Raw genomic sequence first — 135,644 nt, forward strand, 5'->3', positions numbered from 1 at the left:
TCCTTGCCAGCTGGAGGTGAAGTCCCAGGGTACTGCAGCCCCTGAGCACCCCAAAGATTCATTAATTCATTCAATCATATTTATTGAGCATTGACTGTGGGCAGAGCACCGTATTAAGCACTTGGGAGAGTACAATCCAACAGTAAACAGACATTCCCTGCCCACAACCAGCTGCTGCCCATGAATAGCATGGTTTCTTGTCTGTTGGGTGATCCCACACAGTAAGCGCTCAATAAATATGATTGATTGATCCCAGTCTTCCTCTTTAGGGGGAGCTTCACGTGCCTCTCCCATTGCATCCTGCAGAAATTATTGAGCTCCAGGGCAGCCAACTCCATGGGGGTTATGGAGTGTGCCCTCCCCAGCCCCCCTTCAGTTTCCAGTCGTGAGGGTGGGCAGAGTCACTGTTTAACTCTCGCACCTGTCCGGCCCAGACTCCAGCCTCTCTCACTCAGCCTCCTGAGCCAGGCTGACGGGACCTGTGTTTCCAAGTAGGGCAGAAAGGATCCTAAATCCCACCTTTCTGCCTCTGAGTGATTTGCGGCCTGCTTCCCCTTCCCCAGCCCCATCTGGAACGCTCCTCACCCCTGGCCCCTCTACTCCCATTCTCCAGTGAAAAGTTTCCTCTACCCAACCTGTTATTCCTGCCTCTTATTCATTCATTCAATCATATTTATTGAGTGCTTACTGTGTACAGAGCACTGTACTCAGCTCTTGGGAGTATATAACAGTAAACAGACACATTCTCCCCACAGAGATACAGCTCATGTCCTACATGGGGCTCACAGCCTTGCAGATGAGGTATCCAAGGCATAGAGAAGTGAAGTGACTTACCCAAGGTCACACAGCAAACCAGTGGAAGAGAGAGGATTAGAACCCAGATCCTTCTGACTCCAAGGCCCATGCTCTTCTCTAGCTTAGTCTATATCTGTCAGCACCCTCCGCAGTTTCCCCCACCCCCTCTCTGCTGGCCTGACTTCCTTCCCATCCATCCTCTTGGGAACTTCCTCAGAGCCCCAACGCCGAAGGAACATCCCCCAGGAGCTGGGAGGCTGAGCCTGCTGGACACCAGTGAGAAAAAATACATTTTCTCTTCCACCTCCCACCCATCTCACGGGTAGGTCAGCCTTTTGAACTCCTCTGACCCAATTCAGACCACAAGCCCCAGGCCCCATGCCCAGCCCTCCTCCGATGATCCTTAAAGATCGAACCAAGAGAGCGATCCCCGCAAACATCTTTCCGTCTTGGAGTCGTTTTCATCCGCCCAAAAGCCGTGAGTGCAGAACCTGAAGCTGAAACAGTTGCTGCTTTTCATTAAATAATTATATTGCTTCCTGATGGAACAGAGTGAACTAAATAAACATATCCCTCGGTACTTCCGCAGTACAGTACATCTCCTTCAAGAATCGCACAGCCTGCTTACAATATTAATTTGCCTGATATTCACCTAGTGCTGGAAAATTCTACAATTCTCAGTCTAGAAATGGGGGCAGAATAGGGATCAGGTGACTTCCCAGGGTTAACCAGAAGGTCACATCATTTCTGGAATGAATATATGTAGTCAATCAGTCACATTTATTGAGCACTCACTACATGCAGAGCACTCCACTAGGTGCTTGGGAGAATACAATATAACAGACACATTCCCTGTCCACAGTGAGTGTACAGTCTAGAGGGGGAAACAGACAGTAATATAAATATATCAATTACAGATACATACATAAGTGTTGTAGGGCTGGGAAGGAGGATAAAAAAGGGAGCAAGTCAGGGTGACGCAGAAGGGAGTGGGAGGACAGGAAAGGAGGGTTATTTAGGGAAGACCTCTTGAAGGAGATGTACCTTCAATATTCAATAGTATTTATTCAATAGTATTTATGTGCAGAGCACTGTACTAAGCGCTTGGAATGAACAAGTCGTCAACAGATAGAGACAGTCTTTGCCGTTTGACGGGCTTACAGTCTAATCGGGGGAGACAGGCAGACAAGAACAATGGCAATAAATAGAGTCAATAAGGTTTTGAAGCTGGGGAGAGTAATTGTCTGTAAGAAATGAGGAGGGAGGTGTTCCAGGCCAGAGGCTGGATGGGGGTGAGAGGTCAGAGGCAAGGTAGACGAGATCGAGGTACAGTGAGAAGGTTGGCATTAGAGGGGCGAAGTGTGAGGGCTAAGATGTAGTAGGAGAGTAGCGAGGGAGGAGGTGCAAGATATTGAGTGTTTTAAAGCCAATGATGAGGAGTTTCTGTTTGATATGGAGTTGGATGGGCAAACACTGGAGGAGAAGGGAATCTATGTAAGTAGATTTAGAGAGACATACCTGTTCTGGGCTGTGCAAATAAATATCAGGCAATTTGCAGTCTATACGCATCATATTTCCAGCCTCTCCTGGTAACAGTGTGGCCTAGTGGAAAGAGCACGGGCCTAGAAGTCAGAGGACCTGGGTTTCAATCCCAGCTCTGCCAATTATTTGCTGTGTGACCTTGGGCAAGTCACTTAACTTCTCTAGGCCTCTGTTACCTCATCTGTAAAATAGGGATTAAATCCTCCAATTTAGACTGCAAGCCTCACATGGGACAGGGACTGTGACCAACCTGATAAATTTGTATCTACCTCAGTGCTTATAATAGTGTTAGACACAGAGTACTTAAGAAATAGCATTAAAGAATCAATCAATTAGGCATTCAATGGTATCCATTGAGCACTTACTATGTGTAGAGCACTGTACTAAGATCTTGGGAGAGTATATTGCAAGGGAGTCAGTAGACATATTCTCTGCTCACAAGCACTTTCCCGCTGGGCATTCTCTGGCTGGAGGGAGAATGAATGGAGCTGGGATCTTTCCCTCTTTGTTTTACAGAGTTATTACCTTAGTCTTGTATAAAGTAGTTCTCAATCAGTCAATCAATCAACTGTTCTTATTGAGCACCTGGGAGCAAAGCACTGTAGTCCATGCTTGGGAGAGTACAAGAGAATTAGTAGGAATGATGCCCTCAAGGAGCTTGGACTGTAGTTGGGGAGGCAGATACTAAAATCACTGACAGGAAGAAGAAGCCTAGAGAAGCACAGACCTGGGAGTCCGAGGATCTGAGTTCTAATCTCAGCTCCACCATTTGTCTATTGTGTGACCTTGGACAGGTCACTTAGTCATATTTATTGAACGCTTACTGCGTGCAGAGTAGTGTACTCTTTGGGAGAGTACAATATAACAGAAATGGTAGACATGTTTCCTGCCCACATGGAGTTTACAGCCTACAGCCTACTTAACCTCTCCATGCCTCAGTTTCCTCATCTGTAAAATGGAGATCCAATTCAATACCTATTCTTCCTTCTAATTATTCATTCAGTAGTATTTATTGAGCGCTTACTATGTGCAGAGCACTGTACTAAGCGCTAAGAATGTACAACTCGGCAACAGATAGAGACAATCCCTGCCCAATGATGGGCTCACAGTCTAATCGGGGGAGACAGAGGGAAAAAACAAGACAACATAACCACGATAAATAGAATCAAGGGGATGTGCCCCTCATTAACAAAATAAATAGGGTAATAAAAATAGATACAAATGAGCACAGTGCTGAGGGGAGGGGGAAGAGGAGGAGCAGAGGGAAAGGGGACTTAGCTGAGCAGAGGTGAAGGGAGGAAGGGGGAGGAAGAGAGGGCGGAGGGGAAGCAGAGAGGGAGCAGAGGGAAAAGGGGTAGCTCAGTCTGGGAAGGCCTCTTGGAGGAGGTGAGCTCTAGTTCTGCCCCCAGCCCCACCAACCCAACTAACCACCCCCCAAACCTAGCCCTGTCCCTGTCGCTAGCCCCACCTGCCCAATTCCTAGTCCCACCAGACCGATCCCCCATCATCCCTGGCCCTTTCCACAGCCCTGCCTGCCCAATTCCCCCCAATCCCTAGCCCCATCCCCAGGCCTGTCTGCCCAATTCCCCCCATCCCTAGCCTGCCTGAATTCCCTCCATCCCTAACTCCATTACCAGCCCTACCTGCCAATTCCCCCCAGACACCAAGCCCTGCCAGATACCTGACATCCCTAGCTCTGTCCTCAGCCCTGCTTGCCCAATTCCCCCCCAACCCCTAGCCCCACCTGACTGATCCCCCATTTATTGCTATTGTTTTTGTCTGTCTGTCACCCCCGATTAGACTGTAAGCCCATCAGTGGGCAGGGACTATCTCCATCTGTTGCCGATTTGTACATTCCAAGCGCTTAGTACAGTGCTTTGCACATAGTAACCGCTCAATAAATACTATTGAATGAATGAATGAATAGCCCGATCCCCAACACCGCTTGCCCAATTGCCTCCAACCTCTAGCCCCACTAGACTGATACCCCATCCCTAACCCCATCTGCCCAATTTCCTTCCCCGCCAGACCAAAACTCCCATTCCTAGTCCTGGCCTCAGCTTTGCTATGATAGGCACTTGAGAGAGTGCACTACAGCACAGTGGGTAAGTGCCTTCCCTGCCCACAATGAGCTTCTGGCCTAGGTGGGGAGACAGACATTAATAGAAATAAATTCTAATCCCAGCTCTGCCACTTGTCTGCCGTGTTACCCTGGACAAGTCGCTTTGCTTCTCTGGGCCTCAGTTCCCTCATCTGTAAAATAATGTTGGTATATGTTAAGCGCCTACTATGTGCAGAGCACTGTTCTAAGCGCTGGGGTAGATACAGGGTAATCAGGTTGTCCCACGTGAGACTCACAGTTAATCCCCATTTTACAGACTGTGAGCCTCAATGTGGGACAGGGACTATGTCCAATCCGATTAATTTGTACCTACCCTAGGACTTAGAATGGTGTTCGATACATAGTAGCCATTTAAAAAATATCATTTAAAAAAAGAGTAAGAAGGAAAAGGGGCTAAGTGCAAGAGTTACCGCTTAAATAACAGGGTATGGAAGATAAAGGCTACAGGAGATTGAGCAGACTGAAGTGCTTAGGTGGCACGGAAGTATTGAAGTGGCAGTTGGGGAGATGTAAAGTGTGGAGATTAGAAAGGCTTCCCCAGGGCAGGAGATGTGATTTTCTGAGCACAGGCAGGAGCAGAGCGAGTGCACTGGGGAGGTGATTCAGAACTGGACCTTGGTGACTCTAGACTGACCAAGAGAGCGGGGCGAGGGAGTGAGTATGGGAGAGAGGCCTGTGTTGAAGGGAATGGATTAATACAAGATGGAACTTGGATAGAGAGCCTGAAGGAGATGGTGGAACTTGGATAGACAGCATGAAGGCTTCTCAAGTCTTAGAGCTGAGCCTTGTCATCGCCCGGACCCTTGGAGCCATTACCTCGTGGGCCCGGAATCTCTGCTCCCCTGGGGCTGAATCGACCACCACATGGACTTGGGACCTCTCCTCCCAAGCAGTGGTCCCTTGGGCTGCCTGCCCCCCGTTTCCAGCCTAGCTCTTTAGCAGCCTTTTGGCCACCGACCGCCGACTTTAGCAGCTTTTTGGTCACCGACCGCCGACTCATCCACGCTGAGACCACCCCCCTCTCCTGGGAAGCTGAGCCTTGTCATCGCCCGGAGCCTTGGAGCCATTACCACGTGGGCCCGGGATCTCTGCTCCCCTGGGGGTAAGTCTCAGACCGCTGGGCCCCCTCTTCCCAGCCGAATCGACCACCACATGAACTCTGGAGCTCTCCTCCCAGGCGGTGGTTCCTTGGGCTGCCTGCCCCCCCATTTCCAGCCTAGCTCTTTAGCAGCCTTTTGGCCACCGACCGCCAACTTTAGCGGCTTTTTGGTCGCCAACCGCCGACTCATCCACGCCGAGACCACCCCCCTCTCCCGGGAAGCTGAGCCTTGTCATCGTCCGGACCCTTGGAGCCATTACCTCGTGGGCCCGGGATCTCTGCTCCCCTGGGGCTGAATCGACCACCACATGGACTCGGGAGCTCTCCTCCCAAGCGGTGGTTCCTTGGGCTGCCTGCCCCCCGTTTCCAGCCTAGCTCTTTAGCAGCCTTTTGGCCACCGACCGCCGACTTTAGCGGCTTATTGGCCACCGACCGCCGACTCATCCACGCCGAGACCACCCCCCTCTCCCGGGAAGCTGAGCCTTGTCATCACCCGGACCCTTGGAGCCATTACCTCGTGGGCTCGGGATCTCTGCTCCCCTGAGGCACAGCCTCGGCCTGCTTGGCCCCGATTCCCGACAAGCCCCCCTTCGCCTACCGCTCGCCAACTCATCTGCGCTTCCTCCCCCTCCACCGGGGAGCTGAGCCTCGGACAGCCCGGACCCGAGCCCGCCTCAGCCTTTCGCAACCTGGACCTCCGCACCCCCGCTCGGGAACTCCGACACTACGGATCTTCGCCCCCACAGACCCCCAGCCACCAGCTTCCAGTCCACCCCCTCCCCAGCTCGGGCCCGGGGACATTGCGCTCCCCTTCTCGATCCTGGGGACATTGTGCTCCCCTTCTCGGCCCCAAGGACATTGTGTCCTCGGGGGACATTGTGTCCCCCTGCTTCGGCCCGGGGACATTGTGCTCCCCAACCGCTCCCCCACTCCGCCCGAGGCGGCCATTTTGTGAAGCCCCCACTCTGCCTGAGGCGGCCATTTTGGGAAGGCCTCACTCCCTCTTCCCTCTTGAGGTGATTCATCTCTCCCGCCCCCGCCCCGGGCGACGACGTCCTTGTTCTCACCATGTTACCTTACCTTAGCCACCGCCTACGGCCGCCACCCACCCCGGACAACCTCAGGGCCCCCCCGCCGCCACAGGGTTATTTGGTCATGAGCTCTGGGACTCTCTCGGCCGCTGGCCGCTTGACTTTGAGTCTGATGGGGTAGGGTCGGCTCGTCCCCCGACCCTGGTCATCGCCTGCTTATTAACACTATTGTAGTGTGCCTTACTGTAGCATGTCGCTATATTAGCGATCTCGCTTGTTATTGTTTATTGTCGTCAGACTTTGAATTTGATCAGGTCGCCCCTTAATCGAGTCTACCCCTGACCCTGATCATCACCCCTTTTATTAACACGACTATATTGTATCATACTGTATCATGTTGCTATATTAGCACTACTGTATTGTATCATACTGTATCATGTTGCTATATTACCGATTTCGTTTATTACTGTTTATTGTTGTCAGTGCTGCCACCCACCATTCTGGCCTCGCCATGTCCCTCCTCCCCCCTCCCCCCTCCCCCCTCCCGCCCCTTCCTATCCTCCCCTTCCCCTTCCCCTCTCTCGCTCAGCTCTTTCCCGCTCTCTCCTCTGTCTCCTCCCCCCCTCCCCTCTCCCTCCCTAGAACCCCACTTTACCAGCGCTACCCTTCTTCCCCCTCCCCCTACTCTTCCCCCCACCAAACCCCCTCTTCACCCCCTCCCCCCTTCTCTCTTCCCCACCCATGCCCCATCCCAGTCCTCTTGTCCCACCGCTACCCCTCATCCCCCTCTCCCCGTCCAGGGCCCCGCCACCTCTTTCCCATCGACACCCTCCCCTCCCCCCGCCCTTTCCCCCCTCCCCCCCTTGCACCCACAGCTACTTTCAAGTGTGGCCTCTGGAACCCCCGCTCTATTACAGGTAAGCTACCTTTCATCCATGACCTTTTCCTCTCTCGCTCTCTCCTCCTCCTCGCCCTTTCGGAAACGTGGCTCTCTCCCGAAGACACGGTCTCCGCCGCCGCTCTCTCCAGCGGAGGCCTCTCCTTCTCCCACTCCCCCAGACTCACCGGTAAGGGAGGAGGCGTCGGCTTCCTCCTCTCGCCCCGTTGCCGCTTCCGCACTATCCCTCCTCCCCCCTCCCTCTCCTTCCCCTCCTTCGCAGCCCATATCATTCGCCTCTACCACCCACTCCAGTTACTTGTCGCCGTCATCTACCGCCCTCCCGGTCCCACCTCCGACTTCTTCAACCACCTTGACCCCTTTCTCACCTTACTTCTCTCCTTCTCTCTGCCCACTCTGATCCTTGGAGACTTCAACATCCATATGGATGTACCCGACGACTCCTCTGCCGCCCGCCTGCTATCCCTCCTCGACTCTGCCGACCTCCTCCTCCACCATACCGCGCCCACTCACCGACTCGGTCACACCCTCGATCTCGTCATCTCCTTCCGCTGCACTATCTCCTCCCTCACCGACTCTGAAATCCCTCTCTCTGACCATAACCTTCTCACCTGCCTCATCTCTCACACTCCCTCCCCCTGCAAATCTTCGCTACTGCCCCACAGAGACCTCCGCTCTCTCGATCCCATCCGTCTTTCCAATAGCATCTCTCCTCACCTTGCCTCCCTGTCCTCTCTTCCCACTCTCGACGATCAGGTCTCCGCTCTCAACTCCACCCTCTCTACTCATCTCGACTCTCTCGCCCCCCTTTCCCTCCGCCGCTCTCGCTCCACTAACCCACAGCCCCGGATCACCTCCTCCGTCCGCCTCCTACGCTCCTATGCTCGAGCTGCCGAGCGCTGCTGGCGAAAGTCCAAGCACCAAGCCGACCTCACACACTTCAAATTTATCCTTTCCTGCCTTAACTCTGCCCTCTCCTCCGCCAGGCAAAGCTTCTTCTCCTCCCTCATCGACACCCATGCCCGTCACCCCCGCCGATTGTTCCGGACCTTTAACTCTCTCCTTAGGCCCCCTGTTCCTCCCCCTCCCCCATCTCTCACCCCCAATGATCTGGCCACCTATTTCCTCACGAAAATCAACACGATCAGGTCTGAGCTCCCCAAAGTCACCCCTCCGCCTCTCCCCTCCCCCCCACCGACCCCCTCCCCTACTTTCCCATCTTTCCCTGCAGTATCCTCAGAGGAGATCTCCTCCCTCCTCGTAAGTGCCACCCCCTCCACCTGCGCCTCGGACCCCATTCCCTCTCACCTTCTTAAAACCATCGCCCCTGCCCTCCTACCTTCCTTAACTTCTATTTTTAACCACTCAATCTCCAAGGGCTCCTTCCCCTCTGCCTTCAAACATGCCCACGTCTCCCCCAACCTAAAAAAACCCGCTCTCGACCCCACTTCCCCCTCCAGTTATCGCCCTATCTCCCTACTACCCTTCCTTTCCAAAATCCTAGAACGAGTCGTCTACAATCAATGCTTAGAATTCCTTAACTCCCATTCTCTCCTAGACCCCCTCCAATCTGGCTTCCGTCCCCTCCACTCTACCGAGACTGCTCTCTCTAAGGTCACCCGTGACCTCCTTCTTGCCAAATCCAATGGCTCCTACTCCATTCTAATCCTCCTTGACCTCTCTGCTGCCTTTGACACTGTCGACCATCCCCTCCTCCTCCATACCTTATCTCACCTTGGCTTCACGGACTCTGTCCTCTCCTGGTTCTCCTCTTACCTCTCTGGCCGGTCATTCTCGGTCTCCTTCGCTGGAGCCTCCTCCCCCTCCCATCCTTTAACTGTTGGAGTTCCTCAAGGGTCAGTTCTTGGCCCTCTTCTGTTCTCCATTTACACACACTCCCTCGGTGAACTCATTCGCTCTCACGGCTTTGACTACCATCTCTAAACAGATGACCCTCAGATCTACATCTCTGCCCCTGTCCTCTCCCTCTCCCTTCAGGCTCGCATCTCCTCCTGCCTCCGGGACGTCTCCACCTGGATGTCGGCCCGCCACCTAAAACTCAACATGAGCAAGACTGAGCTCCTCATCTTCCCTCCCAAACCCGGTCCTCTCCCAGACTTCTCTATCACTGTCGATGGCACGACCATCCTTCCCGTGTCTCAGGCCCGCAATCTCGGTGTCATCCTTGACTCGTCTCTCTCGTTCACCCCACACATCCTATCCATTACCAAGACCTGCCGGTTTCACCTCTACAATATCGCCAAGATCCGCCCTTTCCTCTCCACCCAAACGGCTACCTTATTGCTAGGGGCTCTCGTTATATCCCGGCTAGACTACTGTGTCAGCCTTCTCTCTGACCTCCCTTCCTCCTCTCTCGCCCTGCTCCAGTCTATTCTTCACTCCGCTGCCTGGCTCATCTTCCTGAGAAACGTTCTGGGCATGTCACTCCCCTTCTTAAACACCTCCAGTGGTTGCCTATCAAACTCCGCTCCAAACAAAAACTCCTCACTCTAGGCTTCAAGGCTCTCCATCACCTTGCCCCTTCCTACCTCTCCTCCCTTCTCTCTTTCTACCGCCCACCCCGCACGCTCCACTCCTCTGCCGCCCACCTCCTCACCGTCCCTCGGTCTCGCCTATCCCGCCGTCGACCCCCGGGTCACGTCCTCCCGCGGTCCCGGAACGCCCTCCCTCCTCACCTCCGCCAAACTGATTCTCTTCCCCTCTTCAAAACCCTACTTAAAACTCACCTCCTCCAAGAGGCGTTCCCAGACTGAGCTCCTCTTCTCCCTCTACTCCCTCTGCCATCCCCCCTTTACCTCTCCGCAGCTAAACCCTCATTTTCCCCTTTTCCTCTGCTCCTCCACCTCTCCCTTCCCATCCCCACAGCACTGTACTCGTCCGCTCAACTGTATATATTTTCGTTACCCTACTTATTTTGTTAATGAATTGTACATCACCTCGATTCTATTTAGTTGCCACTGTTTTTACGAGTTGTTCTTCCCCTCGACTCTGTTTATTGCCATCGTTCTCGTCTGTCCGTCTCCCCCGATTAGACCGTAAGCCCGTCAAACAGCAGGGACTGTCTCTATCTGTTGCCGACTTGTTCATCCCAAGTGCTTAGTACAGTGCTCTGCACATAGTAAGCGCTCAATAAATACTATTGAATGAATGAATGGGACAGATGAGGCTGTGGCCCAGCTTGGACTGTTGGACTGAGCCATGAGGAACTTGAACCTCCACCCAGGACCATGTCTAATTCCGACCCGTGAATCATTCCCCAGTGCTTAATACACTGCTCTGCACTCAATAGGTGTTCAATAAATATTATTACTATTACCACTAGTACTCAAGCCACAGTGTCGTACTGGTCTTGGGTTTCTCATTATCCCTGCCTCTTACATATTTTTTCTATTATTGCTTCGTCTCTCCTTCTGTCTGCACAAACCTTTCCTCCCAACTTTATGCTTAAATTCTGAGCCTCTTGGGAGCCAAAAGAGAACCTCTAATTCTCTTCTGGGGAATCTTTCTTAGTGCTCAGCACATACTTGGCACTGAAAAAGTACTGTTAATACACTCTGCCTTAGCTCCACCACCAATCAATCAAGGGTGTTTATTGAGCACTTCCTCTGTGCACAGCTCTGTATTAAGCACTTGGCAGAGTATAATACAGTAAGTAGACCTCCAACCCCACCATCACCATCAGACGCCAGTGGAGATGAAGTACTGACACTCCTCCAAACCGGTCAGCCCAAATCAACATCATTTAGCCCAGACAGCAGCCCAGAAAACCACAACATGGCCTGGTGGTTACAGCATGGGCCTGGAAGTCAGAGACCCTGGGTTCAAATCCTGACTCCACCTCTTGTCTGCCCCCTGGTCTTGGCCAAGTCACTTCATTTCTCTGTGCCTTGGTTACCATATCTGGAAAATCGGGATTAAGTGATCTTCCCTCTGATTTAGGTTGTGAGCCGAATGTGGGATGGGGACTGGGTCCAACCCAATTATCTTGAATCATCCTAATACTTAGTACAGTGCCTGGCACATAGTAAGCGCTTTACAAGTACCATTAAAACAAAACAAAACAAACAGAAAATATCCACCCCTCACCCCAGATTATGCTTGCTGGCCATATAAAAGGAGAGAGAGGCAGAGCAGGCCAGCCCAGCCCAGCTCACACAAGTTAACATGATTAACGCCTTATCGGGAAAGAGGACAGTAAAATATACACTGTGCGGAAGTAATATACCGGCGGAGGAGCTGGGTCTGGAACTCCCGGCTGCGGGCTGAACCAGAGCGGCGGAGCCTGGAGCCGTTTATCCAGGCCGAGATGGCCCACGCCAGACTTGCCTGTATCTGACACAGCCGGTTTTTGCCTGCCGCTGCCGCCACTGGGGGCTGGGTGGGATGCAGAAAGGCCTGAGGGAGAGTGCGTGCTGTTTGTTATGGGGTGAAGAGGAAGCTGTAAGTGATTCTCTGTCCTCCATTAACAGCAGGATGGAGCCGGGCTGGAGCCAGCAGGCTCCGAAGTTGGCCTTGTTTTTTAAACACACATGGCGGGGCTGGTCTTTTTTAACCCTCCAACGCCCCACGGGTCTTGGAGGAGGGAAAGTGTAGCCTTTGGTCTAAAGGGGCACTGGCTGAGGTGGAGTGGAGGGGCCTTCCTGTGAATTCGGAAACAAACAGAAGATAAGAGTAGAGGGGGATGAAAGGGACAGCGCTTTGTAATGGACTGTTTTTTGAAAAAATATGGTATTTGTTAAGTGCTTAGTATGTGCCAGGCACTGTACTAAGCGCTGGATTATTCAAAGCTGGGGAATGTGGCCTGGGTGGCGCTCTTGGTGGGGCACTTTCCTCTTGCTCACCATCTGACCCAAACGCCAAGCTGACGGTGATAGTTTCTCCTGCAAAGGCAGTGTAGCTTAGTGGAAAAAGCACGGGCCTGGGAGTCAGAGGACTTCGGTTCTGATCCTAGTTCTGCCCCTTGCCTGCTGTGTGGCCTTGGGCAAGTCACTTAACTTTTCTGGTGGGCCTCAGTTCCCTGATCTGAAAAATGGGGATTAAAGACCTGTTCTCCCTCCTACCTAACTGTAAGCCCATTTGGGACAGGACTATTTCCATCCTGATTAATTTGTACCTACCCTAATGGTTAGAACAGTGCTTGATTCATAGTAACTGCTCAATAAATGGCATTAAAACAAACAAATAAAAAGAAAGGGGGTGCCCAACGCATCTAAGGAAATCTGGGACCAGACCCAAACGATTTAGAACTGGAAATAAACTTTCTCTGCCATTCTCCCCATTAAAACTCCTACTCACCCAGTGGAAGCAGGGTGGCCTAGTGGAAAGAGCCTGGACCTGGAAGTCAGGGAACCTGAGTTTTAATCCCAGTTCTTCCACTTTCCTCCTCCTCCTCATCATCAATGGTATTTATTGAGTGCTTACACCATGTAGAGCACTCTACTAAGTGGTTGGGAGAATCCAGTACAAAAGAATTGGTAGAAATGTTCCCTGCCCACAGTGAGCTTACAGTCTAGAGCAAGAGACAGACACTGCTTACTGTTTGACCTTGGGCAAATCACTTTTCCACGTTTCGGTTTCATTCATTTATTCAATAGTATTTATTGAGTGCTTACTATGTGCAGGGCACTGTACTAAGCACTTGGAATGTACAAATCGGTAACAGATAGAGACAGTCCCTGTCCTTTGACAGGCTTACAGTCTAATCAGGGGAGACACCCTTACCTGTAACGTGTCTGCTAATTTGGTTGCATTGTTCTTTCTTAAACACTAAGTACAGTGCCCTGCACATAGTTAGCATTCAAAAAATACCACTGATTGATGGATTGAACCTCACTCCCTAGGCCTTAGTTTCTCATAGAAACACTCCAGTTTTTGTGGAGGAAGACTCCCTTCTGTTGAGAAGGGTAAATTCTCAGCCCTATAATCAAGTGCAGGTTTTGTTTCGAGGCCTGCAACTCTGAGAAAAACATGTTTGCGAGGAAAGTGGAAACGTCGGACCCCTTAGTCACTCAAGGCATAAAGGGAGCCAACTGTGGACGGGGGGTTGGACAAGGTTGGCGGTAACACGTTGGAAAGAAAGGCGGAGTTGGGGGCCAGAGGGCTCAGCATAGGAGCAAGATCCCACACCTGGCCACCTCGGCCTCCTCCTCAGTCAGTCGGTCAGTCAGTCGATCGTATTTATTGAGTGATTTCTGTAGGCAGGGCACTGTACTAAGCACTTGGGGAGTCCCTCCCGGACTTGTTCAAAAAGAGGAGGCATGGGGATAATCAATCAATCCATCAATCAAGGGTATTTATTGAACATTGCCTGTATGCAGAGCACTGTACTAAGCGCTTGGGAGAGTCCAACACAGCAGAGTTGGTAGACATGGCCCCTGCCCTCGAAGAGTTTGCAGTCTAGGAGCCAGAGGGGGAGTCATCTGATGGATTGGACTAATACTGATACCAATAGTACTGATTATGGTATTTGTTACATGCTTACTATGTGCCAAGCACTGTTCTATGTGCTGGGGAAGATACAAGGTAATCAGATTAGACACAGTCCCTACACCACATGGGGAAAACAGTCTTAATCTCCATTTTACAGATGAGGTAACTGAGGCACAGAGAAGTTAAATCACTTACCCAAGGTCACGCAGCAGACAAGAGGCAGAGCCAGAACTAGAACCCACATCCTCTGACTCCCAAGCCAAGCTCTTGCCACTAGGCCATGCTGCTTGTCAATGAAGGTGCCAGCGTTCTGCCTGGAGGAAACCTGCTCTTATTTCAACCCCATTCTGCCCGGCTGATGGGGAAGGGGGGAACACAGAACCTTGTTACATTTGGGGGAGCACCCCTCCCTTCCCCAACCTGGGCTTTCTTTCTTAGTGGCGAGCAAATGAAGCCGTGCTGCAGACGGGGACCCCGAGTCCCTGGACCTGAAATCTGGGTCCCCTATACATTACAGTTAGACAATGGCTAACACCTCCCAGCTGGGGAGAAGCCAAATGGGATGTGAATCCACAGCTCTGACCCCGGGCCTCTGGCCACACTAGACCAGAGCAGACTGGACCAGGAAAGAACAGAATGATTGCTAACAGACTGTGGGCACGACCTGACATGTGTTCTGCATCCAGAGATTGGAAAAAATGCCGAATTAAATATGAAACAGGAAATGAAGATAAAGAGCTGTTCACACACGCTCTCCAGCTCAGCCCGGGGATGGAAGCCGGTGGTGGCGACTCTTAATTAGGAAAGCCGGCCCAAGACCTGCACGTTGGCTTGAGTTTTCGACTTCGGAGCAGAGGGCAGCCGTTAACTCCTGTGACCGGGCTTGCAGGAAGTCCTCTCTGAGCCACAGCCAGGGTGCGGACAGCTGAAAGGGAAGACAGACGGACAGAAGCGGATGGCAGGGTGACTGGCCCTGCCCAGGGAGAGAACTGGGAAAAGACCTTAGATAGCCCTCTAAAATGCGTTGGTCAGTGTATAACTTTGTCCTCCCGGTTCTCTATCTGTCCATTGAGGAGACATTCCCTGAAAGGATGATACCCAGCCTCTCCTCTTCCTCCTTCTTTTCCACTTCCTCCTCCTTTTCCACTCCCCCCACCCCCTTCTCCAGCCAGAGGCCTGAAGAAACCCTGTCCATAGGGACAGAAGCTGGGATAATGATAATAATCCCTCTAAACTATAAACTCACTGTGGGCAGGGAATGGGTCTACTACCTCTGTTAAAGTATACTTTCCCAAGTGCTTAGTACAGTGCTCTGCACACAGTAAGTGCTCAATAAATATCATTGATTGAATAATAATTGTAGTATCTATCAAACACTAACTATAGGCCAAGGACTATACTAAGCATTGGGATAGATACAAGATAATCTGATCAGAAACACAGTCCCTGTCCCACATGGGGCTCACTGCCTAGAATGAATCCCCATTTTACAGATGAGGAAACTGAGGCACAGAAAAGTTAAATGACTGGCCCAAGGTCACAGCAGATGAGTGGTAGAGATGTCCTCTGACTCTCAGGCCTGTTCTCATTCAACACTGCTTCCAGCCACTTCCAGCATTTCCTTGGACTTGACCCCATCCCATGCCTCATAATATCCAGGACCTCCACAGGTTGAGGGGGAGGTGGAAGTGGAGGGGAGTATGGAGGGGAATCATGTCTCCAGAGTCAGCACTGTGCAGAGCACTGTACTAAGCACTTGGAAGAGTACAATACAACAGAATTAGGGGATAAGTTCCCCCAAGTCATAGCTGGTTTTCTGGGTTGCCACCAGAGTCCCATTGCAAGAGACGGAGGGGATCAGGGAAGGAGCATTTCCCTCAGGGTCCTGATCCTGATTCGGTCAACTTCAAAGATGAATGGCTGGGAGTGTAGGCAAAGTGGGACACAATATGGAATACATGCCATCCTGACCCTTGGCCCCCTTTTCTTCCCACCCACTTGGCCCCCGCCTGCTGGAAAGTCCCGGGATACTGAGTCCCACAGAAATGAGGCACAGGGAGACATCGTCTCCTCCTCCAACTGTGGGACTCTTCTGGCAGGCCCAGAGCATTCTGGGAGCCCTGTGGGAGGAGACGGACTAGATGGCAACCCAACCCTTGGCAGCTCAGCCTGCCAAGCAGAAAGCCCAGCAGTGCCCGTCTTCCGCCCTTCCCCTCTTCCCCCCAACCCGGCGTGGATCCCAGTCCCCACAGGCCAGTGGCCTTCTGCCTCTCCCTCCCGCCAGCCCCCTCCCCCCAACACACACACACCGCCTCCGCTCTCAGCTACTTGTTCCAATGTTCCCATCAGGAAGTGATTAACTCCATCACCCGGGTAGCCAGACCAGCTCCCGGCCTGTTTATGAAAGCAGCCAGCCTCCTGCCCGCAGAGAGAAGACACTGTCCCGCCAATCCCCTCTTTATTCCAGCTCCTTACGGGGTCCTTTATTGCTAGGAGGAGGAGGTAGGTTGTGGGGGGAGTGGAGGGCAAAGAGAAATCCTTCTTTCCAACATCTGTGAAAGGGATTGAAGGAGAGGAAACACGCGTGTGCACACACAAACATACACACACACTCTCTCGCTCTCTCTCATCTACTATCTTCAAGAAGTTATGATTACCTCCAGGGTCAGGGTAAGAGCAGATCCTCCCGGAGACAGCAGACTGGACCAGATGACCTCTCGAGATCCCTCCCGAGGTTCTGTGGATTTTTGTTGGTTGGTGCGTAAACTGCACGGACAGTTTGAGCGCAGCTTGTCTGCATTGTGACTTGGCTCTGAGGATCTGGCAGAAATCTAATGCTCAGTCCAGCCTGAACCCCTCCATCCTCCCCGCCTTGGAGCTTGGGGAAAATACAGGCTGGGAAAAGGGGTTCAGTGAACACTGTGGTCACCGCGAATCTAGGGACTAGATATTCTTTTGGAAAGGAGCTGGGGGTAGAGGTAGTTGAGGGAAAGGAGAGGGAGGGCACGAGGTATGTCTGGTGCAGCGAGTTTCAGGAATTGGGCCACAGCATGGCTGGGACGATGGGTTTGGGGAGGGGGGCACAGGTTGGAGTGGGTTTGGGGGAAAAGGACACAGGATGGCTGAAACAATGGGTTGGGGAAAAGGTACACAGGGTGGCTGGGACAATGGGTTTCGGGGAGCGGGGCACAGAGTAACTGGGGCAATAGGTTTGCTTGTCCATACACAGACCAAAGCACCGTTGGCCTCCCATACACAAAAAAGCCATTTAAGTGGTGGAAGTTGAGGCCTTTTCTTTTTTCTGGTCCTTCTCTCCCGGCAGCAGTGCTGATACAAATATTCTCAGTTCTAGGAGCAGAAAACCGGAGGTGCCCTCAGAGCTTCCTCAGGGTTCCCTGGACAGGAGGTGGAGATGGGGCTACCGCTGTAACTCTGCTGCCTGTCAGAGCCACCACGGGCCTAGGAGTCAGAAGGTCATGGATTCTAATCCCAGCTCTGCCACTTGTCTGTTGCATGATCTTGGGCAAGTCACTTCACTTCTCTGGGCCTCAGTTACCTCATCTGGAAAATGGGGATTAAGACTGTGAGCGCCAAGTGGGACAGAGACTGTGTCCAATCCAATTTGCTTGTCTCCACCCCAGCGCTTAGTACAGTGGCTGGCACATAGTAAGCACTTAACAAATACCAAAATTATTATTATCACTGCCGCTACCGCTCCACTGCTGCCATCTCCGTCATCACTGCTGCCTCTGCCACTGCTATTGACCCATCAATCATATTTATTGAGCGCTACTGTATTGAGTGCCCCCCCCCCCACACTTGGGAGAGTACAATATAACAGACACATTCCCGGCCCACAGTGAGTTTACAGTCAGGAGGTTGATTGCTGTTGTGGCTCATTTGCCCCCAAGGCCCCATCTGTGCCAACTCCACTGGGCCCCCTGCCCCTGAGCTCTAGTCTGACCTTTGTCTAGGTGTAAGCTCTGGGTGGGAGGGAGAGAAACGGAGGGGGAGAGGTAGGAAGGAGAGTGGATCTTATATGCTCTGGGCTCCTGATTACTGCTCTGACAGTGACTAAGGGAAGTGAAAGTGGGATAGGATACTTGCCCTTTGTATTCAAAACCAGTCTGGTCAGGGGGATTTCCCAGGCCAGACTGAAGGGTCAAGGGTTACCATGGCCCCTGACCTCAAAAAAATAAATAATAAGCTAAGTTAGTCTGCAGAAGAGCTGGCTTTGCCCTGGTGTCTTCCCCCCAACCCATTCCATAAGCAGTTGTGACAGCTTTTGGAGGGGTCCCTGGGGACTGAAGCTCTGTGGGAGCCTCACAGCCCTGACTCCAGTGAACTTCTCAGGTAAAAAGGGCCCTCAACTGCCCAGTCAAGTCTGGGAAAGGCCAGTCTTGGGCCTAAGCCACCCCTGACCCCTCACACTTCTCTCCCCTCTGCAACGGGGATGACTAATCTCCCAAGATTATCCCACCTCCCTCCTCAGACAGATAAATGGGAGAATGGGCAGAATCAATCAATCAGTCATATTGACTGAGCACTGTTCTAAGCACTTTAATGGATTCCTAACTGAGGCGCTATGTCCCAAGAGAATTCACTCAATAGGAGCAGCCAGCAGGGGACTCCAGCTCTGGCTAATCACCCCTGCCTATCCTGCCCATCTCCTCCCATGATGTCTCATTTTTGTAATGGTATATGTTAAGCGCTTACTATGAAGTAGGCACTGTACTAACCACTGGAATAGATACAAGACAATCAGGTGGGAACCAGTTCATGTCCCTCATGGGGCTCAGAGTCTCAAATCCCCATTTTACTGAGGCAAGGTGAGGTAACTGAGGCACAGAGAAGTCGACTGACTTGCCCAAGTTCACACAGCAGACAAGTGCAGTGTTCTGCACACAGTAAGCGCTCAATAAATATGATTGATAGGCTAGTGGATAGAGCATGGGCCTGAGAGTCAGAAGGATCTGGGTTCTAATCCTGGATCTGCCACTTGCCTGCTGTTAGCCTTGGGCAAATCATCCAACTTCTCTATGCCTCAATTTCCTCAGTTGTAAAATGGGAATTCAATACCTGTTTTCCCACCTACTGGGGCTGTGTTCAACCTGATTATTCATTCATTCAATCGTATTTATTGAGCGCTTACTGTGTGCAGAGCACTGTACTAAGCACTTGGAAAGTATAATTCAGCAACAAATAGAGACAATCCCTGCCCACAACGGGCTCACAGTCTGGGGGGGGGGGGGAGGAGACAGACATCAAAACAAGTAAACAGGCAGTGGCATCACTATAAATAAATAGAATTATATTTTACAGTTGGGGAAACTGAGGCACAGAGAAGTTAAGCGACTTGACCGAGGTCACACAGCAAACAATTGGCAGAGCGGGATTAGAAGGTGAGTTCTCTGCCTCCCAGGCCTGTGCTCTTTCCGCTTGGCCATGCCGGACAATATTGGATGCTGGACCGAGAACGATATGCTCAGCGATACCGGAGGTCAGTTATCTGAATTTATACTGGACAGTCCAGATTTCAGCTGATCTGTCCCCTGCCCAGTGGGAAGCCGGGGGCGGAAACCTTTATGTCCAGTATTTTTTATTTCTAGCACCCTCCGCCTTGGCTCCCGTCCCAGAGCTTTACGACATCATCACATCACGCTACATGCTATATGCCAACATAACATCTGTGACATCACATGCATCTCGGGGGTCCGGGTTTTTTTGGAATGTCATCCCCGGCCACCATAATAGCAACCAATCGAGATCTCAAGGATCTCGCAGTCGAACGGAGGAGTTCACAATCTACCCTGTCACAGGGCCGGATCAATCCTTCCTTGTAGATTGACAAGGATCGGGTTTCCAAGGGAGGCGCTAAAGCCAGGAACCTCTTCCTGGATCTGGTCTTGGGGAGAAAAACAGTGCATGTTAATTTTTTTATGGTATTTCATTTATTCATTCATTCAATCGTTATATGGTATGTGCCCAGTACTTAGTACAGTGTTTGACACATAATAAGTGTGTAACAAATATCACACTTATTACTATTATCATTGTTATTATTATTGTGGTTGTTCAACATTTCCAGTTTAGCACTTGGGTACTTACTCTTCCCGCACCACACTCCCAGTAGCATATATGAACATATCTTTAAACTCTGAAGCTCCCAACCCTGTAATCTATTTAAATGTCTGTTTACCCTACTAAACCATAAACCCCTCTTTTCATGGTAGTTATTAAGGACTTACTATGCGCCAGGCACTGTACTAAGGTCTGAGGCAGACACAAGTTAATCAGATTGGTCACAGTCCCTGTCCCATATAGAGCTCATAGTCTTAATCCCCACTTTTACACATAAGGTAACTGAGGCACAGAAAAGTTAAGTAACTTGTCCAAGGTCACATAGCAGACAAGTGAAAGAGCCAGGATTTAAACTCATGTCCTTCTGACTCCTAGGCCCATGCTCTATCCAATAGGCCTTGAGGGCAGGGATAGTGCCTAGTAATTTTTTGGTATTGTTCATTCATTGATTCAGTAGCTCCACCACTCATCAGCTGTGTGACTGTGGGAAAGTCACTTAACTTCTCTGGGCCTCAGTTCCCTCATCTGTTAAATGGGGATTAAGACTGTGAGCCTCACGTGGGACAGCCTGATTACTCTGCATCTACCCCACCACTTAGAATAGAGCTCTGCCCATAATAAGGGCTTAACAAATACCAACATTATTATTATTTATTGAGCACTTACTGTGTGCAGAGCACTGTACTAAGCACTTGGAATGTACAATTCGGCAACAGATAGAGACAATCCCTGCCCAACAATGGGCTTACAGTCTAAAAGACTGTTGTTCTCTCCCAAGCCCTCACATCAGTGCTTTTTATATAGCAAGCACTCAATACCAATGATAATTTGATTAAAGTGCTTTTTCTGGGGAAGCTAAGGTATCTAGATCACTTTTGCTCCCCAACCACCCAGATGTTTTGCCCAAGTAGACCCAGGCTTCTCCTCCCTCCCCATTAGACTGTAAGCTCCTTGTGGGCAGGAATATTTTACTTTTCCAAATGCTTAGTACAGTACTCTACACACAGTAAGGGCTCAATAAATAAAATTGAATGAACAAACGAATGAATGGATCCTATCTACCAACTCTATTGTATTGTACTCTCCCAAGCACTGAGCCCAGCACTCTGCACACACTTTATTATTATTATTATTATTGTTAGTAAGTGCCGCCGAGTCATTTCTGATTCATAGCGACTCCCTGGATATACTTTCTCCAGAACGTCCTGTCCTCTGCCATAATCTGCAACCTTTCTAATGGTTATTCTGTTATTGCTGTTATGATCTCTATCTATCTAGCTGCCTGTCTGTCTCTTCAACATTTTCCCTGGATTTTCCTAGCATTAGTGTCTTCTCCAGAGAATTAGTCCTCCTGATGATGTGTCCAAAATATGCTAATCTAACTCGAGTCATTTGGGCTTCCAAAGACTACTTTGGTTTAATTTGCTCCAAAATCCATTTGCTTGTTTTTCAGGTAGTCCATGGTATTCACAAAAGTCTTCTCCAACACATTTCAAAAGAATCGATGTGTGATCAATAAATACAATCAGTCGATTGACTGATTGCTCCTCTTCCCTGCTGAGTTAAATGAAGGAGCAGTGTGGCTTAGTGCAAAGAGTACAGACTTGGGAGTCAGATGCCGTAGGTTCTAATCCCGGTTCTGCCACTTCTCAGCTATGTGACTCAGGGCAAATCATTTCACTTCTCTGTGCCTCAGATACCTCATCTGTAAAATGGGAATTAAAACTGTGAGCCCCACTTGGGACAACCTCATTACCTTGCATCTACCCCAGCCCTTAGAACAGTGCCTGGCACATAGGAAACACTTAACAAGTACCATCATCATTATTATTATGAAAGACATTTCCCTCAGCCAGACAGAGCAAGAACGGTTTTCTGGCCAGTCAGTGCTGATCAATGGTATTTACTGGGTGCTTAGGGTGTGCAGAGCATTGTACTAAGAACCTGGGAATGTCCAGTACAACAGAGTTAGCAGATGCGTTCCCTGCCCACAACAAGATTACGGTCTAGAGGCAGAAGAAGCCAGCGTCTCTCCTGGAGGTGAGCCGGCCTAGGGTTCCCCCTACACTGTAAGCCCCCTGTGGGCAGGGAAGGTGTCTGCCAACTCTGTTGTATTGGTCTCTCCCAAGCGCTTAGTACAGTGCCCTGCATATGGTAAGTGCTCAGTAAATACCACTGATGGATCCTTGGCTCAGAAAGTCTCTATTAATGTGGTTGAATCAGTACCCAATAAGCTCTTTGTGGGCAGAGAATGTGTCTGTTTATTGTTATACTGTACCCTCCCAAGCACTTAGTACAGTGCTATTGTTTTTGTCTGTCTCTCTTCCCCGATTAGACTGTAAGCCCGTCAGTGGGCAGGGACTGTCTCTATCTGTTGCCAATTTGTACATTCCAGTACAATGCTTAGTACAGTGCTCTGTACATAGTAAGCGCTCAATAAATACTACTGAATGAATGAACGAATGAATGCTTTGCACACAGTAAGCTCTCAATGAATACGATTGAATGAATACCAGCCTAACACCACCGGCATCTCCCCAGGTTAGTGGGGGCGGAATGATGGAAAGAATTTCCCAAACCACCTTGCCTCCACCACTGTGTGTGTCCAGAGTCCCCTAGCTCCGGGGTCTGGGACTTGAGGGTTACCATTCCCAACGGTCCTCCCGGCTCTGCTCCGGCTCCCAACCCGGCTGGGAACAGGAATCTCACTATCCCAGGAGGCTTTGTTGATAAGGAAGAGAAAAGCAAGCATTGCTCCAGCAGAGCATGGAGGGGTAAGATCTCCACTCCAGAAGCGCCGAGCCCTCTGAAGGCCACACAGAACTGGGCTCCAGGAGCACCGGAGGGAGAGGGTGATGGCAGCATCACCCAGTCTCCAGGGGCACCTGGGGGAAACCATAAAGAGCCATTATTGATTTACTTTTCATTGTTGCCCACCCCCCCAACCTTGAGACTGCTTAATGAGCCTCAGATGTACAGAATGTTACAGAAACTGAGCTCCAGACATCCTCATTATCTTCGTCCTCCTCCATCCTTAAACCTGGAGACACGGCCCCCAGTAGGCAGAGTGGAGGCCAGGAAAGCGGGGTTAAAGTCAGGTGGCCACTGACCACCTGAAGTATTTCTGATGCCCACTCTGCACCCCTCACCCCCAAAGAGAAGCGGCGTGGCTCAGTGGCAAGAGCCCGGGGTTGGGAGTCAGAGGTCATGGGTTCGAGTCCCAGCTCTGCCACTTGTCAGCTGTGTGACTGTGGGCAAGTCACTTAACTTCTCTGTGCCTCAGTTCCCTCATCTGTAAAATGGGGATTAAGACTGTGAGCCCCACGTGGGACGACCTGATTCCCCTGTGTTTACCCCAGCGCTTAGAACAGTGCTCTGCACATAGTAAGCGCTTAACAAGTACCAACATTATTATTATTAACCATGCTCACCCCAGCTCTGAGGTCATAAGGGCAGGGAATGTGTCTTTTGTGTTGTTCTCGCCCCAGCACTTAATACAGTGCACTGCACACAGTAAGCACTCAATAAATACCCTTGATGGACTGACTGGGAAACAGTAGTTAACACAGGTGATGAAAAGTAGCTCAATAATATCAATGAAAATGTATACAGAAAGGTACTCTACAGAAATCTCTCTGAACCAGGAGCGTTCCTCGGGGAAGGTGGTAGGGGGGCGGAGAGGAGCAGGAAGACAGGGCCTCCTGACCCACTTCATTCAATCGTACTTAATGAGCACTTACCATGTGCAGAGCACTGTACTAAGCGCTTGGGAAAGTACAATATAACAATATAATGAACACACTCCCTCCCCACAACCTCACTTGCAGGTAGGGGTCTGTGGTTCCCCCCAGGAGTTGCTGAGACTAGTAGTCCCAGGAAGCACAAAGACTTTTGCCTCCAGCTCTAGTTTATAAAACTCATTGAGGATAGGGAACGTGACTCCCAACACTGTTGCACTGCACTCTCCCGAGCGCTTAGTTCAGCACACAATAAACGCTCAGTAAATACCACTGATTGATAGACCATGGACACTACTGTCCTCTCTGCACAGACATATGGGAAGGGGGATGGAGAGGCCCAGATCAGAAACCAGGTGAGTCTAGGATTCATTCATTCATTCCATCTTACTATGTCCATAGCACCGTACTAAGCGTTTGGAAAGTGCAATTCAGAAACAAATAGGGACAATCCCTGCCCACAACGGGCTCACAATCTAGAAGGGCAGAGACAGGCATCAAAACAAGTAAAGAAGCATCACTAGCACCAATATAAATAATAGATATATACACATCATTAATATAAATTAATAGAATTATAAATACGTACATACGTAAACAAGTGGAGATCTGGTAGGTTACAGACTCTAAGGTGTCTCCCTGGTACCCCTGGTGCCACCTGGTACATCTGGGTAAACTGTCCCTGCCCCCCAACCCAGCTGAAGATAGTTTCTACCCACAGCCCCAGAGAGAGGCAAATTATTTTTTTCCAGAATGATCAAACAGATAAATTAGTCGGGACTAGCTCAGGTAATTACTAGACAGGTAATCACATTACTAGACAGGTAATGTGTCTGCTTATTATTGTGTTGTACTTTCCCAAGCACTTAGTAGAGTGCTCTGCACACAGTAAGAGCTCAATAAATATGACTGACTGACTGACTCACAGGCCCATGGTCTGAACGAAATCAGGCTAGGGACAAGTAAGAACAGTCATTTATTCATATCTATTGAGACCTACTGTGTGCACAGCACTGTACTCTGTGCTTGGGGGCATATGTTAAGAGTAACGCCCCTCGAGGAGCTTCATGGTCTAGTGGCAAGAACACGGGCTTGGAAATCAGAGGAGGTGGGTTATAATCCCCAGTTCCGCCACCTGTCTGCTGCGTGCCCTTGGACAAGTCACTTACTTCTCTGTGCCTCAGTTTCCTCATCTGTAAATTTGAGATTAAGACTGTGAGTGCAACGTGGGAAAGGAACTGTATCCAACCTGATTACCTTTTATCTAGCCCAGAGCTTAGAATAGTGCTTTGCAAATAGTAAGTGCTTAACAAATATCATCATTAATAATCATTATCATATAATCTTCAATTTACAGGTTACAAGCTGGTCCCAGTCATCATGTGTCAGGGACTTGGATGTGGGAAGAGATCTTGGAGGCCCTCAGTCAACCAATGGTATTTGGTGCACTGAGCGCCGAAGCAAGTGGAAAGAGCATGGGGCTGGGAAACTGAGGACCTGAGTTCTAATCCCTGTTCCGCCACTTGTCAGCCATGTGACCTTGGGCAAGTCTTTTCACTTCTCGGTATCTCAGTTATCTCATCTGTAAAATGGGGATTAAGACTGTAAGCTCCAGGAGGGAAATGGATCCAACCTGATTAGCTTGCACCTACCCCAGCCATTAATACAGTGCTCTGCACACAGTAAGCGCTCAATAAATACGATTGTATAAATAAATGGGACAACATGCCTACAGTCTGTCCCGTGGGGGTGAGGCCTGAGGCTGGCCAGTCTAATCGATGTCCCCAGCGGGCACAGTGCTGAATTCCAGGGCAGCTTGCCTGCCCCCACCCCTTGCCTGTGCCGCCTGCCCGAAGAAGATGGGAACTGGGGATGTTCCCAGTACAAAAGGGCTTTTGTTTGCCCAGGCATCTATCAGTGTTTAAATAGAGCTGGCGGCACCGAGGGCCCACTGATTCAGCACCTTATCTGAGCCTGTGTTTATCCCCAGCATTCACCAGTCACTTGAGTTTACCCAACGACATCAGTGTGAAGTTTGAAATTTCCCATGTGTCCCTGGCCCTCCCCGCTTCTGACTGAGGCCGCAGCCTCCGCTTCCCTGGCCCATCCGGCCGGGGGTGGGGATGGCCCTTCTTGAATTATGGGGGCAGGGTGTCCGACGCACCCTGTGTGCATTTCTCCTAGTGGACAGATTTCCAAGTTGCAAGGCCGCCTCCTTTATGAAGCCATAACATGGGTTAGTAGAAAGAGGTCTGAATGATGGATCAGAGGCAGGAGTATCATTATTATCGTACTTGTTAAGCACTTACTATGAGCCAAGCACTGTTCTTAGCACTGGGGTAGATACAAGTTAATCAGGTTGGACGCAGTCTTTGTTCCACCTGGGGCTCACAGTTAAGTAGAGGGGTATAAGATTTAATTCCCATTTTACAGAGTGGGTAACTGGGTCACAGAGAAGTTAAGCTATTTGTCCAAGGCCACACAGTGGACATGTGGCAAAGATGGGATTAGAACCCAGGTCCTCTGACTCCCAGGACTACGCTCTTTCCACTAGGCCTCGCTCCTTTTCTGCTCCTCATTCATAGGCAAATAATAATAATAATGACATTCATTTAGTGCTTACTATATATCAAGCATTGTTCAAAGCTCTGGAATAGGTACCAGGTAATCATTTTGGATTTAGACCCTGTCCCACATGGGGCTCACAGTCTTAATCCCTGTTTTATAAATGAGGGTACTGAGGCACAGAGAAGCATAGTGACTTGTCCAAGGTCAAACAGCAGATGAGTAGCAGAACTGGGATTAGAACTTCTGACTTCCAGGCCCCTGTTCTTTCCCCTAGGCCATTCTGCTTGGGTGAGAGCAGAGTGTGAAATGGGGTAGAGCAGGGGAAAAGAGAGGGAATAAGTTAAGAAAGACACAGCAGGCCAAGACCCTTGAAACTGATGGCCAGGAGTTTGTTTTGTGCAAGAAGAAAAGGAGAGGCACAGGAAGCCTTTGAGGAGGAGAACAGGGTGGCCATTAGTCTGATTTTACATTAGACAGTCCATTATCAGCTGGTCGGTACCTTGTCTGGTCCTGCTAAGACATCGGATGCCTTTATGTCCGGTAATTTTAATTTATGTGCCCAGCCTTCCTCCCCCTAGCCCCTAGTAAGGGATTAACAAATCCCGCAATTATTATTTTGTGTCAAGCATTGCACTAAACTTTGGGGTAGATAAAATATATGAAGATTGGAATATATGAAGATTGGACATGGTCCCTGCCGCAGATGGGGCTCATAGTCCAAGAGGAAGGGAGGACAGGTAGCGAATCCCCATTTTACAGATGAGAAAATCAAGGCCCAGGGTAGTGAAGTGACTTGCCCAAGGTCGCCCAGCGGGCAAATGCCAGAGCCGGGATTAGAACCCAAGTCCTCTGACTCGCAGGTCGGTGCTCTTTACACTAGGCCAGGCTGCTTTCGCCATCAAGTTCTGCACACACTAAGTCCTCATTAAATACCTTTGATTTGTAGTCACTAAACTGGGGTCCTCATTAATGGGTTTGCCAGGCGTCTGGAGCTCCCCAGGGAAATCTCTATTTACAGACAAGATGACATGAGCTTGGAAGGTGACACCCCTAAATGGAATGAAATGGGGTGTCAATCTGTCAGCTTCAAATGGGGCAAAAGACCATACTGCCACCTTTTTCCGAGAGGGTCAAATCTGCCCAGATTCTGATTGAAATGAAGATTCAGGATTGAATCCAACAAAGAGACCAAAGGAACCAACCACCCTAATCTCCAGTCAATCCCACTGAGTTGAAAATGTAGGTTCCCACTGATCTCAAAAGAAATTGAATCGTTTGAACACGTGGCCTAGTGGAAAGAGCACGGGCCTGGGAGTCAGAGGCCCTGGGTTCTAAACTCATCTCTGCCACGTGTCTGCTCTTGGGCAAATCACTTGACTCCTTGATGACTCAGTTATCTCATCTGTAAAATGGGGATTAACACTGTGAGCCCCATGTGGGACATGCACCGTGTCCAAACTGATTAGCCTGTAACTACCCCAGTGCTTACTACAGTGCTCCACACATAGCAAGTGCTCAATAAATAGCACTGATTGATTTGAACACTCAATCAGTGGTATTTATTGCTCATTATGGGCAGGGAACTTGTCAGCTAATTCTGTTGAATTATACTCTCCCAAGCGCTCAAGTCTGTGCTCTGCACATAGCAAGTGCTCAGTAAATACGATCGATTGATTAATTGATTGAACACTTACTATCCAAACGGGTACCGGGAAACTTGTTTGGCGACTGCCGTCACCGGCTCTCCCCTGCTCTCCCAGATGCTTTCACCATTCCCATCAGCCAGACTTCCTCCCCACACTGCTGAATAACCCTGCTCATTTTCCTCAGAATATCTTCCTCCACCCCCTGCTCTCTCTCAGAACCCACTCTCCCCACCCACAACACCTTCCAAGTCAGACTGCTCCTCCCCGCACCATGACCCAGCTTCCCAACCTGACCCCACCCCCAGGGGCTGCCCAACTATTTGCCAGACATTGTACTAAGCACTGCTCATTGTGGGCTGGGAACATGCCCATTGATTCTGTTATACTGTACTCTCCCAAGGACTTAATACAGTGCCCTGCATACAGTAAGTGCTCAATAAATACAATTGATTGATCAATCTCGTAGATACAAGATAATCAGGTGGGACACAATCCATGTCACAGAATCAAGTGGATCCAGCCAGAGAGCTGACAAAAATCCCGGGAAGCCAAACTCTCCCTTGAATTTATTCATTCATATATTCATTCAGTCATATCTATTGAGTGCTTACTGTGTGTAAGGCACTGTACTAAGTGCTTGGGAGAGTACATTCATCTTTGCTCACCTGGAGGACTATCTCAGACGAGTGAGTCAGTCCTCGGCTGTGTTAGGATGAGGCTCCTGACTGGGGGTGGTGTTTCTTATGGTATTTGTTCAGTCAGTCAGTCAGTGGTATATATTGAGTGCTTACTATGTCCCGATCACTGTACTAAGCACTTGGGAGAGTACTCTACAACAGAATTAGCGAGCGCTTACTGTGTGCCAAGCCACTGTTCAAAGTGCTGGGGTAGATACAAGGTAATCACGTTGGACACAGTCCATGTCTCACATGAGGCTCACAGTCTTCATTTTACAGATGAGGTCACTGAGGCACAGAGAAGTTAAGCTCATTCGTTCATTCAATTGTATTTATTGACCGCTAACTTTGTGCAGAGCACTGTACTTAGCACGCGGGAGAGTATAATACAAAAATAGACACATTCCCTGCTTACAGTCTAGAGATGGGAGAAATGACCTGCCCAAGGTCACACAGACAAGTAATGGAGCCACGTCCTTTGATTCCTAGGTCTGTGTTCTACCCACTAGACCACCACACTGCTTCTCACGCTGCGTTTTACTTCATGTAGAGGAGAAAAATCACTGGTCTGGGGGATCAGGTGTTAGAGAAGCAACGTGCCTCAGTGAAAAGAACCTGGACTTGGGAGTCAGAGGTCATGAATTCTAATCCCGGCTCTTCCACTTGTCAGCTGTGTGACTTTGGGCAAGTCACTTAACTTCTCTGTGCCTCAGTTACCTTATCTGTGAAATGGGGATCAAGACTGTGCACCCCAGGTGGGACAACCTGATACCCTTGTATCTATCCCATTACTTAGAACAATGCTTGGCACATAGTAAGCACTTAAATACCATCATTATTATTGTTATTATTATCCAAGTTCCAGTCCTCCTGGCCAGCTCTGTCACTTATTTTTTTAATGATATTTGTTCAGCGCTCAACTATTTGTCAGACATTGTACTAAGCACTGCTCATTGTGGGCTGGGAACATGCCCATCGATTCTGTTATACTGTACTCTTCCAAGCACTTGATACAGTGCCCTGCATACAGTAAGTGCTCAGTAAATACAATTGATTGATCAATCATGTATTTACAAGATAATCAGGTGGGACACAATCCATGTCCCGCATGGGACTCATAGTCTTAATCCCCATTTTACAGGTAGGAAAACGGAGGCACAGAGAAATGAAGTGACTTGCCTAAGGTCACCCAGAAAACAAGTGGCAGAGCCAGAATCCTCTGATTCCCAGGCCCATGCTCTTTCCACTAGGCTATACTGTTCATTCATTCATTCATTCATTCAATAGTATTTATTGAGCGCTTACTATGTGCAGAGCACTGTACTAAGCGCTTGGAATGTACAAGTTGACAACAGATAGAGACGGTCCCTGCCATCTGACGGGCTTACAGTCTAATCGGGGGAGACAGGCAGACAAGAACAATGGCAATAGAGTCAAGGGGAAGAACATCTCATAAAAACAATGGCAACTAAATAGAATCAGGGTGATGTACATCTCATTAAACAAAATAAATAGGGTGATAAAGATATATACAGTCAAGCGGATGAGTACAGTGCTGAGGGGGTGGGATGGGAGAGGGGGAGGAGGAGAGGGAAAGGGGGAGAAGAGGGTTTAGCTGCGGAGAGGTGAAGGGGGGGTAGAGGGAGCAGAGGGAAAAAGGGGGGAGCTCAGTTTGGGAAGGCTTCTTGGAGGAAGTGAGTTTTAAGTAGGGATTTGAAGAGGGGAAGAGAATTAGATTGCCTGAGGTGAGGAGGGAGGGCATTCCAGGACCGTGTGAGGACGTGGCCCAGGGGTCGACGGCGGGATAGGTGAGATCGAGGGACGGTGAGGAGGTGGGCGGCAGAGGAACGGAGCATGCAGGGTGGGCGGTAGAAAGAGAGAAGGGAGGAGAGGTAGGAAGGGGCAAGGTGATGGAGAGCCTTGAAGCCTAGAGTGAGGAGTTTTTGTTTGGAGCGGAGGTTGATAGGCAACCACTGGAGGTGTTTAAGAAGGGGAGTGACATGTTCAGAGCGCTTCTGCAGGAAGATGAGCCGGGCAGCGGAGTGAAGAATAGACCGGAGCGGGGCGAGAGAGGAGGAAGGGAGATCAGAGAGAAGGCCGACACAGTAGTCTAGCCAGGATATAATGAGCCCCTAGCAGTAAGGTAGCCATTTGGGTGGAGAGGAAAGGGCGGATCTTGGCGATATTGTAAAGGTGAAACTGGCAGGTCTCGGTAACGGATAGGATGTGTGGGGTGAACAAGAGAGACGAGTCAAGGATGACACCGAGATCGCGGGCCCGAGAGACAGGAAGAATGGTCGTGCCATCCACGGTGATAGGGAAGTCTGGGAGAGGACCAGGTTTGGGAGAGAAGATGAGGAGCTCAGTCTTGCTCATGTTGAGTTTTAGGTGGTGGGCCGACATCCAGGTGGAGACATCCCGGAGGCAGGAGGAGATGCGAGCCTGAAGAGAGGGCGAGAGGACAGGGGCAGAGATGTAGATCTGAGGGTCATCTGTTTAGAGATGGTAGTCAAAGCCGTGAGAGCGAATGAGTTCACCGAGGGAGTGTGTGTAAATGGAGAACAGAAGAGGGCCAAGAACTGACCCTTGAGGAACTCCAACAGTTAAAGGATGGGAGGGGCAAAGGTGCCTGCGAAGGAGACCAAGAATGACCGGCCAGAGAGATTTACTGCTGCTTCGGAGAGTAGCACGCTGAGTGATCCTGGGCATATCTCTTACTTTCTCTGGGCGTATTTCCTCATCAGCAAAATGGGGATAAAATACCTGTTTTCCTTCCCTCTCCAAACCGTGGGACAGAGACTGTGTCCCATCTATCTTGTATCTCATCTCTCCCAGGGCTTAACACAACGAGCAGAGGAAGTGCTTAATTAACATCATCCTCATTAATAAAAGGGAAGAGGTGGAAATCAAAGGAGTGAAGAGTATTGGCGGGAGGGGCGGAAGGGGGGTAGGGAGGGGCAGAAGAGTGTTGGCAAGCTGAGTCTGAAGTAATGCTAGCCTAATAACAGCTTCCCCTCCTGTGAATGAAGGATGAGTAAGTGCAGAGCTTACTAAAAGCCAGGAGGCATGGACAGGGAAACCGGATCCCCAAGCAGGGATTGTCAAGACAATTACCTTCAAGAGCCTAGATCACATGAGGGCTTTTTGTTTTTTTTTCAGGCCCTTTGCAACAGTGGAATGTTCAGAAAATGAAAAACCAGCAAGGCGTCTCGTGAGGAGAGCACTGTCACCAGGCAAAGGAGGAGTGGAGACCTTTGCTCATTATTCTCTCATCTCGTTCATTCAATCCTATTTATTGAGAGCTTACTGTGGGCAGAGCACTGTACGAAGTGCTTGGGAGAGTACAATACAACAAGAAACATTCCTTGCCCACATTGAGCTTAAACTCTAGGCAGGACTCACCTTATTGCCCCCAAAGAAGCATGGCCTAGTGGCAACACCAAGGGCTTGGGAGTCAAAGGATATGGATTCTAAACCCGGCTCCACCACTTGTCTGCTGTGTGACCTTGGGCAACTCACTTCACTCCTCTGGGCCTCAGTCACCTCACCTGTAAAATGGGGATTTAGACTGGGAGCCCCACATGGGACAACCTGTATCTATCCCAGCTCTTAGACCAGTACTCAGCATGTAGTTAGCGCTTAATAAATGCATCATTATTTCAAACTCTGTTGCTTCCCCTACCTGTAATTTAGAGGAATATCCCAACTAGACTGTAAAGTCCTTGAGGGTTAGGATCATGTCTACCCACTCAATTGAACTCTCCCAAGTGCTCAGTCCACCATTCAAAAACTACCAGTGATGGGCTAGCTGTAGACCGAAAGCTTGTTGTGCGCAAGGAATGGATCTATCAACTTTGTTGTACTCGAAGAGCTCAATACAGTCCTCTGCACATAGTAAGCGCTCAATAAATATCATTGAACGATTGATTATTCTCTCATCTCTTCGCCCCACTCACGCGTTCTGGTTCATTTCGTAAGTCCAGAAGTGACTTCTCTCTCCCTCCAGTTCAAGTACAGGGCTTGAAATTCTGCTGTTTCCGCTACGTGTAATTTATTTTAGGCTGACTTCCCCGCTAGATCATAAACTCTTCAGTGCTGGGGTCACGTCAACCTACTCAACTGAACTGATCAAGTGCTTATTCCACTGCCCAGAAAATATTGATGATGGATCGTCTGTAGGCTGTAAGCTCACTGTGGGTAGGGAACAGGTATACAAACTCTGTTGTATTGTACCCTCCCAAGAGCTCAGTACAGTATTCTGCACATAGTAAATGCTCAGTAAATACCATCGATTGATTGATTGTGTCTAACTCTGGGAGGACTGGAGATGGGGCAGTAGCAGGAGAGCAGTCAATTTCCTTTGAGGTGCACCATCCACTGCCACCCATCCTCTCAATCAATGGTACAAAGCTCTTGGGAAAGTACGATACAACGGAGTGGGTAGACGCAAACCCTGCCCACAGTCTACAGTGGGAGACAGACAAGAAAATAAATTACGGATAGGAATTTTTTGTTTTGTTAATGAGATATACATCACCTTGATTCTATTTATTTGCTATTGCATTAATGAGATGTTCTTCCCCTTGATTCTATTTATTGCCATTGTTCTTGTCTGTCTGTCTCCCCCGATTAGACTGTAAGCCCATCAAAGGGCAGGGACTGTCTCTATCTGTTACCGATTTGTACATTCTAAGTGCTTAGTACAGTGCTCTGCACATAGTAAGCGCTCAATAAATACTATTGAATGAATGAATAAATGAAGATGATAGAGTATAAGGATATTTACATAAGTGCTGTCAGGCTGGGATGAGTATTAAAGTACTCAAAGGGTCCATAGCCAGGTGCATAGTCAACACGAAGAGGAGGTCGGATAGGGGAGATAAGGGCTTAGTCATGGAAGGCCTCTTGGAGGCGATGTGATTTAAGGAAGATTTTGGAGGTTGGGAGAGAGGGGAATATCCAATATGAAGGGGAGGGGGAGTTCCAGGCCCCACGGAGAGTGCAGGCAACGGGTTGGTGTTGGGGTAGAAGAGATCGAGGTATAGAGAGCAGGTTGGCGTCTTCCCCCTGGCTGGCTTGGATAAACTTCTGACCCCCGCTGCATTTTCCAGGATTTTATGGCCTGGTCACTAATAAATTAGCTGTTTAAATGGCCTACCATCTAGTTAAAAAAAATACTAATCTGACTGCTACTGGAGTTGGCTCATAGTGCATATTTTCTGCAAAACACATTTGTTGATCTTTCCCTCTAATAAATTAAACGGGCCATGCTATAAAATCCAGCCCAAGCATCCACAGCACTGTTAAATAAAAAAAAATCGAAGAGGGCCTTTATGGGTATGAGAAGCAGAGTGGAAAGTGGAAAGAGCATGGCCCTGGGAGTCAGAAGCACCTGGGTTCTAATCCTGACTTGCCACATGTCTGCTGTTTAACCCTGGGTAAGTCACTTAACTTCTCTGTGCCTCAGTGACCACATCTGTACAATGGGGATTCAATCCTACTCCCTTCTAGATTGTGAGCCCCCTTTGGAATGGGGGCTGTGTGCAGCCTAACTTGTATCTACTCCAGCACTTACAACAGTGCTTGGCACATAGTAAGTGCTTAACAAGTGCCATAAAAAAAAATGCCAGCAGACTTCTCTGCTCAGGAAAAGCAACTTGGGGATGGATGGCAGGATCGGTCCTGGCAGTTGGGGATAGAAGACCTCTTAGATGGGCTCAGCCCAGATCCTTGTTTGTTCAGGTCTCTCCCTCCAAAAGATCAGGTGACATTTGAAAGGGCCAACTGATTTGGGGTTTTCTTTGAGGGGGGAGGTGGGGGAAGGGATGGTTGTTGGATTTTTTTAAATGGCATTTGTTAAGTGCTTACTATGTGCCAGACACTGTACTAAGTGCTAGAGTAGATACAAGCACTTAGTACAATGCTTTGCACACAGTAAGCAGTCAATAAATACCATTAAAGGCAAGGAAGATCATCAGGTTGGACACAGTCCCTCTCCAACATAGGGCTCACAGTCTAGGAGGGAGTAGGATTGAATCCCCATTTTACAGATGAAGGAACTGAGGCACAGAGAAGCAAAGTGACTTGCCCAAGGCCACTTAATTGTATTCCAAAAGTGCCCATAAGTACATACAAGTCTTTTTGATAAACATGGTTAATCCCCTCCAGTGTCCTCTGGTTTTGGTTGTATCTACCCCAGTGACTGGTATAATGCCTGGCACATAGTAAGCGCTTAACAAATACTAGTTATTACTATTATTTAGTTTGGTGGAGGGGAAGATCCTGGAATTGGAGAGACTGTAGTCTGCAGTCAGCAGCAGCCTGTCTGGGGAGCTCAAGATCAGAAAGAACCATTCACAGAAACTAGAGGACCTGCTGTTCCTATTAGCAATAATAATAGTTGAAGTATTTGTGAAGCACTTAACATGTGTCAAGTACTGTATTAAACACTGGAGTAGATACTAGATAATCAGGTTGGACACAGTCCCTGTCCCACATGGGCTCACAGTCTAAATAGGAGGGAGAACAGGTATTAAAACCCCATTTTACAGGTGAGCAAATTGAGGTTCTTAAGAGAATTGCCCAAATACACACAGCAGGCAAGCAGCAGAGCTAGGATTAGAACCCAAAACCCCCACTCTCCAGCTGGCGCTCCTTTCTCTAGGACACACTGCTTCTCCTTCTGACCAGATTTTGTTTCCTGGGGTGACTGCCTCATCTCACTCATCTCCTTCCAGCCTCCCGCTGGGCTCCTGCACTGGGTGGCAGAAGTGTCGGTGTGGAAGCAACAGTTTCCAAAATGGTGGCAGGCCGCACCACCTTATTGGCTTACTTGGGGAATATTACTCAGCAGTGTTCTCCTGGCTAACTCTACCAAGAATAGGAGATGAGTATTGCTTCACCAAAAGCTAAAAACCCACTTTTTTCCTCCCTAGGCAGGGAATTTCAAGAGTAAAGCTCTCTAATGGTCTGGAGACAATAATTGCGGCATTTTTAAGGGACTTACTATCAATCAATGGTATTTATTCCACACTTCTTGTGTTCAGAGCACTGTACTTAACACCTGGGAGAGCATCTGGGAGTCTGTTTCCTAGACCAGGAATTTAGCAGGTCCCCAATCAGCAACAAAACCTTTGCACTGCAACAGCCCCCAGAGTTTACCTAAGGCCCTTTCCTGGTCTTTAGGGACCCGTTTGGATCAACCAATCAATAGTATTTATTGAGTGCTTACCATGTGCAGAGAATTGTACTGAGCACTTGGGTGAGTACAATGTGACAGAATTGGTAGACGCAGTCTCTGCCCTCAAAGATCTTGCAATATTGCTAGACCAAACCCAACTAAGGAGACTACTGTTTTTAAGGAGAAAGTGATTCTCTCCTTTTTTAATTTTTACTTTATGGTATTTTTAAAGCACTTATGTGCCAGGTACTGTACTAAGCACTGGGGTAGATATAAGCCAATCAGCTAATTTGGGCCCATGTCCCAAATGGGCTCATAGTCTTAATCCCCATTTTACAGATGAGGTAACAAGTCCAGAGAAGTGAAGCGACTTGCCCAAGGTCACAGAACAGACAAGTGGCAGAGTCAGGATTAGAACCCAGGTCCTTCTGACTACCAGGACCTCCAAACTAGGGGAGTAACTAAGCTGCTTTGATGTTAGAACATCAGCTCTCACTCCCTTGGTTCAAACAGGTTTCAGACTGTAACCTCGTTGTGGGCAGGGAAGGTGTCTGTTTTACTGTTATAATGTACTCCCCCAAGTGTCTCGCATAGTGCCCTGCACACAGTAAGTGCTTAATAAATACAACTGATGGATTGATTCCATCTTCTGGTCCACCATTGGGAATCTTGGGATTTCCAGAGGAGGCTAGCCGAACATTGACCCCAGAGTAGTGGGGAGAATGATTTTGTGTTTTTCTCCTAAAACAGGCTGTCTTGATGAAATACGAATTCAATTCCACAGCGTCCTTTGTCCGAGCCAGATATTCCAGAATATCTGCTGATTCCAGCACAGCAAGTGGAAATATAAAACATTTTTCATAACCTCAGGAGACGCGTGGGACATCTGAACGAAAGCGGGAAGGGCCAGTATATCACCCATGACACGTGAGCGATCGTAAAACACCCCGACCTCCTGGGGTGGTCCCTGTGACAAACAGAGATTTGAGTCCCAGCTGTGCTCCTGGAATGCCTGATATTCCTGCAATTAAAACTCCTAGAATGGCTGGTCCAAGCCCGCGATGTAGCCAGGGTTGTGTGCATTAGTCGAAGACCGAGGCAAGTGTCAAGCAACTTTGTGTTTCTAACAAGAGACTGTAAGCTCCTTGTGAGCAAGGAACAGGACTTCCAATTCTGCTGTGTTATACTTTCCCAAGTGCTTAGTACCATGCTCTGCAAACAGGAGCACTCAATAAATACCAGTGATAGATTGATTAAAGGCTCACTGGGAAAGGAGAAGGTGTTGGCTTCCTTTTCCCACCCCTAGTGCCACTTTAGCATGATTCCACCTCTCCCATACCTTTCTTTCCCTTCTTTTGAAGCCCATATCATCCACCCAATCCAGATTCTAGAAACGGTCATCTACCACCCTGCGTGTCCCGCCTCCAACCTTTTGAGCCATTTTGATTCCTTTCTCACATTCCTTCTCTTGTTCTCCATCCCTACATTGATCCTCAGGGACTTGAATATTCACATAGATGTTCCTGACAAACCTTCCACTGCCTGTTTTCTATCACTCCTCAACTCCACTGACCTCCTGCTCCACCCCCACCTCGCCCACTCACCAACTTGGACACAACACTCCATGTCATCATCTCTAGCCACCACACAATCTCTACTCTCACCAACTCTGAAATCCCCCTGCCCACAACCTCTTCTCCTGCAATCTCTCTCACTCACCTTCACTCCACAAATCTGTGGTGTTCTCTCATCTGATTTTCTCAACTCATCAAGTCCCATTTAGCCTCCATACCCTTGATGACCAAACTGACACCACCCCCTCTACTGAACTCAACTCACTCGCTCCCCTATCCCTTCGTTGATCTTGAACCACTAACCCTCAGCCCTGGGTCACCTCAGTCTGTTTCTTTCACTGTTGTGCATGAGGCACAGAGCACTGCCAGCAGAAATCTAGATATCATGCTGACCTCTTCCACTTAAAGTTTATCCTTGTGTGCTTTAACTCTTACCCTCTCCTCTGCCAAGCAAAATTATTTCTCCATCCTTACTGACACCCATGCCCATCACCTTCATCAGTTGTTCCTGATGTTTAATTCCCTCCTCAAATCCCCCGTCCCCCCATCTCTTCCCCTTACTGACCTGGACACCTACTTTATTAAGAAAATCGAAACTAGAAGGCATGATCTCCCTAAAATCTCCCCTGCCCCTCCCTCCTCCTGCCTCTTTACCATCTTCCCAGCAGTATCTCAAGAGGAGATCTCCTGCCTTCTCTCAAAATCCATCCCCTCCAACTGCACATCCTACCCCATCCCTTTGCACCTTATCAAAACACTTGCCCCCTCCCTTCTTCCTTTCCTAACCACCATCTTTAACTGTTTGCTTTCCAATGGCTTCTTCCTCAGAGTTTTCAAACATGCTCATATCTCCTCTATCCTAAAAAAACCACTCTCTTGACCCCACATCTCCCTCCATTATCACCCCATCTCCCTCCTACCATTCCTCTCCCAACTCCTTGAGAGAGTTGTCTATACCCACTGCCTCAAGTTCCTCTCCTCAACCCTCTCCAACCTGGCTTCTATCCTCTTCACGCCACAGAAAACACCCTCTCAAAGGTCACAAATGATCTCTTTCTTGCTAAATCCCAAAGCCTCTACTCCATCTTAATCCTCCTCGACCTCTAGGCTGCCTTCAAAACTGTTCACCACTCCCTTCTCCTGGAAACATTATCCCACCTCGGCTTCCCCGACAATGTTCTCTCCTGACCACTCATTCTCCGTGTCTTTCAGGGGCTCCTCCTCTGTCTCCCGTTTCCTAACTATGGGTGTCCCTCAAGGTTCAGTTCTGGGTCCCCTTTTATTCTCCAACTACACCAACTCCCTTGGAGAACTCATTCACTCACATGGGTTCAACTACCACATTTATGTGAATGAGACCCACATCAATCTCTCCAGCCCTGATCTCTCTCCTTCTCTGCAGTCTCACATTTCCTTCTGCCATCCAGACATCTCTTCTTGGGTAGCTCGTCATCACCTCAAACTTAACATGTCAAAACAGAACTCCTTATCTTCCCACCCAAAACCTCTCCTTCCCCTGACTTTCCCATCAGAAAAGTGTGGTGTGATACCATCCTTCTGTCTCACAAAACCGTAACTTTGACATTATCCTTGACTTCTCTCTCTCATCCAACCCACATATTCAATCTATCACTAAATCCTGTTGGTTCAACCTCCACAACATCAGCAAAATCCATCCTTTTCTCTCCATCCAAACTGCTACCAAATTAATCCAAGCACTTATCCTATACCACCTTGATTACTATATCAGCCTCCTTGCTGACCTCCCTGCCTCTTGTTTCTCTCTCCTCCAGTCCATAATTAACTGTTGCCCAGTTGATTTTTCTACAAAAATGTTCAGACCATGCTTCCCCACTCCTCAGGAACTTCCAGTGGTTGCCTATCCACCTCTGCATCAGACAAACTCCTCACCATTGGCCTTAAAGCACTCATTCACTTTAATCCCTCTTACTTCACCTCGCTACTCGCTACTCTCCTACTACAACCCAGCCTGCACACTTCACTCCTCTAATGCCAACCTATTCACTGTACCTTATTCTCATCTATCCCACCACTGACCTCTTGCCCACATCCTGCCTCTGGCCTGAAATGGCCTCCTTTTTCATATCCACAGACGACTCCTTTCTCCACCTCCCCCACCCAGCCCCCTTCGAATTCTTATTGAGGGCACATCTCCAAGAGGCCCTCCCTGAATAAGCCCTCATTTTCTCTTGTCTCACTCCCTTCTGCATCACCCTGACTTGCTCCCTTTATTCTCCCTCCACCCCAGTCCCACAGCACTCATGTATATGTCCATAATTTATTTATATTGTCTGTTTTTCCTTCTAGACTATAAACTCATTATGGGGAGATAATGTGTCCGTTATATTGTTGTGCTGTTCTCTCCTAAGGGTTTAGTATAGTGCCCTGCACACAGTAAGTGCTCAATAAATTCAATTGATTGATTGATTGATGTGTGCCAGACTGGTGTAGATACAAGTTAATCAAGTTGGACACTGTCCCTGTCCCACATGAGCTCACAGTCTTAATTCCCATTTTACAGATGGGCTAAATGAGGCACAGAGAAGTTAAGTGACTTACCCAAGGTCACACAGCAGACAAATGGCAGAGCCGGGATTAGAACCCAGATACTTCTGATGCCCAGGTCCATGCTCTACCCACTAGACCACTCTGCTTCTTAAAAGCTTGATGTGGAGAGGAATGGAGAGGCAGGCTCGAGCAATAGCAACCATGCATCAGGTGACATCCATACCCCACACCTGGAGTGCTTCCGTTTTATGTTCCTAGGCCACTGGAGTGGAGCAGAGAAAGAGAATTTTTGAGTTTTCCCCTTCTGTGACAACATGGAGAGGAGCAGTGTGGTCTAATGGATTCAGCACAGGCCTGGCAGTCAGTAAGACCTGCGTTCTAATCCCAGCTCTGCCACTTGTCTGCTGTGTGAACTTGAGCAAATCACTTCACTTCTCTGTGCCTCAGTTCCCTCATTTGTGAAATGAGAATCAAGACTGTAAACCTCATGCAGGACGGGGACTGTGCCCAATCTGACAACCTTATATCAGAATAATCATGGTATTGTTAAGCACTTACGATGTACCAAGCACTGTTCTAAGTGTTGGGGTAGATACAAGGTAATCAGGTTGGACACAGTCCCTGTCCCACATGGGGCTCACACTCTTAATCCCCATCTACCCCTGCACTTAGTACAGTGCCTGGCACATAGTAAGTGCTTAACGTATGCCATAAAAAATAGAAAACATGGAGGGGTGGAGAGTGGTAAGAGACTAGAATCTGTGGGTAAACAAAATGTCCTCTCTTGTACTTGTTCCCACTGAGAATTCAATCAAACAGTGATTTGCTCATGGAGATGGTTACTAGAAACATTACAGGATTTGGGATTGGACAATTCAGAGCCATTGATTTCTAATCTTGGCTCCTCTACTTGTCAACTGTGTGACGGTGGGCAAGTCACTTAACTTCTCTGGGCCTTAGCTATAAAATGGGGACTAAAATTGGGGGCCTCATGCAGGACAGGGACTGTGTTCAACCTGATTGGCTTGTACCTACCCCAGTACTTAGTTCAGTCCTGGAACATAATAAGCACTTAACAAATACCATTAACAACAACTTCTCTGTGCCTCAGTTACCTCATCTGTAAAATGGAGATTAAGACTGTGAGCCCCACGTGGGACAGGAACTGTGTTCAACAGTCAATCATATTAATTGAGAGTTTACTGTGTGCATTATACTAAGTTTTTGAGACAATACAACAGTCAAATTCTCTGCCCATAATGAGCCTACAGTCTAGAGTGGGAGACAGGAATTAATATAAATAAAATTACAGACATGTACAGAAGTGCTGTGGAGTTGGGATGGGGGATGAATAAATGGAGCCAGGGCGATGCAGAAGGGAGTGGGAGAAGAGAAGTAGCTTTTATCCACCCCAGTGCTTAGTACAGTGCCTAACGCAAAGTAAATGCTTAACAAATACTGTTTTTAAAAAAAGGGCATCATGGGGACCAGCCATATATATGCCTTCACATACGGGTGCCTGCTTTAACTGCCTGTTGAAAACTTTTCAGTGTAACTTGTGATGGTTGTTTGGTTCATTCTTCAAAGATCAAGAACACACCCTCCCCAATCTCCCCAACACACACACACATATTAAAATGTTTTCTTAAAAAATGGAATCATCTCTGGCCAGATCAGCTGGAGAACGGTCCAACAACTGCCCATGACAACTTCCCCGGCTGAGGGGCCCGACAACCCAGGGGAAGCTGTGGCTAAATAAGGACCTCCGTCCTCCCTCACCTGCTCCTTTGGAACCTAGCTGAGGAACACTCCCCCCTCCCTCTACCCCGGAGGCCACTTCCACAGACATCTGTCTCCAAAGATTCTGACAGAAAGCAGATCAGGAAAGAGGAACAGAAGTCTTAACTGTTGCGAAGCTCTTCTCTTTGTCCATCTTTGTCCCTGAATGAGTCAGTCAGAACAGATCGCCACTTAACAATAAGGAAACGCTCCTCTCTGGCCTGGCCCCATCTCACAATACAGACCTGAAAATCCCTGCTCCAAGGTGGAGAAAGCTCAACTTCCCAACAAAAGCGGTATTACTTCGGTTTGCATATGTCTGGAAAACAGTCATCCTGAGAGATTAAATCGTACATTGAGGCAACTCAAAGACTTGAAACCCAGTCAACATCTTAATCTTTGAAGTAGAGGTTGGGTAGGTTGAAAACAAAATCCGCTTTTGCTCTCCTTTAATATTATCGAACATCTTTTCAGGACCATCATAGAGAAAGAATGAGGAAAATGGAGGGCTATTTCTTGAGTCATACTACCTTGCATTTTGGGATGTTTTTAATGTGTCCAAAGCATTTTTCCTTCAGTGACCTCATTTTATCCTCCCTTTGAGATGGGGAGAGTCAGGAATTATTACTCCCCATTAAAAAGATGAAAAAACTAAGACACAGACAAGCTAAGGGTCTTTCTTTTTCTTTTTTACAGTATTTGTTAAGCATTCACTATTTTCCAGGTACTGTACTAAGCACTAAGCACTGGGCTAGTTACAAGATCATCAGGTTGGACACTGCTCACATCCCACATGGGGTTCACAACTTTAATCCCCATTTTACAGATGAGGTAACTGAGGCACAGAGAAGTTAAGTGACTTGTCCAAAGTCACACAGCAGATGAGCAGCAGAGCCAGGATTGGAACCCAGGTCCTCTGACTCCCAGGCTCATGCTATATCCACTAGGCCATGCTGCTTTCTTCCATTTCACCGAATAAGACAGTAGGTCCATTACACAAATTTTCATTTAATAAGGCAGCGCTGCCCATTGAGGCGTCATGGGAGATGGACACCAGCTTTTTGAACTGGTCACCTTAAAATTTATTTTAGTCTGTCTCTTCCCAGTAGATTGTAAGCTCCCTCTGAGAAGGGATCACATCTACCAAGACTATTGTAATGTACTTTCCCAAGCCCTTATTATAAGGCCCTGGATTGACACTTCACCTGGGTCTTTTCAGGAGCTTGCAATCTAGGCTAAAAAGACCTAAATTATTGGCATTTTCTGGCCTGTTTAGATCTCCCAATCCTCACCACCCCTTTAAATTCCCCTCCCTACTTGTTGCCCCCATATTCAAAAATCAAAAGTTGGCCTCTTTGGCATAAAGGGAGTTTAAATTCTTGAAGCTGACTCTGACCAGTATTCAAGAAAGGGGATTTGTAGCTGTAAATAAATAGGCAAGCAGCCCCGCCTAAAAATCTATCTGTTGTTTTGTCTCTGACACCAGCATCCACAAAGCCACGGATCAGACCCAGGACAAAAACCAGCACAGCCTAAGTAGGAACAGGCAGCTGATGTGTAAGAATTGTACAACCTCCATACTTGAGAAGCTATGTGGCCTAGAGGATAGAGCATGAGCCTGGGAGCCCGAAGGACCTGGGCTTTTAATCCCAGCTCCGCCACTTGTCTGCTGTGTGACTTTGGGCAAGTCACTTCATTTCTATGTCCTTCAGTTACCTTCTGTAAAATGGAGATTAAGACTGTGAGCCCTACTTAGGACAGGGTCTGTGTCCAAACTGACTAGCTTCTAACTACCCCAGTGCTTAGTACAGTGCCTGGCGCGTAATAAGTGCTTAAATACCATTTTTGTTCTTTCGTCCGGGCATTGACAGTCACCGTCTTCAGTAGCATCCATCATCGTGGCACCGGGGTAGGGGGTGGGGAGAGGTTGATGAACATTTTTGCTGACAAGGGTGGTTTAGTGTCAGGAAATAGCTTTCACAATGGGCCGGATTAACATACAAACTTCCAACAGAGTCCAGGAAGAGAGGCTCAAATCCTTGAAATCGGTGAGAAAAGCCTAAGTCATCTCATTCAAGTCTCTGCCAAAAGCAGTAACTGAAATGTTCTGTCAGACTGCAGCGGTGGTACCAGGCTCCAGATGGCCAGTTTCTAGCTACAAACTCATCCAAATAAACATCTTCAGCACCCAAGAAGCAAAGTGGCCTAGTGAAAAGAGCCTGGGCCGGGATCCAGAGGACCTGGGTTCGAATCCCAGACTCTTCCACATGTCTGCTGTGTGTCTATGGGCAAGTTTTTCACTTCTCTGTGCTTCACCTCCCTCATCTGTAATGTGGGCATTAAGACTGCAAGTCCAACTCGATTACCTTGTATCTACCCCAGAGCTTAGTATGGTGCCTGGCACATAGTAAATCCTTAATGATACCACTATTAATGATAATACTAATAATGTTGGTATTTGTTAAGCACTTACTATGTGCAGAGCACTGTTCTAAGCACTGAGGTAGATACAGGGTAATCAGATTGTCCCATGTGAGACTCACAGTTAATCCCCATTTTACAGATGAGGGAACTGAGGCACAGAGAAGTTAAGTGACTTGCCCACAGTCTCACAGCTGACAAGTGGCAGAGCCGGGATTCGAACCCATGAACTCTGACTCCCAAGCCCGGACTCTTTCCATTGAGCCACGCTGCTTCACTATTATTAGTAGTAGTATTCTCCGGGCATCAGTTACCCCATCTGTAAAATGGGGATTAAATCCTACTCCCTCCTACTCAAGATTGAGAGCCCCTTGTAAGACAGGGACTGTGTACGACCTTATTGTCTTAAATCTATCTCAGCGCTTAGAATAGTGCTTGGCACAGAAGCACTTAACAAGCACTAACCCAGCCCACACACTTCACTCCTCTAGTGCTAACCTTTTCACTGTGCCTTGATCTCACCTATCTCACTACCGACCTAGCCCAAGTCTTGCCTCTGGCCTGGAATGCCTTCCCTTCTCATATCTGACAATTACTCTCTTCCCATTCAAAGCAAATCTTCCCCAAGAGGTCTTCCCAGACTAAGCCCTTCCTTTCCTCTTCTCCCACTCCCTTCTGCATTGCCCTGACTCGCTCCCTTTGTTCCTCCCCCATCCCAGCCCCACAGCACTTACATTCATATCTGTCATTTATTTATTTGTATTGATGTCTAGACTGTAAGCTCGCTGTGGGCAGGGAATCTATTATTGCATCGTACTCCAAGTGCATAATACAGTGCTCTGCAGGAAGAAAGTGCTCAAAAAATATGCCCGAATGAAAGAATGAATGTATATATAAAAAAAAGATGTGCATCCCACCTAGGCAGAAATGCCTCTTGGTCAGTTGGTTTATTAACACGTGCCACACACCAGCCATGAGCCATCTGAGCCTCCCCACCCAGGGCAACAGGGGACCAGGTTGGGTGAAGAGTGAACAGAAAATGAAGAAAGCCCTCCAATGGGTCAGGTTTCTGATAAAGAATGAGAGGTACTGGGAGAGGTAGGAGAGCAGAGTTTGACTTGGACCCTGCTCTCCAGCTAGGGTACCTCCTTCGACTCTAAATTGGTCACTCTTCTCCTGGTCCGAGGAGTTGTTGTGATTTGGAAGGCGCCGCCTGCGTTTGGGGCCTGGGCCTGTTCTCCCTCAGACTGGGAGCCCCACATGGGACAGAGACGATGGCTGACCTGATTAACTTGGATCTACCCCAGGGCTTACAGTCCCCTCTATGTTGTACTGTACTTTACCAAGCACTTAGTACAGTGCTCTGCACAAAGTAAGGACTTAATAAATACTAGTGAATGAATGAATTAATCTGTAAGCTCGTTACGGGCAAGGAGCCTGTCCACTGATTCTGTTGGATTGGACTCTCTCAAGTGCTTAGAACAGTGGTCTGCACATAGTAAGCGTTCGATACTATTGATTGATTGTTCAGCATAGTGCTTATCACACAGTAAGCATTCAAATACCACAATTATTGGGCTTCCCTGAAGACCAAGAACCCTGAATCCTGCAATCTTTTCTGAGCTCTACTCCTCATAATGACAATATTAATAATAACATTAATGGTAGCATTTATTAAGCACTTTCTATGTGTAAAGGGCTGTATTAAGCACTGGGGTAGATAGGAAAAATATAATAATCCATAATCCAAGAAATAATAATGATGGTATTTGTTAAGCGCTTACTATATGCTAAGCACTCTTCTATGCACTAGGATAGATACAAGGTTATCAGGTTGTCCCAAGTGGGGCTCACAGTCTTAATCCCCATTTTACTCAGAAGGTAACTGAGGTACACTTAAGTGATTTGTTCAGTCACATAGCTGAAAAGTGGCAGAGCAGGAGGAAGAACAGCTATTGAATCTCTAGAAAATCTCTAGAGCAGCAGCATGGCTCAGTGGAAAGAGCCCGGGCTTGGAACTCAGAGATCATGGGCTCGATTCCCAACTCTGCCACTTGTCAGCTGTGTGACTGTGGGCAAGTCACTTAACTTCTCTGTGCCTCAGTTACCTCATTTGGAAAATGGGGATTAAGACTGTGAGCCTCGTGTGGGACAACCTGATTACCCTGTATACCCCAGCCCTTACAACAGTGCTCTGCACATAGTAAGCACTTAACAAATACCAACATTATTATCTCTAATTCTCCAAATGAGAGAACTGAGGTACAGAGAAGTTAAGCAATTTGCCCGAGGCCATACAGTAGATAAGCCGGTATTAGAACCCAGGTCCTTTGACTCCCATGGCTGTGCTCTTTCCACTAGACCACACTGCTTCTCGTGATTCTCACATTGTGAAATTCAGAGTGAATCACTTACTCTTTCCATTTTTGTTCCCGCCCTTAAATCGCTATCAGAGACTGAAGCCATCATAAACCAACAGCCCAAACACCTGCTGAGGGCTGCTTTAGGGGAGTCTCAGGGGTAGAGGAGGTCGTGGTCTGGCCTAGAGAAGTTAAAGCTGGGCAAATACAAATTCTCCCCAAAATGGTCTGATCGGATATCACCTAGACAGCACAGCACTGGAACCTAAGTCAAATGTGCCCTGGTCCCTTTAGAAAAAGCACTATCAGTCCCCTGCATTCCTAGGCCTTTGAGCTCAATTCACATACCTCAGAAACCTGAAAGGTTTTATTCTTGCTAAAGTGTCAATAGGTCAGTAAGTGTGAGGAGGCAAATCACCTCTTAGGGCATTGCTGATAAGGAAGAAGTTAAGAAACAGAGAATCAAATTAAACAGGGCACTTATTGCAAACACACTCACCACTCCATTCCCCTAGCAGCAAATTCTGCACATAACTGAGGGGCCGGAGGAATTAAAATGCTCAGTGATAAATGGCACATTGGAGATTTAACATCCTGCACATGCACACAGAGAAAGACACATACCTCTGGGTATCGTAGACAAATGAGAAAGGAGAATTTCAAGCACTGTTTTGCTGAGAGAAATCCCCTCAACTGGGAATGTGGAAAATAAGTGTCCAGTTAATGAAAGAATTCATAAGAATGCATGGTGGTGCAGGATGTGCCTAATAACAATAATAATAATCAGTATTTATTAAGCGCTTACTATATACCAGGCACTGTACTAAGTGCTGGGGTGGATACAAGCAAATCAGGTTGGACACAGTCTTTATCCTGCAAGGGGCTCACAGTCTTAACTCTCATTTTACAGATGAAGTACCTGAGGCACCAAGAAGTGAAGTGACTTGCCCAAGGTCACACAGTAGACAAGTGATGGAGCCGGGATTAGAACCCATGTCTTTCTGGCTCCCGGGGCTGTGCCCTCTCCACTACTCCAAGCTGCTTCTGCCTCAGAAACATATTGGCAATAAGCACATTCATACCTTCCCCAAAGTCCTGCCTTTCCTCTTTTCCTCTCCAGTTCCCTATCAAGCTTTGCAAAGAAGGGGATGTCCCTGCCCAGGAAGGGTCCTAATTTGTGAGGAAGAGAATGAGGAGGGATAGATATGAGCAAGATGGTCTATCCCCAGCAGTAAACTTCACTTGGAAGAGTACAATGTAATAATAATAATAATAATAATAATGGCATTTGTTGAGCACTTACAGTACTGAGCACAGGGATGGATACAAGCAAATCGAATCAGACAACAGTCCCTGCCCCACATGGGGCTCACAGTCTTAATCCCCATTTTACAGATGAGGGAACTGAGGCCCAGAGAGGTGAAGTGACTTGCCCAAGGTCCCCCAGCAGATGTGATGGAGTCGGGATCAGAACCCATGACCTTCTATCTCCCAGGTCTGTGGTCTCTCCATCTCGCCATGCTGCTTCTACAATGTAACACAGTTGGCAGACAGGTTCCCTGCCCACAAGCAGCTTACAGTCTAGAGGGGGAGACGGATATAAATATGAATAATTTATTATGATAGAGAATTTAAAAATATGTACGAAAGAGATTCCCTGTCAGGGTTACACTTGGAGAGTTTCCAGTACTCTACCAGTCTCAACTAGGAGGAGGGAGAGTCAGGCAGAGCCATATCCATTCCACTTCTAGCTTGGGCAGTGGCTAGCGAGTGGAAGGCAATCTGCTACAAGACAAAACTTACCTGCGCCGGGCAGCAGCGGCATGGGAGAGAGTCGAGGGTGGAGACTCAAATTTACTGCACAAAAGGAGGTAACGGTAAACCACTTCTGGATTTTGACCAAGAAAACTCTATGGATGCACTACCAAAATGATTGCAGATGGAGCTGGGGCGTTTTGGGAGAGATGTGTCCATGGCATCGCTATGGGTCGGAGACAACTCGACAGCATAAGACCAGACATAAGAGCTGTGGGGTAGACGGTGGGATGACCAGCAAATATCTAAAGGTCACAGATCCACAAGGCCTCACAGAGGCTCAAAGAGGGCTGTGAGGGAAGGTCATTTCCTTTAAAATAAAATTTCCAGCACATCCCAAGGGAGCAGCCTCTGCCAGTCTGGGGGCAACATTTAGCCCAATGACCCGCAGATAACTAAACGATAACCCAGGGACAGATCACCCCTCTGGAATGCTGACAGAACTTGACTCGAGATTCATCTGTTAATGAGAAGTCCACTTCTGCCACCAACTCATTTGCTGACTTGAGTCACCCTCTGACTGTAAGCCTGTTGTGGGCACAGAAGAGGTCTGTTTATTGTTCTATTATACTCTCCCAAGTGCTTAGTACAGTGTTCTGCACATGGGCGGTGCTCAATAAATATGACTAAATGAAGTAACTTCATTCATGGGACTCAGTTTCGCTTGTCAAAAATACCTTATTTCACATGAAGGAAGTCAATCCCCAAAGCTGATTTCAGATCTTCAGAGGAAAGAAATCAAGTCTCGAGACTGTACCCTAGTTTGTGGGTGTAAGCTCATCTCGAGACGGTAAACTCGTTATGGTCAGGGAACAATATCTGCTAACACTGTTGTATTGTACTCTCCCAAGTGCCTAGTTGAGTGCTCTGCTCGTAGTAAGTGCTCAGTAATTACCATTGAGTGATTAATCAAAGAAGTATTTAGATGACATAAAATAATGGTGGTGGTTTTGTTTTTAATGGTATTTGTTAAGTGCTTACCATGTTCCAGGCACTGCACTAAGCACTGAGGTGGATACAAGCAATTTGGGTTGATCACAGTCCCTATCCCCCAGGGGGCTCAAAGTCGCAATCCCATTTTGAAGATGAGGTAACTGAGGCACAGAGACTCGCCCAGGGTCACACAGCAGGTAAGTGGCAGATCCGGGATTAGAATGCAGGTCCATCTCTCAGGCCCGAACTCTATCCACTAGGTCATGCTGCTTCTCTATCAGGAGCTAACAATGTGCAGAGCACTGTGGTAAGCACTTGGGAGAGTACAATAAAGAGAACTCGCTGGGAGGAAATACAGAGTTTAGAGTATCAAATCTGTGCAGTGGGCCAACAGGGCCCTTGTGGACAAGATTCACGTCAACCAACAACACTGAAAACTTCCCAAGCGCTTAGTACAGTGCTCTACACATACAGTATAGGTTCAAAAATTGACTGAATATTCAAATACCATTGACTGATTTAATTCCAAGCAAGGGCCCCTTTTGAAAAACCATTTCCAATTTGTAAACAGGTCAAAGAACACCAGGTTTCTGTTCTTCTTTCTTTTCTTCAGAAGAGTGAAACCGGGACCAGAATGAGTGTTCTTCAAGGATGTCCAGTGTGGGTTTCTGTTTGTCCAAAGTGTGCGAGCCCCCCAAATGAAGAGGAGAAGGAATGCCAACTATTCCATTTCTTCCGATCCCCAAAGCCAAACAAGGCCCAAGGTCCCAAAGAATACACAAGAGGCTAGTCAGCCATGTTTCAGCAAATGGGATTTGAGGGGCCTCTATTTTGTCCTGAAAGATCACTCGCATCTTTCTCCCTGATGTGCGTGCGCGCGCACACACACGCACTCACATTACTTATGTTCAATCAGCAGGGGAAAAAAAATACTTCCAAATACTACCAACAAAAAACATACAAAAAACCTACTGCCTGTAGATTTGCAGTTCTCACTCTGGACAGTTAAAGCCACTCGTCCTATACAACCCAAAACGGAACGCCTGGAGGGACGTGGAAGAGACGACACTAGAGATCAGGAAAAATGAAGATTTATAAAGAGAGTTTTGCCATCCAAAGTTTTACAATTCCTGAATCCTTTTTCAAAGTGATACACGCAGGCTGGCAATGTTGAGTCTTCAGTCGCTACAACCAAGAAAGTGTGGATTCTCAATTAAACACTAATCTACAGAAAAAACTGCTACCATAAGTGACATTTATTCACGTTCTGCTATATTTACAGTTTTAACATAGTAAAACTCCAAAGTGAATTACCACTTGGCAGAAAGCACAAAAGTGCACATCAGTCGACACTTGTAACCACATCTTAGAGTTCCTGCTAACACATTTTAAAGGCAAATAGTTCAGTTCTTTGAGGGATCATCTGCAAACACCTTAGAAAAGCAAGAACTGCGGTTCGGTTTTGTTAGGGATCACCTCAAAAGTCCCCAAACCAATTCCCCTTTTTGGTTCCTGTCCCGGCACCCCTTCTTGCCCAACGACAACCACAACAGAGACGGTTTTGAGAGAGAGATCGAAAGAGTGACACTGAGTAATTCTGTGATCTCTGTCACTGTTGCCACCCCTGCACCGCGTGAAAACGCTTCTGAAATTCACAAGCCGGAAGTTAGAACGCTGCAAACCTTACACGAACAACTCTCAGAAACGACTTTCGTGCTTCCTTCCCAGTAAGAAGGCCCGGGCCTGACTTTACCTGCTGGATTTTTGCCCTGATTCTGCTTCCGGGGGCAGACGCGGCACACCGGTCTGGATTGATTTATTTTCAACGGCCAAAACATCTCACGGGCAGAAATGCAGTCGTAACGAAAGGTTTTCCGACTTTTGAGAACACCCCTTCCAAAATGGCCAGCATTGAAACATATCTTACACTCAAATATCGAATCCCCAATTCACTGGAAGATGGAGAATGAAATAAAGCAAGCCCGCCCCCTACTGACTACCAGGAGCTCTGCTCATGCCATTTAAATGACTACAAACAATATACTGTATAAGGCATTAATTAGTACATCACAGACTGGATTGCGAGATAGCTTCCTCAAACATTAGCCACTAATGATTTAATGATTACAGATTTCTGCAGTAACTATTAAAATTTTACACCTAGAAAGAGACAGAGGGAAAGAGAGAGAGAGAGAGACAGCGAGATAGGGAGAGATGTTCTTCTTCAACAGTACTTCCTTTATTTTTTTAAAGCAGGTGATTTATTTATTCTTCTGGGTGCAGAATCTTGATTCACTTCCTGCCCGTGTCCTGTTGCTTCTTGGGGGGAATTCGTCAAGGCAGGAAGGCATTTGCCAGAAAACATCTGTCGGAGAAGGATATTGAATATTGAAACTATAGTTAGATTGTTATTTTGGCTCAGAAGGATGTAGTCCACAAAAGAACGCAGGATGTTTGGAGGCCGATGAAATGCATGGCCGCAGAGCTATAGAACTGCACTGATGTCACACCAGTCAACTGTTTCACGTAGGACGCCTTACTCTTTTCATTTAATCAAGCTTCCACAATTGTGACGAGCAGAACGGGAAAATTTGCCTTCTCCCAAGCTCCCTGAGGTAGGTAGCGTCTTTCTTAAGACCCCAAATGCAATAAACAGAACATTTAGCAAATGACTAAAAGTGTTAATGATGGAATAAGGCACTTACTATGTGCCAAGGTCGGCGGAAAGCTCTTGGGTCAATTAAAATAACTACATTGAGACTGGAATCGTGCCCACTCGTGAGAAAGGCATATATCTATTCCCCATTTTCAGATGAGGACAGCGAGGCACATAGAAGCTAAATGTGGCCTAGTGGAAAGAGCATGGGCCTGGGAGTCAGAGGACCTGGGTTCTAATCCCAGCTCTGCCACTTGTCTGCAGTGTGACCTTGGGCAAATCACTTACTTCTCTATTCCTCAGTTACCTCATCTGTAAAATAGGAGTTAAAATGTGAGCCCTGTGTGGGAAGGTTGGACTGTGTCCAACCTGATTAGCTGGTATCTACCCCAGTGGTTAGTACAGTGCCTGAAACATAGTAAGAGCTTAACAAATACCAGAAAAAAAGTGACTTGCCCAAGCCACAAATCAAGCAAAGAGGCCCAACTACAATTCTAGACTGTAAGCTCATTGTGGGCAGGGAATTTGTCTGTTTACTGCAATACTGTATTCTCCCGAGCGCTTAGTACAGTGCTCTGCACACAATAAGTACTCATTAAAAAGGACTGACTGGCTGACTAACTCTGGTCTCCTGACTCCCAGTCCCAAACACTTTCCACTAGGCAGCCCTGCCTTCTCCCAATTTTTCACACTACTCGCTTGACCATGCTGATTTGGAGGAAAGGAAGATTTCCAACCACGATAATGCAGACACTGATGGGAATCTCCCACTATAAACAAAGATGGGCCTTAGTCCAGTCACCAAGCAGCGTGGCCTAGCGGATCGAGTATTGGCCCGGGAGTCAGAATGACCTGGGTTCTAATCCCGGCTCCGCCGTATGTCTGCTGTGTGACCATGGGCAAGTCACTTCACCTATCTGTGCCTGAGTTACCTCATCTGTAAAATGGGGACAAGTGATTAGCTTGTATCTACCCCACTGTTTAGTACAGTTCTTGGCACACAGAAAGCGCTTAACAAATACCATTAAAAAAAAAAAAGATGGACAACTTCACCAAGAAATTAAAGTACTAGTGGAGTGGATTGATATTACTAGGCACCCCTGATGGCCCACACCAAACTTCTGCAACTGCTCTGTGTAACTGAACACCATGTAGGCAGAACAAAGAATTTGAGAAGATTAAGATACAAATTAGGTACAAGAGATGGTGGTTTGGTTTACAAGTCTTTATTTCTCATTTAAATGAGGCAAGGCTTGGCTGAAAACTCATTAAAAAGGAGGGGCAAGAAGGGAAAGGACAATTGCTAGCTAGGAATTTGAAAGAACAACTTGTCTCCTGAGGCTAAAAACAGTATTAGTTGGAAGGTCATGGGTTCTAATTCTGCCTCTGCCACAGGTCTGTGTGACCTTGAATAAATCAATTAATAATAATAATAATAATGTTGGTATTTGTTAAGCGCTTACTATGTGCAGAACACTGTTCTAAGCGCTGGGGTAGATACAGGGTAATCAGGTTGTCCCACAAGAGGCTCACAGTTAATCCCCATTTTACAGATGAGATAACTGAGGCACAGAGAAGTGAAGTGACTTGCCCACAGTCACACAGCTGACAAGTGGCAGAGCCGGGAATTGAACCCATGACCTCCGACTCCGAAGTCCAGGTTCTTTCCACTGAGCCACGCTGCTTCCCCTGTGCCTCAGTTACCTCATCTGTAAAATGGCGATTGAGATTGTGAGTCCCACTTGGGACAGGGACTGTGTCCAACCTGATTTGCTGGTATCTACCCCAGTGCTTAGTACAGTGCTTGGCACATAGTAAGCACTTAGCAAACTCCATCATTATTATTATTTCCCCAGTGCTTAGCATGGTGTGCTCGGCACCTTGCAAGCGCTTCATAAACACAATCATTATTCAAACACAGTCTCCGAAGATCCTTTAGGTTTTTCAAGCAAATACACCCTGATATTTTTAAATCTTTGGCTTCGCACACGACAATGGAACATCTCCAAATTAAGGGAAATTACAACTCCCTACTTTTTGGGCAACAATTCTGGTCTGGCTCTTAATAGAGCCAGAAGACATGATACAACACTCATCCGGTGGCAGGTTCCTCTGATACAAGGATGAGGCTTTGTTTCTCAAGCCTTCACAACGCAGGAAAGGCTACAAGAAGCCCTTTCAGTAAAGCTCCTCTCTACACCACTTGGCCAGACAGGCCAGAAACAGATACCGGAACTTGAGTGGGATGGGATCTCGGGGGCTTGCCGGAGAAACTGACATTTTCCTTTCCTCAAGGGTCAGCATTTTTCATAGCTTTCGGACACTTATTTTGAAAAGAAGGCTCTGGCAAAAGCAATCCAATAGAGCCAGGTTTCGAAACCTCCCAGATGGAGTCAATGGGACGAGGCTACTTTTGTTTCTAAAGAGGAAAGGCGCGACAAGAAGTATCAAAAAAAAAGAACACAGAAGGACTGACAGAAGCCAGGAACTCGGTGACAGAGAGGAAGCTGAGCTTGATAAAAGGTGCGGGAGGAAGAAAATAAATGAAACAAATAACCGGAGGATGGATGCCAAATTTGAATTTGGCAATGCGGCCCCAGAATTTTCAATCTCTGCCATCACAGTCCAAATAAGTTCGTGTTTTGTCAGTTTCCATTACTACATGGAAAGTGATGAAATAAGTACTACTGTCAAAACATTCTTGTTTGCAGGAGTGAATGACACAGTCCAGAAAGCCACTTCACAGCTCTGCTCCGGGGTTCACGTCTTCCTGCTTTAGCTCCCTCGAGTTGGCGACACTCGATTCTCACGTCAAAGTCGGGTGAGTGCTAAAGATCCACTTAGGGTCAACCGGACAGGTGGCCCAAGGGTGGATTTCACCTTTGAGCCACCTGAAGCTGATTTAAGTTCAATGTGGACAGGGAATGTATCTGTTTACTGTGGTATTGTACTATCCCAACCGCTTAGTACAGTGCTCTGCACACTGTAAGCGCTCAATAAATGACTGACTGACAGACTGTGTCTTTATGGAGGAGCGCAGGCACTGGGGCCAGAGAGTCAGAAGGACCTGAGTGAGCTCCGCCACTTATCTGCTTTGTGACTTTAAATAAGCCACTTCACTTCTCTGAGCCTCAGTTAGTTCTTCTGTAAAATGGGGATTAAGACTTGTGAACCCCACGTGGGACAGGGACTTTATTCAACCTGCTTAGCTTCTATCTACCCCAGTGCTTAGAACAGTGCTTGACACAAAGTAAGTGCTTAACAAATACCATTGTATTAAAATCCCCTGACAGGAACCTGGCCCTTTTGGGATGAGGTGGCCCTTTTGGGACGGGGGTAAGGTGTGGGGAATGACCTCCGACCTATTCTGGAAATGCAACAATCAATCCCACTTGAACAGAGGATACGGTTCGATGGCATGAGCTCAGAGAGCATGCCCACTATGACGACAATCCCTTGGTCTCCTCTTTGTTGGCATCACATTTTGCTAGAAATTTCAGTTGCTTTTTGACTTTAATATAGCACACTGAAATCAACCCAGCAGTAACTTGGAGAAATACACTTTCCTTTGATCCAGTGAAGGGGAAGAAAGCCACTGAGGAGGAGGACCCAGGAACAGGAGTGAAGCTGGGATGTTGTGAGCCCAGAGGCAGTAGCTTTATTTAAGCATGGGGGTGGGATGCGGAAGAGGGAACATCAGAAGAAAAGGAGAAAGAGGAAGGGAAGAGGAAGTAAAGGGGGCAAAGGGAGGGCTGCCTCCTTCTCCTTCTCCTCCCTCCTATCTCCTCTGATCCCAACCAGGCCAGCGCTGGATGTAATAATGATAATTACAATAATCACAATAAAATAAGTGCTTACTATATGCCAAGCACTGGTCTAAGGGCTGGGGTAGATACAAGGTAATCAGGTTGGACAAAGCCCCTGTCCCTAATGGGTTCACAGTCTTAATTCCCATTTTCCAGATGAGGTAACTGAGGCACAGAGAAGTCAAGTGACTGCCCAAAGTCTTTTGTCCCTCAGGACCACACAAGTCCTGTCTAGACACCAAAGTTCCAGAGACCGACTCGGTGATTCAACTTTGTCTTCCCTGGCCAAGTGGCAGGGAGACCTGGGCCCACCCGTGACACCCACCTAAATTTCTATTTCGAGGTTTCCTCCCAATGACCCCCAGTTCCCTGCCAATTTTATATGGGAGGAATCAGTGGGCAGGTTGAGGGCTAGCACTCTCTTCCATGGGCCACCAGACAGAAAAAAGGGCAGCTTCTGTTTTGGTTTTTGTTTTTTTTAATGGTATTTGTTAAACAGTTAGCATGGCTCAGTGGAAAGAGCCCGGGCTGGGGACTCAGAGGTCATGGGTTCAAATCCCAGCTCTGTCGCTTGTCAGCCGTGTGCCTTAGGGCAAGTCACTTCACTCCTCTGTGTCTCAGTTCCCTCCTCTGTAAAATGGGGATGAAGACTGTGAGCCCCATGTGGGACAACCTGATGACCCTGTATCTCCCCCAGTGCTTAGAACAGTGCTCTGCACATAGTAAGCGCTTAACAAATACCAACATTATTATTAAACAGTTACTATGTGTCAGGCACTGTACTACATGCTGGGGAGATACAAAATAACCAAGTTGGACACAGTCCACGTTCCACAGTTTTTATCTTCCTTTGACAGAGGAGTGACTTGAGGCACAGAGACATGTAAGGGACTTGCCTAAGGTCACACAGCCCTCATTAGAGTCATCATTTTATTCCTCCCCCTATTACGGGGCTCCCACTTCTGGTTGTCTCTGGATCCACCCCCTCTTCCTTAGGGCTGAGATCGGGGTCCAGCACAATACAGGAAAGTAGGCATCCATCTGTCCTCTCTGCTCCATATTAATCGATAGGATTTACTGAGCACCTACTGTGTGCAGAGCACTGTACTAAGTGCTTGGGAGAGCACAAGCTTTTCCAGGCAAATGTGACCTCTGCCCTTGAGGAGCTTAAAGCCTCCCTGCCCAAGCCTCCCCACTAAAGAATAGACCAGGGAGAGAGGTCAGATTGGTGGGGGTTCTCCTCAGAGAAATGGGAGAGGGGAAACCTCCTTGAGATTGACTTAGCCTGGGTTGGCCATGATAGGAAATGCGTCGCTTCTGGGCTCCCAAAGTTAGAAGCAACGTGGCCTAGAGAAAAAGCACGGGTTTGGGAGTCAGGGGTCTGTGTCCTAAACCCAGCTCTCCCACTTGCCTGTTGGGGGACCATGGTCAAATTAGTTCATTAATCTGGGCCTCAGTTTCCTTATCTGTAAAATGGGGATTCACTACTTGTTCTCCCTCCTACTTAGACTGTTAGTCCCTTGAGGGACAGGGGCCGTGTCCATCCAGATTACCTTGTGCTTAGTCCAGTGCTTGGTCCACAGTAAGCACTTAAATACCACAGTTATGACCATCATCACCACCTGCTTGGTTTTTCAATGTGTTTTTTCTTTTTTTGGTATTTGTTAAGTGCTTACTATGTGCCAGGCACTGTACTAAACACTGGTGTAGATACAAGCTAATCAGGTTGGGCACAGTCCTTGTCCCACATGGGGCTCAGAGTCCTAATCTCCATTTTACAGATGACGGAACTGAGGTCCAGAGAAGTGAAGTGAGTTGCCCAAGGTCTCAAAGCGACAAGTGGGGGAGCTGGGACTAGAACCCAGGTCTTTCTGACTCTCAGGCCAGCGCTCCGTCAACTAGGCCATGATGCTTTTCTCCACAGTCCCAAGGAATCACTCATTTCTAGGTGTGAATTGTTTCCCCTAAACACAGTAAGCACCCAGTAGAATGCCCCGGGACAGCCATGTCCTGTACCCAGAACTACAAAACAGTCTGTCCCAGGAGGGTTAGTAAGGTGGCTAAGAGGAGAGTTACCTTTAGTATATAAAGAGAACTCTGGTCCTGGGAAGAGTTGAAAAGGTGTCTGGCATCTTCCGAACCTTTGCATAATTGATAAATCCTCTGAGAAACAGGAGAAAGCCTGATTAAAAAATAAAAAAAGCAGAGGGTCATTATGGCTTTAATCCATATATTATGACTGTTACTTATCACAGATTTAAACCCCAATCTGTTCATTTTTGTGATGACCTAAGAGCCTTAACCATGACCAAGAAGACTGGACAATAAAAAAAGTATCTTACAAATTTTCTGTCAAAAATGGCCATGATATACATTCTATTTTTCTACGTTTCCAAAGGCCTCTTCACCTGAAGCTCCAATATACAAACCAAGTAAAGAACCTTAGGGCCAACTTTTAAGCCAAAACCTTTTGAATTTATGCTTACCTCTGACATCCACCGCTCCCAGAGAGTAGCAAGGCTGGAGGGTGTGAAGATTCATACTAGAATAGGCCTCACACCCCAAATCCTACCAATTGTCACTGTCCAAATTTTAAGAAATTTTAAATTTTCAAAATTAATAATCCTGATAAAAGTATACTACATGTTTTTTTTTCGGTAGAAACATATCGTCAAACAACGGACAATTTTGACCTGCGCAACACTGATAATGTCCAGCAGATGGCAGACCCCCTTCACCCTTTTCAACAAAAACACAAATCCACACTATCACTTAATTAACCAGAATTTCCGAAGCTTTCTCTTATAAACAAGACAAATTCTGTGCTATACAAACCTGACCCTAATTCAGTTCAGTAACATAATGCAAAGCAGCATGGCCTAGTGGAAAGAGTACAGGGCTGGGAGTCGCAAGACCTGGGTTCTAATCCCAGTTCTGCTGGCTGCCTGTTGCGTAACTTGGGTAAGTCATTTTACTACTCCGTGCCTTAGTTTTCACATATATACAATGGGGGTAAAATACTCCTTCTCCCTCTATTCAGACTGTGAGCCCCATATGGTTTGGGGACTGTTATCCAATCTTCTTATCTTGTACATACCCCAGAGCTTAGAACAATGCTTGGTATATAGTAGCCCTTAATATCATAATTTATCCATTTTTCTTTATTTATAAGCCAGCAAGGAGCCACAAAATCTACACAGACTCATGCCCCCATTGCTGGAAAAAGCCACAGGGGCAGCTCTTCCGCCAGGTGAGTCGAGAAAGTGTTTACTTTCGCACTTACAGTGGGTGTCAGTGGCTAAAATAAAGTGCAAAAAAAAAAATTGACTGCATTAATGATAATAGTAATTGTGATATTTGTTCAGCGCTTACTATGTGCCAGGCACTGTACTAAGCACCGGGGTAGACACAGCATATCGGGGTGGACAGAGTCCCTGTCCCACGTAGGGTTTACAGACTCAATCTCCTTATTACAGATGAGGTAACCGAGGCCCAGAGAAGTGAATTGACTTGCCCAAGTCCACACAGCAGACAAGTGGCAGATCTGGGATGAGAACCATGACCTTCTGACTCCCAGGCTCGGGCTCTTTCCACTATACCATGCTGCTTCTCCATTGAGAGCTTACCATGTGCAGGACACTAAGTACTAAGAACTTGGGAAAGTGCTACAAAGTTGGTAGATTTGTTCTATCAACAAAATGGAGGAGATTCTCCTAATGGCACGTGTCCATTGCCAGAGCTCCATGAGCTGGTTCAATCCCTCCCAGCCAGGCCCAAGGCAGTTTGAAACACTTGGATAATTTCACTTCTGTTCTCACGGATTCCTGGTGAACTATTGGACAGGGTCCCGGCGTTCTCTAACGAAACGCTCTCCGCTGCACTCGACCCAGCCTTCCCTCTACTGGCTAGCAACAGAGAGAAGCAGTGTGGCCTAGTGGATAGAGCACAGGACTGGGAGTCAGAAAGATCCGGATTTTAATCCCGGCTCCACCACATCAACTGTGTGGTCTAAGGCAAGTCACTTCACTTCTCCGTCCCCCAGTTACCTGACCTGTAAAACAGGGATTAAGATTGTGAATCCTACGTGGGACAGGGACAGTAACCAACCTGATTAGCTTGTACTTAACCCAGTGCTTAGTACAGTCCCTGACACATTTAAAAACAAACTAAAAAAAAAACAAAACCCCACAAAAAAACAGAGAAAGGATCATTACTGAGTCGGCCCAAGGCACTCAATTTCCGGGCACAGAACTTCTCGGGAATGAGAACTCGCCATGAGCACTTCTATTAAGAGTATGAAATCCAATTCACCTGACTAGTAACACAAGAAATACTGCCCGAGGGGTTGGGTGGGCACAGGGCCAAACATTCTCCGGTTTAGACTGCAAACCCAAGGCCTTCTTTCAGCCCTGAACCCCAGGAGCGTGGCTTAGTGGAAAGAGCAGGGGCTTGGGAGTCGATCGTGGGTTCTAAACCCGACTCCGCCACTTGTCAGCTGGGTGACTCTGGGCAAGTCACTTAGCTTCTCTGTGCCTCAGTTACCTCATCTGTAGAATGGGGATTAAGACTGTGAGCCCCACGTGGGACAACCTGCTTACCTTGTATCTACCCTAGTGCTTAGAACAGTGCTTGGCACATAGTAAGTGCTTAACAAACACCATAATTATTATTATTATTAATGGCATCCTCGGAGTGCCCCCATGGCTCGTAGTAACTCAGTGGGGAAGGAAACTGCAACTCACGGGCTCTGGGTTCTAGTGGAGGAAAAAAAATGCCAGAAGGGGCATTCCAGTCGGAACAACTGGGAAGCGTAAACCTTGCTCTGCCACAGCTGTCCAACACTTGGAGCTGGCCAGAGAGGTGATGGGCTCCCTCAGAGAACCGGGCAGGGCTCTGGGCGGGGGGCACTGAGATGGAGGTGGGAACAAATAAGGGACTGGGGGGCGGGGGGCAGAACAAGCCCCCAAGTGCCAGTTTTGCCACAGCTGCACTAGACTCTGCACTGGCCAGAGAAGCAGTGGGCCAACAGCCCCGACTGCTCCCGTAGCGAGCCCGACACGGCTCTGAGCGGGTAGCACCGCCCCGAGGTGAGGATGGGCATTATTAGAACAGTGCTTGGCACACAGTAAGCGCTTAACAAATACCATCATTATTATTAATGAGGAACTTGAGGAGGCAGCAGGGCAAGCCCCCAGGAGTCCCCTTGCTAGCCATCCAGCCAGTCAGATCCTGACGGCCACTTTCCTCCCTGGCCCCGAATCCGAAGACTGCGCTGTTTCCTGTTTCCAAGGTGAAGGAGGAGACAGTGGCCTGCTTGTTCCCTTCTCCTTCCCGCCCACTTCCGCGGGATGAGAGCTGGGGTGGGATTTTCAATAAGCAAAAACTTACTGTAGGCACACCTCCATCAAGAGGCTTTCCTTAACTAAGCCCTCCTTTAATCATCTCCCACACCCTTCTGCATCACCCTGACTTGTTCCATTTATTCATTCCCTGCTCCCAGCCCCACAGCCCTTATGGACATTAATCTACTATTTATTTATACTAATGTCTGTTTCCCCCTTTGGACTGTCAACTCGCTGTGGGCAGGGAATGTGTCTGTTTACTGTTATATTATACTCTCCCAAGTGCTTAGTACAGTAAGCACTCAAATATGACTGACTGGGGGAGAAGGTGTGGGGGCGGGGGGGAGTATTCCAGGGAGGGGGCAGTGGGAAAGTTTCCTGTGGAAGGTGGAGAGGAAAAGGAGGGCGTGGCCCCAAGACAAGCCCATGACATCACCAGTCAAGCCACATGCCTGGCATTACACATGATCCTCAGCCCGTACATGTTAAAAACACATTTTTCACTTTCATCCAATTTTATTTGAAAACCAACCCCCCTGCAATCCTTCTGCTTTGATTTCCCCTTCACGAGCACTTACCTAAAACGAGGAAAACCCACCAGAGCCAGTACTGCCCATCAAAGTAACCCGGGAAATAGGTGGAAAACTGAAAATACACACACACAAAAAAAAGTGGTTTTAAACAGTTTCATATTACGGATTAAATTCCACACATGAATGCAAGGGCGTTAATGAGATTCAAAAGTACAGTTTGAAAGTGGGATCTGCTACCAGGATTGGCAATCGTGAATTAATTGTTGGTATGTACATATAAATATTCTCAGGCTGACTAAATTATTATATACAGCTATAGCACCAATCATAAAATAATTAACTGCCCAGTACTCACACATTAATCTGATTATTTTTTTAAACAGAAAAAGTAATCACCATACTCCATAATATTGTGATGACAATGCAGGTAACAACTTCATGAATTCTTAAGTTTCTAAATTAGTTTCCAAAATACTCCATTTCCACAATAAGATAATGCCTAAACTTTTTCAAAACACAGAAAAATACATTTCAAGAAATCTATATATTTATTTTCTTGAAATAACCCTGGGGTAATGGGTTTAAAACATTTTAGAAGAGATTTTATAGCTTATTTTAAATGATTGGGTCTAGTTTTAATGAAATTTTGCCAAATATAGAGGTTTTGGAAACTGTTCAGTAAAGTAAATGTGAACCCCACATGGAACATGGACTGTGCCCAACCTGATTATCCTGTAACTACCCCAGTGCTTAGTACAGTGCTTGGCATATAGTAAACACTATCAAATACCAGTATTATTATTACTACATGCTTCAGAGCACAGAATTTTGATTATACTGAAACTTCCAACTTTTCAGAGTAGCTAGCTTCTTGGCATACAATTTGAATAGACAGCTTCTCTGAAAACCCACTGAAGTCCTCTGAATGCCAAATTTCTTAGAAGTTACTTTCCCACAACAGGGGTAATTTTAGTCAGTTCATCAGCCTACAGCTTTTTTTTTTTTATGGTACTGGTTAAGCGCTTTACTATGTGTCAGGCACTGTGACTTTGAATTTTTTTTACTTGAGCAATGTAGTATGCTGGCAAAAGCATGGGCTTGGGAGTCAGGGGAGCTGGATGTTAAGTCCGGCACCGCCTCTTGTCTGATGGGCGACCTTCGGCAAGTCACTTACCTTCTCTGGGCCAAAGTTCCCTAATCTATAAAATGGGGATTTGATACCTGTTATCCCACCTCCTTAGACTGTGAGTCCCATGTAAGGCAGGGATTGAGATGGTTATCAAGCCCAACACTCCCAGTGACACACATCATTCACTGAAGTGAAGCCACTTCGTTTCCATGTCTGTGGCAAGAGCAGGTAATTCACCTGCAGGTATCAAATTCTGGCACAGTATCTTTCAAATGTGACTCTTAGATGACTTAAGAAAAAGATAAATACATCAGTCTGGGTACCTGCTTAGCTCTAAAAGGAAAAGAGTTAAGAAGTAGGATACATCCCAACCTTTTCTTTTTTGGCCTGTGTAACTTACCCTGACGATCAGAATCCACTTAATCAGAGACAGGCCAAACCCTGAAATGGCGCCATATCTGCCTGCAGCTGAGGTGGTCAGGCAGAAAGACAGGAAAAACCCAATCCAGTTAAAGAGGAACGCCACTGGAAAGGCAAAGAGAAGACCGTTATTGGGTTCGGCTCCAACGAACCGCTGCTCCTCAAGGTCCAAGAGGGACATCATCCAACTTTCAGCAACATTCACGAGGACACGATATCATACAGTGAGAAAGTGCGTTCCAGGTCCAACTTTTTGTTTGCTATGTCTATCAACCCCAATTCCTTATTTTACTCCCCAGACCCCCTATCAATAAGTCAATAGAACTTATTGAGCACCCACTGTTTGCATAGCAATATATTAAGCATTTAGGAGAGTACGATTCAGTTAAGAGATGTCGTCCCTTGCCCTCAAGGAGCTTACAAACTAGTAGGGGAGCCAGGCACTAAAATGACTTACAGAAAGGAGGAAGAAGGAAAACTGCACAAATAATAATAATTATGGTATTTGTTAAGCACTTACTATGTGACAAGCACTGCTCTAAGCACTAGGGTACATACGACTAATCGGGGGGACACAGACCCTCTCCCCCATGGGGCTCACAGTCTTAAATCCCCATTTTACAAATGAGGTAACAGAGGCACAGAGAAGTGAACTGACTTGTCCAAGGTCACTCAGCAGACGTGTGGCAGAGCCAGGAATAGAACCCATGTCCTCTGACTCCCAGGCCTGTGCTCTTTCCAACAGGCCCAAGTAGATGAGTAAGCTTAAGAGGTAGGGTAATAATCAGTTTGCATATATGAAGGTGCTATAGAGACCCAAAGGCAGGGTTATAAATAATGATACTGACTCACATGAAAGAAAAGCGTTAAGTGAAAAGTGTTAAACTTAAAAGTGTTAATATGTCTAATTACCTGAAAGTGCGGGAGCTTCCCTAAGGCACATTTGGGAATCAAAGACTGTAAGCTCCTAGTGGGCACGGAATGAGTCTACCGACTCTGCTGAATTGTCCTCTCCCAAGCTTACCTAAGTACAGTGCCCTACATTCAGAAAGCGCTCAATAGATACCATTTGATTCAAAGCTTGTTCTGGGGGGAGGCGGGGCAGGTGAGGTGGTTGCTTTTGCCATGTGGCAGACAGGGGAGAAGAGGGGAGGCGTGGGGTGAGAGGCTGAGCAAGAGGTAAGTTCAACCATGCTTCCGTCCCCCTACCCACCCCATCTTTGCTAATTCAGCTTGCTTAAGTAAAGGACTTGGGAAAGTGCTGAATTGGTCCCCTCTGCCTGACTTATGGCTGCCAATCTTTAAGGGATTCCCCAATCTCTGTCCATAAAGGTGCAGTTCTCGTTCTTCCCAGTCTCTTTCATGGGGTCCTCCTCTGCCTCTCCCATGCTAACTGTAAGAGTCCCTCAAGGCTCAGTTCTGGCTCCCCTTCTATAATAATTATGGTCCTTGTTAAGCACTTACTGTGTGCCAAGAACGGTTCTAAGCCTTGGGGTGCACACAAGTTTATCAGGATGGACACAGTCCCTGTCCCCCATGGGGCTCACAGTCTCAATCTCCGTTTTACAGATGAGGTACCTGAGGCAAAGAGAAGTGAAGTGATTCACTTCAAAGTGAAGTGAAGCAGAGAAGTGGCGGGGCTGGGATTAGAACCCATGACCTTCTGACTCTCAGGCCTGTGCTCTATTCACTACACCATCTATTCTCTATCTAGACCCTTGGAGAACTCATTTGCTTCCATGACTACAACTACCATCTCTACATGGATGATTCTCAAATCTAACTCTCCAGCCCTGCCCTCTCCTTCTCTGCAGTCCTGCTTTCCCTTCAGCCTTCAGGACATCATTACTTGGGTGTCCTGCCAATAACTGCCAGTGAGAAGCAGTGTGACCTAGTAGATAGATCATAGGCCTGGGAGCCAGAAAGACCTGGGTTTTAATTCTGGTTCTACCACTTGTCTGCTGTGTGACCTTGGGCAAGTCCCTTAACTTCTCTCTGCCTCAATTACCTCATCTGTAAAATGAGGATTAGGACTGTGAGACCCATGCAGGATATGGACTGTGTCCAACCTGATAGCTACCCGTGCGTTTAATACAGTGTCTAGCACATAGTAAAGGCTTAATAAATACCATAAAGAAAAAAACAAATAAACTGTGCGGCTTAGCAGAAAGAGCATAAGCCTAGGAGTCAGGGCATCTGGGTTGTAATCCTGGCTATGTCATGTATGGCCTTAGGCAAGTCACTTAACTTCTCTATGCCTCAGTTTCCTCATCTGGAAAATGGGGATTCAATTCTTGTTTTCCCTCCTCTTTAGGCCATGAGCCCATGTGGGGCAGGGATGCGTCCAACCTGATCATGCTTTATCTATCCTAACACTTAGTACACTGCATGAAACATAGTAAGACTTTAACAAAAACCACTACCACTCTCCATCAAAATTTCTCATCTTCCCACACAAACCCTGCCCTCCCCATGACTTTCCCATCACTGTAGACAACATCACTCTCCTCGACTCATCTCTCTTCCGACATACTCATATTCAATCTGTGTATGTATTCAGCCTCCATTAACAGTCACGGCCCTTGCTGTGGAGGTAAGTCAGAGCTATGAACCCCCCCGCTTCTTTGGCAAAGTGTGTCCCGTAGAAAAGCAGATGCATACACTGGTATAGACTTTGTAAATAAGTTTTTTGGTTTTTTTTTTTGGGGGGGGGGGGGTTCCATATATAACTGAATCCTGTCAGTTCTACCTTCAGAAAATCTTTAGACTCTGCCTCTTCCTCTCCACCCAAACTGTTACCACTCTAATCTAAGCACTCATCAGAGCTGTCTTGCATCAGCTTGCTGGCTGACCTCGCTGTCTCCTGTTTCACTTTGAGTGAAATGACTTCTTCCTGATCAAGACATATGAAATCAATGCTGGGGTAGATACAAGATAGATCCCACATAGGGCTCACTGTCTAAGTAGGATGGAGAATGGGTATTGAATCCCCATTTTGCAGATGACGGAACTGAGGCACAGAGAGAGAGTAGCTGACTTGCATAAGGTTACCCAGCAGGCAAGCAGTGCAGTCATTTTTAGAACCCAAGTCCTCTATCCCAGGCCCGTGCTCTTTCCATTAGGCCATGCTCCTTCTCAGGCCAGGCCAGGCACAAAAATGGACAGTGGGCTTCGAGTAATGGGAGTCGTGGGGAGAATGAAGAAATCGGTTTGGGCCTCAGTGTAGTCATCGTGGAGGGCAGATCCAAACAGCCACCACTCCGGTCCAAACAGTTGTCCTAGAAGCCTCCTTGCTGGTCTCCCAGTCTCCGGAAATTATACCTGTGAAGCAGCATAGCCTAGTGGAAAGAGTACAGGCCTGGGACTCAGAGGACCTGGGTTCTAATCCTTGCTCTGCCACTTCATTGCTGTGTGACCTTGGGCAAGTCCCTTAACTTTTCTGTGCCTCAGATTCCTCGACTGTAAAATAGGGATTCAACACTTGTGGCCCCTCCTACTTAGACTGTGAGCCTCATGCACAACAGGGAATGTGTCTGATCTAATTAACTTGTACCTACCCTAGCGCTTAGAACAGTCTTTGATGGATAGGAAGCACTTAATGTGACATTTGTTAGCCACTTACTGTGCGCAAAGAACTGTACTAAGCCCTGGAGTAGAAACAAGATAATCAGGTTAGATAATGTCGTTTCTGTACCACATGGTAGAAGGAGGGAGAACAGTTACTGAATCCCCATTTTACAGATGAGGAAGCTGAGGCACAGATAAGTTAAATGACTTACCCAAGGTCCTACAGCAGGCAACTGGCAGAGTTAGGTTTAGAACCCAGGTCCTCTGTCTCCCAGATCTGTGTTCTTCCCATTAGGTCTTGCTGCTTCTCCAGTTTCTCCCCTCTCTAGTCCATACCTCACTCTGCAACCAATTTTCCTTTAAAATATTGTTTGGCACCTGCTTTCCCACTCTTCAAAAATCTTCAAGATTTTTTTCTGTGCTTCAATCAGAAACTTAAGACAGATTTCCAGTTTTCTCCCCACTACTTACGCATCCTCTACACCCTAGTTTGCACTCTTTATTCCTCGCTCCTGCCTCTTCCAACCTCTGACCTCTAGCCTGTCACCTTCTTCCTGGCTAGACTACCCTCCCCTTTCATATATGGCAGACTCCAGCTTTTCCTCAAGTTCAAAGCCCTTTTGAAATTTCATCTCCTCCAGGTGGCCTACCCTGGTTGATTATCCTCTTCCCAGGTTAACTCTCCCTCACCCTGGCATCTACCACCTCAACAGTTCTCCCCCAACTATGCCCTTATCAATCAATCGGTGCTATTTATTAAGAATTTACTGTACTAAGTGCTTGAGAGAGTACGATACAATAAAGTTGGTAGCCACAGCATGGCCTAGTGGCAAGCCCACCGCCCTGGGAATCAGAAGATCTGGGTTCTAATTCTGATTCCACCTCCTGTGTGTGACCTTTGACAAGACGTGTAACTTCTCTAGGCCTCACAGTGCTCATCTGTAAAATCAGAACTAAATCCCGCTCCCTCCTAAATAGACTGTCAACCTCAAAAGGGATATAGATTGTGTCCACTCTGGTTATCTTGTATCTATCCTAGTACAGTGCTTGGTACATAGGAAGCGTTTAACAAATACAATTATTATTACCTCAGCATTTCCCATCCTCTAGTCTACAAGATTTTCTAACTAAAAAAAGTAAAAAAGCAGGTAAAACTATTAGGTTGCTTTTTTTTCTGGATCTAAAAAAGTTTCGAGTCACCGCAGATAACAGTAAACTAATAAGAAACTGAGGGAGAAAAACTACCAGAGTGGTCAGGATTTTCTAGTAAAACAAGCCTGGAGGGGGAAAGGCTTAGAGTTCCTCTCTAGAGGCTGGTCAGTTGTAAGCAAAGTTGAGGGAGCACGTGATGACCAAACACACAGAACACATGGAGGGAAAGTGAATCATGACTAAACTTCAACAATGAACATAAATACTGACATCATATATATCATAAGGAAGAGGAAGTGTGAGAGAATGAAGAGAAAAATGACTACGTGGTACTTGTGTTCTGAACACCTCAGAAAACAGGTACCCTACAGATATCTCCAAAAGCCTTTTTTTAAAAAAAAAATGGTATTTGTTCAGCACTTATTATGTGCCAAGCTCTGTACTAAGCACTGGGGTAGATACAAGCTAATCAGGTGGGAACAGTCCATGCCCCACATGGAGTTCAGACTCAATCTTCATTTTACAGCAGAGGTAACTGAAGCAACAGAGAGGTGAAGTAACTTGCTGAAGGTCATGCAGCAGACAAGTGGTGAGGCCAGGATTAGAACTCAGTTCCTTCTTACTCCCAGGCCCGAGCTCTATCCACTAGGCCAAGCTGCTTCTCTACAACCCAGTCATCTAAAACTGTAGAGTGGGTGGCTTGGAACAAGGGCCTCCGATTCCAGAATGTACTTACTGAAAAAAGTTAACATGAAAATCCCATCGTTTCCTATCCGCAGCTGGTCGGCGTCATCAAAATCATCTCGGGCCACAAAGTCATCATCCTGAGGCAAAAAGAGAAAGACTGTGGTAATCCCCATCAAATGTCTCCTAGGGAAAACAAAGACATCTCGAAGATGAGCAGTGCAAAAGCCGGGCCTGAACTCAAGTCAGGCTGATGTGGGACCCAACGGCACTGCAGTTACCAGGCTTACGTAGTCCCCGGCAACCTTGCTCGTTATGGCCCCACTTTTTTCTGACTGGAGCTGTTCATTGCACTCCTGTTTACTGTTATGTTGTCCTCTCCCGAGCGCTTAGTACAGTGCTCTGCACCAGGTAAGTGCTCAATAAATATGACTTACTGACTGCCTTTAAGTGAAACAAGTTCTTTCTGGTCAAGACATAAAAAATCCAGGATCCTTGATATGCCCCTCCCTGGCTCACCTAACGTTTCTCAAGAGAAAAGTTCCCATCATTTCTGAACCTTGCTAGAGGGCTTCTACAGTGGCAACAAGAGGTGAAAAATCAGGGAGGTTCCTCCTTCCTCTCGAACAGGTTTCAGCTAAGAAAAAATGGATTCAGTTTCCAGAAACATTTTAGAATTTATTTTTTTTTGCCATTTAAAATATAAAAATCGGGGTGAATAAGTGACCCAGGAAGAGTACAGTCAGCCTGGTCTGTCATTCTGCATTTGGACTAGAACACGACGGTTGGATTTGGGAATGTGCTTCAGACCAAAGGGGCTTCGGTCTGGACCCAGAGGGAGACTCAGCAACCAGGCGTGGGTTGAGTTGGACAAGGTGACTTTTCTTCCACACAGGGTTCTGGGAGCACCTAGGTGACATGCTGAGATTAATTCATTCATTCAATCGTACTTATTAAGCGCTTACTGTGTGCAGAGCACTACACCAAGAGCTTGGGAGAGTACAATACAGCAATAAGCAGACATGTTCCCTGGCCCCAACGAGCTTGCAATCTAGAGAGATCCGGTTCGAAGCTGAAACCATGATCATACCTGGGCTTGTAGTAATAATAATAATTACAGCATTTGTTAAGCGCTTACTATGTGCCAAGCACTGTTTTAAGTGCTGGGGTAGATACAAGGTAATTAGGTTGTCATTCATTCATTCGATAGCATTTACTCAGCGCTTACTATGCGCAGAGCATTGTACTAAGCGCTTGGAATGTACAATTCGTTAACAGATAGAGAGAATCCCTGCCCAATGACGGACTCACAGTCTACCCACGTGGGGCTCACAGTCTTAATCCCCATTTTACAGATGAGGTAATTGAGGCTAGAGAAGCGAAGTGACTTGCCCAAGGTCACAGAGCAGATGAGTGTGGAGCCGGGATTAGAACCCACTCCTCTGACTCACTAGCCCGCGCTCTTGCCACTAGGCCATGCTGCTTCTCACATGACTTCTCCTCTTTAACTGTCAACACAGACTCAGGCTGGTGTGTGGACTTGGAATAGTCCTTCACTCCCAGACACCTCTCCCCTCACTACTCCATAACTCCCCTCTCTGACAATGGGTAAGGAATGTGTCTGTTGCACTGTACTCTCCCAAGCACTTAGTCCAGTGCTCTGCATACAGTAAACACTTAATAAATACGGGTGACAGAGAACTTGCCCTCGCCTGCAACAGGGAGCCCAGTTTGTGGACAGACAGCCCTCTTCTGGGAGCCTAGGGCTCTCTTGGACTCGCCCCCAGGTCTACCGCTGCTCCATGACAAAAAGATCACAAAAAGGGGCTCGGCTTCCTTGTTGGTATAATGGAGGGGACCCCCCTTCCCGAACCTGCTCCACTTTCCCTCTCTCGGGCTTTTGTGAGGAGAAATGAAACCACCGATGAGAAAATGCTTTGGAAAATTAAAATGTTTGGGAAATCCATGGTTTTATTATTATGCTGTCCGCAACTCCTCAAACATGGGTGTACATGACTAGGTACAGGTCTGTCTACTGGACACTGTAAAACACTCGATGCATGAGGCCGGCATGTTTGTGGGGAATCAGGAAAAAAAAAAAAGTCATCTTGACCTGAATCTTCACAGGGCAAGCTTCCCCTAAGCATTTTAATTAATGAATGAGCCGGACTGAAAAACCAGAGGCCCACAAGTGTCCGATCTGAGCTGGCTCCAGCATTCCAGGCTTCCCTAGGCCCCAACTCACCACCGACCTGGAGGTCTCAGGGAAGGTCGTTCCCCGGAGTCGGGTGTGACCGAGCAGAGCAGAGGTCTTTCCCTATAGCTGACTGTCATGCGTGATCATGGGCAAAGGAGGTGGTCTCTCCCCTTCCCTCCCCAGGCAGAAGCCCGATCTTTCCCAGCCACTCAGGGCTGAGCTGGGACAGGCCGTGTTACTTGTCTCCCCTGCTGCTATTAACTGGCACTGGAGTCAGGCTGCTGAGCTGCTACTAAGCAGCGAGTAAAAGAGGGGGCCTTTTTCACCTAGGCAGGAGGTTTGCCCCTCACAAACCCGAAGAGATTCCTCTGAAGAGTCCTACCCACTCCAAGAGTTCATTGTGGGCAGGAATGTGTCTGTTCATTGTTACAATGTACTTTTCCAAGCACTTAGTAGAGTGCTTTGCACACAGTAAGTGCTCAATAAATACTATTGAACAAATCAAAAGAAGAGCTGAGAAAGACGGTGCCGGTGAATGGAGAAGGCAAGGAACAGGCTGGTCAATTCATTTCATCTTCGCATTTCTTTCAACCTGTGCTATTTTCTCTACTCCATCCCCAGGCTGGAAACACGAGGCTTCTCAACGGCCTGCGTGAACCCAAACTGAACTTTCAGGGGACCAAGGCAATCCTGAGCGCCAAAATCTCAACCAGCAGAAGGAGGCAAGCCCCACCCAGTACCTCTTGAGGACCCAGATCGGCTGAGAACAAGGGTTACTCACTCTTCCTGGAACCAAGGGGATGGTGGCTTCGACTTTAGTTCTTTCAGCTTCGTCGTAAGTAGGCAGGGTTGTGGCCACGTTATACGAAGGGGGCTTTGGAAACCCCGATTCATCTTTGTAGTCAAAATAAGCTGCACAGAAAGTGAAAAAGAAAAAAACAGTAATTCACCGTGCTGACCCAAGGTTGGATTGCTCTTGGCAGAAAACGTCCCCTGCCCAGTGGTTAGAGGCCAAAAGGATTTTAGGAGTGTAATACAGACTGCGCTAATACCTAGCCAAGCAGGTAACCGGGTCTAGGTCAAAATGGAATCACACTGGCTGAGGTGAGGGACAGAGCGGAGATGGGGAGCGTGTTGGCCCCCGGGGGAGAGGTGGCCGGAAAGAGTCAGCTCAGGGGGGTCTTGGGAAGGAGGGGGTTTTGCCCAACCCCTTGTTATTCTCCCAGTCAGCACTGCCCCCCAACCACCCAGCTCTTCTGCCTCTGGGGGCCGGACTGGCCAGCAGCTCCTAACTCCTGCAGGCCATCAACACCTGGGTTGCTGTACTGTACTACTGTACTGTACTAGGTCGAAGCTAGGAAGAACAATTACTATCACAACATAATGCAGCAAATACCAAAATAAGCACTACAAGAGGAAGTGGGAAAAGGACAGCACGTGCTCATGTGGGAAAGGAGATGGCAATAGGTGACCTGTTCCACAGAGAGGCCACTTCCTTTCCAGAGAGCAGAAATCCCATTTTGCAGTAACGGAACATAAAGTTTTTTTAAAAAATGGTATTTGTTAAGCACTTACTATGTGCCAGGCACTGTACTAAGCACTGGGGTAGATACAAGCTAATCAGAATGGACACAGTCCATGTCCTAGGTGGGGCTAACAGTTTTCATTCCCAATTTACAGATGAGGTAACTGAGGAACGGAAAAGAAGTGATTCAACCAAGGTCACAGAGCAGATAGGTGTGAAGCAGCATGGCCTAGTGGAAGAGCAGGGGTCTGGGTTCTAATACTGACTCTGCCATTTGCCCGCTGTGTGACCTTCGACAAGTCGCTTAAATTCTCGGGCCCCAGTTTCCATGTCCATGAAATGGGGAAGAATACTGAGCGCCCCACCTGAGACACAGACTGTGTCCAACCTGATTTCCTACCCCAGTGCTTAGTACAGTGCCTGACAAGCAGTAAGTGCTTAAATGCCATAAAAAAAAAGACTATGTTCTATTTGTGCAAATTGGAATTTCTGCCCTTTGGAAAGGAAGCGGCCTCTCTGTGGAACAGGCCACCTATTGCCATCTCCTTTCCCACTTGAGCATGTGATGTCCTTTTCCCACTTCCTCTTGTAGTGCTTTTTTTGATATTTGCCACATTATGTTGTGCTAGTAATTGTTCTTTCTGGCTACAGCTTAGGATAAGTCACTCAACTACTCTAGGCCCCAGCTTCCTTATCTGTAAAATGGAGATTAAATCCTACTCCCTTCCTCAAGCTGTGAACCCCAGGTAGGACAGGGACTGTTCACTCTGAGTATCTTGTGTCTATCCCAGTGCTTAGGACATTGCTTGGGCCATAGTTGGTGTTTAACAAATACCCGTGTTAAAAAAAAAAGTGATGATGCTGATGATATTTGTTAAATACTTACTAAGTGTCACGAGTTTTTCTAAGCGCTGGGGTAGATACAGCCTAATCAGATTGGAAGCAGTCTTTGTCCCACATGGGGCTCACAGTCTTAATCCCCATATTACAGATGAGGTAACTGAAGCCAAGAGAAGTGAAGTGACTTGACCAAAGTCACAGAGCATACAAGTGACAGAACCAGGATTAGAACCCAGGTCCTTCTGACTCCCATTCAATAGTATTTATTGAGCGCTTACTATGTGCAGAGCACTGTACTAAGTGCTTGGGATGAACAAGTTGGCAACAGATAGAGACAGTCCCTGCCGTTTGACGGGCTTACACTCCCAGACCCGTGTTGTATGCACCTGGCCATGCTCTACTCCAGAGCTTAGTACAGTGTCTGGCTCATGCTTAGTAGAGGGCTCTGCACATAGTAAGCACTCAATAAATGCGATTGACTTACAAATACCATAAAAAAATGCCCAAAGGAAAAAGGACCCTGGGTGGAAAGCGCAGAAGCTGCCTAAAATACAATAACCAGCGATATAGGGCAGCCACCTCGCTAAGAGGACACCACAGCTCCGAAGCTCTAGGATTTCTGCCTTTGATTATTCACTAAGGACCCCAGGGAACGGAATCTGAGAACCGTGTTCAAGCTGAACCAAAACGGGGTCACTGCAACTCCAAGTGGAGAACTGTGTGCTTCCCCACCCCTGGGACCAAAAGTACTGCGGGAAAGGCGACAGCAATTGCTAACACACATCCAATCAACAACCAAAGTTCCCCCACCCAAGAGAGGGTTGCAGACCTCCACCTCCCCCCAGGTCCCATCTCCCCCTCCCCTGCCCCACCGAGTCCCCCCGGCTCCTTCAGGTTCTTTACCAGCACTCTCTGCCGAAATGCTGCTGTATGGTGGAGGTGCATCGTTGACCGCTTGTTCCGCCTCGCCAGGCTCCTCCTCGTTCTGCAACTACAAGAAATGGAAATTGGGTAATCCCGACTCAATTCATGCCACACTGGGCCAGCTCTCACTGAGGGAGGTGGCCAGCATCCGTGCGACATACCAGCAGTCATTCTCCTTCCGCAATCACTTTCCCCACAGCCTCGCCGGGAAAACTGAGCTTTTCCCAGGCAGGTTCCAAGTCTGTATTGATAACCTGGGAATTCAGCTAAATCTCTCACCGCTGTCCAGTCTTCGATTAATTCTCTGACCTAATACATTTTTTCTCCTCTTTCTCCCAACCTCAGCGGAGGCTTTGTTTTTAAACCCAGGATGAGATCATTGCCCAATATCCACGACCCTGCCAAACAGCACTACCACAATCAAATATAACTGAAGGCCCAAGAGAGCCTGAAACAAGGTCAATCCACCATTCGTATTTATTGAGTGCTTACTGTGTGCAGGGCACTGTACTAAGCAGTTGGGAGAGTATCGCACAACATTATATCAGACACATTCCCTGCCCACAATGAGCTTACAGTCTAGAGGGGTGACTAGGAATCAGCTAATCGACGAGGGTAAACCACCATCAACCACCTTCTCTCCCTCCCGTTTGATGCCTTTCAAAACCAGAAAGGGAGACATGATGATCTTGTGGAAAGATTGCAAGTCTGGGAGTCAAGAAACCTGGTTCTATTATCAGTTCTGTGACCAGGGGCAAATCAGTTAACCTCACAGACTGTCTCATCTGTAAGATGGGGGTAAAATACCTGCTTCCTCTGTCTCCCTCTTAAACTGTGAACCCCATAAGGGACAGAGATTGTGTCCAGTCTACCAATCTTATATCTGTTCCAAAGTTTAGCACAGTCTGTGGCACCTACTAAGTGTTTAATAAAGCCCATAATTAGATGTAAAGAATCTAATCACAAGGTTAAGCTTCTGATTCCAGATGTTGACGAAAAATTCCCATATTGGAGGTGGATTTGGACAAAATCATCAGACTGCCAATATTTCTGATATAAACCAAAAATTAAGCTAGTCCCAATTAATCAGTGGTATTTATTGAGAGTTTACACTGTGCAGAGCACTGTAATAATAACAAATACTAATACTCCTACTACTAGCAATAATAATAATAATAATGATACTAGCATTTGTTAAGAGCTTACTAGATGCCAAACATTGGGGCAGATACAATATAATCAGGTACCACATGGGGCTCACAGTTTAAGTCAGGGGGGAACGACATGAATTGAATCTCCACTTTGCAGAGGAGAAAACTGAGGCACAGATAAGGTAAATGGCTTGTTCAAGGCCACACAGCAGGTTAGTGGCAGAGCCAAGATTCGGACCCAGGTTATCTATCGGACTCCCAGGCCCATGCTCTTTCCGCTGGGCCACGCTGCTTCCTCTAAATATTTCGTTACTGATTTTCAGTAAAAATAGGGAAGCAGCATGGCCTAGTGAAAAGAGCCCAGGCCTGGGGTTCAGAGGACCTGGTTCTACTCCCAGCTCCACCCCTTGTCTGCTGACCCTGGACAAGTCACTTAACTTCTCAGTGCCTCGGTTACCTCATCTGTAAAATGGGGATTAAGACTGTCAGCCCCACATGAGACAGGGACTGTGTCCAACCTGATTTGCTTGTATCCTCCCCAGCGCTTAGAACAGTGTCTGGCACCTAGTAAGTGCTTAATAAAATACCATTATTAAAAAATAAAAGAACAACGGCACCTGAGAAGAAGACAGCTTATCCTTTGGAAGCCTTGATTTCTCTCCCACCACGGCATTTGTCAGGTTGAAGTCTTTGTAGCTTCCCCCTGCTGTCCATCTTAATTATCTCTCTTAGGTGCCAGCCCAAGGTCTTGGAGATCATAGATTTATTTGGGGCAGGGGGGAGGGGAGTTCTGAAAGACTGCCTTCGGGTGTGGGAACAAGCAATAAACCCCTTTCGTTCCATCTTATTAGACACTTCCAAACTTAATTGCATATATTTTCCAGCCTTGATCAGAGTAAACATCAGTCGATTCTGCATCATTCAAGCATTGAGGAGGCAGCGGGGAAATTCTTCTAAGAAGCAAACACGGCCATAGAATAAAGAAGTCTTGTTTTCATACCTTGGTCTAGCAGTGAGATAGGCTGCCTGTCTCCTAGCAACCTCTAGAACGTGAAATTTAATCATCTCACACCTCCATAATGGAAAGATTTCTTTTCAGAAGAGAGATGCCAACCTCTTCAGAAAACCCCTTGCTTTTTTATTGACTGGCAGAACAAAAGCAGGAGGTGCCGGAGCCGGGAAATACCCATTTCCAAAAGAAACACCCTCACTCACCTCTCCCCACCTAGGCTCCTGAACCCCCAAATCTCCCACCGAACTGTACTGCTATCACATTTCAGCTGAAGGAGTGCTTTGATGATGACAGCACTGAAGAGGATGCCAATCATAATAACAGTGCCGGCCTCTTCGAGCGGCAACGAATAATCCTATCCTGAGGACTCAGAAGCATTCCTCTAATCCTCCTGTTTTTTGTTTTTTGGAGCAGCAGCTCCATCTTGGGCCCAGTGCAAGTCCAGGCCTGGCCCAGGTGGGAGGGTCCAGGCGAGATCAGAGCCTCGGGGCCTTGCCAACCTCCCTGCCCTCTACTTGGAAGCCTTGGGCCTGAGCTCTACAATGCCTTTTTTCTTCCCCATCCTGCCAAGGCATACTCAGGGTGAAGACTGCCCACTGCCACACTTCAGCCAGCACAGGCCACCACCCTAGCCCCGGCTCTCAGCCTCTGGACGGAAATGAGCCCGGGCCTAACCACAGTGGCCTCTACTTTGGGAAGCAGCACAGCGTAGTGGATAGAGCATGAGCCTGGGAGTCAGAAGGCTATCGGTTCATTCACTCAATAGTATTTATTGAGCGCTTACTATGTGCAGAGCACTGTACTAAGCGCTTGGAGTGAACAAGTCGGCAACAGATAGAGACGGTCCCTGCCGTTTGACGGGCTTACAGTCTAATCGGGGGAGACGGACAGACAAGAACAATGGCAATAAACAGCGTCAAGGGGAAGAACATCTCGTAAAAACAATGGCAACTAAATAGAATCGAGGCGATGTACAATTCATTAACAAAATAAATAGGGTAACGAAAATATATACAGTTGAGCGGACGAGTACAGTGCTGAGGGGATGGGAAGGGAGAGGGGGAGGAGCAGAGGGAAATGGGGGGAAAAGACGGTTAAACTGCGGAGAGGTGAAAGGGTTCTAATCCCAGCTCCGCCACTTATCTGCTGTGTGACCTTGGGCCAGTCATTTCACTTCTCTGGGCCCCAATTGCCTCATTTGTAAAAAAGGGATTAAGAATGTGAGCCCCATGCAGGACAGGAATTGTGCCCAACCCGATTTATTGCTTGTATCCACCTCAGTGCTTAGTACAGCATATAGTATGCGCTTAACAAACACCACAATTCTTAATGATTATTCTGGGCTACTGAGAGCCTAGTCTCAACAAACCCAGGGAACTGCTGCCCATCCGCCCCACAGCTGGGCTACCAGTCACGGGGTCTGGGGGCTTCTAGCTCGGCCCAGGCTCGCTTCTGAGCCTGCGCCCTACCAGGCCACGGCTCCAGGGAGCTTCCCCCTCGACCCCACCCACGCTCCACGGTCAAAACAAATGGAGAGACTGGGCTGCAGGGGACTGCCAAAATCCACTCAGTGAGATGTGGTTTATAGCTATTTCAACCCAGTCCCATGGGACTAAGATCCCCCGGGGCTGGACAGAGGAAACTTCCCAATTGCCCCAGGCTGGGAACCAGCTTGCCATCAGCTTGAGTTCCGCTCAAGGCGGAGTGCTCTGAGACAAGCACAGATGGGCCACCCTGTTATTATCCTCAAGCCTTCGACACCTAATCCAATAAGCGACAATGTAAAGAACTGAATGCTTCCAGTTAGGAAATAATCTTTATTGCATCAGTGGAGGAGAAAAGAGCTGGATCAGTGGATAGGCTAACTATTCTTCCGGTTTGATACCAGACAGTCTGGTTTTCCGCTGGCCCGTGTCCTGTCCGGTACAGATTCAGAACTGGATACTTTTGTGACCAGTGTTTTGTTGTTGTTGTTTTTTTAATTTTCAGGGGCATGGGAGAGGAATACCATGGCTCAGGAGTGAGAGTGAGGATGGGAGCCCCCTCCACACCACCAAGGAAGCTCTCTAGGTATCAATGGGTTTCCACAAAGTGAATCATATTATGTCATTACAATATGTTGCATGCCTGACCTTTTTTTATGGTACTCACTAAGCATTTACTGCATGCCAGGCAAAATCGCCATTTTACCGATGAGGTAACTGAGGCATAGAGGAAGTGAAATAGGCTTGCCCAAGGTCACACAGCAGGCAAGTGGCAGAGCTGGGATTAGAACCCAGGTCCTTCTGACTCCCAGGCCCATGCTATATCCACTAGGCCATGCTGCTTCTCTACGTCCAGGGACATCACATAGCTGGGTGTCTACTACACTTCCATGAAGGCCATCTAGGGAAGAAGACAACCTGGCTAACCTTCCTTTTTTTTGGCGGGGAGGAGGAAGCTCCCATCCCCCCATGGCTCTTGGGGCTTTCCCTCCTGAGCTTGGCAGTGTCAATTTTTTTTTCCCCCAGTGGTATATTTAAATGCCGCTACAAACAGAACCTTGTTAAACTAGTCATCTAAAAACAAAATGGAGGCAATAAGAGGTTTCAAAATAACTAAGGTTTGGAAGCACAGGCTGACATTTTGGTGGAAACAAAAAACGGGACAAGAGGGTCAAGGTGTTTACTTCGGGTCCTTACGCTCACCTCTAAAATGAGAACTTCAGGAGAGCAGTAAGCAACTGTCTCACATCGCAGCACCGCTCAGACAAGACTCAAACGGAAATTTCAGGGATGGCCCTGGAAATTCTTACAACAGTAGAATTGTCTAAATATTGTCACCCAAGCGGCTACTGATGTTGACTGAAGCATGGCTTGGGACGAATACCAGAGCTCTCAAGAGTTATTTTCCACTTCTAATTCTGAGGACTGACTTCCTAGGCAGTTACTTGAAAATGCCCCTGAATTTTCATTTACAAGCCAGATTTCTCAATACATTCTACACATAATGAAACCATTTCACATTGCAATTATTTAGAAGGCCCCAGGAGACCATGACTATTGAGGAATGATGGAGAAAAAGTAATTTTACTTTGGCTTTTTAATAGTATTTGTTAAGCGCTTACATTGTGCCAGGCACTGTATTAAGTGCTGGGGTTGAGAATCAGGTTGGACCCAGTCCATGCCTCACATTGGGCTCACAGTCTTAATCCCCCTTTTACAAATGATGCAACTGAAGTCCGGAAAAGAGAAGTGACTTGCCCAAGGTCACACAGCAGACAATTGGTGGAGCCACGATTAGAACCCAGGTCCTCTGACTCCCAGGCCCATGCTCTCTCCACTAGGCCACGTTGCTTCAGAAATGGTGTTCAGAAATGCAGACGCTAGCAGTTAGAGAAGCACACTCAGGATCAAAATCAGTGTGCCTGCTTTTTTAGATGTTTGTGTAGAACACAATACTCCAGCAAAGGTTAAATCTCTAAACTGCAAATATTCGAGATCAGTATTAAATTCTCTGCTTCTCCAACAAAAGTTTATTTGATAATTCACTACATGCTCTCCCTATTTCTTAGACTATGAGGCCTAGACACAGAGATTGTAACCTTTCTGACTATCTTATATCTATCCCAGGGCTTGGCACTTAGTAAATGCTTAATAAATGTCATCATTATTACATTATTACTATTGATAGCTAGAGCTGTTTTTTCCTCTTTAATAAAATACCAGTTAAGGAGTTTTGGTACAAAATTTGAATGGCCTTATAAGTTTCTCTCTCATAAGCAATATATTACAATTCTAAAAATCCATTTCCTGGAAATGTGATGCGTTTGGGGCAGTTTTTAAGTAAATTACGCTTGATATTTTCCTACGGAGAGAGAAGATCTATAGACAACAAAGCCAATAAATGGCTGATTTACCTGAAGGCCCTACAATGATTCACCTTGTCCCAAAACTGGCCCCAAGGATACAGTCTGAACGGTTCTGCCACCATCTCCTTCATGGCCCTGGGCATGCAGCCTCTGGTGACAGTGTGTTAGACAAATTGCCAGGGAAGGAAAGTGAAGCAAGAAGATTGGCAGGGGCAGGGGAAGGAAAGAGAGAGGTCCCGCTAATCGAGGCTCAGACCATCAAACCATCACTAAATGTTGTCGCTCCCATCTTCACAACATCGCTAAAAACCCCGCTTTTCTCAAATACCTCAAACAAAAACTCCTCAACATTGGCTTTGAAGCACTCAATCATCTTGCCCCCTCTCCCTCACCTTGCTACTCTCTTACTACCACCCAGCCTGCACACTTTGCTCCTCTAGTGCTAACCTTCTCACTGTGCCTGGATCTCATCTATCTCACCACCGACCCCTCGCCCACATCCTGCCTCTGGCCTGGAACTCCCTCTCTCCTCAAATCCAACAGATTCATTCAATCGTATTTATTGAGCGCTTACTGTGACAGATACTCTCCCCCCCTTTAAAGCCTTACTGAAGTCACATCTCCTCCAAGAGGCTTACCTCTAGTCCTTCCTTTCCTCTTCTCCCACTCCCTTCTGCTCCCTTTCTTCTTCTCCCCTCCCAACCCCACAGCACTTATGTATTTGAAATTTATTGATTCATATTAATGTCTGTCTCCCCCTCTTGACTGTAAGCTTTCTGTAGGTGGAGAATGTGTCTATTGCTGTACTGTACTCTGCATAGAATAAGCACTCAGTAAATACGACGGAATGAACAAATGAACAAAGATGTCTGAGCCCAGCGGCAATCTGACCTCTTTGGGGCACAGTTCCAAATTGATCAAAAGCCTATTTTTTTAATACAGGATTTAGAAGATGGTCAATGGCCTTCCCCACTTCTGAAGCACCAACTGCCAATTCCAATCCACTCTCCTTCCCTGGCACTTCCTCTGCCACATTGTGACCAGAGGCTGCACGGCCAGGGGCAGGAAGGAAGATGGTGGCAGAATTGTTCAGACCAGACTGTAAGTTCATTGTGGCTAGGGTACATGTCTGTTATAGTGTTATACTGTAGTCTCCCAAGAGTTTAGTACAGTGCTCTACACACAGTAAGCGCTCAATGACTGTACCCAGGGGGCCTGTCTTGGACCAGATGAATCAAGTTCACTGCAGGGGCTTTAAGTACATCGGCCATTTATTGGCTTTCATTTATTAATTCTATCGCATTTACTGAGCATTTACCATGTGCAAAGCACTGTACTAAGCACTTGAGAAAGTACAATACAACAATAAACACATTCCCTGCCCGCATCGAGCTTACAGTCTAGGCTTTGACATCTACATATTTTCCCTCTTTGTAGGAAAATCTTTATCAAGCAGAATTTCCTTCATTATATAATTGCACACCAACAAAGTGTAGTGGGAGGTTAGCAAACACCCTTCCCATCACACATAGAAGGGGAGCGGTGACTGCCCCATACAGGAAAAAGCAGATATTTACAATTCAACGTTCTCCATTAGAAAGCTGCCTAGAAAAACTGGTCTGGGGCTATATCTCAGGAAATAACTTTCAGGTACCCTCTGCTCCCTGACCCTCATGGAGACACTGCCAGAATCAGAAGGGAAAGTGTGACATAAGCGCTCAATAGATAAGACTGACCGACTGACACCGGCTGAAAGCCATCTGCTTTTAGGTCCCCAAAATGTACATCCCAGAGGTCAGTCCTACCAAATCAATGGATGGTATTTACTGAGGGCTTACTGTATGCAGAGCACTGAACTAAGCATTTAGGAGAATAGAATGCATCAGAATTAGCAGACACGTTCCCACCCCATAACGAGCTTACAGTCTAGATTTTCCACTGTTGCCTCCTGAGCTGGCCAGCAGAAGAAAATCAGCATGGTCTAATGGACAGAGAATAGGCCTGGGGGTCAGAAGGAACTGGGATCTAATCCCGGCTCCACCACGTGTCTGCTGTGTTACTTCTCGGTGGCTCAGTTACCTCCATCTGTATAAGGGGGATAAAGATTGTGACCTCCATTTGGGACTGTGTCCAACATGATTTGCTTGTATCCACCCCAGCACTTAGAATGGTGTTTAGCATATAGTAAGGGCTTAACAAATACCACAGTTATTATCATCATTGTTGTAAGAGTCACCATCATGGTCACCCAGTCCTACCTGGGCTGGGCAGTTTCTGAACTAGCCAGATGATGAATTTTTAAGCACACCAGAAACTCCCTCCCCCTGCCCACAGACGAGACGATTCAACCATGACAGTGATAAACATCCTGAGCAAGAGCTTGGCCTAGTGCATAGAGCACAGACCCAGGAGACAGAAGGAACCGGATTCTAATCCCAGTTCCACCACTTGTCTGCTGTGTGACCTTGGGTAAGTGACTTCACTTCTCTGTGCCTCAGTTACCTCATCTATAAGATGGGGATTAAGAGTGTGAGTCCAATGTGGAACAGGGACTGTGTCCAACCTGATTTATTTGTACCAACCCCAGTTCTTACAGTGCCTGGCACATAGTACGCGCTTAACAAATACCATTTAAAAAAAAAGTCCCTGCTAGTGACACCTCTGAAAAACAGGAAGAGTCCCTCCCCCTACACAGCCAGCGAAAGCTCTGTTCTCCAATCTCCCAACACCCAAAAGAAGAGCCCTAAAAGAGTCCTGCCTTAAGCCCTTAGTTGTCCAGCCAGAACCCCAAAAACCATGACCACCGCCTCAAATACAAGATTTCTGGTCATCTTAGCCACAAGACTCTAGCACTTAGTTTCTTGTGGACAGGTAACAAATCTACCAACACTTTACTCTCCCAAGCCCTTAGAACACTGTTCTGCACCACAGTAAGCATTCAATAAATACTACTGGTTGACTGCTATGAAGAGACCATTTCTGGGTCCCATCAAGATTCCAAAGAGTGTTAAAGTAAGACTGGCTGCCGATGCTTGAGGCGCCTATGCGTGTTTTCATCTGAAGGAAAACAGAACCTTTCCAGCGAGCTCTCAAAATAGGATACTTCTCGAGAGAGTTCTTAAAAATTACGATTGGTATGGGTGTTTTCTAGAAGTAAATTCACCAAGACACAAAAAACTCGCGTGATGCTTTATGTGACTTCAAGTCTTGGGTTTTCTTGCTTGAATTAAACACTTAGTCAAATATTCAGTCATCTAGATTGCTATTCACATGGAAATTTTTAAAAAGCAGTTCAATCTAGGTAAAATTAAATGTTGTACTAAGTTTTATCATCATCTAACCTAGCGTCTCCTTTACCCAAAGAAAACAAAATTGAAAATACTGTCTTTAAAAAAAATGACTGGTTTATCGCTCTCTCAGCATCTTAAGAAAGTGCAGGTTCATGTTCTGAATTGCTATTGAACATATTGCCCAAGTGCTGCCATTTTAAGAAGCTGTTAGTGTCAAGATGTCTGATCTGAGGGAGTCTATGTGGGTTATGTATGCACATATATTCATTATCAATCAATGGTTTTTGCTGAGTGCTTATTATGTGCAGAACACTGAACTATGTGCTTGGGAGTGTATAATACGAGTAGGTAGACATGACTCCTGTCCAACACGAGCTTAAAGAGTTAAGCATTACATTAAAATCAATTACAGACATATAGGTACATAAATGCTGTTGTACTATAGTCTCCCAAGTGGTTCCGTACAGTGTTCTGCACAAGTGTCCAATAAATACCTCTGATTGGGAAAAACAACAACAACATTGAATGGGGGTGGGGTGAAAATCAAAATGCCCAAGTATTAAAGACCCAAGTGCCTAGGCAATTCAGAATGGAGGGCAGAATCGGGGAAGGCCTCTTGGAGATGTGATTTTAATAAGGCTTTGAAGGTAAAGAGAGTGGTGGTCTTCTGGATAGGAAGGGGGAGGGAGTTACAGGCCAGAGGTAGGATGTGGGAAAGGGGGTGTCTACGAGACAGATGAGATAGAGTTTCAGTTAGAAGAGTGGTGTTAGAGAGGAGCAGTAGGCAGGTTGGATTGTTGTAGAAGATCGACAAGATAAGGCAGGATGGGAGTGAGCTGAGTGCCTTAAAGGTAAGGATTAGATTAGAAGCTCATTATGGGCAGGGAATGTGCCTACTAATTTGGTTGTATTGGACCGCTTAGTACTTTGCTCTACACAGTAATCAATCAACGGTATTTATTGAACGCTTACTCTGTACAAAGGATGTACTAGACGCTTGGGAGTGTTCAATACAACAGAATTAGCAGACACGTTCCCTACCTGTAACGACTTTACAGTAAAACACTCTATAAATACTCCTGTTTGATTGACTGTGGAGTTTCTGTTGGATGCAGTGATGCATAAGCAGCAAGCACTGGAGCTTTTGAGGAGAGGCAAAATGAGGGCTGAGGAGCTTTTTAGAAAAATGACCCAGGCAGAGTGAAATTTGGACTGCAGAGGAAAGAGCCAGGAACCAGGGAGATCAGGTGAGGAATAAGCAGTCAAGGCGGGTTATGATAAGAGCTTGGATCAGGGTGTTGGCAGTTTGAATGGATAGGTTGAACCAACGGGATTTTGTAGACTGAATATGCAGGTTGAATGAAAGCGATGAGTCAAGGATAAAGCCTAGGTTACAAGCTTGTAAAACAAGCAGGATAGTGGTGTGGTCTACAGTTACAGTAGCATCTGGAAGAGGACAGGGTTTGGATAGGAAGATGAAGAGCTCTGCTTCGGATATGCTTAGTTTGAAGTGTTGGCGGGACATTCAAGTAGAGATGTCCTGAAGGCAAGGGGAACCATCAGACTGCAGAAAGGGAGAGACGTCAGGGCTGGACTGGGAGATTTGGGAATTGTCTGCTTAGAGATGGTAGTTGAAGCTGTGGGAGCAAATGAGTTCTCCAAGGGAGTGGGTGAAGCTGGAGACTCAATCACTAGTATTTATTGAGTGCTTACTTGTGTGCAGAACAATGTTCTAAGTGATTGGGAGAGTACAATATTACAGAGTTGGTAGACAATGTTTCCTACCCACAACAAGCTTACAATCTGGAAGGGGAGACAGACATGACTACAAATAAATTACAGATACATACATAAGTACTGTGGGGCTAAGGGAGGGGTGAATAAAGAGTGCAAATCTAAATGGAAGGACAATGCAGAAGGGAGTGGGAGAACAGTGCTTAGTCAGGGAAGGTCTCTTGGAGGAGATGTGCTGGAGGTGGAGAGAGTGACTGTCTGTAGGATATGAAGAGGGAGGGTGATCCAAGCCAGAGGAGAATAGAAAGAGACCCAGCACTGAGCCATGAGGGATGCCCACAGAGGGCAGGAGGGTGGAAGGAAAAGGGAGAGCCTGCAAAAAAGTCTGAGAAGGAGCAGTCAGAGAGAAAGGAAGAGACCCACGAGAGACCAGTGCCTGTGAAGCCAAGCCTTCTCCTTCCAGGAGAAGGAGGTGACCACAGTGCCAAAGAAAGCTGAGAGGTCAAGAAGGATTACCCTTCTGCTCCTTCTCTGTATTTAAGGAGTATCAACTCTGCAAAGCGCTGTATTAGGACCTTGGAAGCACACAGGTCCAAGAGAGTTCCTGCCGTTGAAGAGCGTACAGTCCAATGGAAAAGGCAAGCGGATCCAAATTGCTGACTCACAATAGGAACAAGAGAGCGCAAATAACTCCTAAATCTTTATGGTCTCTAGACTGTAAGCTTGTCGTGGGTAGGGAACATATCTACTAACTCTGTTATATTGTACTCTCCCAAGCCCTTAGTCAGTGCTCTGCACACAGTAAGCGCTCAATAAATACGATCGGTTGAAAAAAGGAAGCAAACTACTACCTGAAGTAAACAGATATTAACATGACTATTTTGACTGATTAATAGGATGGCATGGCCAGGAGGCCGGGGGGAAGCGGAGGAAGAAAGGGTCATCAGAGATGGCCACCTGAAATAAAATGGCTTTTTAGGAGGGCTTTAAAGGTGGCCAGGGGCAAGAAAGTTCCAGAATGGGAGAAAGGAATACTCAATGGGCCAGTGACAGGAGAGTCACGGAAAAAGTGTAGATAAGGAAGTTATCTTGAGAGGAGCCAGGAGTAGGTTTAGGAAGGAAAATGAGGAGTTCAGTTTTTCCCATAGTGAGTTTAATGTGTTGGATTGACAGACATCTCTGGGAAGAATGTCCTGGAGGCAGGAGGAAAGGTGAGGGATGTAAAGAAGCCGAGGGTCGAGGCGGGTGAAATAGATCTGGGATTGGGTGGGGGGGGAACAGTGTGGTTGATGAGATGAAAGGATAAAGGATGGCACCAGAGCAGGTAAATTTATAGCCACAGAAGTCAGCCTGGTTTTTTTGGTTTGTTGTTTTTTTGTTTTGCTTTAATTTGTGAAATGCTCAGTCACAGGAAGGAGACTGTGGGCTGATCCAGGGCTAAGAGCCATTCAAGATGTAAGGACATGGAGGATCAGGGAAGGCAACAAAGTTGGCAATAGAAAGGGGCTGACCTTATCCAGAAACCTAGTGGAGAGCAGTGTAGCCTAGTGGAAAGAGCATGGATCTGGAAGTCAGAAGGACCTGGGTTCTAATCCCAGCCCCAACCATTCATCTGCTGTGTAACCTTGGGAAGTCACTTCACTTCCCAGTGCTTGTTACCTCATCTATGAAATGGGAATTAAGACTGTGAGCTCCACGTGGGGCATGGACTGTGTCCAACCTTAGTTTTTGTCTACCCCAGTCCCTTAGAAGAGACACTGGCACATAGCAAGTGCTTAACATACATAAATTTCTTTTTTTTTTTTAAGTGATGGGCCCTGAGCGGGGGCAGACAACAGAAAACGGGAATTGCAATTCATTCCATCGTACTTATTGAGCGCTTACTGTGTGCAGACCACTGTACTAAGCACTTGGGAGAGTACAATGTAACAATAAACAGATTCCCTGCCCTCAATGAGCTTACAGTCTTGAATGGCAGAGGTGGGTGATGGAGGCTTCAAATGGGGTGATCATGACTAATGGAAGCATCCAAATCATCTGGACATCTTTTGGGGAGAGAGGAGCAACCTGACTCTTCCACCTTTCCCATGAGCTGAGGGGAATGAGAGAAGGCGAGACTTTCCCAGGAGAGGGGCAGGGGAGGCAGTGTCAACAGGAGAGAGCAAGTGAGGACGTAGATCTAAGTGAGCAGTATAAACTTCACTGTCCTTTTCCCACAATTTGCCCATGTCTTTGCCCTAGTTTGCCTCTCTCTCCCATGCCTCCATCTTCCAGTCCTAGCACCCACTGGCCTGTGAAAGGGAAGAGGAGGGGGAAGGGCTATTCCCAGGAAGAGAGGATCTAAAGTGAGGGGAATTCAGGACGAAAGAAGCCTCTGGAGAGAAGTATTCCCAGATGAGAGGATCTCCGAGGCATAGGAGAATGAGGGGAGAGAGAGGAATTTGCCAACCCAGGGATCACCCGTGCATTCACCCTCTGTAGCTCCTAATTCTGCCTTCTGTCTCTGACAAAAGCAAGATGGCAGGCCTCATCTAGACTCTGTCGGAGGCAGAGCCATAATGGCGAGTGAGGGAGTCTTTCTGAGCTAGCAGTGGAAGGCAGAAGGTATTGAGAATTCTCAGTACCTGGTTGGATTATTAATTCCTGGTGGTCTACAGGGGAACCCTCTGAGTTTTTCCTCTTTGGAGAGCCAAAAAACAGGGGTCTTATAAAAAGGACACCTTTGGCTCACATAAATACAGTCCCTTTGACAATTAGAATCACCAGAAGGCTTTTTTTGCAATGAGTCTGTTCCAAGTCCCCTAAAGTCATGCACATCCTTGCTTCAGAAGGGGAGCACTTTCATAATTACATTCTGAGTTTCATATATGCTCCTTTTTTCAACAGTGTTCTCAAAAAGGAAAATGGAGGGGTGACTTATGTGTCGTTCACTCTTTAAAATACACAAGATTTGTTCTGTCTCCAGGCCATCTTCCCAGTTGCAGATAAGGAAACTAATTCTGATATTCCAGGGGTTTTCAAGAAGCACAATACCGCTTGTGTCAAATAATTTGGGGGCTAGTCACAACCCCACCCACTAACACATTTCCCACTTCTGCTACCATTGCAGAAATACAATTTTTCCTAATTTCCACTCCATTGGTAACCGCATGCGGCATCCTCTTCCCCAGTGCCTTCCACGTCGTTGTACTCCCCATTTGATTATCCCAGCCCCGGGAATCACAAAATCCCCAAGGAAGAGGACAGAGACCATCTCTACCCAGACCCAAGAATGGCACAAAATGATAGGAGGGGGGAAGAAGTTAAGGCACCAAAGGCAGAATCTGAGCTCCATTTTAAAATAAAATAAAATTGATTCCTAGAAAGTCCTGACTTTCCAAAGTCACTAAAGCTGCTTGCTGAGCAAACTGGAACACTGATGATTAGAAACAGACATCCTAGAAAGGCAGACCGTTTCAAGAGGGCTTATAGAGTAGGATCTTATATCAGGTGTTCCTTTTTAAACCGATGGCTTCGGGCCAGATAAAAGGGCTCCCAGGCTAGCTGAACATTTGAGATCAGAAGATAATGGCATGATGAAAAAAGGGTTCACAGGACCCCAGAACAAACATCAACATTACAGGCAGGAAAAAAAAGGCAGAACAACAAAGAGGGAATTTTCTCTTATGATATCCGAGGTGGAAAACTGGGGAGAAAAATAAGGATGGCATTTCAAGACTAGCCACCTGAAATCATTTCAGATTCTGAGCTAAAAATAGGTCACAACTAAATTTTTCTAACCTGCACCCCAGCAGAACTCTATAAACCCCAGATCACACTTGGCATCAAGTAATGCCTATAAAAACAATGTCAGAGAAGCAGTCTGGCCTAGTGAAAAGAGCACAGGTCCTGGAAATCAGAGGACCCGGGTTCTAATCCACGCTTTGCCACTTGTCTGATGTGTGACCTTGGGTAAGTCACTTTCCTTCTCTGTGCCTCAGTTCCATCATTTACAAAGTGGGGCTTAAGACTGTGAGCCCCACGTGGGACATTGACTGTGTCCAACCTGATAAACTTGTATCTATCACAAGCACTTAGTACATGCCTGGTACATAGTACACACTTAACATATGCCACTGAAAAGGCAAAAAAAACCCACCAACATTTCTTCTAAATCATGGAAGTTATGCTTAAACGCGTTACTGCTTTAGATAAGCCCATCACCTAAAATTCAACATACAGCTTATGAACCGAACAGAAAGAACTGATGCGGTAAAAAGAATGAATCACCCCGTCTGGCTCTGCAGAACATAACTGTGATGGTGCTAGGTAGGCTTTTTCTGCCTAATGGTGCCTACATCTGCTCCCATATTTTCTAGATTTTCTGCTCGAGGTGAGGAAGGTCGGGTTCAGAAAGCCAAGAAGAATTCTACAGAACAATTTGCAGAGGGACATGGAATGGGCAAAAAAAAACCACCAAAAAAAAAACCAAACTGCTCGCTTCCTGGTATTTCCATTTCTTTTGTCACAAAAGGTCTTTCAATTTCCAGCGCTAACTGCGCCCCATATCTGATAGGACTGTTCAGATGGGGAATTTTTATAGTTAGGTGATTAAAAGAACAATGCCACGTATTTCACTTAATATTTTTGGTTTAAAGATTACATTTCTGAATTGTAGCAAAATCCCATTCCTAAAGATTTTCAATCTGGATGCTGGCACCATCTGCCTTTTAGATTAGATGCATAAAGAAGCAGCATGGCCTACTGGAAAGAGTCCGGGCCTGGGATTCAGAAGGACCTAGGTTCTAATCCCGGACTGCCACTCATCTCCTGTGTGACCTTAGGCATGTTGCTTATCTTCTCTGGGCCTCAATTATCTCATCTGTAAAATGGGAATGAGGTCCATGAGGTCCATGTGGGTCAGAGACGGTTTCCAACCTGATTAGCCTGTATCTACCCAGCACTTAGTACAGTACCTGGAAAACAGTAAATGCTTAACAAATAGCATTAAAAAAAATATTCAGGATTCCTTGAGGGTTAAAAATAACTCTTGCCTCAGTTGAACTTACCCAAGCATTTAGCCCAGTACTTCACACTAAGTGGACTCTCAATAAACACCACTGATGGACTGAGAATAGCGTGTTTCGATTCCTCATCAGATTTGTACATTACCAACCATGTAAAATGGCTGTCTACCTCTTTGCCTAGAAAATACAGAATTTCAACAACCTATGGGGATGACCACAGGCTCTCCAATATTTGTGAATGCTATTTGGAAGTCAAAATCACTTCCCAAGAACAGTAGGCTCCAGTCCTTTTTTTGCAACATCCCACAGATAAAAAATCTTAAGTATATTAACGGCAGCCTAGGAATCCATTTTGCAGAAATAGTTTTAATGTTTTCATATTCACCTTTACACATGATCCAATCTGGAATAAACATTTTCTCTTAAAATGTAGATTTCAACTGATGGAGAATTACAAAAAAAAAAGGGGGGAGTCCCTTTAACATGCCATAATACATCACTAGCACTCAAGGACACCCTTATTGGTGTGCAAAAGAGTGACAAAAAATGGAGGAGAATAAGCATACTTGCATTATATTACATCCCAAAAGCAAAAATGTCTATTTTGTGCAGGGGCTATCAATCTTCATATTTGAAACCTAACAAATTCCCCTGAAAATGCAGCATGGCCTAGTGGCAAGAGCATGGACCTGGGAGTCAGAAAAACCTGGTTTCTAATCCCTGCTTCACCACTTGTCTGCTGTGGGGTCTTGGGTAAGGTGCTTCACTTTCCTGGGCTCAGTCCCTCATCTGAAAAATGAGGATTACGACTCTGAGCCCCATGTGGGACATGGATTGGGTCCAACCTGATTATCTTGTCTCTACCCTAGCGTTTAGTAAATGCGAGTGCCAGTAAACACTGGGTGCTCCCAAATCTGACAAGTTTCTGGACCTCTCTATCAGAGCTGAAGCAGCTCTGGAAGGAGTCTACAGGTTTTCTTCAGTCAATTTTCCCACCACTCAGACAGGAAGGGGAATGTCTCTCCAGGACCCGAGGAGTCGCAGGCCAACAGCGCAGAAAATTACGCCACTCCTGACTCTGGCTCTTCCCCTCAGCAGCTCGTTCAGGCGGAGGTCCTAAAGGTGAGTGGGTTCAGATCCCCTGGGACTTCCCCTCAAGTGGACCCCAGGGTGGGGCATTCAGGTGGTGCCTGAGACCCACCACCCCATTCCAGAAAGCACCTACTCATGTCCTGGAAAACTGAAGGTGCCAACCCCACTTATGAAGCCTTGTCCAAGCCAAGTTCCAAGGGCATTTTGAGGGGCTTGAGACCAGGGGGTTGCCCCTGGCCAAAGCAGCCTCCCCACTCCTTCCCATTGTTTTGGTAGTCCATCACTTCCCTCCCCCAACACACACACAAACACACACACACCCCAGGTGCCAGGAGGTGCCAGAAGTAGCCAGGACCGTAGCCAGGACCGCCCCCACCCCTGTACAGAGCTCCAGAGGTGGCTTCTGCCCTCCACCATGGGCCACAAGAGGCCGGCCCCCACCTGACCCCCCCACAGCCTTAGCTGGAAAGCCTCAGCAACAAAGACTGAGGAGCATCAGTACTACTCCCTCCCAATTTTGCCCTTTATCTTTCATTTCTTGCATTTTTAAATGCTCCCATTATCTCTCACTTGTTTATCATTTTTATGTTTGCCCTCCTCCCTCAAGATGATGAGGTCCATATGGGACAGGAAAGCAGTGTGGCCTAATGGAAAGAGCAAGGGATGGGAGTCGGAGGAACCCGGGTTCTAATCCCCATCTGCCTGTTGTGTGGCCTTGGCAACTCTCTTCACTTCTCTGGGCCACAGTTTCCTCATCTCAAAAAGGAGGATTCAATATCTGTTCTCCCTCCAACTTAGACTGTGAGCCCCATGTGGGACAGGAATGGTGTCCAGCCTGATTACCTGGTATCTTCCCCAGTGCTTAGAACAGTACTTGCACATAGTAAGCACTTAAATAGCATGATGATAATGATAACAATATTAATAATGATAAAGTCACCACAGAGCTCAGCACAGTGCCTGGCCCTTAGTAAGGGCTTTGTAAATGCCATAACTAACTAGCTTAGTAATAATTATGGTGCTTAAGTGCTTACTATGTGTCAAGCACTGGGGTGGATAAAAGATAATCATTTTGGATGCAGTCCCTGTCCCACATGAGTCTCACGGTCGAATCAGGAGGGAATAGGATTTAATCCCCATTTTACAAATAAGGAAACTGAGGCACAGGAAGTTAAGTGACTTGACCAAGGTCATACAGCAAAACAGTAGCAGAGCCAGGATTAGAACCCAGGTCCTCCAACTCCCAGGCCCGTGCTCTTTCCACTAGGCCAGTGGGGAAAAGGGCCAAGCCCATCCAGGCCCCAACGTCACTGAAGGCCTCAGCTGGTGCTCCACGAGAGCGTCCTCTCGTGCCTGTGGGGCAACAGTGGCATCTCAGCTGCCATCTTTATCAGAAGCAAGAGCCCTCACCTTGGCCAGAGGAGGCCCAGCCAGACTCCATTGGGAACTCAGGCCTCGGAGAATCACCAGTGCTTGAATCCTCCCCCACCACCCCAAATCCCGCAGATTGGGACAGCGTAGGGGCCTGGAGAAGCCAGAATGCTCTCAGGCTGCTTCCATTCCCCAGGGAGCCACAGTGCCACATTTGCCTCAGAAGGTAAAAACCCCTCTCCCCCCACCGCCCCATTATTTCCTGCTGCCCTGCTTGAAGTGGGTTGGGGGAAGCCGCAGACCGCCAGTCTGGGAGCTGGAAGACCTGGGTCCGAGTCCAAGCTGTGCCACCAACCTGCCGTGTGACCATGGGTGAGTCACTCAACTTCTCTGTATCTCCGTTTCACCATCTGTGAAATGGGCATAATAATACCTGTCTCCTCTCCCTACCTTACAGGGTTGTTGAGTGGGCTGAAATGAACTAATTAACAGGACAGTGCTTTGACAACAACAGCGCTACAGAAAGCTAAAGTAGCATTATTCTCTCCCTCTAGACTGAAGCGCCTTATGGGCAGGGAATGTTTTGGCTAATTCTGTGGTAGCATATTTCCCCGAGCGCTTAGTTCAGTGTTCTGCACACAGTATGCGCTCATTAAGTACCACTGATTGACTGATTAATTGGGGGGGGGGGGTGCGGAACCCCCGCCCCACCCACCGAAATCACTTACCACCTACCTAGGCGGCTATGTAAGAAGACTAAACCGGGGGAACAGGAGGCAGGCGTGTGGTGGGTAGAGACAGAAAGGCTGGTTCTCACAGCAGCCACCTTTCATTTTTAAGTTTGCCACTGCCCGACTTGGGAGAGTCCTTTAGAGCGGCTAGAAAAGTATTTAATTACATACTTTAAAGGGAACATACCAGGAAGAGACCACAAAAATGGGAAAAAGCCCATTTCATTCTGCCCAAATCCAGACTGCCAAATCCAGGGCACCAAGTTCCAGAGCCACCACAGAGATATTTTCGCTCTCCACACGGACCCCATTGTTTAGGGAGCTATTTCTAAAGGCCCGTTTATGTTTCTTTGCCACCACTTGCAAAAACTGAAACCTCAGAAATCATCTGGGCCGAACTAAACAACAATTAGGCCTCCTTGGCAGGAGGAACACATAATCAGTACGAACCCAAAATGATACATGCCGGTTATGGGAAAATCTATTTAAACAATTATCATCTCCAGAATCTCACTTGTGTTTTACTGGCTTAATATAAGGTGTTTTCAGGCAAAAGGGGCTCATGGTTTATTAAACCTATTTGAAAAGCGCAGGTTCGACCATAAAGAGTTTTTTTCCTGCCTTTACGTCAATTAGATTTGCTAAGGCAAGTGACCAATGATTGTCTTCCATCCACAGCCTCTGCAATTTGCTCGCTTGCCCCTCGGATAATCATTTGCTGGGGCTGAATAACTGCAACACAACTGGTAATCTAATGATAATTTGCAGGCCAGAGCTACCACTTACCATAGCTTGGTCACTCAAGGCAGGGGCGGAGCCACGAGCTCAGATGTGCCTAATACCTGCCGACAGAAACATGTCCGGGTGGAATTGATTTTCGGCGTATGTTCAAATGCCATATTGGGTAAGTGCAACTTCAGCTGTATGAGGAAAGAACTGCTGAATAGTCCCCTGCCAACAATGTACGGAACTGCTGGACTGCAGATAACCCTATTCAAATAGCACTGCTCATGGTCCGTTGCTATAGTAACCAGCTGAGTTTTCTGAAATCTCAGAAAGGCAAGTACAGAAGGCAGAGCCTGCATAAGAATCAATAGGAGAGATCAAAGGACAGCCTCCCCCCACCCTCTCAAAGTTTAAAAATGAGGGGGAAAAAAGCCACTAAAAAAAATCTAATTTAATTTTTCCATTTGTTAGTGGTTTCCTGTAGGCCCTAAAACTCTTACCAAATTATTGTTGGCTTTAGGAGAAGGGTTCCTTTTCACGTAAACAGCATTTCCCAAGGCTCTAACAAACAAAATGAATAGGAGAATGGGAAATCACAATATTCTTACTATCCTAAATGTGTTTCAACTGAGATGAGGAAATCCCCATATGTTTATATTATTTTTAAGACCCCTTTAAACAAATGCTGGGTGGGCCCCTGGTTTTGCACCTGAAGTTCACTTAAGCCCCTAAATTTTTTTAAAAAAATAGCTCTTTAAGTTTCCACTTCAATACAGCTTATAAAAGTATCAATCAAAAGCTCAGGATGCCAAAGAACAAGATTTCTACAAATCCCCTGCAAAAGACCCACACATTTCCCTGATTCCACATTTATCGTGAGGTTCTGACCAGGCACCTAAAAAGGGCAGTTGGATTGTATCAAAGAAATGTAGCAAAAGTCAAAAACCCTCAAATTTGTCCTCTCAAAAAAAAAAAACAAACCCACCATTCAAGCACCAACCAGACTGCAGCCTAAAACAAGTTTGGTGTTAAGCAGGCAAAGAGTATTATCTCAATGCATCTACCCATAAAAAGGAGTTTACCTAATCAAGTCCCCATTAAGACAACTACACCAATAGGTGTGATGGAAGTGGAGGATAAGGAAAGCCTTATAAAAGTAAAGAACCATTTTAACCAGCTAGTAAATGTTTTCTTATAGAGGCCACTAAAACTAGTCAATATTTCTTGTTTCAGTGATCGGGACTGTTGACACTAGCTACGGCTGACTGGAAAAACAGCAAGGAAGCAGGGTTGGATGTAAACTGGGACAGGCCTGAACTCGGCTCTGGAAGCAGAAAATGTCCCAAATCTGGAGATGGAGATAGAGCCAGAGCTGGGCCCCAGCCCCAGAGCCTGTTGTCTTTTTGGTCGCCAGCAGCTGCAACCTCCCTTTTCCCTCCCCTTTGCCACTCCTCCACAACCCCCCACCCAAAGTCTGCCCACCTCCAGGGTGGCACTGGCGACGGCTGAATCCACCAGTGATGCGGTTCAAGTTTCTTTCCCTCTTTTTTTTTTTTCTTACTAGACTTTCAGCACTAGGAACACTACTGATAAGAGTAGAATATTCCTTGCCATGTTTTTTTGGGGGGGGGGGTTTACAGTATTGTTAGTCGCTTACTAAGTGCCAGGCACTGCACTAAGCACTGGGTAGATACAAGCTAATCAGGTTGGACACAGTCCATGCGCTCATGGGGTTCCCAGTCGTAATTCTCATTTTACAGATGAGGTAAGTCCCCCAGGTTCTGTGAAGCAGCTGCCCAGGACAGCAAGCTTGCCAAACCACCCTGAATTTTTACCAAGTTAGCCGGTCAAACTAGCTGCGGTTGTTGTGGGGAAAATTCTGAGTATTAGATGGCCATTAAAATTCTTGCTTTTACAAAAACGACTTGACAAAGGTAGGTTACACTATTGTGCACGGCACCATGAAACTTACTGTTTGTGTTTTTTAATTGGCCATTAGGCATTTTTAGACAAACATACTATTCTTCTTTGCTCATACAAAAGGGAAAATGAATAAGAAAACTTAGGTCAATTATACGCAGCTATGAAAACACCGAATAGCTGCTATTAAAAATGGAAAGCTTGAATGAAAAAATTTAAGGATGATAGCAAAAGCACTCAGGGAGTGAGATTTTCTTTTTCTCCTAACCAAGATGAACACTGAAGAGAAAAAAATGTGGAAACAGCCTACTCCCTGGGTGAAATTTAGGTAGCCTGGGCAATGTTCTTGCAAAAGCACAGCTTCTAACTAAGAGATGACTGTTAACGCAAAATCCAGTTCTTTCTGCATTCACAGTTTCTGCATTAGTTGTTACCTCAGTACACGTCCCCAAGGGGTAAGATCTTTTTAAACATTAGAAAATAATTCCGCCACTTCCTCGTTGTCTTTCTGTATTAAAGAGCATCCGCTGGGCATTTTTATGCAGAGTTGGCACTTCCCTGAGCTAAGGCACAAAACAAGTTAATCTTTATGTACCATTTTTCAAGGGAAGACTAACCTCACAGACTCATAAAGCACAATTACTCAGGCTTGTAACAATATAACCCAGGGAAAAAACCTCGCTGCCAGGACATACAGCTGGTCAGATCCCCAAACCCCCCAGGAGCAGTGAGCTCGACTGATCCAGGCCAACGCCGCTCATTCAAGTGGGCTACGCAGTTATAAGTGTGTCTATTCCTGCCCCTGCAGCCCCCACCCAAGGACTACCCCGCCTCGCTCCCAAACGTTGCATGAACCCAGGTGGCCTCTGCCCTTCAGTCCAAACAACCTAGCCAGGTGTGAGCTAAACTCAGACCAAACCCTGAAGATGCAGAGGTAAATTGGAGGTTGTGGGGTGTGGGGACTCACCTCAGGCAGGAAGAACGTGAAGCAAGGATAGGATGGTTGTGAAGGGGCAGGATTTGTTCTTAAAATGGTGCCCGGCTCATACTGCATGTTGGGATTCAGGTCCCATGTCCGTGAGTAATCCGTGCCCTCGGGAGCTCGGCCCAGCAGGCACAGCTGAGATTTAAAGGGACCCATTACTGGGGTGGGTGGAGAAACAGAGGAGGGCCTGGGAAGGGAAAAGTCCTAATTTTCCTGTGCTGTCAGACTTACGCTAAATCGAAGCAGGCCCAGGCTATGAAACTGAGGTGTGTGCAGGGCTCTTGGACCTATATTTCCAAGCAACGCGAAGAGACAAGACAACTTCACTCACAACTCAAAATTAGAAATTTTAATTTAATCTGCACAACATCCCTCAAAGATTGATATTTTACAAGAAACCTAAGGCAGGGAATCGGATATCTTTGGATAAAATCACAGGACAGTCAGGTGGCATAAACTACAATCAGTCACTGGTGTTTACTTTAAAGCACTCAATCACCTTGCCCCCTCCTACCACAACCCAGCCCACACATTGAGCTCCTTTAATGCAATCTTCTCTCTGGACCTCGATCTCGTCTATCTCACTGCCAACCTTTTGCCCACGTCCTGTCTCTGTCCTGGATCGCCCTCCTTCTTCATACCTGACAGATGACTCTCCCCACCTTCAAAGTCTTATTGATGGCACATCTCTTCCAAGAAGCCTTCTCAGAATAAACCCTCCTTTCTCCTTCTCCTACTTCCTTATAGGTCACCTTGGCTTGCTCCCTTTATTCATCCCCCTTCCCAGCCCCACAGCATTTATGCACGCATCTGTAATTTTATTTATATTAATGTCTAGACGGTAAGGTCATTGTGGGCAGGGAATGTGTCTGTTACACTGTTGTATTATACTCTCCCAAGCACTTAGTACAGCGCTTTGTAAATACAACTGACTGAACAACTACTGTGGGCAGAGCACAGCACTAAGCACTCTGGAGAGTACAATAAATTCAGGAGGCATTACCCCTATCCCCAAGGAGCTGACAAGTCTGATAATCCACAGAGTGGGGCAGGAGGGCAAAAAAGCTTCTGGGATGATGGGTTAAGGGGGTGGGACGAGGACGGGGGAGATGAAAATTAAATTGGGCCAAACTCCCTGGATGAAGTGGGATTTCAGAGGGCCTTTGAAGATGGAAAGAGCTGAGGTCTGGCTGATTTGAAAAGAGAGGGACATCAGGAATAACTAACTCCATTGCCAGATCCTAAGGTCTTTGTGCTCTATTAAATTAAACCGCTTTCCCGAGAGTCTTTATGAAAGTTTTCCTACGGAATTATAAAACCTAAAATCCCTGATACTTTTCAAGGCATATAACCATGTTCTAGACAAGTCTGAAATTGCTTTGGGTTGTTTTATTTTATTTTTTTAACGAAGGCACATTCAAGCACATGTTCCAATCAAATCTGTGCAGCCCACTCAGCCTTACGGAGGAAAAAAAAAAATCTGAATTCAGCAATGCAGGGATGTAGTGGTCTGATAGCCTTTGTAATCCAGACAAGCTGCTAGATTCAAGTTATGGGCACTATCCTTTACAAAGCCCCAAGTGTGTGTGAAATCCTCTTTGCTTAGTGAATACGTGCATACCGAGTCTGTTTGGATAGGGAAGATTGGATCAAGCGAAGTTAAAGAGAGAGATGGATCTTTGTTGTAAATGCTACAGAGGCAAATGGTGGTGACAGCCAGAGACGATTTGTGCCTTAGAGTGCTACCTCTCTGTTTGGAAAATTCCCCAGGAAAACACGGCAATTCACAGCACATTGACCAGAAACATATTTTCTAATTGCAAACGCGTCAGTCAACATTGCCTGAATAAAGCGGGGAGGGGAGGGGAGGCAATTGTAGAGGGTCAATCAGAAGCCATCCCCTGCCCCCCCCCCAAATCCAAGATACGACCAGAAAATGGCTTTGATGATTATTTAGTGAGACTTTCCTCGCAGGCCTCACAGAGCAGTAAAGAAGTCTCAATCACAACACGCTCCCCTAGCCAACTCCCAGCCTACTCTTCTACAGATCCAATACACCAGCAACCTCCTTTTGTTCTGAGGAAGGGAAGGGAAACGAAGCAGTGTGACCTAATAAATAGGGCATAGGCCTGGGAGTCGGAGGGACCTGGGTTCTAATCCCAGCTCTGCCACTTGTCCAACTATGTGATCTTGGGCAAGTCACTGGGCCTCGGTGAACTCATCTGTAAAGTGGGGAGGAAGACTGTGAACCCGGTATAGGAGATGGACCATGACCAACCTGATCGGCTTGTATCTATCCCAGACCTTAGTCCAGTGCCTGACACATAGTAAGCGCTTAACAAATACCCTAAATTAATAAACAAAAAAGAGGAAGGGTCCCTGCTTGCCAAAAGCACGGTGTAAGCACTGAAACAAAGGTATTTCTTGAGTGCTTACTGGGTGCAGTGTCTGTTACGTCATACTGTACTCTCCCAAACATTTAATACAGTGCACTGCACACAGTAAGCGCTTAATAATAATTAATAAATTAATAAATTATTAATAAACGACTGCCTGACTATACTAAGCTCTTAGGAAAGTATGACACAAGATTTGCTAGATGCTTGCAGTTGGACTTGTACCTTTTATTCACCCCACTCTCAGCCCCACAGCACTTGTGGCCATATCTGTAATTTAATATCTATCTCCCCGTCTAGACTGTAAGCTCCTCCTGGGCAGGGAAGGTGACTTCCAAGTCTGTTACACATGATCACTCTTTGGAGGTTGCGTGCCACTCTGTTAACTGTTCTCTTCAGTTCCTGGATAATTGGATGCAATCTGTTCAGAATAGAGATGAAAGGCACCCCTACCCATTTCTCTTTTGACACCCTCACACAAACATGCTTCCATACACATGTTCTACATGACTGGGCAGCCAACGATGAAATGAAAAATTGGGGGCTCTTTTTGATCTTGCCCAGATTAGGATCCTGGGTCAATCAAATGGTATATTCTTGTTGGGTAGGGACTGTCTCTATTTGTTGCCGAACTGTACTCTCCAAGTGCTTAGTACAGTGCTCTGCACACAGTAAGTGCTCAATAAATACGATTTAGTGAATCCATATTTTATAGAAGTACTTAAGGCACAGAAAAACAGCGTGACCTTGGGGCTGTCAGTAAGCAAGTGAGGGCCAGAGACGGGAACAGAATCTTAATCTACTCACTTCCAGGCCAGAGATCTGCCCTCTATCAACACTGCTCTGTTGCAAATTAAAGTGATGGAGTAAGCACTACAAAAAAATGACAGCATTCTAAATTCTAATAGCCTGAGATGGGTCATGTGCCTAAATGACAGAAAAGAGGAAGCGAGAGCATTCAGTTGATGGCACCTAAAACAAACATCCCTGATTTCTACCCTTGACTTAATCGTTCATTTGTTTTAAGAGTAAATGAAGGCAATACACTGCAAGGTGTATGTATGAGGCACTAGGGTGACTACAGGGCCTATCAAAACATTATTAAGAGTATCATTCGGGTTACTATCAAGTGCTGTGAACATAAAATTTAGGCAAGCATCTGAAATGACCCCGAAGCGTACACTTGGCCACACTCCATCGGTTTAAGAACTGTTGGGGTGGGAAATTCTAAACAGCTTCAGGTCCTTCAAAGTTTGCTGCAAAGTGTTGGGGGGTGTGGGGTAAGGGGGAGAGACAAGGTACATCCCACCCTTAAGAATCAGTTCATTACCGACCCACTGGCTTCAGAAAGTGATGATCCCAAGCTGCCACCATCCCATCTGTTCATTTATTTCCTCCCGGGCTCTGAGCTGGCTGTCCACTGCGGAAGGATTTCTTCTTACCCTTCAGGTGCCCTGATGGCCCTGGGAGTGGGGAGGGGTGAGGGGTGAGGGATTGGCCCTCTACTACCAGGAGCACATCCCTGGCTGGGCTGCGCTGGCACCCCGCCGACCTTCAGGCACGTCCCTGTTTTGGTTTGTCCTGTGCCCGGAAAAGTGCCAAGGACCCTGGGGGAGGGGAGGGAGGGGGGGAGGAGGGGGGAAGGGGAAGAAGAGGGGATGGGAAAGGAAAGGGGAAAGGAAAGGGGGAAGGGAAAGGAAAAGAGGAAGGGGGAAAGAAAAAGGGGGAAGGAAAAGGAGGAACGGGGCAAGAGGGAAAGGGGCAAGAGGGAAAGGGGAAAATGGGAAAGGGGAAAATGGGAAAGGGAAGGGAAGGAGGAAAGGCAGAAGAGGGAGAAGAAAGGGAAAGAGGAAAGGCAAAAAAGGGAAAAGGAAGGGAAAGAGAAGGGAAAGGAGAAAGAAAGGGAAGGGAAAGAGGAAAGAGGAAAGGGGAGGCAAAAGAGAAGGGAAAGGAAAGGAAAAGATGAAAGGGAAAAGGGAAAGGGAGAAGGGGAAAGGAAAGATGGAATGGGGGAAGGGGAAAGAAAAGGGCGAAGGAAACTGGGAAGGAGAAAGGGCAGGGGAATGGGAAAGGGAGAGGAAAGGGAGGAAGAAGGGGAAGGGGAAGGCGGAGGAGGACGGGAGAAGGTGAAGCCCCGAGCCGGGCTGGAAAGCATGAGTAATCAATCAATGGTTGGGATGAGCGGCCGAGCGGTTGGCCTCTGCCCCTTTCCTCAGGCCGCCCCCGGGCCCCTCCCCAAAACAACCCAACACTCCCCCACCCCCCCAAACACACACACACACACACACACACACACACACACAGAGACAGAGAGACCCAGAGCGAGGCGCAGTGTGGGCGCGGGGCCTCCGGGAGCCCCGGGCCCAGGCCGCCCCGCCCTCCCGAGCCCGGCCTGCGGGGCTTCAGGGGTCCGGGGTCAGAGGTCGGGGGTCGGGGCTCACCTGCTGGTAACCTCCGAGGCCGGCGGCGCCGCCGGGTTGTTGGGCCGCTGCCCCCGCGGGCCCCGCGGGCCCCGCCGCCGCCATGGCGCAGCCGGGAGGGAGGAAGGGAGGGAGGCAAGGAGGGAGGGAAGACACGGGCCGCCGCCGGGAGCCGAGCCGAGCCCGGGCCCGCCGCCGCCTGCCTCCGCCTGCCTCCGCCGCCTGCCTCCGCCTGCCTCCGCCTCCTGCTCCTGCTCCTGCTCCTCCCCCGGGCGCGGTGGGTCCGGACGGCCGGGACGAGGCCGCCCCCGGCACCAGCCCCGCTCCCGCTGCCCGCTGCCGCCGCCCAACACCACCGCCTCGCCTCGCCTCGCCCCGCCTCCCTTCCTCTCTCCTCCCCCTTCCTCCTCCCTCCTCTCCCTTCCCTCCGCCTGCCTCTTCCCTCCTCCTTCCTCTTCCTCCCTCTCCTCTTCTTTCCCCTCCCTCCCTGTCTCTCTTCTCCCTCCCCTTCCCCTCCCTCCGCCTCCTTCCTTCTCCTCCTCCTTCCTCCCCCCTCCTACCTCTTCCTCTCAACTCCTCCCTTTTCCTTTCTGCTCCTCCCTCTTTCTCTCTGCTCCTCCCTCTTCCCCCGTCCTTCTCCTTCTCACTTCTCCCTTCTTCTCTCTCTCCTCCCCCTTCTCTCTGCTCCTCCCTCTTCCCCTCTCCTCCTCCCCCTTCTCTCTGCTCCTCCCTCTTCCCCCGTCCTCCTCCCCCATCCTCCTACCTCTCCCTCTCAACTCCTCCCTTTTCCTCCCTCCTCCTCTCTTCTCCTCCCTCCTCCTGTCTTCTCCTCACTCCTCCTCCCTCTTCCTTTCCCCTCCTCTCTTCTTCCTCCCTTCTCCCCTCCTCTCTTCTTCCTCCCTTCTCCCCTTTCCTCCTTCCTCTTCCTTCTTCCTCCTACCTCTTCCTTCTTCCTCCTACCTCTTCCTCTCAACTCCTCCCTTTTCCTCTCTGCTCCCTCCTTCTCTTTGCTCCTCTTTCCTCCCCGCTCTTCGCTCCTCTTTCCTCCTCACTCTTCCTCCCTTCTCCCCTCTCCTCCTCCTCCTCCTGCTACCCCAGGGCCACCTCACACCAGGAAAGGGCTGTTTGAACGCCCCACCTCCTCCCCCCCACCCAATAGACCCACAGAGATTTCAACACACCCCAGGGTTACAGTGCTTAGAACAGTGCTTGGCACATAGTAAGTGCTTAACAAGTACCATAATTATTATTATCATTATCTTTCCCTCTTCACATACTCATCCAGGCTAGGAATCTTAGGTAGCCCTACTCCCTCAATTCTTGTCTCCAAGCAACCCCCTTCAGTACACCTTTTCAGGTTTGACCTTTTCAGGGTCAAACTAGCCACCCCCCCCAACCTCCAGGGGAAACTGCAGGTGTTTTGATGGTCTGTCAGCTGTAGGCGAGCTCAATCTGCTCAATCTCCAGCTGCTCTCAACTCCTTTACCCTGCCCTGCAGGGTTTGATTTTCTCTAGGAAAATCAACAGTGAAATTTCATTAGGTGCTATGAGTCATTTTCATCTTTTTATGGTATTTGGTAACCACTATATGCCAGGCAACTGTACTAAATGCTGAAATAGATACAAGATAATCAGGCTGGACACAGTCCATGTCCCACTTGGGGCCTCACAGTATTAATCCCCATTTTACGGATGAGCTATCCGAGGCACAGAGATGTGAAGTGACTTCCCCAAGGTCAGACATCAGACAAGTGGCAAAGATGGGATTAGAATCCAGATCCTTCTGACTCCCAGGCCCATGCTGTATCCGCTAGGCCACATTACTTCTCAAGGCCCAGATGCTCAAACTCGTGGTCTGGCATAGAGAAAATTTCCCAGTTTCTCTTGAGAGGGTGATCCATTCGCAAGAGAAAGAATAGTTGAAATATTTCAGCCCTGCTGTTTTTAGCAACACATGTCCATGTAAATTGTTCTTCTCTGAGCACAGTCGCAAGTTTTGTGCCACAGAAGGGCGACAATTTTTTTTTTAAATGGGTACGTTTCTTCAGTCACAGAGTTCAATGTAAATTTCCAATTGGACAAAGTACATGTGAATCAAACATAAATAAATGAAAGCGGCCATTCCAGATGTAATAAATCTCTGTATTATTCTGAATTGGGGAAATTGGGGAATTTTAATATACTGTACTGTGGTGTTTCTGGCTTTAAAAATGGAGGGCCAGTTGTAGGTGGGTACCCACTGGATGTATTGAGCTTGAAGAGGAGCAGAGTTAAGAATAGAACAGCATTAGGTTCAGAGAGAGCGATGCCTCAACTTCAGTTTTTCTAGCCTTACTTTAAGGTGGAAATGATATTTAATTCCGAGCTATCACCGAGATTAATGATCCCTAAATAATAGCCCAAGTAAATATCCTTCTCTGCTCAGTTCCTATCTGTCCAAGTGTTGTAGAAGAATGCCAAACTCAAAAAAGCTTTTGGAGAACAAATGAATTTGGCCTCCAAAACATTTTTGAAAGGCATCAGATAAATGTGTGAAGCTTTGGCATTCTCTCCTGACACCCTGGCTGACCCAAGAGGGCGAAACCATGCCCAGATCAGAGAGCGGCTGGTGTTCTGCCTCGCCTTTTCGGTGGGGGCAGGAGGACTGTATTTGCCCGAGACTAGTTCACCAGCATGGACAGTTGTTCCTGAGAGCTACTGGCGCTCAGAGTCCCAGAAAGCAGAAAGAATTTCAGGTCCCTTCCTGACCTGGTGGAGGCCCAGAATGGAAGCCCAGATGAGCCTCTGACCAGCCTTGCCAATCAGTTGCCCAGTCAGGCTGTGGGCTGGGTCAGATCTGAGACCACCTGCTCTAGCTACAGAGGGAAGGAGCGAATGGAGACATCAAAGACCACGTGGCTCTCTCAATGCCCCACTAACCGTCTACCAGCCCATGGAGCGATGGCAATATGCTGTGGTCACTTGGGCCATAAATGGGTTTCCTATGTAAAATGCTTGTGTTTGCCTCACAGTGGTGCTGCACCCCTGTCTACCTAGTCTCCTGTTGCACCTGTTACCCCGGTGGGAACAATGATCTGTCAATCAATGGTATTCACTGAGTGCTTACTATGTGCAGAGCACTGTATTAAGCTCTCGGGAGAGTACAATGCAACAGAATTAGCAGACACTTTCCCTGCCCATAATGAGCTTACAGTCTAGAGGGCTGACTGTTAGAGGGCTGACTGGAAGAAACCTCTCCTCCACTCCTTTCTGCGCCACTCTTACTTGCTCCTTCATTCATCCTCCTTCCCATCCACACAGCACATATGTATATATCTGTAATTTATCTATTTATTTATATTAATGTCTGTCTCCCCCTCTAGACTGTGAGCTCATTGTGGGCAGGAAGGTTGTTATAGTGTACTCTCCCAGGCACTTAGTACAGTTCTTTGCATACAGTCAGCGCTCAATAAATTCGATTGAGTTAATTAATTAATTAATTAATGACTGGTAAGAGAGAGAGAGAAAGGGTGTGTGAGTGGCATGAATAATGCCATCAGTTCCTTTGAGCAAGTTCTAGGATTGGGGCTAATCATCCACTCTCGCTGTGGGCAGGGAACATGTCTGCCAACTCTGTTGTATTGTATGCTCCCAAGTGCTTAGTACAGTGCTCTGCACACAGTAAGCGCTCACTCAATACCACTGATTGAGTGATTGAGACTCCCTCATCTTCATCATCATCGTTCATACATTCTTACACCTGTGCCCACATACAAACACACACACACACACCCTGCAAAAAAAAGAGAAGCGGCATGGCCTAGTGGAGTCAGAAACCTCTGCCAATTGCTTTCAGTGTGACCTTGGACAAGTCACTTCATTTCTCTGTGCCCCGGTTTCCTGTAAAATGGCGATTCCTGTTCTCCCTCCACAGCGTGGCTCAGTGGAAAGAGCACGGGCTTTGGAGTCAGAGGTCTTGGGTTCAAATCCCGGCTCTGCCACTTGTCAGCTGTGTGACTGTGGGCAAGTCACTTCACTTCTCTGCGCCTCAGTTACCTCATCTGTAAAATGGGGATTAAGACTGGGAGCCCCACATGGGATAACCTGATTCCCCTGTGTTTACCCCAGGGCTTAGAACAGTGCTCTGCACAAAGTAAGTGCTTAACAAATACCAACATTATTAGACCTGTGAGCTCCGTCCAACCTAATTATCTTGTACTGACCCCAGCGTTTAAAGCAGTTTGGCACATAATCAGCGCTTAACAAATACCATTAAAAAATGAATATTGAGCCTGTTTCTTCCTTTTTCTTTTCTTCTCTGTTCAACCAAAATATTTTTTTCTGAATAATAAAGATTTTTAAATTCTTTAACTTCTTTCTTCTCAGGTCTCCTGAGCACTTCGGAAGAAAATTGGTATTCTTTGCCCCTACTTAATGGATGAGCAAATGGAGGCCCGGAGAGGCTAAATAGCAGTTGTCTACAGTCACAGGGAAGCAAAGCTAAAGGAAAAACTCTAGACTTCTGACTCACAGTCCCAGACTGATTACATGTCTAAATAGACTAAAAGATTAACCATGGTGAAAGTAAAAGCATATTTTCTGGAGGCTTCTACCGTCAGGAAGATCCTGTTGGAACAATCGGGTTTCAAAGTCAAATTGGGGAATTTCAAAATAATATTCCGCCCCCCACCACACCCCCAAATGAAAATCACCAGAAGAGTCAGAAGAGGATAAAATAAGACAATTGCACTCCAAGAAACGCAGGCAATTTGTTATCCAAACACACTGTTTTGCACTGACACTGCATAATAACTCTGAATTGTCCAAGCTAATGGAGCAGTAGCATAATGCGGACAAGTGAAAAACCACAAATAACCCCAAAACTCTTTTTTTGCATGGTTTGCGACTTCCTCCCCCAAACAACTCTTGCCTGGCTGCTAATGAACCTTATAATTGTTTGGTTTCATTTTTCACTTCCCTTTCTTTAAATAATTAATCCTTCCCCTATGGCCGTGTAGCAGTTAGGTGGCAGGAAGCCGGCCGAGAAACAGACAGTCCGAGAGGTAACCTTCCAAGGACACTGCCGGTGTTAGCCAGAGATGAGGAGGAACCTTTTGACCCCAAAAGTCCCAATGTCCTCAATTTCCACTCTGTCCTTCCTCCCCTGCTATAGCTAATCAACAGCTCAAGCCACCGGTGCATTGAGGGTTTCACGTCTACCTTCCCCAAACCATACCAAGAAGCCCTAGAAGGAGTGACAGGTTTTACTTTTTTGGTTCTTTTTTGTGGTTTTTATTAAGTGCTTACTTTGTGTCAAGCACTGTTGGGGTACACAGTCCCAGTCCCACATGGGGCTCACAGTCCAAGGAGGAGAGAGAACAGGTATCAAATCCTCATTCATTCATTCATTCATTCACTCAATCGTATTTTTTGAGCGCTTACTGTGTGCAGAGCACCTACTAAGCATTTGAGAAGTACAATTCAGCAACAAATAGAGACAATCCCTGCCCACAACGGGCTCACAGTCTAGGGGGGGAGACAGACATCAAAACAAGTAAACAGGCATCAGTAGCATCATTATAAATAGAATTATATTTTACAGGGAAACTGAGGCACAGAGAAGTTAAGTGAGTAAATAGAATTATTTTTTACAGTTGGGGAAACTGAGGCACCGAGAAGTTAAGCGACTTGACCGAAGTCACACAGCAAACAATTGGCAGAGCCGGGAATAGAACATGAGTTCTCTGCCTCCCAAGCCTGTGCTCTTTCCGTTTGGTCAAGCCGGACAATATTGGATGCGAGACCGAGAACGATATGCTCAGCGATACGGGGGAACAGTTATCTGAATTTATATTGGACAGGCCAGATTTCAGCTGGTCTGTTCCCTGCCCAGTAGGAAGCCGGGAGCAGACACCTTTACATCCAGTATTTTTTATTTCTAGCACCCTCCACTTTGGCTCCCGCCCCAGAGCTTCACGACATCATCACATCATGCTATATGCCGACGTAACACCTGTGACATCCCATGCATCTCGAGGGTCCGGGTTATTTTGGAATTCCATCCCCGGCCACCATAATAGCAACCAATTGAGATCTCAAGGATCTCGCAGTCGAACGGAGGAGTTCACAATCTACCCTGTCACGGGGCGGATCAATCCTTCCTTGTAGATCGACAAGGATCGGGTTTCCAAGGGAGGCGCTAAAGCCAGGAACCTCTTCCTGGGTCTGGTCTTGGGGAGAAAAACAATGCATGTTAATTTTTTTTATGGTATTTCATTTATTCATTCATTAAATCATATTTATTGAGCGCTTACTGTGTGCAGAGCACTTTATTTAGAACTTGGAAAGTACGATTCAGCAACAAATAGAGACAATCCCTGCCCACAACGGGCTCACAGTCTAGAAGCGGGGAGACAGACATCAAAACAAGTAACAGGCATCAGTAGCATCATTATAAATAAATCAAATTATAGATATGTACACTTCATTAATAAAAATTAATAGAATTATAATTATAAATATGTACATATATACACAGTGCTGTGGGGAGGGGAAGGGGTAGAGCAAAGGGAGAGAGTTGGGGGGATGGGAAGGGGAGGGGGAGCAGAGGAAAAGAGAGGCTTAGCCTTACTACTTGTTAAGTGTTTGCTCTGTACCAGGCATGTACTAAGCGCTGGGGTACCTACAAGGTAATCAGGTTGGACACAGGCCCTGTCCCTCATGGGGTTTATATGTAATCCCCTTTTACAGATGATGTAACCGAAGCACATAGAAGTGAAGTGACCTGCCCAAGGTCACACAGCAGACAAGTGGCGGGGCCAGGATTAGAACCCAGGTCCTTCTGACTCCCCGGTCTGTGCCTTATCCATGAGGCCATGTTGTTTCTGATCAGACAGGTGAAGAATCTAACAACAGGGGTCCCAGGGCTGGCAGTTTGTCTGCTTAGCAAACACCTGCTTGAAAGAGAGTGGAGGAAGCTAGGTTTAACCACTCTACTCTAATTCAGTTTTCTCCTTCAGGCTATGTATAAATAGATGTGAAAGCCCCTCCTCCCTCTTTATTAGAGTGCCTGCTGCTGTGGAAATCTCAGAGCTCTTCTGTTCTCTGACCACAGATTGCACCTGTTCTCGCTACCAACCTTCTTGCCATGCACGTCACTGGGTATAAGGGGACCTGTCGGAGAGTGTGGATGGTTTGTTGTAAGCTGTCACCACTACTGTAAAAACAGTCCATGGGCATGTTCTGCCCACATATATATATCCGTAATCTATTTATTTTTATTAATGTCCATCTCCCCCTCTAGACTGTAAGCTCATTGTGGGCAGGGAATGAGTCTGTTTACTGTTATAGTGTGCTCTCCGGAGCGCTTAGTACAGTGCTCTGCACACAGAAAGTGCTCAATAATATGATCGAACGAATGAATGAACTCTCTTATCCACTGGTGTCTGAGTCCTGCTCACCAGAACGGCAACGGGACAAAAAAGATGCACTCCTGTTTCTTCGTAGACGAAGCGTGCAAGAAATTCTCTCTCAAAGACAGCGTCACTGTCGCTGATGTCATCTTTATACCAAAAGACAGTTCTACTTCCACTATGCTGGCCAAACTCCAGACCCACATTCTCTGCCTGCCGCTGCACTTGAGTCCACCCGGATTAGTTTGCTAGCCCAGGAAGCCCTGGAAGTAAAAGGAAAGTGTGATGACCGCCTAAACAAAGCCCTAAACCAGGGCTTAGGCTTGCTCAACGAGCAACAAAAAATTAAATCTGCTTTTTAAAAGGATAAATTCCCCCATAGCCAAGGAGCCGAACACTAAGGGCAACCAGTGATTGTACACTCAATGGTTGCCAGATTCCGAATCGGCCGAGTCACCTGCATCCATATAGGTCTTGTCTTATGCCGTCGAGTCGTCTTTGACCCATAGCGACACCATGGACACATCTCTCCCAGAACACCCCAACCTCCTTCTGCAATGATTCTCTAGTGTTTCCACAGAGATTTCTTGGTAAAAATACGGACACGGTTTGCCATCACCTCCTTCCACGCAGTAAACTTGAGTCTCCGTCTTCAACTCTCTCCCATGCCGCTGGACAATCGGTAAAATCCCAAAGCATGTCAGCTACTCCTTTGTTTTAATCCACCCTGTTAAGATTACGGGGAGGAGGTGTGGCAGGTTTTGGGGGTAGTAACCAATCAATGCTATTTATTGAGTGCTTACTGTGTGCATGGCACTGTACTAAACACTTGGGAGTCTACAATACATAGCATAGGTAGATGCGATCCCTGCCCACAAGGAGCTTATAGTCTACAGGGGGAGACAGACATTAAAATAAATTAAAGATAAGGGAGACTATAAAATGTGTATGTAAGTGCTCTAGACTGTAAGCGCGTGGTGGCCAGGGAATGCTTCTGTTTATTGTTATATTGTACTTTCCCAAGTGCTTAGTTCAATGCTCTGCATACTATGTAAGCACCCCAAGGGAGCCCAAGAAAACCTGGAAGCTCCCCAGGCTTGAGAATCCAGAGAGGCTAGTCAATACCACTTGACTGTAAGCTTGTTGTGGGCAGGAAACGTGTCTACCGACTGTGTTGTAGTGTACTGTCCCGAGCGCTTAGTACAGTACTCTATTAGTTCTCAATAAATACCATTGACGATGAGGATGACCCCAGGCCGAATCCTCCAGGGTCTGGATTATTATTTCATGGGCCCAGCTGCTTTTTCCTGAAAAAGAGAACAGAATTCCCCAGTTGTCCTGATCTGGTCCCTGGGAGAAGGTGGGAACGATGGTGCTGATGGACAAAAGAAGCCCTAAATAGGCCCAATTTGGACCCCAAGTCCAAGTGTTCAGACAGCTGGAACTGTTGGCTCCCAGGAGGGACAAACCAGTCATCTGGGTTTTTTGTTTTGTTTTTTTAATGGTATTTGTTAAGTGCTTGCTGTGTGCCAGGTACTATTCTAAGAGTCGTGGTAGATAAAAGTTAATTAGGTTGGGCACAGTCCTTGTCCCACAGTCTTAATCCCCATTTTACAGATGAGGTTATCTGAGTGACAGGGAAGTGAAGTGACTTGCCCAAGGTCATACAGCACACATGCGACGGAACCAGGATGAGAACCCAGGTCTTTCTAACTCCCAGGCCCGTGCTGTATCCACCAGGCCATGCTGTTTCTGTCTCCTGCCCAGGTACCCCCTGAAAGGAGCCTACTGCCCCTGGGCTTCCCCATCAAGCTTGCTAATTAAGCCCCCCCCAAAACCCCAGTCCCTATTGCCCTACTCCACCCAGGGTGGTCCCCAAGGGACCACATGGAGCTATTCTCTGTCCCCTTGCTTCTTTTGCTCGGCCAGGAGCACGCTGGGAGCACACACCCCTTAACTATAGGCATCAGCAACATCTTTGTGGTTCTTTAGAACAAGGCACTTTTGGCAGCAGAGTGGCAGACTTTGGTGCCTTGGACTTAAATCTATCCTTTCCAGCTTTAGGCAGAAGGGTAGTGAGGATTTCCCCTACTCCATCCTTCCCTTCTACCTCCTTTGAGCAGTGACCCTCCAAACAGGGGGAACGGGGCTAGCCAATAATCGGATCCCCCTCCGCCAACCCTCCTCGCCTCCCAGCTCCGCTCCACCCCCGTGACTCAAATTTTCCAGCAGAGCGGCCCGAGATGTATTCTTAGCCTAGGATTTACTTCTGTAACTTCTTGTGTGCTGGGCAGAGATTAGAGGCCCAAGTTTAGCCACCTGCACAGAACAAACCAGGGAGGCTAAAATTAGAAGCAAGCTGCTCCCTCCCCTAGAAGGAGAGTGAAAATGGGATGGAATCGAGCTAAAAACAACTGAGAGAAGGCTGAGGTAACTCCATGAGATGCTCCCAAGGGGAGATATTTTGACTAGACTTTAGACTGTAAGCTCACGCTGGGCAGAGACCATGTCTACCAACAATGTTATATTGTACTCTCCCAGGTGCTTAGTACAGAACTCTGCACACAGTAAGTGTTCAATAAATACCACTGAGTGATTGAGTAGACATGGGATCAATGGGGTAAGAGAGTCAGGCCGGGTCAAGAAAGCGTTAACCCCAAAAGCCAGAGCTCTGTCCTCCACTGATAGCAGTAACAACTGTCCACTGTGTGATCCTGGCCATGCTGCTTCACGGCTCTGTACCTCAGTTTCCTCATCTGTAAAATGGAGTTTCAAAACCTATTAATAATAATGTTGGTATTTGTTAAGCGCTTACTATGTGCAGAGCACTGTTCTAAGCAATGAGATAGATATAGGGTAAACAGGTTTTCCCATGTGAGGCTCACAGTCTTAATCCCCATTTCACAGATGAGGTAACTGAGGCCCAGAGAAGTTAAGTGACTTACCCACAGTCACACAGCTGACAAGGGGCAGAGCCAGGATTAGAACCCATGAGCTCTGACCGCCAAGCCCGGGTTCTTTCCACTGAGCTACGCTGCTTCTCTATTCTTTATTCTCCCTCCTTCTTAGACTGAGAACCCCATGTTGGACAGGGACTGTGTACAACCTGATAAACCGAGTGCTTAGAACAGTGTTTGGAACATATTAAGTGCTTAACAAATATCATAATTATGAATAACAACAATAATGCCTTGAATTTGTAGTGTTCTGTTTTTCCCAAATCACTTTCTAATCAGTGAGCTCATTTAATCAAAGCTTTACATTTAGTTGCTTCCCTAATTTATTTTAATGTCTGTCTCTCCCAACTAGACTGATAACTCCTTGAGTTATATAGTAGTAATAATGTTTATTAAGCATTTATTGGGTAAAGAGAACTGTACTAAGTGTTAGGAAACAATACCCAGGTGGGAATTAGACTGGGTCTCTAGCCCTCGAGGGAGGGGCTTAGAAATCTAACAGAGGACAGTGATTGTGTCTATCCCCTGTATTGTCCCCTCCCAAATGCTTAGTAAAGTGAGTGCTGTGCACTTTTGTAAATTATCCTTATACTTTACTATTTCTCCAATCTGTAATTTATTTTAGATTCAATCTTCCCCTTTGGATTGTAAGCTTCTTGTGGGCAGGTATCAGCTCTCCCAACTCTATATTTTATTGTACTGTTTCAAGTGCTTAATACAGTGCTCTGTACATTCATTTCATTCATTTAATCGTATTTATTGAGCACAGAGCAGTGTACTAAGTGCTTGGGATAGTACAATATAACAGTTAACAGACACATTCCCTGCCCACAACGAGTTTACAGTCTAGAGGGGGAGATAGACAATAGCACTCAATAAATACCTTTTACTGACTGATTGATATAGACCATTAATTGATTGATTTAATTCTCCCAAAATCTCTGTGAGGGACGGAGAGATACGTATTACTGCCCTCAAAAAAGTGAGGAAACTGGTTGTGTCCATCGATCAATAATGTCAATTGATCTCTTTCCATCATCATCACCAGTGCTATTTATTGGGAGTTTACTGTGCGCAGAGCACTGTATTAAGGTGCTTGGGAGCAAGCAATTCAATAGGAGTAGTCTTACGGTGCAGAGCTCATCCAAAGCATGCGGTAAAAACAGTAAGAGCTAGGTAAACAAGATCCCTGCTAGCAAAGAACTTACAGTCTAGGTCCTAGAGCGTCGTGTCAGTGATCACACTGCCCATAGGTGACCTCCATGGTCATTGATAATAATTGTGGTAATTGTTAAGTGCTTACTACATGCCAGGCACTGTACTAAGTGCTGAGTTAGATATAAGCAAATCGGGTTGGACACACTTCCTTCCCCACCCGGGGTTCACCTTCTCAATCCCCATTTTACAGATGAGGTAACTGGGCCACAGAGAAGTGACTTGCCCAAGGTCACACAGCCAAGTGGTGAAGCAGGGATTAGAACCCATGACCTTCTGACTCCCAGGCCTGCGCCATGCTGCTTCACCTGTCAAAGCAGTACATTCTCCTCTTCCTCTGGTTCTGGGCAAAGAACAGCCTTAGGTAAGAGTGATCCTAGACATATAGATTGCCCTCCACTGAGAGGATCAGCTCTCTTTGCTCAAATGTTTATTTTGCAGAGACTAGGCCTTTGTCATTTCAGTCCTTCCTCAGTCAAAGAAATCTGTCTTTGTCTCAGATTCCACCTGGATGTTGCTTGTGTCTATAGTCAAGGAGTGTACGCTCCCAGCGTGTTCCTGGCCGAGCCAAGGAAGTGAGGGGGCAGAGAGTGGCTGCGTGTGGTTCCTTGCAAACCCACCCTGGATGGGGTGGGTCTGGGCCCCACTAAGGGCAATAGGGACTGGGTTTGAGGTGGGTGGGATCTTATAGCAAGCTTGATGAGGAAGCACAGGGACAGTAGGCTATTTTCAGGAGGTGCTGGGGCAGGAGTGTGGTGTGTCCCTCCTGGGAGCCTGACAGTTCCAGCAGTCTGAACACTTTGGGCTTGGGGGCCAAAATGGGCCTACCTAGGGCTTCCTTGGTCCATCAGCACCACCGCCCCCACCCTCTTCCAGGGACCAGATCAGGACAACTGGGGGATTCTGGTCTCTTTTTCAAAAAGGAGGGGCTCTCTTTGGCGTCCTGGGACAAAGGAACTACAAACCAGACCCCGGAGGATTTGGCCTGGTAACATCCTTAGCATCAGTTTAAGTTCTCCCTGTATTGAGGTTGGGGTGGGTCTTGTCTTGGCTTATGCCATCGGGTCGTATCCGACCCATGGCGATGCCATGGACATATCTCTCCCAGAACGCCCCACCTACATCTGCAATCGTTCTGGTAGTGGATCTGTAGAGTTTTCTTGGTAACAGTATGAAAGTGGTTTACCAGTGCCTCCTTCTGTGCAGTAAATTTGAGTCTCTGCCCTCGACTCTCTCCCGTGCCGCTGTTGCCCAGAACAGGGGAGTTTTGACTTGTAGCAGATTGCCTTCCACTCACTAGCCACTGGCCAAGCTAGGAATGGAATGGATAAGCCTCTGCTTGACTCTCCCTCTGGTAGTAGAGACTGGTAATGTACTGGAAACTCTCCAGGTGTGACGCAGAGAAGGGCTGGGGTGGGTAGATTCTGCCTAGTCGAAAAGCACTTTATTTCCTGGTTTGGGGAGAGACCCTTTCTCAGTGAAGGGCCTGCAGAAAACCTAGACTTCTGCCCTGCTGCTGACCAACTCAGAGAGAAACTGGGTCTTCAGCCGGGGCTCTCCCCATCCCCACAGCCAAGGTCCCCAAAAGAACTCAAGTTGCCAAGGGTTAGGCCTGCCCTGGAAGCCAGTTGGTCTGATTTCAAGACATTTTGCTGGGCTTGAAGCAGCCGCATGGCAAAAAGAAGCAGCATGGTGTAGTGGATAGAGCAGGGGCCTGGGAGTCAGTCATGGGTTCTAATCCCAGCTCCACTACTTGTCTGCTGTGTGGCCTTCACTTCACTGTGACTCGGTTTCCTCATCTGCAAAATGGGGATAAAGACTGTGAGCCCCATGCGGGACAGCACCGAGTCCGACTCAATTTGCTTGTATCCACCCCAGCACTTAGGACAGTACCTAACATGTAGTAAGCGCTTAACAAATGCCATAATAATAATAATTGCCATTATTACTGTTATTATTATGCTTGAGTCGTGGCTTTTCCATTGTATGGCAGTGAGCTAGATCGCTTGTCTTGAGAAATCCACATTTCTTACTGATGAGGAAATTCGTCTCGAATGCTTAGCATCTAAGAGGTGCTGAGTGGTGCACCCATTCAATCAGTCGGTCATATTTATTGAGTGCTTACTGTGCACAGAGTGCTGTACTAAGCTGCTGGGAGAGTATGATCTAACAATATAGCAGACACATTCCCTGCCCACAACAAACTTCCGGTCTAGGGGGGGAAACAGCCCTTAATATAAAGGGCTATGTACATAAGAGAAGCAGCATGGTTCAGTGGAAAGAGCACGGGCTGGGGAGTCAGAGGTCATGGGTTCGAATGCCGGCTCCACCGCTTGTCAGCTGTGTGACTGTGGGCAAATCACTCAACTTCTCTGTGCCTCACTGACCTCATCTGTAAAATGGGGATGAAGACTGAGCCTCATGTGGGACAACCTGATTACCCTGTATCTACCCCAGGACTTAGAACAGTGTTCTGGACATAGTAAGCACTTAAAAACTACCAACATTATTATTATAAGAGCTGTGGGGCTGGGAGGGGGGATGAATAAAGGGAGCAATGTCAGGGCAAAGCAGAAGGGAGTGGGAGAAGAGGAAAGGAGGGCTTAGTCAGGGAAGGCCTTTTGGAAGAGATGTGCCTTCAATAAGGCTTTGAAGGGAGAGAGAGAGTAATTGTCTTTCAGATAAGAGGGAAGGCGTTCCAGGCTGGAGGCAGGATGTGGGCCAGAGATTGGCAGCAAGGTAACCCAGATAATATGACAAGAGTCCTGAGGAGAGGGATGCGGAAGGAAAGTGTTGTGGGGAGGTCTGAGTCTGGCAGGGAAGACTAAGGGAGGGGTAGGGGATGTACAACCCTTTAATTTATGTATTTATATATTCATGTTAATGTCTATCTCCTCCTATAGACTGTAAGCTCATTGTGGGCAGGGAATGTGTCAGTTTACTGTTATATTGTACTCTTCCAAGCGCTTAGTACAGTGCTTTGCACTCAGTAAGCACTCAATAAATAAGATTGAACAAATGAATGGTGATGGTTTTCAAAGGGAGACGGGGACTCAGTTCCTCTGTGGTGGAAGAAGCATGACCCCCCAACCCCAGAGAGAAGCAACATGGCTTAGAAGAGAAGTAGCATGACCTAGTAGAGAAGCAGCATGGCTTAGAGGAAAGAATACAGACCTGAGAGTCAGAGGATCTGGGTTCTAATCCCTACTCCACCATGTACCTGGTGCATAACCTTGGGCAAATCACTTGACTTCTCTGTGCCTCAGTTCCCTCATCTGCAAAATGGAGGTTCAGTACCTGTTCACCCTCCTACTTAGACTGTGAGTCCCAAGGTTATCTTGTATCTGCCCCAGTGTTTAGTTCAGTGCTGGGTACACTGAACTAAATGCCAGTGTTAAGCACTCATCGATCAATGAATCAATGGTTGATCAATCAGTTGTATCTTTTGAATGCTTACTGTATGCAGAGCACTGGATGAAATACTTGGGAGAGTACAATACAACTGAGTTGGTAGGTGCGACCTTTTTATTTTTAGTGGTATCTGTTAAGGGGACGCAGTGTGGCTCTAAGCCACAATTATTGTCATCATTATTGTTATCATTATTATTATTGCCCTCCCCTACTGCACTCATTGTGGGCAGGGAATGTATCTGTTATATTGTTATATTGTACTCTCCCAAGCGCTCGGTACAGTGCTCTGTACACAGTAAGTGCTCAATAAATATGACCGCCTGACTGACTGCCCCTCTGTTCCCCTACACTGGGGGCTTGGTCTGCTGCCTTTCAGAGTTAAGACTTCATTGAATATATCACCCCATTAAAGAGCTCCTGGAGCTCTGCTTCTGAGTGTCCTAAAGTGAAAAACTTATTTTAAGAATATAATAACTTGTTCCCTTCCTCTGGTTTCTATGCCCAGATTTGCTCCATGAAACATGCATTGCTACTTGGCTCTGGAGCTTCCTCTGGAGTCCTGCATCTGTAATAGTCCATTGCCAACCTTCACCGGGAAGAAGGGTGAGAAATTCCCAGAATCCTGAAGCTCCCACATCCCACCCTAGCCATCCCACAGACAAATCCCTACCTCCAGCTGGCCTGCTTTTGGGCACCATTGCCAACCTTCACCGGGAAGAAGGGTGAGAAATTCCCAGAATCCTGAAGCTCCCACATCCCACCCTAGCCATCCCACAGACAAATCCCTACCTCCAGCTGGCCTGCTTTTGGGCACCATGAAGCCCTGCCCACAGCTCCCCGCCCGTTGCCACTGACAACATTCGAAAACATCAGCCACCTCCTCTATGCTGACTAGGAAGCAGCGTGGCATTATGGATAGATCACGGGCCTGGGAGTCAGGGTGGACCTGGGTTCTAATCCCGGCTCTGCTACTTGTCAGCTGTGTGACTTTGGGCAAGTCATTCACTTCTCTGTGCCTCAGTTACCTCATCTATAAAATGGGGATTAAGACTGTGAGCCCCAAGTGGGACAACTTGATTACCTTGTATCTACTCCAGCACTTAGAACAGTGCATGGCACATAGTAAGCGCTTCATAATAATAATAATAATAATAATAATGTTGGTATTTGCTAAGTGCTTACTATGTGCAGAGCACTGTTCTAAGCGCTGGGGGGAGGGTAATTAGGTTGTCCCACATGGGGCTCACAGCCTAAATCCCCATTTTCCAGATGAGGGAACTGAGGCACAGAGAAGTGAAGTGACTTGTCCACAGTCACACAGCTGACAAGTGGCAGATCCGGGATTCGAACCCCTGACCTCTGACTCCCAAGCCCGGGCTCTTTCCACTGAGCCACACTGCGTCCCCTTAACAGATACCACTAAAAATAAAAACGTTGCCCCTACCAACTCAGTTGTATTGTACTCTCCCAAGTATTTCATCCAGTGCTCTGCACACAGTAAGCATTCAACAGATATAACTGATTGATCAACCATTGATTCATTGATCGATGAGTGCTTAACAAATACCACAATTGTCAGAAGCAGAAGACCTTGCAAAGCCCGGCCTTTTTAGAGCTCCCCAGGCAGGGATCCCACTGGTGTGTTCAGGGTATATCTTCTGAAGGAGAAGGTGCCAAAATATCCACAAAATAAGGAAGTCTCTCTGTTTCGTGTTACTTAATTTGGTAGGAAAAACAAATGATCTTCTTTTTCCTCATTGGCTCTTTGCATCTCCCTGATCATCTATCCAAGGTTTAGTGAATGGACTTTTCCAGGAATGGTTCAGCCTGGGGCTGGGGACCCAGGGCAAACAGAGTCATTATAGACAAGTGTTGATGTTCTTCAGGGGAAGAGAGAGAATTCTGGGTTTCAGTGAGGCTGGATGGGGTAGGACAGGGAAGGGGATGATTCTACTAAAAGGCAAAAGCAGTGTGGCCTAGTGGAAAGAGCAAGGGCCTGGAAGTCAGAAGACCTAATAATAATACTATGTGCCAGACACTGTAGGAAGTGGTGGGGTGGATACAAGTAAATCGGCGTGGACACAGTCCCTGTCATTCATTCATTCAATCGTATTTATTGAGCGCTTACCCTGTCCCACGTGGGGCTCACATTCTTGATCTCCATTTTACAGATGAGGTAACTGACACACAGAAAAGTTAAGTGACTTGCCCAAGGTCACACAGCGAGACAAGTAGTAGAGCAAGGTTTAGAAACCATGACCTTCTGCCTCCCTGACCCATGCTCTATCCACTACAACAATCTGCTTCTCTATTCCTAGCTCTGCCACTTGTCTGCTGTTTGATCTTAGACAAGACACTTCTCTTCTCTGTGCCTTAGTTCCCTCATCTGCAAAATGGTGATTCACTACCTGTTCCTCCTTCTACTTAGACTGTGAGCCCCACAGGCTTGTATCTTGTATCTCCCCCAATGCTTAGTTCAGTGCTTGACCCATAATAAGCACTTAACGATTATTATTATTATTATTACAATTATTATTGTTTAGGCACTGGCTTGGTGCCTTATAAATTACTTATTTATTCTTATTAATGTCTATCTCCCCCTCTAGACTATAAGCTCCTATGGGCAGGGAAAGTATTCGCTAATTCTGTTGTGTGGGACTCTCCCAAGCGCTTAGAACGGACCTTGACGATGCCGCTCAATGCATCGCCTGGCCTTGAGGACCATCCTCTTGCAATATGGGCACAGTCAAGTCTGTATCCATAACTGTATTTCTGTAATTTATTTATATTAATGTTTATCTCCCCCTCAAGACTGTAGGCTCACTGTCAGCAGGGAATGAGTCTGTTTATCATGGCTTTGTACTCTCCCAAGCGCTTAGTACAGTGGTCTGCACACAGTAAGCTCTCAATGAATATGAATGAATGTATGAATGAGTGAGTGAAGTTTCCTGCACAGAGTAAGCTCGAGAAGCAGTGTGGCTCAGTGGCAAGAGCCCGGGCTTGGGAGTCAGAGGTCATGGGTTCAAATCCCGGCTCCGCCGCTTGCCAGCTGTGTGACTTTGGGCAAGTCATTTCACTTCTCTGTGCCCCAGTTCCCTCATCTGTAAAATGGGGATTAAAAGTGTGAGCCCCATGTGGGACAACCTGATCACCTTGTAACACCCCCAGCGCTTAGAACAGTGCTTTGCACATAGTAAGTGCTTAGCAAATACCAACGTTATTATTATTACCACCATTGATTGGTGCAGTGACCTGGAGCCACCCCATGTCAGCCCAGGGCCAGCAGGTACTAGCCACTGTTCGCTCTTCCCTGGAAGGTGCCCGTCACTAAACAACACCCTCTGGAGGTATTGCCCCCCAAGACCAATTTTCTCCCTGTGCGCCAGAGCGCAGACGCCCCGGAACAATGGAAGACCGTAGTTATCCGGGCCGGAAATTAATAAGCCGAAAGGAAACTCCATTTGACGCCATTCAGCCCCTTCCTCTCCTCCTGGCACATTTTGAAAGAAAGGAAAACAATGAACTGGGAATACAGAGGGGGGAAAGCGAAAACGAACGAGACAAAATGGCTAGCCCGGGTTCCGAAGGTGGCTGGATTAGAGCCACTTCTGGGAACAAATCTGACATGGTGAAATCACACTTTTTCTCCTTATGCCGCCCGACCCTTTTCTGCCTTCTAATTCCAGCTCTGGATAAAACACGTAACAAGGAGCCATTGGGGCTGCTATTTTAGTCTTCAGATCTAATTGGTCAGGACTGGAGGGTTTTTTTTAATGGGATTTATTAAACCAGTCAGTTGAGCATATTTATTGAGCACATTGTGTACAGAGCACTGTACTAAGTGCCTGGGATAAGTGCATTATTACAGCATAGCAGAGTTGGTCACGTCCCCTGCCCACAAGGAGCTGAGGGAATGGCTGACGGTGCCCTGCCAGAAGGGGTGGGAGTCTATGACCAAAAAACTCCAGGGGTGTCTCATCCAGTGGGCAGGCTCAGCAGACGCTGAAAATGCCTAACGTGGGCAACAACGAGGGCAGAGGCTGTCCAGGTGGACGAGAAGTCTGCAGGTCTGTGGCACTCTGGCATTAATAATAATACATGGTAACTATGGCATTTGTTAAGCGCTTACTAGGTGCCAGGCACTGTACCAAGCACTGGGGTAGATACAAGCTAATCAGGGTGGACACAGTCCCTGTCCCACATGGGGCTCACAGTCTTAATCCCCATTTTACAGATGAAGTAGCTGAGGCACAGAGAAGTGAAGTGAATATGTCTATCATCTCTGTTATATTATACTCTCCCAAGTGGGAGAAGTGGTATGATCTAGTGCTAAGAGCACCGGTCTGGGAGTCAGAGTACCCGAGTTTTAATAATAATGTTGGTATTTGTTAAGCGCTTACTAATAATAATAATAATAATGTTGGTATTTGTTAAGCGCTTACTATGTGCCAAGCACTGTTCTAAGCGCTGGGGTAGACACAGGGGAATCGGGTTGTCCCACGTGAGGCTCACAGTTAATCCCCATTTTACAGATGAGGGAACTGAGGCCCAGAGAAGTTAAGTGACTTGCCCACAGTCACACAGCTGCCCAGTGGCAGAGCCGGGATTCGAACTTATGACCTCTGACTCCCAAGCCCGTGCTCTTTCCACTGAGCCACGCTTACTACAGAGCACTGTTCTAAGCGCTGGGGTAGACATAGGGGAATCAGGTTGTCCCACATGGGGCTCACAGTCTTAATCCCCATTTTACAGATGAGGTAACTGAGGCCCAGAGAAGTTAAGTGACTTGCCCACAGTCACACAGCTGACAAGTGGCAGAGCTGGGATTCGAACTCATGACCTCTGACTCCAAAGCCCGTGCTCTTTCCACTGAGCCACGCTGCTTCTCTTTTAATCCCACCTCCACCGCTTGTCCGCTGTCAATCATGACATGGGTAATTGGGGGTCCAGAAGGGCTGAAGTGGAAGTTGGGAAGGTCAATTAATCAATCAGTGGTATTTATTGAGTGCTTACTGTGTGCATACTAAGTGCTTGGGAAAGTACAATTGAATGACCTGGAGGAAAAAAAATTAATTGGGAAAGCCTCCTGGAGAAGGTGGGATTTGAGGGAGATTTTGAAGATGGAGAGAGCATGGTCTGGAGGATTTGAATGGCAAGAAGTGTTCTATAAACACGACTGATTTATTGATTGATGGATTGACTGAAGGAGCCCCCAGTGGGAGAGTGAGGGGGTGGAGGCAACAGAGTCCCAGGATCTGACCTGCTCCATCCACCCGCTCTGCTGGATCTTTCTCTGCAGGTCCCACAGTCTTAATAATAATAGTAATAATAATAATAATAACTGTGGTATTCATTAAACGCTTACTACATGCCAGGCACTGTATAAGCACTGGGGTGGATTGGACACAGTCCCTATCCCACATGGGGCTCACAGTCTCAATCTCCATTTTACAGATGAGGTCACTGAAGCCCAGAGAAGTGAAGTGACTTGCCCAAGGTCACACAGCAGACAATTGGTGGAGCTGGGATTAGAACCCATGACCTTCTGCTCTATCCACTAAGCCACGCTGCTTCTCATAAACTATGCTTCTCATAGAGAAGCAGCGTGACTCAGTGGAAAGAGCACGGGCTTGGGAGTTAGAGGTCATGGGTTCGAATCTGGTCTCTGCCACTTGTCAGCTGTGACTGTGGGCAAGTCACTTAACTTTTCTGTGCCTCAGTTCCCTCATCTGTAAAAGGGGGATGAAGACTGTGAGCCTCACGTGGGACAACCTGATGACCTATATCCCCCACAGCACTTAAAACAGTGCTCTGCACATAGCAAGTGCTTAACAAATACCAACATTATCATGATAAACCCAGCGAATCCCCGCTCACCTCCTCCTGGCCTGGCCAGGAGAGATCTAGGACTAGCCAGCCAAGGAGCGGCACCTGCAGGGCAGCCGGACGTTGGCCTGAGAACCAGTGAAATCCAGCAAGCGGAGCAACGTCCGGCCATCGCTGGGACAACTGCTACTCCTCCCCACGTGTTCCTCTGTCTCTGCAGTTCCCCGGGGGTCTCAACTGGTTTGACCTGGGGAACTTTGCCCTGTAAAGCCGGTGGGTAGAGGAAGAGGGCAGTGGATCCCAAATCAGAAGATAGTCGTGGCCTGGCAGAAAAAACCAAAAGGCTGGGGACCAAAGTTCCAAGCCCAGCTCGATCCTGGCTATCGCTTAATCTCTCTGTCAGTCAGTCAGTCAGTCGTATTTACTGAGTGTTTACCGTGTGCAGAACACTGTAATAAGCACTTGGGAGAGTACAATATAACTGTCTCTGGGCCTCAGTTTCCTGGGGCTAATCTGCAAAATGGGGATAAGATTTTTTAAGGTGTTTGTTAAGCACTTACTACGTGCCAGGCACTGTACTAAAGTGCTGGGGTAGATACAGAAGTAGATATGAGAGGCAGCGTGGCTTAGTGGAGAGAGCACAGGCTTGGGAGTCAGAGGTCATAGGTTCTAATCCCGGCTCTGCCACCTGTCAGCTGTGTGACTGTGGGCAAGTCACTTCACTTCTCTGTGCCTCAGTTCCCTCATCTGGAAAATGGGGATTAACTGTGAGCCTCATGTGGGACAATCCAATTACCCTGTATCTGCCCCAGCACTTAGAACAGTGTTCTGCACATAGTAAGCACTAAACAAATACCACCATTATTATTAGAGAAGCAGCATGGCTTAACGGAAAGAGCCTGGGTTTGGGAGTCAGAGGTCATGGGTTCGAATCCAGGCTCTGCCACCTGTCAGCTGTGTGACTGTGGGCAAGTCACTTCACTTGTCTGTGCCTCAGTTACCTCATCTGTAAAATGGGGATGAAGACTGTGAGCCTCACATGGGACAACCTGATTACCCTGTATCTACCCCAGCGCTTAGAACAGTGCTCTGCACATAGTAAGTGCTTAACAAATACCAACATTATTACCCTGTATCTACCCCAGCGCTTGGAACAGTGCTCTGCACATAGTAAGTGCTTAACAAATACCAACATTATTATTACCTTTCCCATGTAACCAGCTCCTCCTTGCCTGACCCCAGTGACAGGGCTCTTCATGACTTTTCTACCACTGAGCCTCCACCTACATCTAATCTTGGGAGGGGTGAAAAAATGGTATTTTTTAAGCTTTTACTACATGCCAGGCCCTGTACTAAGCGCTGGGGTAAATACAAGCTAATCAGGTTGGACTGAGTCCATGTTCCACATGGGGCTCACGGCAGTTCCATTTTACAGATGAAGTAACTGGGGCACAGAGAAGTTAAGTGACTTCCCCAAGGTCACACATCAGGGCTTGGTCGGACCTTGGCCTGAAGCAGGTCAGTGAGGAGAAAAGAGGATTGAGCTCCAAGCTCCTGAAGAGGCCTAGGCTTGGCATAATCCTCTTTTCCCCCCACCCCCCCACCCCAAACCAGGAGAAGTAGCATGGTCTAAGGGATATAGCACAGGCCTGGGAGTCAGAAGAACATGGGTTCCAATCCTGGTTCCGCCCCTTGCCGTCTGTGTAACCTTGGGAACATCGCTTCATTTCTCTGGGCCTCAGTCATGTCATCTGTGAAAAGGGGATTGAGACTTTGAGCCCCATGCGGAACAGAGACTGTCCAACCCAATTTGCTTATATCCACTCCAGCACATTGTACAGTGCCTGGCACATAAGTGCTTAACAAATACCACCCTTATAATTACTATTAATAGGATTATTACTACCAGGACCCTGGCAATAAGGTCCCATTCGATTCTTCGCTCCTTGGGCTTGATATTAGAAACTGCTACTGACTCGCAGGGCAAAAACCCGCCCCTCTCCCGGCTGCAGCTGATGAGGCAGGGGAGCAGCTTGGCCGAGTGGAAGAAGCACGGACCTGGAAGTCAGAGGATGTGGGTTCTAATCCCGCTTCTGCCACATGTCTGCTGTGTGACCTGGGGCAAGTCACTTAACTTCTCTGGACCTCAGTTACCTCATCTGTAAAATGGGGATTAAGACCATGAGTCCCATGTGGGCCAGGGACTATGTCTTACCCGACTACCTTGTGTCTATCCCAGTGCTCAGAAAAGTGCTTGCAACATAATAAGCACTTAATAAATACCACAATTATTATTTATTATGTCATCCATCTCTGCTCTGGGTACCGATAGATACTCGGGGCTGTCGGGCAGCAGAGGGCAGAGCAGGCAGGCTTAGGGCATGTTAGAGCGCATCTCCCACACCATTGCATGAGGCCTGATTTCGCAGGGTGAAAAGTCCACATCCTTCATCCTCTGGTGATAGGGCCAAAATACAAGACAAAAGCCACTAAAAACCTGGCAGCCCCACCAAGAGATAATCATCCTTCTGTAAAAAGAGATTAGGGCAGAGATAATAAACTATGAGGCGAAGGGTCCAAGGTCCAAGAGCTGAGTGTCAGATCAGCAGACTGCCATAAATCTGTGCACCACGGTGGAGTGGGCTGACAGACTTTATCATCTTTATTACTACCGTGGTACTTGTTAAGTCTTACTATGTGTCAGACGCTATATTGAGCGCTGGGGAAAATACAAGATAATCAGGTCAAATACAGTCCCTGTCGAACATGGAGCTCTCAATCTAAGTAGGAGAAAGACCGGGTATTTAATCCCCATTTTGCAGATGAGGAAACTGTGGCATAGAGAAGTCACACAGCAGGCAAGTAGTGAAGTGGGGATTAAGAACCCAGGGCCTCCCTGGGGTGGGGGAGGTAGGGGGCAAGGGAGGTGGCTCAGGGATCTGGAAGGGATAGACCTCTGAGGTGGGGGAGCAAAAGACCCCCAGCCCCCCAAAACCTGCCGGCAAGCCCTCTGATCCGCTCCACTTCCTGGGCACGATCGACCTCTCAAGTTGTCAGAAGTCAACACGCTGAGAAGCAGTGTGGCCTAGTGGATCGAGCATGGGCCTGGAAGTCAGAAGGACCTGGGTTCTCATACTGGCTCTGCCACTAGTTTGCTGTGTGACCTTGGGCAAGTCACTTCACTTCTCTGAGCCTCAGTGACTTTATCTGTAAAATGTGTGGGACAGGGAGGGTGTCCAACCTGATTAGCTTGTATTGCCTGGCACAGATGGGCTTAACAAATACCACAATTAGGAAATACCATAAAAAAAAACCCTCGATCCCCAACCTGTACCCTCCAGATCTCCACCCCAGGGTTCCAGGTCAGCCCTGCCTTCCAAGAGCATTCTGGGAGTCCATCATTTGAGGGGCAGGGGGCTACTTAGACTGATCCAGAATTGTGTCGGGGACTTTCAGTGCCTCCCCAGCCCCGCCCACGGGCCCGGCAAAGATGAATGAAAACAAAACCTCAGCAGGCGAGACTAAACTCTGTGCAGACAAGACAATCGTCCCCTAATCTGACACCTGATCAGCAACAGCAGCAGCAGCAGAAGCCAGCACAGGGTCTGAGCCTAGCTGCTTGGCAGAAGACATATCAGAAATAAAAGATACCCTGCCCCCGAATACCTTACAATCTAATATTCATTCAATCATATCTACTTAACTCTTACTGTGTGCAGAGCACTGTACTAAGCACCCAGGAGAGTACAATATAACAGTGCACAGACACATTCCCTGCCAGCAACGAGATTACAGTTAGAGGGAGAGAACAGGCACACATAGATCAACCAATCATATTAATCGAGCGCTTACTGTATGCAGAGCACTGTACTAAGCACTTGGGAAAGTATAATACAATAGAGTTGGAAGACCTGTTCCTTGCCCACAAGGAACTCAAAGTCTAGAGGAGGAGTTATATGCAAGCAATAAATCCACAGTATTTACTGAGACCCTACTGTGTGCATATAAAATAAGAAGAAGAAGAAGAATAGCTATGATATTCATTACGTGCTTCTGTGCCAAGCACTATACTAAGCTCTGGGGTGGATACAAGCAAATCGGATTTAAAATCACATCTCTTCCAAGAGGCCTTCACAAAGTGCTCTTTTCCTCTACTTCCTCTCTCTTCCACATCGCTCTTGCACTTAGATTTGCACCCACTGATCACCGCACCCTAAGCTCCACAGCACTTATGTACATATCCATAATTTATTCCTTTATATAAACGTCTGTCTCCCCTCTAGCCTATAAACTCCTTATGAGCCTGGAACATGTTTACCAACTCTGTTATACTGTATTCTCCCAAGCACTGAGTATGGTGCTAAGCACTCAATACGTACAATTTATTGATTGATTGGTTGGTTGACAGCAGGGGACAGTGAAACAGAAACAAGACACGTGTTCCTTGCTTCAAGGAGCATATGCTATAATGGAGGAGACAGACAGATCAAATTATTTTCAAATAATGGAAGCAAGAGGGTGAACAAGGATATAAGCGGAAGGGGCCAGAATGTGTAAAGATAAAATAGATGAACAAATAACTGAATGTCCACATAGACATAAGTGTTGAGGACTGGCATAAATACAGCAGGCTAAGGATGGCTTTTGGGTTGATGTAATTTGGATGTTGGAAATTAATCGGGAAAGGCCTTCTACAGGAGCATGAAGTGGCTAGCAGGGTACTCTAGACTGTAAGCTCCTTAAAGGCAGGGAATATTTCTACCAGCTCTACTGTATTGTACGCACCCGAGCACTTAGTACAGTGCTTGATTGATTGATCAAAGGCGGTCAAAGGACCAAAAAAGATTAGGCTGGAGTAGACTCCATTGGGAGTAGACTCCACTGGGCTTGGCTCAGAGGTCATTGGGAAACTTAAAGAGTCCAGGCTCAATGAAGCAGTGTGGCCTAGTGGATAGAGCACGGGCCTGGGACTCGGATGGAACTGGGTTCTAATCCCAGCTTGGCCATTTGCCTGTCATGTGACCGTGAGCAAGTCACTTAACTTCTCTGTGTCTCAGTTACCTCATCTGTAAAATGGAGATTAAGACTGTGAGCCCTGTGTGGGGCAGGGACTGTGTCCAACACCTGATTAACTTCTATCTACCCCAGCACTTAGTACAGTACCTGGTACATAGTAAGTGCTTAACAAATAACATAAAGAATAAAATTGGACAAAAAGACAAAAAGGGACAAAAAGAGCATCAGTGGACAGGATGTGGCAACAGCTTGTGGAAACAACCTGTTTGAGGAGTTTAGATAGGTCTCCTTTCCCCAATTAAGCTCCCTTTTCCACAGCTTTCTCTCCCTTCTGTGTCATCTAGGTACTTGGATCTCTGACCTTTGGATGTTTGAAATTCACCCCACCCTCAACCCCACTGCACTTAGGGACATATCTTTGAATGATATACTACAAATTATTTATATTAACATTCATTTATTCATTCATTCAATAGTATTTATTGAGCGCTTACTATGTGCAGAGCACTGTACTAAGGGCTTGGAATGTACAATTCGGCAACAGATAGACACAATCCCTGCCCAATGACGGGCTCAAAACATCTGTCTCCACCTTTAGAACCTAAGCTCATTACGGGCAGGGAACGTGTCCCCTAATTCTGTTGCATTGTACTCTCCCAAGTGTTTAGTATAGGGATCTGCACACAGTAATTGCCCAATAAATACCACTGATTAATTGATGGATTGATTGTTCTGGTGCAGGGCAGTGGACTGTTAGCTGGAGAAAGCTTTGGAATCTAGAGGTGGCTTTTGAAATACTGTAAAAGAGGAAGAGCATAAATATATTAGATAAAAACTAAAGGAAACAATTAAATACATGAAGCAAACATGTATACGCGAGAGTCCTATGATGGATGTGGCCTAATCCAGAGGAAAGTGCATCCTGGAGGTGGGGGAATCAGTCACGGGTGACCTCTTAGAGGAGGTGGCTTTTTTTGGGGGGTTTCAAAGATGGAGAAAGACATAGTTTGGTGGAGTTGACTAGGAGGAGTGTGAGCAGTGGATAAGAGATGGTACTGTCAAAGGCAATGTACACTTAGGGGGTGAGCTTGGGTGACAAGAAGAGTGTGAGCTGGGGTGTGACAGGAGAAGAGAGTGGATAGATGAGAAGGAGACAATCAGAGGTGGGGGAATCACTCAGGGGTGACCTCTTAGAGGGGGTGGATTTTTAGTAGACTTCCAAAGAGGGGAAGGACATAGTTTGGTGGATAGGAGTAGGGAAAATATAAGCAATGGCTCGGAGATGTTGCCAATCACAGGCAACGGACAGTTAAGGGATGAGCTTGAATAACGAGAAGAGTGCGAGCTGGGGTGTGATGGGAGAAGAGAGTGGATAGATGAAAAGGAGACAGTGGAGAGCCTTGTGGCCAGCTTTCAGGATGTTCGACTAGGTGGGGAAAGAATTGGGTGGCCACTGGAGGTCCAGGAGAAGTTGAGCGATGCTTTCTAAAGGGGGTTCAAGGAAGATGAGCACACCGTAGGAGCGGCTGAGAGGTTCCACTGGGGCCCAGGGGCTGAGCCCCCTCAGCTGACTAATGTCTCTGGACACCCAGGGGGGCCCCCAGAACCCCAAAAGGGATTCAGGTCTGTCTTCTGATCCGGGGTGGAGCCAGTGTGACTTGTATATGTCCCCTAGGGCTAATATTCCAGGAACTACCACCCCAGCAGCCCACGAGCGCCTTTGTCTCAGTGTGTTCTGGAATCCAGGAACTATTGCTGTGGGATTCCCATCTGGCTCAGGACCCAGCCCGGCCTGAATCCCTGCAATCCCGGGCTCCACCGGACCAGAGCGGGCATAACCTCTCTCAGGATCCTGATCCAAGGCTTTATCCCCCACAAATCTAGGAAGTTCTTCCTTAGTCTAACTGAGCACTCTCCTGCTGCATTTCTCTGGACTGTAAGTTCACCTCGACTGTAAGCTCGCTGTGGGAAGGTCACTTGTCTACTCTATGTTGTATGCTCCCAAGCGCTTAGTACAGTGTTCTGCACACAGTAAGCGCTCAATAAATACGATTGACTGATCGATTGATTTCCTCTCGGCCAGGCCTCTGGGAGCAAGTCCTCAACTTGTGGCCTCCACGGGGGAGGGCTGAATCAGCCGGAGCACATTGGCCACGTGGATTATGACTCCCAGCAGTTACTGGGGCAGCCACCCTGGTGCGAACACACTGGGCACATCTGACCCCCAAACTGCTGTCCCTTCTAGCCTGTCAGAGTGGGCTAGCTCTGGACTTTACAGACCCAGGGCTTAGCTCAAGGCTAGGCTGAAATCACCGCTTAAGATCTATCCACAGGACCCAGCTCTCTCCAGCAACCTCAGGGAAGCTCCTGACCACCCCCTCATCCCATCTTCCCTCCTGTCGGGAGGATGGAGGTCAGGTGGTCTTTTCCAAATGGTCCCAAAAGACCTGAACTTCCATCTCACCCGAGAAAGCTGTGTCACTCAGTGGATAGAGCAGGGGTCTGGGAGTCAGAAGGACCTGGGTTCTAATCCCGGTTTTGCCACCTGCCTTCTGTGTGACCTTGGGCAAAGCACTTTACTTCTCTGGGCCTCGGTTACCTCATCTGTAAAATGGGGATAAGAGTGTGAGCCCATGTGGGACAGGGACAGTGTCCAACCCCATTAACTTGTATCCTCCCCAGCGATTAGAACAGTGCTTGGCACATGGTAAGCGCTGAACAAGTACCATAATTATTCATTATCCTACCTCCTTGCTCATGTGGACCTCTGCCCTTCGCCATTTTGGCTCTCAGAAAATGGGGCAAAGATTAATCTCTGGATAGCGAGGAGCAGCTCTGACTCATCCAGTTTCCCTTTTTCCCAGGAGCGGACTCAGAAAGCAGGCAGGGGTTCCCCCGGGGGGTTTCATTCCTCCAAAAAAAAGTGAAACAGGAAATAACCTCTCCCCTCCGACATCCTACGCTCACCCGCAAGATATAATCAGCTGACTCATTCACAATGAGACTGACTTCTCCCTAACAGCTCTGATAAACATCCTGCAGCATCCGGGCCAGGGACCCCCTCAGACAGAGCGAGGGGAAAGGAGTGATTGGAGCCAGTGGGGGCTGTGACTCACTTCGGGCCAAAGTCCTTTCTCCGAAGGCCAATCGATCGATGGATCAATCAAATGTATTTATTGAGAGGTTACTGTGTGCAGAGCACTGCACTAAGCACTAGGTAGAGGACAGAAGAATAATATAACAGAGTTGGTAGACGCATTCCCTGACTACAACGAGCTCACAGTCTAGAGGGGGAGACAGATATTGACATAAATAAATGAATTCCGAATATGTAAGTAAGTGCTTTGGGGCTGAGGGGGGGTGGGATAAAGGGTGCAAATCTAAGTGCAAAGGTGACACTGAAGTGAGTGGGAGAAGAGAAAATGAGGGCTTAGGCGGGGAAGGCCTCTTGGAGAAGATGTATCTTCAGTAAAGGTTTGAAGGTGGGGAGAGTGATTATCTGTTGGATATAAAGAGGGAGGGTGTACCAGGCCAGAGGCAGGACGTGGGGGCAAGGTCATCAGCGAGACAGACGAGACCGAGGTACAATGAGTAGGCTGGTATTAGAGGAGTGCAATGGGAGGGCTGGGTTGTAGTAGGAGGATGGTGAGATGAGGTAGGAGGGGACGAGGTGACTGACTGCTTTCAAGTCTATAGTAAGGAATTTCTGTTTGATATGGAGGTGGATGGGCAACCATGAGAGGTTCTTGAGGAGGGGGAACATGGACTGAAGGCTGGTCCTCGTTTAGTCCATGAAGCCCAGAAACCCTTACCCCTCTACTATGTTGAAGGAAACCTCCAAGAAGATTCTGGGAAGGGATAGAAATACCTCTATTTATTAAGCTGACAATAGCATTCACCCTCCAGGGTCAGTGATCTTTCGAGGACTACAGAGGAAGTAGGCTTCTGGCCCTTCGTAGAATCCCCGAGTCAGCTCAGGGAGGAAGTCAGCTCCACTGGACGTGGGCAGGCAGAAGAGACTGGTGGCATCACAATAATCCTGCTGAAGGGACTGGCCCTGTTTTAACCCTGGGGTTGCAATGTTGCCAAGAAGTTTGCCCAAGGGGAGTGATGTCAGGGTTAGGGTGGTCACAGAAAGCACCTGCCAATGCCCCTTTGCCAACCAAAGTATTTACTGAGCGCTTACTGAGCGTGGAAGTAAGCACTGGTGGGGGGCAAGAGAGTGAGTGGATCAGGTCCCTGACCCAAAGATAGAAATATACTGGGTTGGTTCGGGTTGGGGGAGGAAGTTACTGAAACAGTTTTACCAAGGAGGAAAGAGAGCAAGGGGCAATGGACAGGAGTTGGTGATTAAATGGTAGGGAAAGTAAGATATGAACATAAGGAAGTTCACCAGTGGTCAAGTGGCGGAATGTCAGTTGGGGCGTTATACCCAGGGGCAGTAGAAATTAATTGGAGAAGGTCTCCTGGAGGAGGTAATAATAATAATAATGATAATAATAGTGGTATTTCTTAAACGCCTCCTATGTGCCAAGCACTATACTAAGAGATGAAGTAGAAACAAGATAATCAGCCCCCACAACGGGCTCACGGATTAAGTAGGAGGAAGAACAAGTATTGAATCCCCATTTTGCATAAGAGGGAAATGAGGCACAGAGAAGTTAAGTGGCTTTCCCAAGGTCACACAGCAGACTAGTAGCAGAACCAGGATTAGAACCCAGGTCCTCTGACTCCCAGGCCTGTTCTCTCTCCATTAGGCCACACTGCTTCTCGTGATTTGATTTCAAGAGGACTTTGAAAATGGTCAGAGTTGGGGTCTAGGGGACTTGAAAGGGGGGAAGTTCCAGGCAGAGGGAAGGGTATAGGCAAGAGGTTGGTGGCAGGAGAGAGGAGAACGAGGCAGAGTTGAATAACCATCATTGAATAACAATGGTTTTTCATATCATAAACTTTGGTTTAAATCCGAGCAGGAATTATGATGTACTTTGTTTAGCGGTGAGTAGGTTAGCTTGAGAATAATGCAGAGTGCAAGCTGGGCTGTAGTGGGAAGAGAGTGGATATGCAGGAAGGAGAGAACTGACTGAGTGTCTTAAAGCCATTAATTAGGAGTTCCTTCGTCTCTCTTTCAACTGAGAAACAGCATGGCCACTTGGATACAACATGGCCTGGGAGTCAGAAAGACCTGGGTTCTAATGCCAGCTCCACCACAGAGATGTTGTATGACCTTGGGCAACTAATTTGCTTTCTCTGTTCCTCAGTTACTTCATCTGTAAAATGAGGATTAAGACTGTGAGCCCCAAGTTGGACAGTCTTCAACCTGATTAACTTGTGTCTACCCCAGCGCTTAGTACAATGCCTGGCACAGAGTACGCACTTCACAAATGCCATAAAAAATGAAAAAAATGTATTCAGTAGGTCACCGATCCAGTCTGTTCTTCCTTCTCAGTATTTCTAGAATCCACCCCTTTCTCTCCACCCAAACTGTTATCCCAGCTAGTCCAGGTCCTTGCCATATGCCGCCTCGACTAATGCTTCAGTCTTCTTTCTGATCTTCCTGCCTCCAGCTTCTCCCTTCTCTATTCTTTTCTTACTCCGCTGCCCTACTCATTTTCCTGATCAATCGTCATATTGTGCACATCTTCCCACTCCTCAAAGACCTCCAACGTTTGCCGATCCAACTCCACATCAGAGAGAAACTCCTAACCCTTGGCTCTCAGGCACTCGATCAGCTCTCTCTCCTCTACTTATTCTCGCTTCTCTCCCACTGCACTCAACTATGCAGATCGAGAGTGGTCTAGTGAAAAGAGCATGAAGAGCATTCCAATCCCTGCTCTGCCACTCGTCTGCCGGGTGACCTAGAACAAGTCGCTTAACTTCTCCATGCCTCAGTTTCCTCATCTGTAATATCTGTTCTCCCCCTTAGATTGGGAGAAGATGAAGGTGGGGAGAGTAATTGTCAGATATGAGGAGGGAAGGGCGTTCCAGGCCAGAGGCAGGACCTGGGCAAGGCATTGGAGGTGAGGTAGACAAGATCGAGGAACGGCGAGAAGGTTAGCATTAGAGGAGGGAAGTGTGAGGACTGGATTGTAGTAGGAGAGTAGTGAGGTGCAAACACCTTGCTGCTAAGCATTTCCTTGTCACCTAAGCACTTGAGCACTCAGCTTCCACCTAGCATTTATGTACGTATCCTTACATCTTACTGCTTCCTCCTTTCTGCAATTTCTTTCATCATCTATCTTTCCCCGCTAAAGTATAAGCTCTTTGAGGGCATGGATCATGCCTACTCATCCTATGGAACTCTCCCAAGTATTTAGCTCTGTGCTCTGCAAGAGTAAACCATCAAGAAATACTCTGAGCTGATGGAGTGATTCAATTATAGATTATGGCAGTCGATATGGCAGTGTGCTACGGGAACCTGCTGGTGCAGAACAACAAGGTTGGTACAAAGATGGGTTGAGGGGGCAGTTGGGAGAGGGTGACCTGGGGAGATGAAAAGTAATCAGGGAAGGCTTCCTGGAGGAAGTGGGGGGGTTTTTTAGAGGGACTTTGAAAAAGACGGGTTGAGCTGTGGTCTGGCAGTTTTGAAGGTGGAGGGAGTTCCAGGCTGGGGGAAAGTTTGAGGTAATGGTTTATTTATCTGTTTATTCCGAAGGCCTCAAGCCTGAGGAAGTTCCACCCTTCTCTCCTGCCGGGTTCCAGCAACAGATGCTCTTTCCATAAAGCAGGTCACCAGAACAGAAAAGCAGCATGACCTAGTGGAAAGAGCACGTGCCTGAGAGTCAGAGGACCTGGGTTCTAATCCCGGCTCCTCCACTTGTTTGCTGTGTGACCCTGGGCAAGTCCCTTCACTTCTCTGGGCCTCAGTTCCCTCATCTGTAAAATGGAGATTAAGACTGTGAGCTCCATGTAGGATATGGACCGTGTCCAACCTGATTAGCTTATATCTACTCCAGCACATAGAATGGTGCCTGACACATATTAAGCGCTGAACAAATACCATGAAAGAAAGAAAGAAATAAAAGCAGGTCCCTGGGTGAGCAGGAAGCTTAGGTTTTCTCAGGAATGAACACACCTTTTCCAGCTGGAGGGGGACTTGATTTTGTCATTGGCAGTCGTGGCTCTTCTTCCCAAGCTGCTCTAGGACAACCCTTGTACCTGCTGACAAGTAGAAGAACATTACTGTCCTGCCCCTTCACAAGCTCAATAGCCAAGTGATGCCCAGGGATGATGATGATAATAATAATAATAATAGTTGAAGTAGTATTTGTCAAGTGCTTTCTATATGCCCAGCTGGGTACTCTGCACTGGGGGAGAAACAAGATTATCAGGTCCCACACGGGGCTCACAGTCCAAATAGGAGGGAGAACAGGCACTGAATCCCCACTTTGTAGAGGAGGGAAGGAAGGCACAAAGAAGTGAAGTGACTTGCCCAAGGTCACACAGCCAGTAAGTGGCAAGATGACAGGCCAGGCAATCTGGGGATTCCCCACCGCACCCTGAGTCAACTGTCAATTCAGAGGCAGGTGTCGTTTTGGTTGAGGTTGAGGCTGGGGTGGGGTAGGGTGGGGGGAGAGGGAGTGGCCTCGGGATTAGCATGGGGAATTCCCCCTCCCCAGCGCTCTCCCTACCCCACGCCCCTCATCTGGAGCAAGGTGTTTGCACCTCGCTACTCTCCCACTACAATCCAACTCGCACACTTCCCTCCTCTATTGCTAACCTTCTCGCTCTTTCTCGATCTCGTCCACCTCACCTCCGACCCCTTGTCCACATCCTGCCTCTGGCCTGGATCACCCTCCCTTCTCACATCTGACAGACAATTACTCTCCCTGCCTTCAAAGCCTTAGGGTACGTGGCTCAGTGGAAAGAGCACGGGCTTTGGAGTCAGAGGTCATGGGCTCGAATTCCGGCTCGGCCACTTGTCAGCTGTGTGACTTTGGGCAAGTCATTTAACTTCTCAGTGCCTCAGTTACCTCATCTGTAAAATGGGGATTAAGACTGTGAGCCCTACATGGGACAACCTGATTCCCCTGTGTCTACCCCAGCGCTTAGAACAGTGCTCGGCACATAGTAAGTGCTTAACAAATACCAACATTATTATTATTATTATTATTATTATTATTATCTCCTCCAAG

General features: G+C 47.3%; 1 protein-coding gene and 1 non-coding gene across 4 annotated transcripts; both read right to left on the minus strand.

Annotated features, from left to right (window-relative positions):
* Window positions 1-50,312: 50,312 nt before the first annotated feature.
* Window positions 50,313-101,817, minus strand: NDFIP1 (Nedd4 family interacting protein 1). 3 transcript variants are annotated; one of them, XM_029051399.2, is made up of 8 exons: window positions 101,718-101,817; window positions 73,992-74,079; window positions 71,505-71,635; window positions 68,579-68,666; window positions 63,104-63,228; window positions 61,620-61,686; window positions 57,776-57,881; window positions 50,313-51,602 (listed from the first exon to the last, which is right to left on the minus strand). In XM_029051399.2, exons 1-7 carry the CDS (start codon window positions 101,799-101,801, stop codon window positions 57,778-57,780), a joined length of 687 nt encoding a protein of 228 aa, XP_028907232.1. In that variant the 5' UTR covers window positions 101,802-101,817; the 3' UTR covers window positions 50,313-51,602; window positions 57,776-57,777. The 3 variants fall into 3 exon arrangements, with proteins under 3 accessions (XP_028907232.1, XP_028907231.1, XP_028907233.1); XM_029051398.1 differs by lacking the exon at window positions 101,718-101,817 and adding an exon at window positions 96,863-96,964; XM_029051400.1 differs by lacking the exon at window positions 101,718-101,817 and adding an exon at window positions 94,036-94,054.
* Window positions 101,818-114,529: 12,712 nt separating this feature from the next.
* Window positions 114,530-114,667, minus strand: LOC114806777. The gene has a single exon (XR_003754839.1). It is a non-coding gene; the product is annotated as a small nucleolar RNA SNORA7 (small nucleolar RNA).
* Window positions 114,668-135,644: the final 20,977 nt, after the last annotated feature.

The sequence above is a fragment of the Ornithorhynchus anatinus genome, chromosome X1, assembly GCF_004115215.2.
Source record: "Ornithorhynchus anatinus isolate Pmale09 chromosome X1, mOrnAna1.pri.v4, whole genome shotgun sequence".
In the NCBI taxonomy this organism is placed as follows: Eukaryota; Metazoa; Chordata; class Mammalia; order Monotremata; family Ornithorhynchidae; genus Ornithorhynchus; species Ornithorhynchus anatinus.

Excerpts from the sequence above, each read along its gene's own strand:
- NDFIP1 (XM_029051398.1), bottom strand. The coding sequence starts at position 96,949 with ATGCAGTATGAGCCGGGCACCATTTTAAGAACAAATCCTGCCCCTTCA. Across the intron at positions 74,080-96,862 it reads TCACGTTCTTCCTGCCTGAG|TTGCAGAACGAGGAGGAGCC; the intron begins GTGAGTCCCCAC and ends CATTTCTTGTAG. Across the intron at positions 71,636-73,991 it reads CATTTCGGCAGAGAGTGCTG|CTTATTTTGACTACAAAGAT; the intron begins GTAAAGAACCTG and ends CTTTCTGTGCAG.